General features: G+C 44.5%; 2 protein-coding genes across 4 annotated transcripts; both read left to right on the forward strand.

Annotated features, from left to right (window-relative positions):
• The first annotated feature begins 407 nt into the window (after positions 1-407).
• Positions 408-45,125, forward strand: SUCO (SUN domain containing ossification factor). Of its 3 annotated transcripts, XM_026123369.2 has the most exons (24): positions 409-690; positions 11,863-11,971; positions 13,794-13,901; positions 15,205-15,350; positions 19,590-19,730; positions 19,907-20,057; positions 21,088-21,208; positions 21,453-21,577; positions 21,999-22,066; positions 24,397-24,504; positions 25,599-25,704; positions 28,157-28,177; positions 28,413-28,468; positions 29,476-29,567; positions 30,142-30,207; positions 33,446-33,520; positions 34,026-34,122; positions 35,075-36,244; positions 37,184-37,271; positions 38,801-38,905; positions 41,078-41,232; positions 41,620-41,711; positions 42,980-43,035; positions 43,197-45,125. In XM_026123369.2, the coding sequence occupies exons 1-24, from the start codon at positions 626-628 to the stop codon at positions 43,641-43,643; spliced, it is 3,768 nt and encodes a 1,255-aa protein (XP_025979154.2). In that variant the 5' UTR covers positions 409-625; the 3' UTR covers positions 43,644-45,125. The 3 variants fall into 3 exon arrangements, with proteins under 3 accessions (XP_064371775.1, XP_025979154.2, XP_025979155.2); XM_064515705.1 differs by lacking the exon at positions 19,590-19,730 and having other exon boundaries at positions 408-690; XM_026123370.2 differs by lacking the exon at positions 28,157-28,177.
• A 12,200-nt stretch (positions 45,126-57,325) lies between these two features.
• FASLG (Fas ligand) lies at positions 57,326-61,996 on the forward strand. Its single transcript, XM_026123433.2, has 4 exons — positions 57,326-57,716; positions 58,087-58,132; positions 60,013-60,066; positions 60,511-61,996. The coding sequence occupies exons 1-4, from the start codon at positions 57,327-57,329 to the stop codon at positions 60,903-60,905; spliced, it is 885 nt and encodes a 294-aa protein (XP_025979218.1). The 5' UTR covers position 57,326; the 3' UTR covers positions 60,906-61,996.
• Positions 61,997-142,650: the final 80,654 nt, after the last annotated feature.

A 142,650-nucleotide genomic window follows, 5' to 3' on the forward strand; every position in this document is an offset into this window, starting at 1 on the left:
AACCGTTTTTCCGCTGGGGGCCTCCGTTGCGACCAATCGGCGCTCGCCTGCCTGGGACAGACGAAGGAGAAGCCTGACCAAAAAGATCTGTCATGTCGGAGCGCCGCTCCTGAAAATGTCCCCCTGCGGAGGTAATGACCCTTCCCTTCCTCGCGCGCACCGCGACTGCCGGGGTTTGCCGTCAGCCGTTATTTATTATGGCGATTTTCCCTTTAACGGATCGTTTCATGAGGGCGCCTGAGAGAGGTCCTTGGAGGGGCGGGGAAAGGAGGCCGCTCTCTGATTCGCCGCCGTGGCTGCGGGAAGGAGCCAGTCGGCGCCAGCAACAGGCGGAGGGGAGGGCGTGTCCATCTCCAGGTGCGCAAGCCATTGGCCCCGGTGGGGCGAGGAGGTGGGGTTTGTGGCGGGGGGAGGGTGACGCGTATCCTTCCAGCTCAGCGCGTGAAGGGATAAGGGGCGGGGGGGGAGGGGGGCCGGCTCGGCTCGGCGGGCAGTAACGGCTGTGCCGCACCGCGCGGGGGAGGGGCAGCGCCAACGGCTCTGCCGCCGCCGCTTCTCCCGCTTTCCCTCGGCCGGGGAGGATGCGCCGCCTCTTCGCGGCCGCGGGAGGTAGACGGGGAAGACGATGAAGGAGCCGCCCCGCCGGCTCCTGGCCCTGGGCTCCTGCCTCTTCCTCTGCGCCGTGCTGTGGTGAGTGCCGGCCGCGCCGCCCCGCACCTGGCGGGCCCCCTCCGCCGCGGCTCCCTTGCCGCTCCCGGCGGCGGGGCGTCCTGCCGCTCGGGGCTGTCGGCGAGCGGTGCCGGTGCCCGGCTGGCGACGCCGCGGGCCCGGCCGCCGTCGGGTTTCGCCCGGAGCGGTGCCCGTCGGAGGCGTGCCGCGCTCCCCGTGCCCCGGGTCGGGAGCCTGCTGCTGCCCTGGCGCCGGCGCGGCGAGTGCCTTGGTCGGGGTCCTGAGAGCTGATGCTGGGAGCACGAGAAAGGGGAGGTGGAAGTGGGAAAATGCCATTAGAGGAAGGAAGATGCTGCCTTTGGAAAGAGAAGGTGTTAACGTGCTGGCGACATGCTGCGTTGTGCTGTGGGAGAGGAGGGCAGCAGGTTTCGGGAGGGTGCTGTTTCTTAACAAGAAAGTCTCTTTGTGTGAATCGTAATAGATCTAAGTAATTTGTTGTGTTCATGAAAGTAAGGAGTGTCATATTTAGAGTCCCTTTTTGGGTATCAAGGGTTCAAAGTCGCACTGTGCGTTTCTTTATGCATTCTGTTTTCGGTCTGAGCTTTTGGTAGGAAGACTTGCTGCTTTTTTTTCCATTCAGACTGGAATTTGGTTGTGTTCTCCAAAAGATCAATGGCTTGACTCTTGGTAAGGTACAGCCTGTATGCCCTTTCACTTCTGCGCAGATCACATTTTTCAGAGGTGTTCTCTATAGCGATTCTCTTGGCTATACTTTGTCCCTGCATCTTCTGTTTACTTTGCTTTCAGGCTTCCTTAAAGTGCGACCTTTATCAGACCCCAAACATTAGAATGCACTTCTGCATGATAATTTTTAAATTTCTTCTAAAACTTTGACCTGCTTTGAACTTTGTGACTCACTGAGAAATCATAGCCAGTTTGAGCAGCAAACTGCAGACATTAAAACATAAACAGTAGCAGTTGTCAGAGATAGTTGTATAGCCGATCTGTTATTTTAATGTTTCCTGAAAAATGTTTAAATAGTCTAGTTTAAAAGTATTTCAAAAGTTTTTTTTACGTTATTTATTTTTCTTGCAGTTGATTCTGATTGGATGAACAAGGGGAAGCCCCTTAGGCTGTGGAGATCTGTGTATACAGAATCAATTGCAAAACTGACACTGAAACTCCTGTAAATAGGTTCAGATGGTCCTGGATCAGATTTGGTTCACTTCATCACAGTTTGTTTTTTAGGAGAGAATACAATGAGTCCTCAAAGCTCAGTTACCACGCTGACATTTAGGAAAAGTTAAAAACAGAAAAGTTTCTAGCTATATAGATTTGATTAACTGAGCTGTGAACCTAATGTAACCCTCTACAGACAGCTGCCTTTTTTTTTTTTTTTTTTTTGACAATTAAGTTTCTTCCTTGAGATTCTTATTAGGAAAGCAGTCTTGGGATTTTTACTTGCTGTGCATTGAGGGCTGATGATCTGCTTCTGTTTTAGGATGCTCTGTAAGTAGACGCTTTTGCAGTTTAATGATATGGTCAAAGTAATTTTTGTTGTGTTCTTAGTCTGTTGTTTTAACAGATGCCTTATTTTTTTCTTAAAATAAAGTTATCTACTCTGTTGTTGAAGTAATATATTTGATCAGCTTGTAAAGATATGCTTTCCTTGTAAAGTTCAGACAACATGTACTTTCATCTTGGGTATGTTTGGGGGAAAAATTGGTCAGAGTCTTTTCTTGCTCTTAAAAAGAGATTGCCCTTTCAAGTAGTGTCTTGTCTGATCTGTAGCTTGCACTAGACTATCTCCGAACTTTTGCTGTTGAGAAATTGTTCAGGCTGTTGCTCACCCTGCTTGCTCTGACTGCTTTCGGTTAAAGAACCAGTAGACTAATTTAGATGGAGGGAGGGATACAACTCTTTAGTTCGTTGTCCAAATACTAATTCACATTAGAGAGTTTTAAAATCCTCTGTTTACAGGATAGCATTAAGGCTTTCTGTAATTTCAGCAGCCATGTCAAGTTTGTAATTGGGAAGTTTCTGAGTCTGTTAATCCTTGTCTTTTTGCTGAGCTATGTAATGTGGGAAGTGATGTATTTGTTATTTATTTCTTTAAAAAAAAATCACCAACTTTTTTCATGCAAGCCACTAGAAAACCTTTAAATAGTAAGTGGAAGACTTTGACTTGCTTCTTAAGACTGTGTTACAAATATTGGCATTTCCTATAACTGAGTCTGCCAGGTCTTTTTAAATTTAGTTGTCTTGAAATGTGTTCTTCCAAGGATTCAGTGCTAATAAGAGAGAAGCTCTTTTCTTGTGGATGAAAGTAATGGTGTGTTACAGCAGAGGATCAAAATGGAAACAAAAAAACAGGAGAAAAATTAAAGGAAAAAGACAAAATAGAGCTGCTGAAAGAATACTTTAGGCTACTTGGACTCTCGTGTTTTTTAAACCTGGACTGTTTTATTCCTGGATAGGTGGTTATGTTCTTTGTTTTGGTGAAATTAAACTTAAAGTGGTGGTGGTGGTGGGGTTGTCTCCCAAGCATGTATTATAAAGCTTCCTAAACAAGCTGGTGCAATGGAAGAAGTATCAACTGGTAAATATCGATTGTAAGACATCTGACAGTTTCCTTACAGGGTGAGCTTTTTTAAAAACAGTTTCTGGTAACTTAAAAATGTGACTATTGGGCATTAAGAAGTCTATAGACGGATGGAAGTTTGGGTTTAGTGATTTACTAGCTGTGCCTTTTTAATAAGGGTACTTTGGGAATTTGGGGAAAAAAGGAATTTACATTCCTTTGGGAATGTAAAATCCTGTAGTTCATGTGTGATATTTTCCCTAGCAATGTTGTTCCAGGTAGTTCAAAAGATTGTGGTGGCTGCCTGGTTTTAGAGAAATACTTTTGATGGAGGTAAGGCTTGGGAATATACTTCTCTAAAAAATAATACACATCTGTGCAAATTGGAGCTCTGACTGTATATAAGTGACTCCTGTTGTTCTGAATCTGCACAAAGGTTTTTTATGCTTTTGTTAATCCCTTTGTGTGGATGATCATAATAGAAAAACACTCTTCAGATTCGTATTGCTTCACAGTTTGACAATATACAGAGCTAAATAAGTGGCATAGATTTAGAAGCTCATAGACATTCTAGTACTGTCTGAATTGAGACCAGCTGTGACCATAGTTTAAACAATAAGCTGTATAAATTGTTCTGACATCACCTTTTGCCTACCAAAAGTGCACTTTCAAAGTGTTAGATACAATTTTCATAAAGAAATGATTCATGCCCTAATTTGTGCTTCTATGATTCATTTCATCACAGAATCACAAAGTGCTTTGCACATCCTGATTTATTTAGCTTTATGAACCATTTTATCATTCTCAGTTTTACAATTATAAATAAAAGGAAGGTAGGGATTATGTGCATGTGCACGTTAGGATCCTTTAGTTGTAGCTGCTTTGAGAGTATGCTGTATCAGTAAAGTAAGGCTTGTATCAAAGTGACTCAGTGGTAAGATGTGCTATTTCTGATGGAAAAGCCCCTCATGTAGTAGCTCTACTGACTCAGAAACCCATAATGGGAATGTACCCTGAAAATTTTAAAAGTCAAAATGAGTCAGTAGCATAGCCAGGGCTAACATCCAAATACAAGTACCTTGGAGAGGATAGATTTTTTTTTTTTTTTTTTTTTTTACTTTGTATCTTCCCTAAAACAGGTTAAGCCTGAGGATTTATATGTATTTTATTGAGATAAAATATTCCTAGTTTTCCTGTCTTTGGTTTACATTATAGCCTCTTACGTAGTTGAAAGTGTCCTTGTTGAAAGCTTCTGCAATGCAAGAAGAGCTCTAAAAGCAAGGCTATATTTGTAGTGTGATATTATTATGAATTATGCTTTCTGGGTCAGAAGTCACAGAAGTAGAGATTTAGCTGCTTGAACATTTATTGGCCCTATTGCAGACTTTTTAGCTTAAGGTTGAAGGTTGCACTTGTTAATAATGGGGAGCAAGATGGATTGGAGGCAGTACCGTGAGGCTTTTGTTCTGAAGTGTAGCTGATGTCTTATCTTAGAAATAAACTTTGCAGCAGTCATGCTTACAGGAGGCTGCCCTAATGTTCTGGGTAGAGCTGTTAGTGTAACTTACTTGTACTGAGGTTCAAACTTCTGTCTGCTGACTCCCCTCTTGTATTTTTACTTTAATCTGTTTAAAAGACTGATACTAAAATAAGCGGTGTGTGTGTATTTTACAGCAGGAAGAAATTAAGTGACTTGCACTGTTTGTATAACCAACACTTGTTTCAGGCATCTGATTTCAAAATGAAAAGTATGCTGTTAGTTATGGAGCACCTTGCTTGAAACTGTCTGTGCCCCGTAGTTAAGGTTGAGACAAAAACTGCTCTGTAACTCCTGGACTCCTAAAATCAACTTTGAACATGCCTAGCTTGCAGTGCCTTCAACTTGAGCAGGTTATGGGCAAGCAGAGCCTCTGCTATCTTTTCTTAAAGACACATCCTTGGCTCAGTTGGTTCTTAAATATTTAACTTCTGAAATTGTCTTTGAAAATCAATGGAGTGCTTTCATGTCATATCTTCTAAAAGGTTTGTCCCAGAAACTTCAAATTTGTTTGCTTCTTATCCAAGTGGTATATGAAAACTGCATTTACAGTGAATTTTAAGCACGGAGAGTTGGTGCAGAGCAGCTGAGGAGGTCTCTCAGCCTGCCATTACAGTGTTATGCCTGGGCAGATAAGCTTATGGATTTAAGCAGTGAGATTTTATACATCCCCAAAGATGTATAAAACCAGACATTACTGCAGACCCTAAAAGCCTTAAACTTTAAGCACAGGTAATTAAAGTTTCTGGTTCATGTCTATTTCACTATCTTCCTGTTGTCTTTATGGTTGGTATTTATAATTCTTTTTTTTTCCAGAATGTATTATTTTCCCAGAATTCTTGCATGGAAGCGTAACTAGAGAGCTCGACAATGCAGAAAGACTTTAAGATAACAGCCTTCAGTGCAGTGTTACAGCATTCTCTCTATCAAGAATGACTAGGAAGTCGTGCTGCTTTGAGCTGTTCTAGATGGACACGTTCTGAGGGCCAGGGTTTGTAACTTTTGGAAATCTGTCCTGCTTTGGGTGCCTTAAATGGGGTACCCAGATGCTCCTTCCAAGAATGAAGAGAAATGCTTTTCAAGGTTACTCTATGGTATGCATCTACTGTAGGATTTTGTCTATTATGGGCACTGTATCTAAACAATATACAACTACAGGGCTGTAAAGATGACTTATATCAGCCTTCTCTAGATAAGGAGACTGATAGTGCTAGCACTGTAAGAAAGGAAGGAAGAGGTTTTCCAGTGTTAGTCCTCAGCTTTGCTTTCTATTTAACTTACTGCAACTGTGGACTGTCACCAACAAGTTTGATGTTCTTCCTCTGCCTTCTCACATATTTACTGTGTGAGTATACAGTAGCTAAAAGCTAACTTTCTTTTTCTCCCTCAGAATTAATTGGCATGTGCCCGCACAATCACTAGATTGGATCAGGGCGTGTGGGAGAAATGTGTGGCTAAAGGTGGGATGCAAGGCTGCCCTTTCAGGCTGTAAATCGGTTAAATGTGATGAAATATATGGTGCAAGTGTAACCTGGTTTTATGGTCTTTGTGTGCTGATGCCTTTGAAGTGATGAAAGCTATATTAAACTGAAGGTTGGGATTTCCCTGTCTCCAGCTATGAAATTTGGCTATTTCAGAAGTATCTTTGTAATGGTCTCTTCTGAATGAATGGAATGACTGTCTTTTTGTGGAGCACTCCAATTAGGAGGGGGACTAGAGAGCACGTTCTTTGCAAAAAGTGGGTAAGGCTTTTCTGCGCATGGATGTGGAATGTAGAAACACTATAGTTAAGGGAAAGTAGTAAGAAATGAGGCGGTATCACTTCAGGGGATAACAGTGCCTTTCTGGAAGCGTCCTTGCTTGGTCTGGATCTACAGAGGTAAACTTTAGGGTTTCTTCACTCTCAAAGAACCATCATAATTTTTTAAATTGCCTTGATAATGCATGCTGCTCTTCTGTGGTAATAAGTGGCTTCTGATTTTTTTTTTTCTTTTTTCTCCACAATGCTGACGAGGATTAACAGCTCTCCATTAAATTTATCAGCATTTATTTCCACGTCATATGGAGAAATGAGTATTGTATCCAGGGGATACTGCAAGTCATTGATTACTTTAGCACAGATAGCTTTCCTCTAAATGGTTGAAATAATGCAGCCATCCCAAAAGCCCAGTCTCTTCTCTGAGAGGTTTACTATTTTCTAGAGACCCCTTTAAATGAGACTCCCTTTTGCTGAACTATTCTGATAACAATATTGACTCTGGTAAGCTACTGGGGAGAGGTTGAAGATTCCTGCCTTTTGCAGTTTTTTCTGTGTGACCAGCAGCTGGAAGTCGAGAGTCTGGTTTAGGATCTGTTGAGCTCCTCATTGTTACAGACTTTTTTCTTTTAACAGTGATGCTAGTGATGGCAGTAAGAGATTGTAGTACTCGTTCAAAATAAAACGTTTTTCCTGCCTTCCTCACCCTTTTACAACTTTTCTGGCTTTTTAACTGATTAATCCAAAATAAGTTATTTTGTAATCGAGAAGGTAAACTTTTAAACCAACAAACATGCACCTCTCCCCCCTTTCACAGGCTTTCCCTCCCACCTCCAGCCTGCCTCGTTTGCCTTATCTAGCACTGCTTATTCCGAACTGATCCTGTGAATGTTTCTAGCAGGGAAGTGTCACATGGCAGATGGTGACATCTTCATTCTCCCTCTTGGCTATCTGACTGAGTTTGGTGCATCTGCACCTGTTGGTAATACAATCCTCTTTGAGAGATGTAGAAAGTATCAGTGATTGTCCTAGAGAGAGAGACTGTTTCCTTCACATGCAGTGATGTCCTGGTAATCAGTATGCTTGTGATAACTTTATTTTCCCTTTGCTTAAAATTGTCCTGTCTCACAGGTGTCAACTTTAAACTGTATTGAACTGCTTTGCTCTCTGCTGTCCAGGAGTAAGTCTTATTTGGGGAGCTTTTAAGCAAACTATTGAATTGTTTAATGGACAGATGTTTGAACACAATCTTGTGTGAATGTCCGTGTTTGAAAAGGAAAGCTGAGACTGTTTTCCTCTGGGAAGACCAAATTGAGCACAAACTGCTGCTTGTGATGAAATTTTGCTAATTCAGATTTTTATTTTATTTCGAGCATCTGTAACTTCTATGGTGCATTTTTTTCCTCTGGCAGTTTACTTTTTACTTGATCTTTGTGCTCATCAAAGCACTCACTGATAGCAGTGCTAGCTCTGATAGTCTTCTGCAGCCTCCTTCACAATTACTTCAAGAGTTTGAACCCAGATAGGATGAGCAGACTTTTGGCTTCAGAGAAGCTCAGCATATGCCTGCCCTGTGAAGAGTGAGGATCTGTTTTTCTGTTTGTAATTTTGGGCTTGCAGCTTTTGCTTTCGGATTTGTGCATATGAAGCTGAAAATTTAATGGAGTACTTGAGAAAATAGCTTTTAAAATACATTGATGATGCTAAAAGGCTCTTGCTTAAATCTTTGTTCTGTATGAGATTAAGTAGTATCTGCTATTTGAGTCATACTTAGCAAAAATGGAACTATTGGAAACTTCTATATCCCCAGAAGTCACTAAATGTTAGTTGCATGTTTGAAATAGTCTCTGAAATATTTCCACACTGTCCCATTGTTTGAAAATATACCTTGTACCTGACATAATATATCTAGTGATTAATATCTGATACTGTCTGGGCACTGATTCTGCTTACTTCCAGGTCAGCATCAGAATGCTACTCTTCCCTTTTGAGGAAGGGAAGGCTGTATTGATACATACAGGTGTAGGAGGCTGCTGTGCTTTCATTGGAGATATTGAATGACTTGACTAAACTTGAGGAGAATACTGTACTCAGTAAATAAATGCTTTTCATGTTTGTGTCTTTCCAGATATACCGAAAGACTTGACAGAGGTGCCTTGCCATTTGGCAAGGTTTTTATTAAAGGCTGTATCATTTATCAATCTGTTACTAGTAAAAGAATCCTGTTGAATGTGCAGAACACTGAAATACAGGAAAAAAAAAAAAAGCAGAAAGAGTAGTGGTAGTCATAAGGTGATTAATTTGACTTTTTACAGAATGGCTGGTTTCATGTGGCTTTGCTTTCTGTGAATTGGCATCCCTAATGCTCTGTCAGAGCTTAATGGCAGCAACCGAATGGTATGTCCTTTCCTCTGTATCCTCTGTTCCAGTAGGGGCCCACTTCTCTCTGCGTGTGTGAATGCACATGCATGCGTATATGAAAAAATTCTCAGTCCCCTCCCTTGCTTAGAGGGCTTTTAGCAGACTTGAGGCATCATGTTTGATTCAGGTGATTAGACTGAGAAGAACTTCTGAAAATAAGTAAATTGGATATTGGACACAGCTTATGTCAGACTAGCCTAAACCTGTTAGCCGTCAAACTGTGTGTTTTTCCAAAAGCTCTAGTTATGCTAATGAAGTATGTCTTGTTGTCTTAAAAACGTCAATACATAAGATAAGAAATATGTGCCATGCTTTTGTGCCAGGCACTTTTCATAACTACAGATGCTAAAGTAGCTATTAATGCTATTGTGAAAGTATACCTTGTATTTTAAAATGCTGATTAACTGCCAACACTAATGATATCTTTCCTTTTCTATGTTAAGGGACTTGGTGGTGTTCTGCACAGCTCAGTGAAGATCCTAGCTTAGAGTAAGCAAAATAATATGTACACATAAATGTTACTTCCTAAAAAGGAGTGAAGTGAGCAACAGTATGTTCTGTATAATGTTTGATCTTGTATTTTTATGAAGAAGCAGGGACTCATTATAGCTGGAAGGGGAGTTCAGAGAGCTGCTGAAAAATTAAGAACGTGAGAACTTCTTTATGAAATGACTGAAATCACTTTTTAGAAGAGTAAGGGAATTGAAGTTTCAGGACAACTAACTTTTCCAGGTGTGAGCCAAGAGATGAATTGACCCTAAAGGTCTGGTAGCATTTAAGGCTGTCCTTGAAGTGTGTATCTTATGCTTAGGATAAGGCAGAGGTTCAATGGAAACCTCAATATGAAGAAGTAGCTACGTGATGAGATGCGAATTCAAGATATGTGGGAGCCCATACCTCTTATTTTCAACTTAATGGAGATGTGAGACTGTGTAGCTGCTATAATATGTGGTTACAAGTGTTCTTATACCCTTAATGTTCATGTGCATAGTTTTCACTAATTGCAGCTGCTCATGTTTGTCTTAAGGACTTTCATTTTGTTTGGAGGAAAGCTGTTACCTCAGAGGAGGAATTGCTGAGGCATGGTGGTAGGTGGGATGGAACTGGGCCACATTATTTGCCTCACCACAGCTCCGAAATAGCATGTCAGATCACCCAAGTTCCTAGCTTGCTGTCTTCTGCTCTTCTGGTGGTAAGAGACCTGGCTTTAGAGTGGCTAGTTCCTTGCTAACACTATTCCTGCTGATGCAGGTGGAAGAAGAGCAGCAAGTTTATATCTGGACAGCAAAAGCCCAGTTTTATGATTGCCTGCAACCCAGAGAAGTAGTGCTCTCCTTTTTTCCCTACACACACACACACACACACACACACACACACACACACACACACACACACACACACACACACACACTAAATATATATATGTATATATTGTGTGTATGTCTATATAGTGTGTGTATATATATATATAAATAAAAATAACAGCTTGTTTGAAATAATGGCTATGCTAGGGCTTCACATCAAGTGCCTCTTACATCTCAGCTAAGTGCTGCCTGCCTTTGAGTGGTAGAGGAATTTGTGTGAGAACTACCATTGTTTCTGTGTCCGCCCAAGGGTAATGGGGCGTTCATTGAAAGGCACTGAATGTGAAAGAGAGAAAGTCATGATGTGGAAAGAGTGTGTAATTAAACATTTAAGTACAACCTCTTTTAATCAATGTGTTCTGCCTGGTGTGAGATGTTTCTGCTAGGATAGAAGGTGAGGCTTAGCTCTGTGTGTTCTGCCTTGCGTGTACTTGCTGTTGAGACATTGTTCGGTTGTGGATACATCTTGATGTGTTGGTTACTAGTGGTTGCAAAACTGACCTAGCTATTTTGTAGGCCTGATTTGGTGTGGAGGTTTCTGTGTGACAAAGTTAAACTTCAGTTTGCACCTACTGGAGGTGGATGAAACTGTTTTTAAAATATAATATGTGACTATGGTCTATTGCAGCCTGTGAGGCTGCAGTAGACAGAGCAGGTCTGCTCCTCCTCAGTGGAGGAAGCTATGCTGCAATATGCTTTTCAGTAAAGGTGATCTTCAAGTTGTTAAGACAGGTGATAATTCAAATTCTAATCACAAAACTGATCCCAGCTGTGTAAGTGAATCAGCCTATTAATATTGTTACTATCAGGACTGGCTGTTAAGGTTGGGCTTTTGGTTGTCAGATCTTTTTGCATTAGAAGGTTGTTGTATCCAGGAATTCTACTCAGGGAAACTGTTCAAGGACAAAAATACAAAACAAATCTCTCTGAAGGATATAGCTACAGCAGCATGTGGCTTGCCTCTTGTACCTATGTTTTTATTGGTTTCTCTATAGGCCTCTTGTCTAATATACTTGCTTTTGCCAGTACTCTTAAATGTGTTCGATACTTCTGACAATATAGAATTTTTCTCAGGTATACTCTGTATGGAGGGAGGGATAGAAAGGGACTTAAGTCTTCATCTTTTGCTTTATTTTTTTCCTGATAACAAACATTGCTAAAGATATCCTGTTATTGTGTGGCAAAGAATAAAGTCGACTCACGTTCATTTTAACTTATAGTAAGTAGCTAATTTATCAGCTTCTGCTTTGTGTGACATATCGCCCCAGTAACTGTTTTTTGATGCTTTCTTTTGGAAGTAATAAATATGTAGTGCATTCTCTGTTTCCAATTTCTTAAAGTTATATCCTCTAATAGTTTTGATAAAGGAATATCAGTGAACTGTACATGAATGTTTTTATTTTTAGGCACCTCATGGAAAAAACTGTAAAAAGGCTGAAGGAGACAATGTTGAGGAAGCTCGTAATATTTTATGTTCATTTTAAATTAAGGCTTTTTTTACTTTATTGTTTTTTGTATTCCTGTTCTTTAACAGGCTTCCCATTTGGCATGTCTTTTGTAAAGAGAGTCTTTCATCAGCAGTGCAATATGCTCCAGGTGATGCTTGTGCCCTGGCAAATGATGATGAAAATATCCAGGAAAAGGTATGCTAAATAAATGATGTTAAATAACTGCTTAATCTGACTTGATATTAAAAAATACATGCACTGATTCATTTAGTATTCTTTGTTAGAATATTTAATATACTCAGTTGTTCTGTGAACTGTGATACTATCTCAGAGTTCTTGTTTCCTTCTGCTTCAAGGTTTTTGCAATTATAAGGTAGTATATCTGGACAACTTTTGTAAAAAGCTAGTAATGGTAATGCAATTTTTTTCATTTGGGTGCCAGGTGTTACAAGAAATGGATGATAGGGATAGTATGTGGATCTGCTGAGGCCCTGCTAAGAGGTGATGTCCTGCATATGTCTAGGCCACAGTATATCATTTGCATCTGTGTTGTGTTAGCAGCCTAGTGCATCAATGATTGCTATCCTAAATAGGAGATTTAAGATGGGTTGTTTAAGTCCATCTTTATCTGTCTTTTTGCTTAAAACTTAACATTTCACATGTCTTAATGTTTTTGTTAATGATTAAGATTCTGTCCGTTTCTTAATTATGTTATTCAGCACTTTGGGCTAAATTCAGTGTAGTGGTTTCACCCCAAGTAACTCCTTATGAGTTTCTGCATATTTCAATGAGCTCCCAATCAGTTGAGTTGTATTATAAAGTCATAGTAGTTTTCATTAGTTTATTTTAAATAAAGGAATTGGTCTGTATTCTTACCAATTAAAGAAAAATCTCTTGGATCTGAGAAGTCTTACACACATGCCTATTATTCTTGACTAGGCTTATGGAGATGTCCTGCTAAAGAAGAACAGTCTTGCAGCCTTTGATCAGGTTTCTTTGGTTGTCTCTTGAAGGCCTCGATGTGATTTAATCTTAAGGTTTAGAATGTGAGCTAATATTTTTGGGAAAAATGTTGCTTGCCTATTGTCTTTAAGGTTTGCTTGTACAGATTCGTACTTCCTTCCTGCTCTTCCGGTGTGTGCCTTAACCCTCTCAAATTAAGATTGAGCACAGTTATGATCATGTAATCCTGTATAGTGTAGCTGCCCATTGTGGATCTGAACACCCGCATTTCCAGTCTTTGACCAGAGGATTTTAGATTGCCATTAAAACAAGGGATATATAAACTTCTACCAGTTTTATTGCTATATTTTAAAATATCACAGCAGGAAGAATGTTCTAAAAAATAAATTGCATATGTTGTAGTTGCTCTACTTAGAATTTCAGAGAGGCATGTACAACTGTTGTTAATTCTGCACTCTGGTACACTTTTTCCTCAAGTACATACTCATTTTTAGTCTCTGAATTCATTGCACTTGATTGTAAATCTTTAGTTGTAAGAGAGAAACTTGCTTTAAAAGGTTGCAACAGACTTGTGAAATTATTCTGGTTTTGCGATAAGATCACTATAACTGAAATGTGCCAAAATGTTGTTTTGTAGTTCTCTTCTAGATGGTTGTCTGTTTTAAATAATCTAAAGATAATTTTTTTTCCTGTTTTGGGTAGCATGGGCATAGAGAGGGTTTGTCAATAGAGGAACCTGTGGGAAGATAGAGCAGAGTGATTAACTTGTCTGAGCACACAAACTGAATGTCCTAAGTCATCACAGGAAATTCATGACTGTCTTAATATTGTCTTAATTCAATTGTTTTAACTTGCTGTAGGCTTTATACAGATGAGAATTTAAACATACGTGGACTGTGGCTCTGAAGGTTCATGTAGTTTAATTTTCTTTTGAAGTTCTAGTAGTTGTAAAGGTAATAATATTTAGATTAGTCTCTACCAAAGCTAAGTCCTTGTCAGAATAGAAGGCTGATGTTACTGTATTTTACTATTGTTTTACCTTTTAATATGTTAGGGGGAAGTGGCCGGTCCTACTGGAATGCAGCCTGCAGAACATGCAGACTCAAGTAAACAGAGTCACTCCACAGAAGAGGTACTTGATGACAGTACAAAATCTGACCAGGCAAGTCTTTATTTCTTTACTCTCTCCATGCATTCTCCAAATGCTTCTTGGATTTCAGAGTCTTTCATTTCGGTTGTCTAAAGCTCCTGGTAACTATTTGTTGCATTTCACTTGCACGTAGGGTTGCTGTGAGACTCATGTTTCCAATGAAGGAGAATACCCATGAGCTAACAGACCTTGCAATTCCAATGTGCACAAGTAATAGAATAATGTAGTATTTGAAGGTACTTACTAAATAAATCTTTCCAACTTAAGTTAAAATTGGATGTTGTAGGTATGGATATCTTTATTTTAAAAAAGCGTACATGTGCATGCACATGCACGCACACATGCACCCCTGCCTTTACTAATGTACAATGTTGCCCTACTGGTCCTCTATCTAAAGATCTTCTTCATAGATCAAACTTCATGATTATGGCATTCCTTTTTAGCCTTGATCCATAACAGCTTTTGTCACTATAATTTCCTTTGTATATTAAAATGGCAGCACTTTCCAAAGAGCTATTTCAGTAAAATATGCCATTGGTAATACCAAGTCATTGCTCCGAGTGAAGTGTTACAAAGCCTACTGTTAACTTATTTGATAAATATTTGTGTTCTGTAGATTACAAAACAACATATGTAATCTGGTTATTGACAAGTGGCTCTTGTTTAATATTTTGTATTCCTTCAAGAATTAATCTGGTCTGTTTTAGTGGTTTTGCACTTTTCCAGATTCAGGAAGACTGATTACACTGTGTTAGGTTAGAAACTGAAGATCTAGAATAAGTACAACTCAAGACTACTAGACTCTCAAAAGTGACAAACTTTATTTCTTTGCTTCAGTTACTCTAAATCATTTCAGGCCTTCCTGGGGTGACCAAATCAAAAGGCTTTGCAAAAAATAAGCTTAGAATGAAAATACTAAATATAAGTGGCTTTTTAGCAGAGCACGCAAGTAGAACTGTTTTTTTTCACTTGCTGAACTACTTGGCCCTGTTTTCACTTGGCTGCACTTCATAGGAATGCAGGGTTGAGGAAGTTGTTGCATATGCTTTTTTCCAATTAATATTTTTATGCTATTATTGGAGTCTACAGAAGTGTGTTACAGTTGCCCCAAGGTAGCACTGAATACCAGCTAGGTTTATGAGGAAAGAAAAGTTCTTTCTAAACTGTCCAATTTCTTGCAGTCTGGTTTTCAGGTTCGTTGATATTGGGAATCTGAGTTACTGAACTGTTAAAACTCCATACTAGAAACTATTCTTTGAACACCTGCCCTATTCAAACTTTGAAAAACTTATGTTCATCTCTAATGTTTTCACAGACTACAGAAATGGGTGAAGCAAGCCGGCCTGAAGTTGAGACTCCGCCTTCAGTAGATTTAAATGAAGCTTCATCTAGCCTAGCTGCAAGCACTGAAAACATTTCCAGTTCAGCTACCTCAGAGATACCTCCAGTCTCGCAGCCTGAGTAAGCTTTTTATTTTTATTGTTTTGGTCTTTGAGAGAATACCACTTCTTCTGGTGTTGTTAGAAGGGTTACTTATTCAGGTTCATTAGGGATAAGGAACTGTTCTTTTGCAGACTGTTACACCTCACTTTTTTGCTGTGCTTTGGTTTATGGTGTCAGAGCTAATGGAACATGCCATCATTCTACTCAGTGCCTGAATTAAGAGTTGTGTATTTGTCTAAAGTGTCATGCTATTGCCATTATCAGTTCTAAGCAGCTGCTTTGAAAGGAGGTAAAAAAATCTAATGTCTTTATATGCTAGATGACCTGTACTGTGAAAGCCCTCAGGTCTTCAGTGTTAGGATTTCTGCCCCTTGCAAATGTGCTTTTACATCAATGATAAGAGACAGATGTGTCAAGGCAGCTTTAGTGATGGCCTATGTTTTCAGTTAAGGATGAACTTTGCAGGATTTTTTTCCAGCACTTGCAACAGAACAATCTGAAATAAGCTGTGATATTAAGAGACTTTTTTTTGATAGAACTGTGAATCTTTAATATAAATGAATATATAACTGAAATGTATGAAATACATGAAATGAAATATAACTGAAGCAGTTTTTGCTTCTGGTATTTTGTACTGTATTGCAAGGCTAACTCTGCTGCACACAGCCTTGGAGTGCTTTGCTCCTTCCAGATATGGTGTGCCTGACTTTGTTTCCCTTCTCTCCTGGTGTTAGGGACTTCTGTGCAATCAAACATGAACAGTAGTATAGAAATCCATGAGTATATACTGATAGGCTCTTTCACAAAATTCACCTGGGTGTGTGTTAATGTGTGCTAAGTTAAAATATTCTTCTGCTTATCTGCTAATACTCTAATATTTTGGCAGATAAAAATTTAACGCATTTAAAGTAGTAGTTGTCTTCTGCTTGTTGCTCAAGACTAGTAGATTCTCACAAGTCTGCTTACTACTTTGCTTCAGTTATAGAATTCTATATCAACTCAGGCCTTCCGGTGTATGTGTTTTTAGACTCCAGTGTTTCTGGCTTGCCAAATTTAGTCTCCTTACAACAGAAATGGTCTGAAAAGTCTTGTCGTCTGACTAATCTTCAGTTAGGGCTAAGATCTAAGTACCTTTTGGTGCTTAAATGCGCAAGTGCTTTAACTGCAAGTCCTGGAAAATCAAGCTCCCAAAATGTATGTTTTTTGTAAAGCAAAACTGCAGTGTAATTTCAGTCTGGGCTTTTTATAGCTTTTGTTGATTACTGTACTGATTTGTTTGTGCGCTATGATGTAGGTCCTACTGTTGTCAGCTCTTGAAAAGAATTTCAGTATCTTACATTCTTTTAAACATTCAGCTTGGTATCTTGTAGTTGTTGAAAATAGTCTTGCTATCATAATTGAGGAAAGCTAGAATGATGAACTCTGAAGATTCAAGCTAGGAAGCAAATGAAAATTAACTTGTTTGGAGGACCTAATTGATAATGCTTGGCAATGATATTCTGACACTAGTACCGCTTACAGGAAGAAAGGGAGGGATGAACATAGAGGCATGCACGCTTTTATGTTCTTTCAAACTTCAGTTTGGTTTTAGATAGTAGTGGGTGTAATTTTTCTATACAAATTAACTTTAAAATCCAGAAAGTCTTGTGTTTTGTTAAATTAGAATATGGAGTTGGACTATAACATTAAGTTTTGAATGCTTGTGCTTATTAGACTGCATTCTTCCTGTTTTGGAAGGTAATTCATATCAGTGTAACAAATTCCAGCTCTAATAGGTATTATGGGCCTGATATACCAGCAGGACCTCTTAGTCACAGTACTCGGGAAGGTATTTTATTCCAAGCTATTTTTGATTGTAGCTTATCTGTCCAGAGCCTACTTTCGGGAAACCTTTTTCAAAAATAATTCAAGCTCCTTTTCTGGCAGTAAGTGAAGACGGCTGCCATGCATGGTGAGCTCAGTAATGGTCTTTAAAAATGAAGACTGAGGTACTAACAAGTGAAAACACTCGGAGGACAGAGGATGCTACAGCTTTTAGACTTGTGCTAATCATCACCTGCCGGAGTTACTTCCTGGAGACAGTCAGGTGCATCCTGTCTGCTAAGACCATGAATGTGAAGACTTTTGATTTAAGTATTTGTCAACCTTTAGTCATTAAAGGGTTAAGTTCAGAGCTAAAATATTTGCATCTCAGATGTGTGCCTCTCAGGAGTTTCACAGAAACTTGGGGGTTTCACAGAAACTGTTCCCTGTTCATTGCTAATAAATTCTTTACTTGTATTCGTAGGGCTTGTTAGATTCTGTTACATAGCAAAATGTTTTGAATGCCTGTATGTGGTTCCCCCCCACCCCCTCTGAACCTTTGTGATATGAAAGGTACTAAAATTGGCTCCTGGTGTTTATTACTGCTGCTTCTGTTGATCATAGCAGTCAGCAAATCAAGACTGCCTGTTAAGTTGCTGGCATGCTGTTATGCTTGTGAGGGGAAGAAAACATTTTGCAGCTGGATATTGGATTAACCTGTATTGTTGCTGATGAATGCTTGTGGTGAGATGCAGGAGGCAGAATAAGGGCTTTTATTTAGATCTGGTTTATAAGTGTCTAGATCAATGTGAAAGTCATCCCTGCACTGGAAAAGGTGGGAAACTAATCAAGTCAGAATTATTATTTGTCCAGCTTCCCCAGCTCCCACCTATTCCACCTACTAAAGAACATCTAGACAGACTTTCTTCTTTTCTTAGTGAGTTTCATTCCTGGAGAAGTGAGTTGCATTCCTGGAGATGAAGTAATAAAAGGAGTGGGCAGATTATCTAGCCAGTTCGAGCCCTTTATATAGCTCAGATGATAGTCTGCTGGATTACCCCATTTTTTTACGCTAGGAGAAAATCTAGTGGAAAGGAAGTCAGGCTGACTCACCTGCGTATTGTTATGCCACTTCTTTCCTGGGATAGGTTGAGCCAAGTTCTGTCCTGTTTGCTGTCTACTGACTTGGGAACATTAGGAACTTTTGGTGAAAGGGGAATGAACATTCATGGAAGTCACATAACTGTGAAGCTGTCTTTTGTTGGTAGTGATGATGAAAAAAGTTATCCATTGCAACATTGGTAAGATGAGGGATCTGGGAGATGAGAAGCCAGCTTTGAGTTCCTTTGCTGAAACTATTAAGCTGACAAGGGGAATACTCTCTTGCGTTGGTACAGCTGAGTATGCAGTTTCACAAGTACAGCATACTGTATTCCTCTTCTGTTTACAGAATCACAGAACAGGTTGGGTTGGGAGGGATCTCTGGAGATCATCTGATCCAACCAACCCTCCTGCTCAAGTGGGATCTGCTAGAGCAGGTTGCCCAGGAATGTGTGCAGTCAGGTTTTGAATATTTTCAAGGACAGACTCTACAGCCTCCCAGGGTAGCCTGTTCCAGTGTTCAGCCACCCTCACAGTAAAGCATTTTTTGTGTGTTCAGAGGGAATTCTCTGTGTTTCAGTTCGTGCCTATTGCCTCTAATCCTGTCGCTGGGTACCACTGAGAAGAGTCTGGCTCAGTCTTCTTTACACCCTGCCATCAGATATTTATATGCACTGATAAGGTCCCTCCTGTGCCTTCTCTTCAGGCAAAACAGTCCCAGCTCTCTCAGCCTCTCCTCATATGAGAGAAGCTCCAGTCTGTTAATCGTTATTGTGGTCCTTTGCTGGATTCGCTCCAGTAGGTCCATGTTGCTCTGTGCTGGGCAGCCCAGCACTGGACCTGGCACTCCAGACGTGGCCTCACCAGTGCTGAGGGGAGGGATCACATCCCTTGACCGGCTGGCAATGTTCTTCCTAATGCAGCCCTGGATACTGTTGGCCGCTTTTGCCACAAGGGCACGTTGGTGGCTCATGGTCAACTTGTCATTCACCAGGACCCCCATGTCCTTCTCTGCAAAGTTGCTCTGCAGCTGGTTGGTCCCCAGTCTGTACCAGTGCATGGGATTATTCCTCCCTAGGTGCAGGACTTTGCACTTCCCTTTATTGAATTTCATGGGGTTCCTCTCTGCCCATTTCTCCAGCTTGTCAAGGTCCCTTTGAATGGCAGCGCAACCATCTGGTGTGTCAGCCACTCCTCCTAGTTTTGTATCTGTCTTTGTATTCTGTTGTCTTAATTATTTCTGTGGGACTGTTAATTTTTTTGACTTTCAAATATCTTTAATTCATATAGTTGATTAGCAGGGTTACTTGTATTATCAGAAGGGTAAAAAGCATATTATTTCTTTCCCTTCAGTGCAATAGAAAATTCCCGTGCTGATATCCCTGTAGTCAGCTCTAGTGAAGCTGAGCAGTCAGAACCTGACTGTGATATTGGTGGGACACTTGAGGCTGACCCTCAGAGTGAGCCTTCCTCTTTTGTCAGTCCAGCAGAGAGGTGAGTATTGAAGTAGGTTGTAAGACTGAATAATTTAAAGGTAACTGTTCTTTTCTGTCCTGGCCTTGCAGTAAACATTTGCATGTGTTTGCTTATCTTCATTTGTGTGTTTAACATTACATATGACTGAAAAATATGTGATCATTTTATGGGCCCTCATACTTGTAAATTTTCAGCCTTGCAGGTCAACATATAGAGAACATATCTTCTTCACATGGCAAGGGAAAGAAGACAAAATCTGAGTTTGAGTCAAAAGTCTCAGCAGCTGAAAAGGGGGCAGAGGAACAAAAATCTGCTTTGAATGCTTCAGAGAACTTAAAAAGGGAGGTAAGTAGTCACTGGTATTGTCCACTGAGTACACATAGGAGCATAATGACCTGTTAGGCGATCACCAATGTTAAAAATTAGTGATCTCTACTTTTCTGTTGCCACTGTATAAATTCAGAGTTCTTATACCATGAGCACTGTATGCAGTTCTGATGCTGTCATCTGAAGAAGAGTTTAATCAAACTGGAAGGGTAGCAGGGTTGATCCATTGATCTGTCATGTACTACACTTTTGCTTACCTATGTGTTTTTGGCTCCTTTTTGAGAATTTTCATTTACAGAATACATGAAATAACTCTTGTCCTAAGCACAGAGAAAAATGTCAGCCTACAAGGCAGTTATTTTGGACATTACCTGTAAAATGTTTGCAATAAAATAAATCCACTGCACTGGAAATGTGTAGCAAAAGCTGATTGCACCTTTCACTGTTCTGGTGATGTGCAAACACCTGGAAATGTGTGTGTACGAAACAGAAGTTGAGGCTCGAAATGGCCTGGCCTATGATTAACTTAAAAAGGTTGCTGCTTTATTCGGCAAGTCCAAAACACAACCTCTTTGGTCATTAAAAAGTAAATAAAACATTATTAGAGAATATCTCATTCTGCTTTTAAGCTTTTATGGGATGTTCAGGAATTCTGGAGGACATACAGAATTCTGTCATGACCAACATAAGATTTCTGCAACAGAGGAAACTTTTTTTTCTTCTTTTGAGGAGGAAAAGCAAAACACTTGAAGAAAAAGCAGATGACTTATGAAACAGAATACTTTGTACTTGAAATGTATTAATTTAGTTACAAAAGTTACCTGTACCTAAATGAAAGAATCTGTAATTCTTGGAGTAAATCAGTACGTGTCTCTCGCTTGTGAACTAACTTATCCTGGTGCTGTTTTCAACGTGGGTTTAATGATGGATGTCCTGTTGACTTAGGTAGAATTTGAGCGTGCATGTTTTTTAAGAGCACTGAAGTTCATCTTTGTTTTCAGTGTTGGTATTGAGAAACATTCCCAAGTGGTGGCTTTTTCTTTTGCAGAAAGACTATAAAAAACCAGGAGAAATAGATCCTACATCTGTGATAACACCAAAGGACCCGGGAGACATTCCAACATTTGATGAATGGAAAAAGAAGGTTATGGAAGTAGAGAAAGAAAAGAGTAAGTTCAGGATTCATTCCTTTGGTCTAAATATGAACCACTATCCTATTAACCTTGTCCAGATAATTTTACTATTTAAATTCCGAATTCAGAATGAAGCCCAGCAGTTCATTTCTCTACTGAAACTGCTAAATTTGATAGCATTTATTATACAAAAGCACTGAGTAGCAGTTCTGTGGAAGTGAAAAGATGTATGTGGATGTAGTATGGTGTGTTACAGTAACAAGGTTTTCTTGTTCCATAGGTCAGTCAATGCACCCTTCTGCTAATGGTGGACAGCATTCCACAAAAAAGGTCCAGAAAAACAGAAATAACTATGCCTCTGTAGAATGTGGTGCCAAAATTCTGGCAGCTAATCCGGAGGCAAAGGTGAGTGTTCACTATTAGTGTGCACTATTTTAGTCTACTCTTGCACAAGAAACAGTACAAAGTACAATTAGAACACTGGCTTCTGAAGTAATCAAATCAAAAATTTGGCTTTATTATGATTTTGGATTTATGAATATATATACAAATACTTATGTATATAAATGTGTATGGGAGGGGAAGTGGAATCTATTCAGTGCAGAGATTGATCAAAGTTGTATTAAATGGTTAGCCATAGTAAATAAGCTATGATTGTGTAAAAGTGGTGTATGATATACTGTCTCATGTATATTCTCATTTAGAGTCCTACATAGACTAATACCAAATTTCATAATTAATATCAAATTTATTTTTAGAGGGAGGGGGGAAAAAACCCTTTGGTACTGTACAATTTAAAATATCCATCCTGTTCTTGTTTGTTCAGAGCACTTCAGCTATTTTGATGGAAAACATGGACCTTTATATGCTGAATCCATGCAGTACTAAAATCTGGTAGGTTACAGCAGCTTGCTTTCATGACGGGAGTTAATCTAGTTTTCCATCCTGATGGGAGTCTATATATCCTGTGGAACTGACTTGACCTTGGTGTGTGTCTGCCTGAAATGTATATGTATGAATTTAGCAGAAGACACTTTAATGTGTCCCCCACAGAATTGTTTCTCTGATATTGAGATGCAAGATTAAGGGGATAACTTTATTCACTTAAACATCTGCATTTTTACATGTTTTTATATTAAACCCTCTCATTTAATTCTGACCGAAGTACATGAAATGAGGAATAGCCTTATGTGTCCAAGCAACATGGAGATGTTAGAGCACTTCCTGGACTCGGTAGAATAAAGTCTCTTTCCCTGTCCTAGATCGCGTCAAAATTGAAGGTTCTTTATGGTCTTCAAATCTGATTTACAGGAATGTGTTAGACTTCAGTGTGTGAAGTACAGTGAATTTCCATGCAGTGGTTCTGGATCTCAGGCTGACCACATTAGTGTGCTGCTAGCCTGGAGGTAGACTGCAATAGCTGCTTTTTATCACTCCTCTGCTCTATCGCTTCTGATTAGTCTGACTACTGTGATAAAACTGTATCATAACTGTCTTGTATTTGATATAAAGCCTTGAAGTAAACTTACCTTGGATTCTATGTGGCCAGTACACATCTGATTTAGGGGTTCCTAGTTGCAAGCTAATGGTACTAACTGAAATTTTCTTTTCTCTGATTCTTGGTTTTGATACAGCTGATGCTTTGTTCCCTCAAAAAACAGAGGCAGACTTCTACTTCAGAAGAATTTTTTTAAGTAATGGCAACCTGTGCAAGCCAGCCTCTCACCTAACTAGGAGTCTGAATATTTTTACCTTGGGTAGTTTGGTTAATTGAGTCATGTTAGAGTTTAAACTTTCTGGTTGTTTCTGTTTTATATAAATGTATATCTAGGCTATGTGGACCACAGGAGGAACTCTGCTAAATCTTTAAGGTCCTAGTTTGTTATTGCTGAACAGGTACGTAGAGGAACATAGCAGCTGCATGTAGGGCTGGAAAGGCAGCAAGATGTCCTTCTCACAAATAAATGCTAGAGCAAGTCTGTCACTTCTATTTCTTTTCCCATGACTTTCCTCTAATACAAAAGCCAAACCTGCCTCCTTAGTGGCCGTATCTGGATTTGTATTTGTACAGCTGGTAAGTAAATCTAGCAGTCAGAATCCTGGAATGGGATGTGGACAGACAAGCATACTGTCTGCCTCGCTCAGCTGAGCTGTTGCATTTAGTTTGCAGCCTATCCCATTTGTGTTTACTTCATTGAATTGTTCAGAATTTATGGCATATTGTTAAGCAGTAACTGACAGCATGTGCTTGGCTGAATTGAAAAATGATTGAATTGGAGTAACTTGGCTGCTGCCCAAAAGGCTGCCATAGACAGAGCTTCTAGGCTAGCTAGTTAATCCAGAATTAGGCAGAGTTGCATCTCCGTTTTTAGGAGTGTGCTGTTTGTCTTAGCGACTTCAACGTCAGTATCTTGAGTTGTTATGGAGGCGGGAGCTAGTTCTCCCACCCCACAGCCACCCCTTAGTGGTAACAGTAGTGAACCATGTTATGTGTTGCAGGGGAAAAGGTGTTGTGGCATTTAGGAACAGGTTAGATAAACTTGCATCAGAAATGATGCAAGTAGTTGATCCTGCTGTGGGATACAGGGCTCACTAGACTAGTCTTGTGGATCATAGCCTATATGATATCTAATATTGTTCATTAATGTGTTGCAAGAAGTCCACCCCTCTTTAAATGCATCGTGTAGTCAGTCTGCTCCCTGTTAGCAGGGGGTATATCTACCAGCAGGCCTTGTCAGCATCATGTTGCATCATAACTGCATTTTAGCTGTACCACTTGAATGGTATTATTTACTATAATCTTGCAGAAGAAAAAGTACTGAGTGTTCAAGTAAAGATTTTAGTTTCTCCCCCAACTGTCAAACAGCTGCAGGGCATGTGATCGGAATCTGCCATATGCTAACTGGTCTTTCAGGTGTGGTTTAAATGATGTGCTTGCTACTCTTGGTTTTCAGTTCTGTGACATGTCACATTTGAGGGTAGGATGGATGAAGCCCTTCTAGCTGTAGGTGCTGTCTGGAGTTATTAAGCTAGATACACTGGTAATATCGCTAATGATTTTGAAGGGAAAAAGAAGTGATGCCACCTTATTGTGTGGGATTTTTGTAGTATGCTTTAATACCCAGTAAAGGATGCAGTAAAACAAAGTAAAGCACTGAGGAATATAACTGTATAGGGTGAAGTCCTTTCTTTTTTTTTTTAAATGTTTTCTTTTCATCTTCAAGGTTTGTTATTGAGCTCTGTGAACCAATCCAAGTAAAGCAGCTTGACATTGCAAATCATGAATTATTCTCCTCCACTCCTAAAGACTTTCTGGTGTCCATCAGTGACAGGTATGTTGTTGTAACTTATATTTGTTATTATCCTGACCTTCTGAATGAAAATTAAATGGGAACAATTATTAAATAGATGACTTCACAAAACATGAGCTGTGTATGCTTGTAATTTTGCAAAATGTAATGCATTGTTAAATGACTTGGATTTTCTTTGTACATTATCAGCTGCTAGCAATTTCTTTCCCAGAAAAGGCAACGCTGAAGTCCTGGAATACATGGTTTGAGCTCTTTTCGTACTTAATGTATTTTTTCCTTCTTTGTCACCTTAAAAATAAAAAGGAAAAATGTGTTGAAAAGTAGCAGGAAAGATATAGAAATGAAACCCTAGCTAGCTAGTGGATGCCAGATTATAAAATGGACATTTGTTAATAGAATGCCACTGGGGTTGTGGGCTGTCTCCTGCTCATTTGCTGTTCAGACCATTTTCATGTGGCTTAAGCTGTTTCTAATGCTAGACTCTGTCAAAAGAAGCACACTAGGAAAATACTTCTGGTCAGCTGAACCACTGAATGAAGACTTTGTTTTAGGCAGTGTCTATGCCCAAAACATTCTGGAATGAGAAGATAATTCTGGCATGTGAGAGAGAGGAGATGTTCATACAGTGCATCAAAAAACCCAATCTTTCTTCAGTGCTTGAAGTGTGTGGATTCAGATTTCCACACTTGGTCCACTGACTAATTCTAGTGCGCTCTCTCTCTTTTGTCCTTGCTTGAAGTATTGGCAGTTTCATATTCTGAAGTGTTTGTCTTGTCTTGAAGTTCCAAGTTCTTCAGTTCCAAGAACTTTACGGTGGTCAAGCTGGCTGAATTTCAGTAACTAAATAAAATGGAGGGTTTCATTCTTTAAAGGCTTCAAACTGAACTACGTATATGAACAGGCACTGTTGAAGCTTTGTCTGTGTTGGGACTAGCCTTATCAGGCACTGCTTTTTACTGTTAAAAAAGATATTGCAACTATTATGCCCCTAAAGAAAAAAAAAATGGGTGAAGTAATTCTTCAGAGAAGTGTTTTGGAAAGCTTCAGCAGATGTCCATAAGTAGTGGAGTCAGAGTCTTGAATTTTGTTATCTGACTCTACTGTGTGTTTTCCAGGTATCCAACAAACAAATGGATTAAACTAGGTACTTTCCATGCCAGAGATGAAAGAAATGTCCAAAGCTTTCCTCTAGATGAACAGATGTATGCAAAATATGTTAAGGTAATCTTCCACTGCAAAAGCATCCATGCTGCTTGGGAAAGGTGATGTTTGCTGGGCTGTACCCTATATAACAGAGCATCCAGGGAATTGTGTATCGGAGCATGCTTTACCATTAGTTGCACTAGTTCTTTTTAGATGGCTTTAATGTGATTGGCCATGTACTGAACTGCTGTCCCACAGTCACAAATTTGTTAACTTTGTCTGGTAACTGACAGGATGTTGGAAAGTGTGCGTTTAGTATCTGAATTAAGAACAACCTAGATGATGACAATGTCAAATACAATAAACTGTATTTGAATTAATCATATATTCAGGGACAGTTGGTTAAAACTATTAACCTATTTTGTCTCTTGGCTATACATGCCTGTATACATACATGTGTGTGAATGAATTTCTATACAAGTAGAAATAAAATCTGGTGGCTCTGTATTTATTTTGATGTGTAAGTTTCATGAATGTGCCTGTTCAGATTTATTTAAATGAACAGTACATGACCCTATGTTCAAATCACTAGTAATCTACTTGAACTCTTACTCCCTGGAGCCCAGATTACCGTATGCATGTTTCCTGGTACTTCCGTGCTGCATTCTGCTGTATAGTTTTAAGTATATCTGAAAGGGTAAGCATTTGAATTCTAGTTCTCATCAATAGGCTCAAAGTGCAGTTTGCCAAACATAACTGTTACTCATGAAAATTATTTAGACTTACTGCTACTGGAGCTAAACATCTCAAGTTATAACTTCAGAGGTTTTCTCTTTCCATTCTTTCAAGCCAGATTTTGGGAAAAGCATGAATTTCAATGTGTATGTTAATTTAAGGAGAGAGGGGAAAAAAAAAGCACCTGACTTTGTATACAAAGTTGGAGGTAAAATTGCCTTCCACATACTGCTCTACTGCCTAAAGCAACATCTTTACTGTACAGGGAGAGCCATAACACCTTTTCTGATGTATTCAGTTATGTGTTAAAACAAGCATCAGTGCGGCATACAACTCAATCTCAAATTTGAGATTGAAGTCCAGTAAAGAAGTATGATTTAGTCCCTTTCTGCATTTCATGGGCAGTTGGGAGAACTGAAGTAGAAAGCAACTGTGCTTCAGTGTGGTGGCCACTGAATTTAGATTTGCCTGACTGGAAAGACTACTGTCTTTTACTTGCTGTGATCTCTTCCCCTTTGGAATAGCTTGCAGCAAACTAGCTTTACTCAGAGTCAAAGAGAATAAAACTCCATAAATAGTGTGGTGCTTGGACTGGGTTAAAAGCTTTTGTGAAAATATTGGAGTATACTAGAGCTTTAAATTCAAGTAAAATACAAACTTTAAGTCCTCTTCAGTGATATGTTATCTTGCAGCTCTGGTACTTGTAAAAATTTGGTTTCAACTACTAAATTAAGGTTTGCACTTTCGTCAAGAGATGACTGTGAATAATAATCTGTTTAACTTCTATACCCAGAAATCCTGCACAAGTCTGCAAGTCAAAGATAAATATTTCATGTATTTACTTTCAGTTCTGCTTTCTGGCTGAATTAATGCTTCCAAGTAGCTAGAATCTTGACTGTCACTGAAGTTCCAGAAGTAGGCTAGATACTTCAGCACTTAATTCCTTCAAGAATGTAATATTCTGCCTCTAATACAGCATGGTAAAACTTCTGAAGGATTGTTATCGTAGCGCTTTGACTTTATAGCATGAAAAGTAAGCAAGCTCTGCTTGTGCCTAGTTTATAGAAGAACAGTCCAAAATAATTCCCCCAAAAGTTTGAATTTGAAGTGGCTTAATTGTTTTTAAAATGGACATTTTTTGTACAGGTGCTTTATGGAAATTTTTATCTTAATCTCACTTGCAAATTAGTACAGTCCTTCATTGTGAGTGTCCACATAGTTTAATAAATGCATTCTACACTTGCATATTTAATTTAAATGTGTAGACGAGTTCTCACTAGAAAAACACTGATGAATGGAACTTCCAAATGTATTGTAAGATGCTCTGTACAACTTCTTCCAGAAGTGTTTCTGTAACCTGGAGCATGTTTAACTGAACTTGAAGCAGTAGCAGTATGCAGAATACCTGCTATGAAGCTTTGGTGGGTTTTTCCTCTTGAGTCACTTTAGCCTTTGCTCTTTTAGGGGGCAGGGAGGGAACTACACTTGGTGCATTTAACATGCTTCAATACTCTGTCTGGCATCAGGCTGCCTAGAAAGATTGAATAACTTGACAATTCATTAATAAAACATGTATTGCATGTTACCTTCTGTCTGCAAGTTATGAGGACTAAATGAAACCTTGGTTACCTAAGGCAGATGAAGTAGTATTGCAACTTTATCCTTCATAACTCGTCATCTTAGGCATTTATAGTACTGAGTTAAAGACAACAACAAAACTCTGTAGTTGCCTGTGGCATGTGTTCAGCCTTTGTACTGACATCTATTTTTTTTCTTTTCCTTTCTCTCGCTTCAGATGTTCATCAAGTACATAAAGGTTAGAAACCTCTTCTTTTGGAATGCTGAATGCTTAGGGCTTGGTGTTCTCTGTTGCGGCTCAGCACGTTAATGCATGGCAAGAATAAAGCTTTCAGAGATCTTTTCTGTTTGGGCATTCTACAAATCCCTTAAGTAAACATAACTTGCAAATCCAAGAATGGATGCACATGTTAAATGGACTCTTAACTCTGTGGGTCTTTGATCTTTTATTTTAAGTACCTTTTATTCTTTAGGTGGAGTTGATATCACACTTTGGATCAGAACATTTTTGTCCTTTAAGTCTTATAAGGTAATCACTGAAGTGTTTTGCTTTATATTTCTACCTCCTTGCAGCGAGGATTAGTGTATTCTAATAACTAGGAAACAAATTCCAGTTTTCGGTATCTACGTTAGTTGGAAATGCTATGAGTTGAAGTAGGTGCATAAATTACTTGTTGCACAACACACTTCATGTGTTTAAAAAAGCTTTGAGTCTTGATTTGATTTTTTTTTCCCCAATATTTAAGGAGTAGTTTCTATTTGTTGGGGGGAGAAGAGGGAGGAGTGGGAGTAGAGTTGCAGGAACACTGGCAGCCTCACAGGAGAATACTAACATCTTGAGGCTGACCAAGCAAAAGAAGGAACATCTGATGCACTAAAAGGAGCAGGTGTTGAGTGCTCTTGGCAAACCTCTGTGTTGCATGACACCCCAGGTACATATTGTCAGTAATATTTGGAGTGTCTAAATCAGAACAACATTCACAGATTGATTGGCCTTTCTGCTGTTCCTAAAATCCAATTTCAATTCTGCTATCAAAGCTCTGGCAAGATTTGAACATGAGTAGTCTAGCATTGTAAGTCAAACCATATTGCTTTGTTTAAATGATTCGATTCCAACAGAGCAGGTCGAAGAGAAAATAGTATGCGTGGTCAGGTAGTCAGGAGGATTTTCTTAAACGTTTTGTCTAAAGTGAAGCTGAAGAGAAACTGTAAGAGCTCACAGGGAGCTTGAGAAACGGAGATCCAGACATGAGTTCAGGTTAAAAAGGAAGAAAAGTCTGCTTGGAAGTATTAAAATGAAAAACAGGGTCTTGTTTCGGAGCAGCACTTGACAACGTGCAACAGACTTTCTGGATAGAAGTTTGAGAAAAGGATCTATCAGCATATGTGCATAAAATGTGAGCTGCTTGGTCTAGGTTAACAGAAGGCAAATATTGTCCATCTAATTATCTGTTGCTCATCTGCTAGTTATGTCAAGTAATTAAATGGCTAATAGACTAGTGTTCAGTTTTTGACTTTTAAAAACTTTGTTTGTAGGGTATTTGGTACTAGCATGGTAGAAGAGTATGAAGAAATAGCTGATTCTCAGTATCAATCAGAACGACAAGAACTCTTCGATGAAGACTATGGTAAGCGAATAATTTCTGTGTTTTAACCATTCAGACATTTTATGCAAGTCTGACTGGTTCTTTCCTGCATATGCTAAATGATTTGACTGCTGACAGTATTTCAGGGCTTATCCACACGTTCTTTTAAGTTTTAAACTAATGTTATCTATGTTATAACTATTTGGAAGGTTATTTTAAAATGCTAGTATTAAGTCTTGATTTCAGTTGGCTGTCTAGGCAAAAACATCTTCATGTGCTTATGGTAACAAAGGATAGCTAAAATAATCCAAGTAGCTCGTGCCTTTTGTTTGTAGTGGAGCGGGTAAAAAATCCTGTATTAAGCCTTGTGAGCTGTTTACTGCATCTGTGTCTTGAATCTGGGGGAAACAAACTTGAACCTGAATCTCTTCTGATTTCTCCTTGTCTGGAGCTTGATAGTTCAGTTTGTCATCTCTGACCTTTAACTCTGTTTCTGTAGTCTTATTTTTACACTGTCAAACTGACATAACTGAATAACATGTTAAACTTTGAGGTTTGTTTTCATTGTTTATGATGCATCTAATTTTGATCATCATAAGTGTTTTTCTTTAAATAGATTATCTATTGGATTACAATACAGGGGAAGAAAAATCTTCAAAAAATCTCCTTGGTTCTGCTACAAGTGAGTATGATTTATTAGGAATCTTGATACTGTGCTAAAATAAAGTGAGCCACTTAAGTGGAATGACATCTTGTCATGCAGCAGTTAACTTTCAGGTTTTCTGCTGAAATAACTTACTGAGATTTCCGTTTAATTTCATAGGAATAAATACTAACAACTTGAAGTTAGGGTATCATTCTTAAAGTAAGTCTTCTAAAAGTAGAACTTGCCAGGTCTAAGGGTCTCGCTTTATTTTTGGAAACTTTGATTTTTGTACTTAATGCTATAGAATCTCAAGCACTTACGATTTATTTTTACATAGGGCTGTAAGTAACTAGTAGTAATGTAGCGCAGTAGAACCCTAATTATTCAGAACTTGGAAATCCATGCGTTTCTTCTTAAGCTACCTTATTTCTAAGAGGCAATATAAAGCTTTACTTCCTACAGCTTGAAGGGAAGGGATGGAGAAGCACTTTGCTTCTGAGAAGGCTTTTTGTAAATATTGTAGCTTCTCTATGCATCCTAAGAGCTATACTATTTTCGAGCGTGCTAATGGTTCTTCAGACTGTCTCTTGTTACTTTTCCCATTGGAAAAATGCCAGGTGTGGATTTTGTTTGGCTAAGGATGCTTGAGGATAATACTTAGTTTTAATGGTATTCTTAACTTCTGAATTATTTAGAATATCATCTGCCACACAACTTGTTCTAAAGAATTCTTCCCTATTACCACTCTTCCTTCTGTCCAAGTTAGTGAAACTCGCTCTACATTTGCACTGAGAAATTATGATTGTTCAGACTAAAGATTACAAGTTAAGTGCTCAGGCTTTCCTTTCATCCCATAATGTATCAAAGCTGCAGGGGTGTTTTTGCTACCCGTTCCTAGTGCATGGCTGTTGCTTAAGAACAAAAAGGTTATGGCTAGGGATATTGCACAACTTGATACAGTCTTTGAAGGGGCAGTAGGCAGTGGCAAAAGGCAGTTTATTTCTAAATGTTAGCCTTTCACAGATGAGAGAAAGCACTGTGTCAGCTTTCATCTGTGGCTTTCAAAGTTTCTATCTTCAAGTTGTTGTGAAGTGTATTCACATATTCTGTCCGCAGATGTGATATGGCGAGTTTATTCGCTGTCTGAAAAATGCAGTGGCTTTTCTTTAGAGCATAAGGTTTGCTACAAACTAGTGAAAATGGGATGAAAAGACTTGACACCTGTTGTTATCAGTGCTTTAGAAGCACAGCTGAGCACCGAAGCATTGCAGTAATGATCACTTAATTCTGCCTAATGGATCTTGTTATTGGACTTTATTTGTTAGTGGATCTTTCATATCTAGCAGAGTAATCTATGGGGTTTTTTTGAATACTGAGTTTGTTTTTTAATATGTGCTTGGACAAATGAGACAAAGATTTCCATTTTGAGCCTTCTGCCTTAGGTGGTGATTGATACGCAGTGAGGGAGACAGACCTCTGAAGAGGAGATAGTGTACTTCTCAGACATTTTTATTTTCTAAGAAATGTTTTGTAGTCTGCTGTTATAGTGACCTGTGTTTCCCTCTGCCAATTCTTATAGACTGGCAAGCTTCTTTACCAACTTGTAATCCCCCCCTCTTTTCCTGCTTGTCCATCAACCAATTAATACTTCAAGTTTAACATCTGGTTATTATTACTTCTCAAAGGGATGGTGAGTCAAAGAATAAAAGCCTGCCTTAATAACGCAATTTAGGAATGTAGTTTTTGAAGCATTTTGGAGGAAAGACAGCATCAAGTTTCTTAACTGAGCTTTCTAGAATCCAAGAATTTTGTCAATGCTACTAAAATGTGTTATTCTGTAACTTACCCACTTGATGTATGGTAAGTGTGTGTATGTGTTGACAGGTGGCAGAGGAATGGGCAAAGTTGGGTTACTTATACATGTTTGCAGTAAGGTGCTCTTTCCCCGTTCCTCACCTTATTTCTAAATAGGCCTGACATTGATGTTTGATTGTTTTCAGTATCATCCAGGCCAGAGTTAGCTGTATCTGTTGTATCTACATATATATAGCAGGTAATTTCTGCCTTTACTTCTGAAATTTTTAAAGGAAAATAATTGTTTTACTTTATGGGTCCTTAAAAAGTCTAATCCAAATATGTGGATATTTGTTGTGGTTTTCTTGTATTTGCCTTGATTGATCTAGGTTGCGTTCATGGAACTGATTGTAAAGTCTAGATTTTTCTAAGTTTTTTAAGAGTTGAAGAATTGTAACATTGCAGCAACATTGGAGTAGAAAGTAAGGTTCGGGATTAAGGAGGTATGAAACAATGGTGAAGAGCCAGTTCAGCTTAATTTTTTTGAATCTCTGTACTCCTGTGTCTTTCCTGCTGTGCGCATCCTGTGTTCAGGGACAGAATTGAGTCTCATTTAGCGAAGTTGTCACTCATTTCTTGGGTGCTCTTATGACAAATGATCCAATGAGTCTTTGTCACAGTTCCTCAAGTTCAAGCTGGAAGCTTGTCTTGGGACCCTGTCTTGGTGGTTCACTTTGATTGCTAGATAGTTCGGTGCCTAAATATTCTTCTATTTCTTACTTATTGCTTGGCTTCTGTGGTTTAGTGATCAGTGAGTACTTCCCATTGCTTCTTGTCTTGGTGTTAGAAAGTTTAGCTGAATGATACAGGCTTGTCCCAGTGTTGATACACCGTGGAAATTGTTGCAAACTTTTTCTGTGAGGGTTTTGTATGGGAAGAGCAGACATCTCCTTTGTATAGCAATTGCTGAAGCTCATGTAGGCAGACTACATCTACAGTACAGTCTAAGGCAGTGATTTAGAGATGGGTACTGAAGTGTGCATATGCAGCTATTTGGAGTTGCTGGGGAAACTTTGGTTAGCTGCTACAGCCAGCTGTGATACTTCAGTACAGTAGCTTTAGTACTGCTGCAAGGAGGGATATTATGTGCTGAGTTTTCTCTTTCAATATTTACTTTTGAAACAGGATGTGTACACTTTTAGCTATTTGGAAGCCAACTAAAAAAAGACTTCAACAGATTGTGACTGGTAAAGATTAGATAGGGGTTTTCAAATACAGGTTTCTAGGCTATTCATAAGCACAAAATCTTTAAAAGAAACAGATGCATTCAGTGTAATAGAATGATTGGATTCTTTAAATGAATGAGAACAGGGACATTAAAGGAAGTGTTGCATAATAGCAGATTGGTGGTGCTAATTCCTGAGATCTCCTGAGATCTCTCCTGAGGATGTCCTCTTTGATTAGTTGTCTTCTATTTCAGATGCTATTCTAAATATGGTGAATATTGCTGCTAATATTCTTGGAGCCAAAACTGAAGAGACTTCTGATGCTGAAGGTATTTTTTCTTAAATGAAAAGCTTTCTAGAAAGTCCTGTTTCTTTTTGTTACTTTATTTGCATGCTTTCATTTTCTGTGAAGTGTTCGATGATGCAAGTTGAAATGTTTTTCCTTTACTCTTTCATGAAATAAATGTTTGATTAGTGCCATAGAATTCTTATCCTATTGCCTGCAGAACAGGAAGTGAAAATGTTGAATTTGCTGAGAAGGGAATAGGTGTAAAAAAAAAAAAAAAATTTCTTCAGCTATATTCTGATGATGTCTTTACCCTGTGTCCAAGATATGTTATACATAAACCATCCCTAGCACTTTCATTCAGATAACTGGAACTTTAATGAGACCTGCAGTTGTTACTTTGGTAGTACAGTTAATTTTTTAACAAAAATGGGTGAGGGCAAGGGGGAAACGACACAAATGTGAAAGGAAACTTGAATTTTAGCTACATGTTTGGTCAGTGCTTCCTGAATGCTTATGTCCAAATTATTCCATTTTATATTCTATAGCAGGAAACAAAAGTACGTCTGAAAATGTCACTGTCAACCCTGCAACTTCAACATTTGCACCAAGACTGCCTGAACCAACTCCTGTTCCTTCACCAGAGTAAGTGATTGGTGTGTGTTTAAATGTAATCCTAGCAGAGACTCACTATACCAGTCTGGAATTTTTGGTAGTAGAATGTTTTTTTTTTTATAGCTCTTCTCATTATGGTATGTTTTAGCACTTAAATAGCAAAATGCAACACTAACATTCTCAATTGCTTGTATTTTGTTTAGAAGTTGTAGTAGGAGTGTTTTGCTCTTGTTTGCTATTTCAGATTTTTGTTGGGTGGAGACTGAGCTACTGTTCTTCTGGGTTTTGCAGGTTGTCCCCTCCAAGGGAAACTGACTAGGAATATAAGCTGTGTTGCTGAAATTCCAATTAAATTACATTGACAAAAATTCTGGTTTAGCATGTATTTTTTTTGCTAAGTTTTACTTGATGAAAATGTGTGTGTATGCAGAGTTACGGATTTAGGTGGAAGAAAGAGTCGTATCTGGAAAATTCTTTGCTTTTTTCAGTTGATTACAATTTTTTTTAAGAGTTGATTTGGCTGTTTAGAGCCAAATCTGTAGTTATTAGGTGTCAAGATTTGACTTGGGCTGTGTCTAGTGTTTTGATGGTTTCTTAGTTCTGATTATTAAAAGACCGAGGAAAGTCAGTTGGAAAATTGTAGTTCCTGTGTTCAGATTTGAAGATTAAATTGGAAGAATAAGATGCTTGCTTTTTATGTAAGAGCTTAGTGATATTTGAACTTTTTTCTGGGGGATGGAGGAAAGAAGAATATCTGATTCAGAAGGCTTGCTGTTTCAGAAGTCATGGCTGGAGTAACTGGATGGCAAATCAGGACTGAAATATACTGGCAAAAATAACTTATAGAATTTCCAGTATGTACGAACTGGCATTTGGTCACTGGTATAAGCTTTACTAGTTGTCTAAAATATCCTACTTTTGCAGACTTCCAGGCATGTAAAACTGTTGAAGTAACATCCTGTCTTTAATTCTTTCTCTATAGACTTGTTACTACAGATATTCCACAAATAGATAAAGAGCAATTAACTGTCGATTTGACAAAAGAAAGTCCTATTGTTCAGCTAGTGCAAGAGTATGAAGAAGATGCAAGCCAGTCAACAGTGACCTTGCTACCCAGTGATGATCAAGATGAAGAAGCATCAGCATGGTTTGAACTTGAAACACAAATATATTGCTATGACATGGCAACAATATGTTGTATTTCTACCTTTTCAGAGTATCTATATAAATGGTGTTCAGTTATAATAGCCCTCCATCGGCAACATAGTAAAACTGAAGGTAAGCAAGAACAAGATGACTCTGTTGCCGTTCATCAGCCACAGGCTGTTCTGACAGAGTCTATACATACTTCAGTAGAGGAGCCTCTGCCTGAGGAACTGGATGGCAAAATTACTGAGAGGCCATCTGGATCTACTGTTGTAAGTGACTTTAGCAGTGTGGTCTATGAGGAGATGAATGAGACCACAGATACTATTGAACTGGAACCAAGCCATCCTCAGACTGTCTCTCAGTCTCTCCTCTTGGAAGTTACTTCTGAAGTTAAGCCATTGCCAACAACAGAAATATCACTGGAACCTGCAAAAGGAGGAGGAGGCCAGATCGCACCAAGTGTGACTCCTCAGGCGGATATAGCTGAGATTAGTGCAGAAACAGAAAAAGCTGTGAGCTCTATCATCACAGAAAAAAAACCTTTAGGTTCTGAGACTAATGTTGTCAGTGAAATAAAGGAGATGAGCACAAGAGAGACTGTTGCTATTCCAACATTTTCAAAGCCTACAGAGACTGTTCTGCAGCCTGAATATACAATGGGCATGTTAGCCAGTGATGCTGGGGAAGGAAAAGAAAGCACTCCAGAAGTGCAGAAGCCTGTCTTGTCTACTGTTGAGTCTTCTGTATCTGCTGATATAAAGGAGGAGGATCAGGCAACTGAAGATGCTTTCATGGCGATTCCAGTTTCTGGGGGACAACAGAGAACAGCTACAGACTTCTATGCTGAACTGCAGAATTCAACAGATCTAAGTTATGCTAATGGAAATCTTGTGCATGGGTCTAATCAAAAGGAGTCTGTCTTTATGCGACTTAATAATCGCATTAAAGCCTTGGAAGTAAACATGTCTCTCAGCAGTCGTTATTTAGAAGAACTTAGTCAGAGGTAAGTCTGAGGAAGACTAGGAAAAGTCTACCATATGTAAATGTGATATAGCCAACTACTCAAATGTGTGCATATGAAAGGTGATACAGTGAAAGCTGAATGTAACTTTAGTCACAGCACAGAGCTTTATGGAAAATGGAGAAGTAAGTATTCCTGAGAAGCTGCCAAAGACCAAGATGCCTGCAGGTGACAAGAGTTTCCTTCCTGTGTTCCCAGCTACCATCAAATTTATTTTTCTGTTGAGGAACACTGCTGTGGGTTTGTTCTGTGTGTGGTGGGGTTTTTGTTTTGGTTTGTGTGTGGTGATGGTGGGGGGGGATGTTGTCAGGATGCAAGCACTAATCCTGCCCATAATCCTTTCAACAGAAGGTCACATCCTGTTGCTGTTAAGTTGAATGACACAGATCTATAATGTCTTCTCTACAAAACTAAGCTCATTGTTTCCACTTAACTATTTTGTCATCTGTAATACTGCTCTTGGGATCATGAAGGGGGGTGATGTGAGAGATGTATGTTTATTAATGCTTGCCTGTTATACTTACTAACCGTAGGAGAACTGAGACATGTACCAGTTTCAGAACTGGTTTCAAGGAAAGGCTTTTAGTTATATTAACTTTTGAGCTGTCTTTCTTGACAGTCAAAGGGTTTGCAGTGAATTCTCTCCATAGTGAATTCCAGTATATTAGAGCTCAGCTCTTAAGTATTGAAACAGACTTTCTTGGACTGTGGGGGAGGAGGAATGACACACAAAAACTGGGCACGGGCTTGTCCCTGTTTTATGTATGAAGCTTGAAAAGGAATACCACTTGAAGTTTAAAGCTGCTTTGGGCAAAGAGAAGCTTTCTCCTTACATAGTGGTATTTTCTGGTGACAAATCTAGTGCTGTGTAGTTTTATGATGAATCTAGCATTTCTGACTTTTACACGGTTCATGTTTTAGGTATCGAAAGCAAATGGAAGAAATGCAGAAGGCGTTCAATAAAACTATAATAAAGCTTCAGAACACCTCAAGAATAGCAGAAGAGCAGGTATGGCTTGTTTGACTACTAAAGTGTTTTGCTGCTCAGGAAGGATTACTTTAAGATAAATTGCTTTTAAGAAAGAGTAGAAGTGCAAAAATTCCTTTTCAATTAGTTTTTATTAGCTGTGTGTCTGCCTTTTTAAAGCAACTCCATTCCATGTTTCCCAACTTGTTTCTCCATAACAAAATTTTGCAGGCGTGTTCCCAGTCGGTTTTAGAGACCTCCAGCTAAGTCTCCTGAGTTTACATTTGGAGAAAAATTCAGTTATCAGCTGGTAATGGCTAAAACTCTAAGTATCTTTGTCAATGGAAAAATTTTCTAAGTCATTTCTAACCCTTCTCTCATGATTGTAACTGCATTCATAACCATTTTTTAACTTCATTTGTTTTGCAACTCTGATTTAAAGTACAACTGGATGAGGACCTGACTCGTATGACTGAAGAGACCTAATATCTAGCAAGGGAGAGCAATACAGTAATGGCTTATGCCAGATTTGCAGTTGGAAGTGTAGTTCATGTGATCAAAGCTTTTGTTTTTTAAGATATGACTTAAGGATGTGGGAGCTGTAGGAGGGTGGTGTTCTTTGCCCCAGCACTGCTCTCCTAGCAGGACCTTGCTTCTCAGAGTACCTGCCAAACAGCTGCAGTGTTGAATAATTACTAAAACCATTGTGCATGTGGCACACTCTCTGGAAGTTTCTGAAGTACAGTCCCAGGCATGTAGTTTATTTCTTCAAAGTAAAGAAAATGGGAACTTCCCTGAAATCACATGCATTCTATTGTCTGCTTGTTTTGAACACAACTAAATAGTGGTCAGTCTGAGGTGATCCTCTTAATTAGCCTCCCAGATAGTCCCTTTACTGTTATCAATTTTTCATAGGATGTTATGGATCCAGGGCCAGGTCCTAGAATATTCATTGCCCATTGCATAAGTTATGGTTTCCCATCTGCTAGTGTTGCTGTAACTGTACCGGCTCTCTCCAGGAGACTATTGCTACAGAAGGCTCAATCCTAGCTGGTCTGGGCTCCTGTCAATAAGCAGTTGGCCCCTAACCCCCAAACAGAAGCTGTGCTTCAGCCTTTAGATTTTAACTCTGCCAGACCATCTGCATAAGTACTTCGTAACATGACCATACTCAAAAGTTCCTGATAATAGTTGCATGGAGTTGGCTAGTTGCATAGAGTTGGCTACTTATTCTGCCTGTAGAGAAGATAGTAGAAGCTACTGTAATGAAATACACTTTTGGTACAATGTTACGAAAAGATTGTTCAATGAAGTGGAACTGTTGAGGTTTTTAGTAGTATAGTTTAATCTTTATGCACGATGCTGATTAAACAGTTTCAAATGCTGTTGTACAAAAACTGTGTTGAAGAGTGCTGAATTAAGATACTGCTTGGGCAGTAATTGAACTGTAAATAGGTCGTGTGGCTACATCATTATCTGACTGTCAGACCATGCTAACTTGGTACATGTAGGAGTAGATGATATTGGAATCCTGAAAACTAAATAGCATGGTTATGATTGTTTTAATACAGGATCAGCGGCAAACAGATGCAATCCAGCTGTTGCAAGCTCAGCTGACCAACATGACGCAGCTAGTTTCCAATCTGTCAACAACTGTGGCGGAATTGAAACGTGAGGTAATTATAATTCTGTAATATGGCATGAGAACTCAAGCAGAGGAAACAGATGCGTAAATATATCTTAATTCAAAGAAGCCAGGAGTTTTAAAATGAAACTTAATGTTTGGGAAGATGTCTATAATGTCGCTTTCAGCCTATTTTGGTAGCTGTCCAAGGGAGGGAGAAAAAGCTAAGTGACTTGAGTTGTCTTGTTCTCAGCAAGATTGCTAATAGCTTCTACTACAGTCTTGCTAGCCCAATTATTGTAGTCTTTTGTAATGATAAAAGATAATAATTTAATCAGGATAATGTAATATTTTAGCCTTTCCTTACTGCATTGAAGTTGATAGTATTGTACTGTGAAATGATTCTTAATTAAACGGAAGCAAGAAGAAATTAAAGACTAAGCACTGACTTTAAAATGGCAATAATGGAATTTGTTATATGTATAGAGTGTTTAAAATGTGAAGGGGGAAATGGTAAATTTCTTGCTTCAAGAATTTTTCTGGCACTTGATGTGTTGTATCCAGTTATCTTTGTTTTTATCTGTTACACACCTTAGGTAGAATACGATTGCTGTACAGTGTCTAACACTTACATCGTCTGCTCAGACTCTTGCTGTAGGAAGTTTAGTGTGTGAGAGTATAGTTAACTCTAACTGGGCTGTAATAATAATAGGTGAGCGGTGGATTACATTCTTGACATGACTGAGTGACAGGCTGCTGCTGCTAAGACACCTTTCTCTTCTAGTTATCTTGATCTTTAAAGGAGTCTTGGCAACAATATTAGGAACACATCCTGAAATGTTTACATTCCCCCTCCTTGATTTCAAGGTTGGAAGGGACCTCTGGAGATCATCTAGTCCAAAGCCCCTGCTCAAGTAGGGTCACCTAGAGCATGCCCAGGTTTGTGTCCAGACTGCTTTTGAATCCCTCCAATGAGGGAGATTCCACAACCTCTCTGGGTAACCTGCTCCAGTGCTCAGTCACCCTCACACTGAAGAATTCTTTTTCTCAAGTTCAGACCGAATTTCCTGTGTTTCAGTTTCTGCCTGTTGCCTCTTGTCCTATCCTTGGGCACCACTGAAAACAATCTGGCCCCATTCTCTCTACGCACTCCATTCAGATACTTATACACATTGATTGGATCCCCCCCCCCTTAGTCTTCTGCAGGCTGAAGAGTCCCAGCTCTCTCAGCCTTTCCTCATACGACTCAAACTCTAAACATGACTCTTTTGTGCTAAAGACATCTCTTAAGTTTTTTTCTAACACCTTATGGGACTCCCTCATTGATGCCTGGCTGGCTAAGCTCCTGTTGTAATGATTGTTGTGGCTTTGTCTAGGATTTGACAGTAGTGATACATCAGGGCATGTTAGATGAATATCTCTGATATGGATACCTTGCTTCCCCTGAACTCAGCTCTGGTCATCTGATTCTATTAATCTGTAGCATTATCTGTTCTATTAATCTGCCCATTACAAAAGGGTGTTCCTGGGGTGCGTGCCTTGTGGTATTTGGGTTTTTTTGGTCTCTGCATGTGGCTTCTAAGATCTTTTAGTGTATTTAAATAGATTTTTTTCTAAGATGCTGGTTGTGAAATTCATTTTTAAAACAATTTGCAAATACTCCTGGATTTCTAGTAAACTTCATGGGTTAGTCTTCTGAAATGAACATACTTCTAGGAAAATCCTTCTGCTAGGATGTGGAATGGGTGGGTGGTCAAAACAGTGAAACTCATTGAATCAAGTGAAGATGCAGTGCTTTATGGAATAATCACATTAATATCAAATGATGAAGAGCATTATATATAAGTGGGTTGGTATTACAGCCATGTCAACTGTAAAGCAGAGAAGTTACTTTCTTGGTATGTTTTCTTACGAAAAGCATATCAATTCTGGATAAGCTTGTATGCTCTTCACAATGTGAGGCATCTCTGTAAGTTATGGTAGTACCTCAGTCAGTGGAATCTTGTCCTGTGTCACTTGTTAGTGGTTTTCAGACTTTAGTCCTCGAATGCTATATAACCAATGTATTAAATCCAACCTCCGAAGAATGTTCAAACATCAGTGTTGAGTAAGATTCAAGGAAGTTGGCTTGAAAACATCTCAGTTATGTTCTTTCAAAAATTTAACTTTAAAACAAGAGTAATACTATTTTTTAGTCTTTAATAAATGTATGAAATTCTTTCAGGTTTCTGATAGACAAACCTACCTTGTGATTTCTCTGGTTCTCTGTGTCATCCTGGGCTTGGTGCTGTGTGTGCAACGCTGCAGAAGCACGTCTCAATTCTGTGAAGATTACCTCTCGAAAATTCCCAAAAGTAATCATTATCCTAGCCCCAAAAGGTAATGTATTTGTATTTGAAACTTGATTGTTCTTGCAGCCTTTATTGATGGTTCCTAAATCCGGTGGGACTGGCATACCTGCTTTAGTTCTGAGGGTCGTTTTTCTGCAAGCTCAAACATGGACTGATAGCCAAAATCAGTTACTGCTCTGTAGTAATGCTTACCTTTCACAAAGTAATGGTAGCATTTTGGGAGTACTAAATGTAACATGCCTTGATAGCTTTTTGCTAGGATTATATTGTCTCTTTTCCAGGCTTTCTTGGGCACCTTGGTGAATGACTGATTCTGTTAGCTCTCCTTCTGCTTCTTAGGACTTTATCACATACATTTTTCCATTAAGAAGTATTAAGGAAAATGTGTTAAAGCTTTGTGCATTTTGTTCCATAGATGTTTTTCCTCCTATGATGATATGAATTTGAAAAGAAGAACTTCTCTTCCACTGGTCAGATCACAGTCCTTTCAGCTGTCTGGTAAAGAAGGTATCATTCCATCCGTCTAGTCTCTAGTGTTACTCTGTTAGCTCTATACAATGTGTTTTATTGTGGGTGTATGAGAATAGGATCACAGGTTAATGTCAAAGAACCCTACAGTGTTACTACACTACTTCACTTGTATTCTGTAAGCCAAGGTGATCTAAGGCCAAGTTATCAGACACTCACAGAACTTCGTCAGTGTCCATGCAGGTGCTTTGTCTCCAGTAAGCATAACCTATAAATGCAGTAGTTCAAACATGGACATTTTCTAGCTATATTGTGCTAAAACTTCGTTAAATCCAATATTGGTGCCCATAGAGTATAAAATACAGCATTCTTGGGGTTAATAGCAGTGCATGTAGGCATTCAGGTTTACAAAGCCATAAAGTTTGCAAAAAGTGGCCTTTTTTTGGATGTCAAGTTTGGGAAGTCAATGTTCTACTTCTCAGAAGTCCTGATCATCTGTCTTAAAGCTTGGCAGATATTAAGGCATCCAAGTTTATTAGCTGTAGCAAGGAAATTTAGACCAGTTAGTTTGGTTTGGGCATGGGGAGTGATCTGACCTTTTGAATATTCATATTATACTCAAGACAAGTGAATTTTGATTTCTTAGGCCTTCACCATACAAACACTAATTCTAGTAACTACCAAGTATGCAGTTAGCACTGGATTTCTAGATCCAGCAAACTTGCTTCACAGTTCTCGTGCTGTGAATAAAACCATATGAAAAATCGTGAGTGGAACTGGGAAAGTGTTGCAGTAGAAACTAGCTAAAGCTTAAATTATTTTTGTGAAACATGCCTTTTCAGAATTCTCTGCTGCTTGGGCTGGGAATAATGATTTACAAAGCACTGACCTGGGAAAGCCAGATCAGTCTTGTGTCTGTCTGAAAGCCTCAGTGTCCTTGATTGGTACACGTGCAGGGTGTGTGTTAAGCACCACTATATTGGTAATATTTCTTTAAGAAAAAGTTACCTTTTGCAGAACATTGTTTCTTTCCCCGGAGGATGTTCTCTGCACCTATCTTTGGCCTAATCTATCAGGAGATCTGTTGTTTTCAAGTATGTCATTGACAGCTGCCGTGACAGCACAGGGAGGTTCCTCAGTGTTGAGTTCATTTTCAGTGTGCTTATGTTGTATCCTATGCATTTATAACAGGAGCAGAAATGTGTGTGGAAAAGTAGAGTACTTTGTCACAATATTGGTTATTTAAATTGCATTGTTCTAGAGCTGGTGGTGTCAGGACTGCTAAACTTATGTCACCTCTCTTACAGTGGATCCAGAAGACTTGTACATTGTCGAACCCCTGAAGTTTTCCCCGGAGAAGAAGGTAAATAGTTGTGAGAAAGATGAGCTGAGCCTGAGCATGTTTCTGCCAGCAGGTGGTGCATGTTTCAGCCTCCTCCCTGCTGTGCCAGTTCCTCGGTTTGGTTTTTACCCTTTGCACGCCTTCCAGGAGCTAACTGCTTTTCTTTTTACTTGCGCTTTCAGAAAAAGCGTTGTAAATACAAAAGTGAAAAGATAGAGACTATCAAGCCAACAGCAGAGCCTCTGCATCCAATAGCCAATGGGGAAATTAAAGGAAGGAAGCCGTTTACGAACCAGAGGGACTTCTCTAATATCGGGGAAGTTTATCACTCTTCATATAAGGGTCCTCCATCTGAAGGAAGCTCAGAAACTTCGTCGCAGTCTGAGGAGTCCTATTTTTGTGGCATTTCAGCTTGTACGAGTCTGTGCAATGGACAGACCCAAAAGACAAAAACTGAGAAGAGGGCTATAAAACGAAGACGGTCTAAAGTTTCAGACCAAGGGAAGCTCATAAAAACTCTAATACAGACTAAGTCGGGGTCAATGCCAAGCCTGCATGACATAATCAAAGGAAACAAAGATATAACAGTGGGAGCACTTGGTGTCACGGCTGTTTCTGGACACATCTAAAACTAGCTGAACTTCTCAAACAGGAGAGTGTTTGTTCATTTGAGAACAGTCTGTGGTATTTTGTGGGAGGCTAGTGGGAGACGAAGAGCTCAAGTAATTGGAAAGTATTCAGAAATTTGGTTTCTGCCTTTTTAAATAGATGGGATTGTGTCAATCTTGGCTGTAAGCTGCAGCTTTACAAGGCTGATAATTTCCTATGAGAACAGCTTGGGGGGAGGGAGGGCAGGGTTCATTTTATAAAGGTTTTTTTCACAATTCCTGGGGCAGAGATATTTTGAAACCCAGTTTGTTGGGTGGAATAGGGATAAAAGCCTAATCCTCTTCCTTTAGCTTTGTTCCTATTTCTTGCACCTTCCCATATTTATGTGCCTTTTGTCTATTTATAATGCCACTGGAAGAGGGGAGATACAATTGTTTGTCATTTGATTTATTTTGTAATTTCTCTAGCTTTTTTTGAAGATGCAACACTACAGTGCTGTAAAGGGACATGTGTTGGCCTTCAGCTGGACTCAATGTGGACTGGATACTGTAAAAATACTAATAGATGGACCTGCCTGACTAGATTCAGGTTTTGCAAACTCAGTTGAGGAAAGAAAACTCACTTGGAATTGTAATTATGTTTTATTTCCACCTTCAGTTACAAATCAGAACTGTAGTCTGTACTAAATGAATGACAGTTGCTCTTCTGGATTTCCTTTATACGATAGGATCTGATGCTTGTGAATGTGCATTTGTTATCTGGACTGACTGCTGTAGTTATCTAGAAGAGGTGAACTGGGATTGTTTGTGCTAGAGTTCAGATAAAGGCTCAGCCTAAAAATGTGAGTGTGAGTTGGTGCAACTGGGTAGTACTCCAAGTCAGTTCTAGATGTGTAGAGTTTGCAAAGCCTTGACGTCTAACCAGTCAGGTCTGTTCAAAGTGGATATTTCCATAATGTTTGCTTTTGCATTGGCTAACAAATGTGCAGTGTTTGTATGGCTGGTATTTTCATATCTGAGTGTTTTTTATTTTGACTGTATATTTGGATACTATAGAATGAGTGGTAAAATGTTGAATGTGTATCAGAGTGAGTGGGGCAAAAGGTTATTTCTTTTGAGAGGTTTTACAGGTTCACGTTGTAAAAGTAAGTTAACTTATTGAGCACTTTTAGTGAGCCCTTTTTAACAGATCTAATGCCTTTCCTGGGTATTGTATGTAATGTGACTTATTTAAAGCCTTTTTTTTTTTTTGCTGCTTTCTTATTAGTTTATGAATACCTTAAGGTGATGTACTTTTGGAGTTGATCTGCACAATTAGCCAGTCAGAGCACATGAACCAGATTTGTTGAACTTGAAATTGAAAGGGCTTCAAACCCAAATGAGGAGAAGAGATACCACCTGAGTGCAGCATACCATGTTGTGGAACAAGAGTATGTAACTACAGAGCTGTAGTGCCATTAGAAACTGTGAATTTCCAAATAAATCTGAACACTTTGTCTTTAATTCAGTGGCTCTTTTCCTTTGAAAATCAAACTTGTGACTTAAATTCATCTCTGAGAAGAACTAGCTTTCAAATTCCATTGCAAAATCATGATTGGGGATTGTTTGGTGGTTCACAAAGCTTAATCATCACCCTAGATGTGTATGTCTATGGAATAATGCTCAAGGTTGAATGATACTTTGCCTGAAAGGTGGTGGGTGGTTTTTTTTTTTTTTTTTTTTTTTTAAGAAATCCTTGCCATGTAAAACTGCTAGAAAAGTTTCAAGCAGCTATCTCTCAAATTTCTTGACCTGATGGGGCCTTAGAAGTGGCAGCTTTGTGAAGATGTCTGCATGAAATTATCTGTCAGTACTCAAAACTAAAGCTTGCGGTGGATATAAGAGGTGTTTCCTTCTAATGAGAAAATGTTTAGGTAAAGTCACACATCTCAAACTAGTGTTTTCAGTTGGAAGTTTGACCTTTACCAATCCCTTCTTCCTCCTAACTTACTTCTAGTAAGTTGTCCAGCATCTACTTCTGCTCTCAAATGAGATCTCTCTAGCACTAATCTTTTACTGGAATGTCTCCAGGTTCTCTGGCTCAAAGGGAGGAGGAATACAATAGTGGGGAGGATGGGGAGGAAAAAATGTTTGTTAATTCTGAATGAGTAAGAGAAAGTTTAATGTTTTTTGGCTTCCCCTCTCTTGGTACATCACTTGTAGGAAGCTTGATTTCCTTTATTGCCCTGGCAATTTTGATCTGTTCTTGTCATTAATCAGTAAGAATTAGCTGAAGTGGGACACAACTGAAACAGCCTATTTCCACTAAATTAGTATAAACAAATGATTGATAGATGTTGGGAATGCTTCATATGTATAGAGTGAGGCCAACTCAGTTGACAGCAATATGCAGGAGACAAACAGAAGTCTTTATTCTTCCTTGGTTGAATGGCCTGTAAGCATTCAATGAAAGTGAACTTTGGTCATGGAGCTGAATTGAAGTTGAATCAAAAAATGATGGTGGTCATATATTTATCAACTATACAGAGCAATGCATAGGTCTGGGGAAAGAAGGGGTGCCTTTCCTGGAACCAGTTACCTTGAAGGCTTTGTGAATCCCTATCTTCTCTTGGACCTCGGTGTTGCATGGAAGGACAAACTTTCTTCCTCATCCTTTTTTTGTTTTCCTGAGAAGGACAACTTTTTATTTTGTCCATCTTACATGTCTTTTGTAGACTTGTTTTTTCCTCAGCACTCATGAGTTACCCTTGAAGATCTCTTGGAAATGACAGTTGGCCATGCAGAGTACTTTTCTGTGCTTCCTCATCCAAGAGGAGTTTATTGCTTGTCCAAGAGCTTTTCTGTATACCTCTCTGCTCTCTCTTGAGGAAGTAAGCAAGGTGATGTTTAGCCTTGGGTTGAAATCCATTTTTTGTCTGACACTTCTGCTGATGTGTTGTATCTTAGGTGTTGGTGAATCTGAGTAGGTTGTACATGTTTAAATTTGAAGCACATGTTTAAATTTTCAAGTTAATAATTTCAGGTGTGAAAATAAATGGCTTCTAAAACAGTCACTGATTCCCTGATGTATGTATTATAATTGGAAAGAACTTAGAGGAGTTGCTGCATATATGGAAAAAATATCTGCAATAAAGATTGTCATGTAATGAATGCATAGGGAACGTACTATGGGAATGATGCATATGCATAATAGCAGGAGCAGAGCTCTGTTTGGATTACATGGCTTGAGGCCATGTGGCTTGCAGTTCACCCTGGAGATGTGTGGAGATGTGGAAGATACTAAAGTGATAGATAATACAGGGCCAGAAACACTTCTCACCCAGGCTCAAGTGCTTCAACACTGGAAGTCCTGATATCAATCACACTTCTGAAAGTGTCCACCAAAATCAGCCTAAAGAGTAAATGTCTTGAGCTGTGTAGACTCACTTTCCTGTAAGCTGCTCACTGTTGCTAAGAAATGCTGCTCTAAGTAAGTCTATAGAAACTCATGTGAATTCAGCTGGTGTGATGGGAGAGCAAAGCCATTGTCTATAGTACAGCCAATTTTCCAGTATTTTAAGAGATGACCACAAGCCTGGCTAACAGACCTGGGTCATTATGTTGAAAAATATCAGCCAGGTCTCTCTGTGCTAGGTCAAAAGAGGTAGCTATTAGCAACAATGACTTTTGTGAACATAGTGCATCTATCACAGGTTCACTGCTAGTGCATGTCAGTCATGGAGTGACTTTCCCCATTGTTGTAAATATGTTACCTAAACACTTTAACTGTGTCTAGGTCTAAAGAGTCCAGTCAACATATACGTTATACCTCAATCACTGAAAAAGCCAGTGTTTGAAGGAACCTACTGAGCTGCTTAGGCTAATGCAAACTTGTGTTTGCTCTGGTAGTAGACTGGAGACTGAACCACAGCTTCCTTGTCCTGTACTTGTTGCCTTTAATTATTTGTAACCACTTCTTTTCCTTAAAGTCAAGTTCTTATTGCTTAGCATCACCCTTTCATGTGGGCTTTTGAGTCATTTTTCACTTCCTATTTCAGTTTTATTAATGTCATGCTGACTCTAGCTTTCAAAACTTCATTCTTTACTCCAGTAAAATTGTCTCCTGAATTGATCATAATCTTTTTATTTGAATAGTTTTTCAGGTAGACAGTTTATAAAGCTTGACTAACTTTGTGTGGATATTTAAAAGGAGGGTGTAGTTCATCTTGTGATATTTCATAAGCAAGGTCAGGCAGTCCTTGGAGTAAAATATCAAGAGACATGCATGCATATGAAATAGTAAGGGCTGCATCCTTTCTCTATTGTCTTTTGCCAATTCTTTTCTCCAATTGTTTCTTCAAATAGCTGGTTTGTGGGCTGGGAGCTGCCTTATCTTGTAGATGCCACATACCAGTGGAAATGTCTTGCCATTTTCCTGAGAGTGACAATGTCTAAAGCTTGTGTGGCGGGCAGAAGATCAGAAGCACTGTGGTTTTTCTTAGCTTTGTACTGGGTAACAGCTTGTTCAAGGCCTGACTTGCTCAGCGCTTTCTAGAAGCGTGGTAGGGCGGGAAAGGTGTTGTGTTCTCTTGATCTCCCATGGGAGCAAGGGCCCTGGTCCAGGAGCTTTCCAAGCCACCTGGGCTGCTGTGCTTGGTCTCTGACAAGGGAGACTGCTTGCTGCTGTTAAGGTTTCAGGCCAGCAGAGTAAACAAGAGCCCAGGTACTGGGGGTTTCCATGTCTAAGACTTCTTTTTATTTAACCCTTTAAACTGTTTATAAAACTATATTTAAAAAAAAAAAAACAAAAAAAACCAAAAAAAACCCAAAAAACCAAAATATGAACCAAAACCCATCAACTACTTACTCATTAGAATTGACCTGGTCTTTGTTGTGGATTTCTGAGTGCTTTGAGTTAGATTGTGTTAAGTTTTTCCAGTATAATGCTTGACCTCAAAAAGCCACACTGGAATAGCTATGAGAAATTACTTTTGTATTAGAGTACATATCACTCTAAATCATTAACCTGTAGGTGCTGGCTTTGCTGCTACCACCTGTGGCAGCAGGCTGTATGGTATAATGTTGTGCTCTTGATGGCCTTAGAAATCAAACTCGGCAGATATGAAAAGTGAAGTAATATCAACTCATTCATTTCTGTGTTGCCCTATAGAAGGGCTCAGTCACTTAATTAGTTCTATAATGTAATGGTTGCCTCTCTCCATTTCAGGATATGTCTGTGTGTTCACTCATTTTTTCTTCAAAAGTATGGATTTTGATAGAATTCAAATATCTTGAATTTTAGAGTCCCAAAGTCTCTCTATAAAGGAGTTAGCTAAGCAGAAAAATTGCACTATTTATGTAGGTAATGCTCTTACGTCCTCGGTTCCAGGAAATGAATAGACACTAAGCAGGAAAGCTGAGGAAAGTGTCAGAACTGACAAAAGGGCACTGAAAACTGATGGATCCTGTCAGCCTTCACCATAAGGGCACAACACCACAGCAGATTACTTTCAAATGTGCTGGAATTCAATTTCATGTCACACTGCCTATAGAAATGCCCAGAAATGATGATTGAAGGCGGTAATAAGCACTTTTGGGGGGCTAGACTAGAGAGAGATGAGCTTTAGTGTGAATATCAGCATTTTGATACTCAAGTCAAAGTAGGGATGCAGAGTCTTATCTTTTGGGGTGTTGTCCTGTTAATCTCCTAAGGCATAGATGCACTGCATTTGAGGTCATGGTGATGCTAGAAATGCATTCTTGACTTGCAGATACCAGTGGGAGGTTACATGAAGCTGTTGCATCCACCTGAACACTGCTACAACTTCTAATAGTTCTCATGCAAACTGATCAAGGGATTGCTTACAGCAAGCCTGTGACAGCTAATAGTTCCCATGCAAACTGATCAAGGGATTGCTTACAGCAAGCCTGTGACAGCTAAGAAAGGGGCTGTTTCCTGTTGCAAAAGCTGCTGCATGTGGAAGTGCTTGGAGCACTTCAATCTCTTCATGCTTGTCCAGGGTCAAAATATTCAGGCAACACAAATGCTTGTATTGGAGGACAGATCATTACAAATGTATCACTAGCTGTGTCTGGCAAAATGCAATATTTAGTGTATGTATCTTAAGCACCAGAGTGAAAATCCAGTATCTTTAAAATAAGAAACTCTACCAGCTATGTGGTATTGGGAGGAACAGAACTAAAATATAAAGTGACTTTTGCTTTTGCCATCTTGCAATGCAAGGTAAGACAAGATGGAACAGCTTAACATGCTTCACTTTGGTACAAACATGTTCCACTTCATTTGGAACAATTAAAGTGTTGAGCTCTGACCACAAAGTGGTGTGGGCAGGCCATCAGGCAGTGTGTCTCATCTGGAAACCCTGAGTGTCAAACAGTATCAGGTATTGGTGAAGAAATTACTGGGGTTTGTAACCAGCTTGAGAGAAATCAATGTTCCCAGAGCTTCTTTAGATAAAACATGTTAGCTGTGACTTAGCTTAGCAAAGGATAGTGAAAATCATGAATTCTTCTTATGAATCCCTTCATTTAATTAAAAAGCTACCAAAGACTTTTTCTGATGAATGCCTTGCTCACAGCTACATAATTGAGTTTTGAAACTTTTTGCCACTTTAATGCTCTCTCACCTATTGGACACATGGCCTGGGAACTGCAAATGGTCTTGCCCGTGCTGCTTTTGATGAGGATCACTAAGTCACTGATTAGAAGTATAGCTTTTGATAGAAAAAGGGAAAGTTAACTCTGCACTTCAATTTGTGGACCTAGTAATGCAAAAGAAATGTTTCCTCGTTTGAGGCTTGCTTTTTTCCCCCTCCTTTTTTACATGTGGTGAATGGAGCACATCAAGCTCCTGAGCCCTTTACGAATTCACAGCAAAAAAGAATTCTTGTCTGTGATCTTTCAAAAAACTAAGCAGCAAATCAGTATCTCCCATTGATCATAACTCGGCATGGTTACTTTTGGAACTTCAAGGCTGAGTATGTTGTCCATGAAAACACCTGTTGCTCAAAGTTAAATCTCAGGAACAGCAGCTGAAGGTCCCTCAGTGCTTTGGGCAGTCAGCTGATCCAGGGTACTGGTGTCAGGGCACTATATGCTTGTGTAGTGCTTCGAGCATTTGTGGGCTTGCTGTACACAGCACTCACATTGGAGGGCCTGAACATGCTCAGTGATGCAGAGCTAAGGCCTGATCCTGGTGAAACTTTTTTTAAATGGGCTGGGATTGGCAGCTCACAGTATGGAGTGTAAAATTGTCAAATACTGACTAGGAGTCAACTTACCCTATAGGCTAGCAGCACCAGCTGGCCTTTTCTTAGGCTAAGCCTGGCTTTGTGCTAGCAGCCTGCAGCAGAATGTAGATTCCTACCAAACGGCTTGTGAATGCAGTTCTCAGCTGTCAAAGGAGGGGACAGCAAATCAACATCTTCAACATCTGCAACTTCACTGTGGTCTTCCTTGCAATCTTTGAGCAGCCCCAATAGCTTGTTCTATTTTTTTTCCATGACTAAGCTGTTCTGTGTTATTGAATGACGTGCTTTTCTTTCTCATACATTTCAAGCAATGGGTAAAACAGTACTGTTTACAAAAACTGATTGCCTCATTACTTCATCACCCCTCTACCTCATTTCCAAGCTTCTCTTACAAATGCAATCAAAAAATCTTCCACTGCTGTTTTCTTCTCGACTGCCTTGGTTCCTTCCCCGCTTGATTCTCTCCTACCTCTGTTTCCACATGAGGGGCCCTGCACCTCTTCTGCTAAACCCAGGGCCACTACTTGCTTGGTAGGAGCATGGCATAGTTTACACATCCTAAGTAAAGGCGAGTACAAAGTGTCTTGCTCACTGGAGGGGCTAGGGGGCATGCTGAGCACTATGATGCCAGACCAGGGCCTTCAGAAATGGATTTTGAAGTCTGCTCTGGAGTGTGAATATGGGAATGTCTTCCTCATGAGCTGCTCATGCAAAGGCATGTCTATATGTGCCTCCAATGTTTCAAGGCGTGGTAGCTGAGGAAATAAAAAGCATCACCCTTGCATGGGTGAAGTGTTAAAAAGGAAAAAAAAAAAAGTAATAAAGAAACAACACTAGGATGTCAGCATTCACTGCAGTGTTGTGTAGAGTTGTGGGGCGCTGCATGTTGCTGGGCCACAAACAGCGTTGGGCCTTTGAGCTTCTGCCAATGCTTTCCCCAAGGGGTCCCCTAGAGCAGGAGCTGGGCAGACAGAAGAGCAGAGTGTGATGAGTGCCTTTCTATCCAGTCTCTATGGGGGAGCTGGTGGGTAGCTGTGTAGCACTGTTGCAGGACCCTTGGGACTGACACAGCTTATGTCCCACCTGTGTTGTAAAATCCAGCAGATGTTTATCCCAGGAGTTCAGGCAGCACAGGACTGATGGGCCCTTTGGTCAGGGTTCCTGCGCTGTGGGGTGCAGCGAGCTTCTGGCAATGCTGTGTGAGTGCTGGTGTAACTCAAAGTCCTCCAGCCTCCTTGAAGGCTTCAATCAATGGAGCTGTGGTTGGAGGCAGTTTTTCTGCAAGTGTCTGTATAAGCATTCAGTCAAAAATCCCTGTCTTTTATGCTTTTAGCATAAACTTCAGCTGTAGCTTCCAGCTGGTAGCTTTCTGGGAAGGCTTTATTTGTGAGATTGAAGAGCCCTCTGCTGTTGGAAATCTTGTCCCTATTTACATATTTTCACACATTGTCCATCCCCCTTAAACCTCTCTCCAGTGAACCAGGGTGAGTGCCTTTGCTCGGAGGCAGTTTTTTCCAGCTTCTTCCTGAGCCCCACTCAAGCTGAATATGATCTTGCAATGTGGCTTCTGGGACTGTCTGTGTCTTCCTGTTTGTTAGGCCCATGCTATGGGAACTTATAGCACAGGGATCCTGCACCCTTTCCCCATGGGAAGCTAACATGCAGCAGGGCAGCCTTTATTGATTTCAGAACTATTTTTTGTAGGTTATTTTCTCCTAATGGGTTTGAGCTGCAATGTTTCTTTCTAGACTTTTGTTTGTTTGTTTTTGGTTTTGGGGTTTTTTGACCAAATTCTCTGTCTTCATAATTATCAGCTATTTTCACCTGCAATTATTGTGTAGTGTTTTGTTTTCTTTCATTTTTTTCCCAGTCAGTGTTAAAGATGTTCAAATGATGTTGTGTCAAGGATAACCCCCAGGAGAAATTCAGAAGCTTTGTCCTGTATGGTGCTCTCAGTTACTCTTTCCAAGGTATCCATGAGTGAGCCTTAATGGCCTGCATCTGTTTTGCACACTTTAGCTGATACTTGCTGTTTGCGAAAACAGTACTGTTTACGAAAACTGATTGCCTCTCCTGGCTCTGCTAGCACGTTTTAGCCTGGGACAATAAATGGTTGATCAGGCTGTAATTTCTTGTGTTAATGTTGTGAAATGAACACAGCATTGTTTTTTAATCCTGTCTTTTTGAATGAGAATGCTTTTTAGCTAATTCTTCAGTTGTTCTTAGGTGTAATTTATGTAGCCCTGTAGACTTTCAATAGTTGTTTTTTAGTATTTCTGCTAGTCACTATTGTAATAGGATATTTGTTGACACATGTTTTTCTTTGTCCAGAACCTGATGAGTCTCCTTCCTACATGATGGGTCATGCTAAGCTTTTAAAATCATTTATTTATTTATTTATTGGCAAGTATTAGTTCTGGATCAGTGTTCAAGTTCTGTTTTCCTTGATACATATCAGGAATTTCATCCTGTTGTCCTTAAACCTGCTGGATACAGACTTTTAGCTGTATTTCTTAGCACTGGCTAGTTCTTATTGCTGTCAGAATGTAGCTTTTGCTAATATTGAGTATCCTAAATAAGAGCTCCAATTTTTCCTCTTGGGGTGTGTGTGTGTGTGTGTGTGTGTGTCTTCTGAGCAAATCCTCCTTTTGTGTCCATGTAGCTGTGGCTTGTCTTCTGGTGTTTGAGGGCAAAGGGGATCCTCTGATAAAGAGCATATGAAGTGCTTCCATTTGAAAATACTCCCCCCTGTTCAAAAGGGCAATATGACTGCAGAAAACAGGGTGGGCCTCCTGCAAACCACGTGAAGAGAGGGATGGGGAGGCAGAGAGCCATAGCGGACTCCCATTTTGTCCCTTTGCGTCTGTCCTTTTTTCCTGCTCCTAGCCCTCTCCTGAAAGAGACTCACGTGACTCAGGTGTCTGTCATCAGCAAATTGTCCTGCTATTATTTCAAAAGCCCTCTTTATTAATACCATGTGGCATGTGAGCAACAGGAAGCCAGCAGAGCGCAGAGCCTGCAGGCATCGTGACATGTTGCACAGAAGCAGCCCTGCTTACTGCTGCTTTCCAGGGTGTATCATCTTGGTGGTCTCTGAAGGTGGTTGTAAAGGAAACAGAGCGTGACAACAAGATCAGCATGGCAGGGTGTGCTGGGAAGGGAGAGGTCTCCAAAAACACACTGTGCACCAGAAATGGTCCTTTGATGGTAAAATAAGCCCAAGCTTTGGTTTGCCACAACGTGCGGTATTAGCAGGCCCTTGATCTGAAGAGCTGAATGAGAAGATGCAGCATGGCTGAAATGGTTTTCATTGACTTCATTGTCTCTGCCCTGTCATCCACTCATACAAAAGTGTCTCAGTGAAAAAAGGAAGCAGTGGGTGACAAATAAGCACATTTGTGACATTTAAGAGAGGTTGCTAATGTGCCCGCAATCCCACCAAGATGAGCTGTCTGCACTGAACACGGACAGCATCAGAAAAATCCTGAGAGTGCATCCTCTCCGGGCCAAGCTGCATGCTTGATGGCTTTTGGCCGTCCCTCCAGCTCTGTATAACTGTGTGGGGCTATCCAGCCCCATCCTTCAGAGCAGTAGGACAGGTGTGTAATTTTGAGAGCTGTTGATATGTGCCATGTAGCAAAGGTAAAATCTGTTTGACTGGTCAGCCAAAGTGATGTACCTATGCAGAGATGATTGTCCCAGGGCCCATGTATAGGATCTAGAGCTGGGAAGAGCTCTGCAGGGTCCTGGTCCTCAGCTCCTGCCTCTTGCACCAAGTTCCTGTATAAACACTGTTGGTCCCTGTCACAGCTCTGGCTCCTAATCATGATACTGATGGTAAAATTGAAAACGAAATCTGTGGATGGATGTACAAAGACCAGGCAGCTCTGGCATGGTTTGCTTTGAGGTTTTGAGGGTCAGTCTGTCCCTGAACCAGCACCCCAAAAGTACAGGGGTCAGTCTCCTTCCCTCCTTGGTAATTGGATGTTGCCTGTGTTGCCAGAGAAGCTTCGTTCCAATGACTGAGCTCTTCTCCAGCCCCAAATACCTGGCTGGAGGAGGGGGAGGGGTAATCCTATTTGAAGAGAGGATTTGGGGCCCAAGGAAGTCCCAGGCTTTGATCCCTGCTCCCCAGCCCATCACTATATTTTACAGCAGCTGAAGGGTCCATGGAGGGCTGTAGAAGAAATGGGGGCTCCCTGCTCCCCTCAGTGCCCATGTCTCAAAGAGCGACGGGCATGCTGTACTCACTGGTCTGAGGGCGAGGCAGCACAGCTGCTGCCTGCTGGGAAAGGGTGCTGAGCAAGGAGCCTGAGTGGGCGGCGCATCCCCCACACATAGCTCAGGTGCCTGAGCCTAAGGGAGCAACAGGGCTGGGGTGCTGCACAGGCAGTGTCGGGAGTGCATTGATGGGAGATGCTTGCCCAAGCAGCCTGCTGTCTCTCTCAGCTCCTGGCTGGAGGCCTCTCTCTCTCGCTCTCTCTCCATCCCCAGCACTGGCTAACAGGCTGGACCAAACTCTGTGTGGGGTGCAGGAGGTGAGGCACTGAGCCCAGCCCCTTGTGTGACCCTCTTTTGTAATGATCCCCCTAGCAAGCGACTTCGCCCGGCTGGGGAGCACCATTTCAGGATGCAGAGAGCAGAGCCAAGTGTTGAGGGGAGGTGTGACCAGGCTTGAACTGACAGAGCTGGATTTGTTTTGCTTTCATGTCTTTTATGACAGAAACCTAGAAGTACAAGGAAGACCCATGCAAGTTTCTGAAATCTCTCACACTGCAGATCACTGCTTCAGCAAACAGCTGTGGTGAACAGCTTCAAAACACAGTGGGGTGGCTGGTGGTGCAGGCAAGGCTTTGAGGACACATCTGAGTGTTACTGGTGCGGTTGGAGGCAGAGCCAAGCCCTTGCTCAGGAGAAGCCTGCATGCATCTGTTAGTAAAGTGTGCTGTCCTTAGATTCCAGTTTTTGATGTTCAAGACACAAACCAGTGTGTTGGGGCTGCTTTCCCCAGCTTTGCAGGAGGCAAAACTCCAGTTTGCTTTTGCATTAGGCACTTGCTTTTTTGAACATTGGCCCTGTGCAAACACACACACACTTGAGTGCAAGTCTGTGAAATGGAAGAGCAGATTGCTGCAGACAGTGTTTTGTGTGTGCCTGTAAATTGGTGGGACAATCTCATTGCCAGCACTTGGAAATCTGTGGCCACTGGAGCCTTACACTGAAAGATGGAAACGTTCCTGTTCCTGTCCCTCCTCGTTATTACTTTGTAACAAGCCTTTATCTGAGCACTAGTCCTTGAAGCATGGCTGAAACTCTGGATCCTTTTCAGGAAGGCAGAGAAATTCTACTGAGAGATGAGTAGCACAGTGTCCATTCTAGGCTTTAATCACAAGATATACAGACTGGTTACATACTGCTGTGGTACTTAGCATGGTCCTTAAAAAAAAAAAAAAAAAAAAAAAAAAAAAAAAAAAAGAAGAGAGAGAGAAAAAAGAAAAAAAAGACCTTCCATCTCCGTTTAGTGATGCTGTTTGCAGAGGTAAATGGGGTAGCAGAAGCTGCCAGAAGAAGCCCGGTTTTGCTCCAAGGCGATGTGTGTTTCCTGTGTTACAGCATGCAACTTGTTCAGCCTGGCCACTGCCCTGCAGTGATTTGGCGTGGGTGAAGGCAGCCCACCGAACCGGCTGTGCTTGGGCTGTTAATCCTGGGGCACCTCTGCTGAGGCTGCGGCACTGACATTGCCTTCCTCTTTTCAGTTATGTTGGTTTATTATATCACAGTGGGACAGTGTCTGCAACCAGAGCTCTGCTGTGTCAGGGATTATATAAAACTGTACACACAATTCCTGCCCTAGGGAGCAAACAAAGGAAAGGGGGAATGTGCAACAGACTGCCATAAGTAATTTGCCCTGCACAAAATGAACTAATTACCTGGTGTCCACAGCCACACTCAGGATCTGATCTTCAACCTTCTTCCAAGGAGGAGAGTCCTCAGCTCTTCCTCTTCCCTCTTGTGCAGGCTGCCAGAAGCAGGACAGGTTTGTTGTTCCCCTCTGCTCTTGGTCCAGTGCACCACAGTGGAAAAGCAGCTGCCTCTGCCTGAGTGGGCTGCTGGAAAGGGTGGTTGGCTGGCGGGTGTGTGCTGGGCTGATTACTCAGCCCCTGGTTGGTAGTGCAGCACTCTCGTGCCCTGCAAGCGCTTTGCTGCTCAGCGCACCTGCTCCCAAGCCTAGCTGTTGGGCGCAGTTCTGTGCGAGAGCAGCCCGCCGCCGGGTTTGTCCTGGTGTGTGTGTGTGTGTGTGCGTGCGTGCGTGTGTGTGCTGCCTCAGTGTGGGAGGAGCAGGTGGGCAACCCTGAACTTGCAGCCGAGGGCGGAAGCTCTTTGGGGTTTGCTGCCGCTGCTTGAAGCTTTCATAGAGGTGCAGCATCTGAGCTGGGTGTTCGCTGCTGGAGCGATGCAGGCGTATAAAGGCAGAGCTGGGTCTTCCCCCAGGACTCCGTCTGGGCCAGCCCCAGCACCTTTTGGCTGCCACATGGAAGATCACACAAAACACGTCCAGCCCATCCCGCTCCCAGCCATGCAGCAGAACTTGAACTACGTGTACCCTCAGATCTTCTGGGTGGATGGCTGTACCAACCCCAGCACTTCCTGCCCCCCGGCATCCCCCATTGCCCCCTTCCCGCCACCAGTACCTGATCGGAGGAGAAAGCCAAGGACCAACAGGGAAGGGAAGAGCATCGGCTTCCTGGTGGTCTCCTTGCTGATCCTGCTGTCTCTCACTGGAGTTGGACTGAGCATGTTTCAGATTTTTCGCCTGGAGAAGGAACTGGCTGAACTCAGAGAGGTAAAGTCCATCTGGCTTGTTACAGGGGCTCGGGGTGGGGGGATGGGGGGCGGAAAGGAAACCTAAAACAGAGTCTGCGATGCTCAGGTGGTGCAGAACTCCCCATAGGAGTTCAAATGTCTGCCCTCCTAGTGTGAGTGGGGTTGTTTTACATTGTAGAGGACTGCTCTGTTGGGGGGCTACGATATGTCTGGATATCTCTAAGCGCTGCAACGTCTCTGTCCCTGTACGTACAATTTCCTACCACTCTGCTGTTCTCCTTGAGTGTCCAGAACTAGCCACTGTCAAAGATGATAGTCCTCGGGTGTTCCAGGTGATGCCTTTATGCTCTTCCCATGCTAAGACACCTTGTCCTCTTTTCTTTTGACAGTCTGCCAGTGCTGAACACATCCCTCCAGCTCTGGAGAAGCTCATAGGTGAGTTGATGTAGGTAGAGGAACTCCTTCTTTGTAGCTTGTCTGAATGCTCCCATCTCACTTTTTCTCCCTCATATCAGGGGGACAAAGACAGGGTTGCAGCTCTGATGCTCTGAAAGCATTGATTTCACTCCTTTGGTTGGAACGAGAAATGTATCTCCAGGGTGCAGGGAAGGGTCCCATACCCTGCTTCCTTGGAGGAGAGCTGTCTCGGTATCACCCACGGATATGGGGACAATCTGCTCCTGGCTTGGACCTCCCAGTCCCCAATGGGGCAATGGTACTAGAAGGGCTCTAGAGTAAGTGAGTTTTTAGCTGCCCTAACATACAGCAACAATATGAATGGAGAGAGGAGAACAGAGATCCCAGACAGGCATCACTCATGTTACTTCTTTGTTTCCTTAATATTCAAGATTTTGCGAACACACAGGGGGTTTCCTTTTCTTTGGGGGTGGAGGATTCACTTCTTCCCTTGAGAGGGCAACTTATTTTTTTCTAAATTCTTTTGGTGCAAAGTCTCACTGCAGCCAAAGCTAATTGAGAAAAGCCTGATGATATTTCTTTTTCTTTCAGAAAATGTCATTTCAGTGCAATTGAAACTTTCCACAAGAACCTTCCAGTTTTTCTAAAATTTCATTTAGGAAAAAAAGCAAAGAGTTTCAGTTAGAATGGAACAATATTAAAATTATACTTGGAACTTTCAGACTTTTTTTTTAACGTAACACCTTAACGTTAACAGTGATGATACCCCTTTTCAAAGAAGGTTAAAGCAGAAATAAATGTCCAGTTTTTTTGACAGATCTGAAAAGATACTTTTTCTTGAGGATTTTGTTTAGTAGGACAGTTCATTTCTTTTCAAGTCTGTTCTGATACAGAATGAAAGCAAAGTTGGAAATAGCAAAACTCCCTGGAAAGGACAGTTCTGGTTCCAAACAGCTCCCATTTCAATTAACTTTGTTCTCTGTTGCTTAGAGGAAGGAGAGCTGTTGTTTTAACCAGCTGCTCAGTGCTCTGATCAGAGGCTACTTTAGCAGCACCTGGACACAAGTCATAAATACTAACCCCAAAATTCTTGAAGGTAATAAATAAATAAAGCCAGGGAAATAGGGTAAAGGAGAAGGCAGAGAGAAAAGGGGAATTTAGCTGGCATGAGAAAAGAGGCTTCTTTTAAATTCTGAGAACCTGGTGCTTGGAAGTGGCTGCTGAATGGAAGGGAAGGATGGGGTGGGATGGGGTCCAAGCACCCACCTGTTTTCACTGTAACTGGCCTCTCTCTGCAAGGGGACACAAGCCCTGTGGGGGGCGGGGGCAGCATTTTTCTAGCTGTGTTCTGCCTCTCACAGTGTCTGCCTGGTCAGCAGGATGGTTTGCAGGATGTCTTAGGTGTCTTTTCTCATCTAGCTGTAAGGAAGGAGGTTTGGTACTAAGCAGCTAGCTGTCTGCTGTCACAGGGACAGGTGCCCTTGGCAGTGCTGGACTGCAAGGGGGCAGTAAAGCAGGGTCATCTCTGACAGGACATGAGCATCTCTTTGGCATGGGCCAGAGATGCCAGGTAATGGGGCAGTATTGTCCTCTCCTGCACCCTGAAGGAGCGGCCTCTGCTTGAGCTTACTGACTGAGCCATTTTAAGATCAAAGCTCTCCTTGCTCTTTTGTTCTTCCTCTTGCTTTTGGTTAATCTGGATCCTTTGCTGCAACGCTTCCTTGCTGTGAAGCATTTGCTTGAGCACCTATCTGCCTTGCTGCACCAAGCTGTGTTGCCTGTGAGCCCTGTGCTGCTCTGAACCTGCCCCATTTCAGTGTTACAGACAGCTCCCTTCTGGTCTCCAGGCTGGCTTCTCCATGGAGCATGTGGCTAAAGTCTTCTCCATTTTCATGCAGGGGAGAGGAGCGAGTCAATGAAAAAGGAAGAGAGGAAAGCAGCACACTTAACAGGTATGTGCTGAGGGGCCAGCAAGATGGGAGAGCGGGGGACAGGGCAGGTGTGACTGGGGCAAGAGGGCAGCTTGGTCATAGCTGTGAGGAGTCTGCCTCATATAGGCCTTCTCAGTTCCCTTTGCTAATGTGCATGCTCTGAGAGTTCAGAGTTACTCCTACAGCTAAAATCTTCTCCTTCATTTAGGCTTTTCAGTGAGGGCTCTGGTTTTTGGTTTAGTTTTTGTTCTGCCTTTGGGGTTTGCGGGACCAAAAGCTTTCAGAAGTGGCTGGTGTTGAAAAAGTGGAAGGCAAGAGCTCCTACCTCCGCGAGGCCTGGGGCGGATGTCCCATGCTGAAACGAGCATGTGGAGAACAGGGGACTTGTCTTGAGACTGAGTGTGACTGGAGAAAACAGGAAAATGCCTGTGCTTCTCACGCCACCGCTCTGATTTCGGCTTCCAGGGAACCCCACGCAGCAGGACCTCCCTTTGCAGTGGGAACCAATCTCCGGGCATGCCTTCACCGCCGGCATTCAGTACCGCAATCAGGGCCTGGTGATCAACGAAACCGGCCTCTACTTTGTGTACTCCAACGTGCTCTTCCGGGGAAGCACCTGCAACAGCCAGGTGTTAACCCACGTTGTCTACAAGAAAAACCCAGCCTCGCCGGGCAGCCAGGTGTTGATGGAGGACAAAAAGATCAACTACTGTGCAAATCAGAAGATGTGGGCCCGGAAAAGCTACCTGGGGGCTTTGTTCAAGCTCAGGGAAATGGACAGCTTGCATGTCAACGTTTCCAAAATCGCTCTGGTTAATTTTGAGGAATCTAAGACGTTTTTTGGCTTATTTAAACTTTAAACAGCGCTGTCGGAGTGCGGCCGGCAGCCCCCCACACACTAGGACACGCAAGGGTGGGCTGAGCAGCAGCCAACCTGCCCAGGTGGGCAAGCTGGAGTCTTGCACCAGGAAGCCCACCAAGAAACCATGTTTTGGCCTTTGGAGCGAGAGGGCCTGAGAGTACGAGTAAAGCTCTCCAGGGTCTGACACCTGGCCTCTGGGAAGCACCTGGCCCGTCCTGGGGTAACCTGAATAAACAGCACGTTTCCCCCCTCTGAAAAACCCAGGGTGTGCCGAAGACCTCCTTGACACTCACTACTTGCTGCAGAAGAGATTTTGCTACCTGAGAAGATGACGGTGCTGGTGTGGCACCGTGAGGGAGACTCTGGGCCAGCAGACGCGTGAAGGGCCTGGCTGGACGCGGAGAAGGGCCCCTGGGGCGAGCGTGTGGGGGCCGTGCCACCGAGGTGCCTCCTCAGGCTCAGCGCCCGGAGCGATGGCTGCCCTGGCTGTGCTGCCCGGGCACGCCGCACCTTCCCTCTGCTGTCCCGCGGGCGCCCCTGTGGCTAGCTGACTCATGAAGCGTGGTAGGTTCGTTTTGTGTTAAGTTATCGACCATTCTCATCCCAGAAAAATGTGCCCCCCCCCTTTATTTAACTCATCCCGACAGCTTCGCACCGAGGAACGTTCCGGAAGCAGCGAGTGCCGGAGGGAAGTCCCGGCCCTGGGTGCCGTGGCCCCGGGGTCAAGTCAAGCCCTGGCGAGTCGCTGGGCCCGTGGTCTCCTCTCCATGCCGTGGTGGTGGCCCAGCGGGGCAGGGGCTGGCAGGGAGGCTGTCCGCCCCGCCTCGGCCATGCTCGCTCAGCCTCCCTTCACTGAGAGGGCCCGAGTGACATGGCGGTGGAGAGCGGCGGGACAACCCGTGGCTCCGCTGCCCCGCCGTTTCAGCATGCTGAGGCCCCCGAGGAAAGCCTGCCCCGCTGCCCCTTTCGCAGGGGCTCCGCGGTGCCCAGCCCCGTCCCAGCGCAGCACAGAGGGGCGGCCCCGGCGAGTGGCACAGGAGCGTGCTGGCCGCCAGCCATCGCGAGGCCTCGAGCGGCCGCCTTGTAACGAGACACTCCTCCCTGAGCGAAAACCAGATGGGAAATAAAAGTATATTTTTCTAGGAAGTGGCACTGTTCTCATTCGGGGGAGCTGGCTCCTGCTCTGGGCCCAGCCTGGCCTCTGCGGACAGAGGGATCTCTCTGGGGGGCTCCGGCACTGAAACATCAGGGATTTGAGACCTTAGGAGGCACGAGGTGGCTTGGGGGCACAGTCTGTGGTGAGGGCAGCATGGGCTTGCGAGGGGGGCCAAGGAGGCGTTTGGTGTTGGTGATGCCTGGGGCAGGGAGGCAAAGGCAGCCTGGGAATCGCCCCCCGCTGCGACGCTGCCCTTTCGTGGTGTGAACAGGATGCGTTTGGCAGCTTGCACTGGGCAGCCCCAGCACTGCTCGGCTCTCGGGAGGGAGACTCGTCTCGAAACATGGGCTTGAGCTTGGGTGAACAGACGTGTGGGTAGGCAGCTTTGGAGAGACCCTCCCCTTCCCTCCCTTCCCTTCCCTTCCCCATCCTTGCTGTGGGTCTGGTTTTGGAGCCCTGGTTTGGATATGAGCGGGGCAGAGGTGGCAGAGCAGTTGAGGACATGCTTTGAGAGCAGGGCACTTGCTTGGTGTAAGCGCAGCAGTCGCCAAAGCTGCCAGGCCACCTGGCACACTCGCTGCCCCCTCGCTGGTGCTTCCCACGTAGCAGCCTGAGGGGCAAGGAGAGGAAGTGTCACTCGCTGTTAAATAACGTTCACTCGCTCCGGCAGCTTGCCTGCGAAGCGCTTCCCTTGCATTGCTTCCCTCGGGGGCCATCTGCTGTGCTGCCGCAGGGCAGTACACGAAGCCTGCGCGTGGCTGTGATGCATCATTTGCTGTGGTCCTGGCTTCTAGCAGCTCTGGTGTTGGTCACAGCTAGCAGTGACTCTTCAGCAGCATGCAGCATATATTTCCTTTTCCATGGTCTGCTTTCGGCTCAGTGGTGTAACCTGCGGTTCCCCGTTGCTTGCTTCAGAGAAACGTATTTCTTTGAAAGCTAGCAGTGGACTGGCTATTGGTGTGGCCGGAGTAAGGTGAGCACTTTCTGCTCACACAGCTGCTGCTGCCGCAAAACTCAGAGCTCTCTGCTGTGCTTCTCAGGAAGGAAGATGCAGTGAAAGGTCAAAGTTTAGTGACCTTTTTGCTTGGTTGCTGCTCTCTCACTGCCTCCACCCCCTTCCTCCTTTCACAGGGGCAAACCAGGTAGCACAGCAATGGGGGTGGATCCAGAGCTGGCCAGGAAGGGCTGGAAGTTGTCATCTTCTCACTGCTGTTTGCATGATGCTGCTTTCCTAGTGACCAGACATCCGGCTGGGGAGTGTGCATGTGTTTGTACACGTCTGTAAGCTTGCAGCTATTTCTGTAGCAAGGCTCACTGAATATATCGAAGAATGCTTCCTTTCTTCGTGGGAGAGCAGGCTGAAGAGAGACGAGGTGTCCAATGGGGCAGACACTCTTAGGTTATAAATAGTGCTGCGATCTCTTCAGCTGGACAGAGCTGGCTTTTCCTTGCAGGACAAATCCAAGTGCTAGGCTTGCTGCTAAATCAGGGAGCAGACTGCTACCCTGTGGAGTCAGTGGCACAGCTGCCAGCGCTATGTGCAGTGCTTCTTTGCAATCCTTTTCTCAAATATTACTCTAACCTGCTCAGAGCAAATCCACTGCTTAGCTTGATGAAAGATTCAAAGCAAAGCCCTGGCAGGATGACATGATTTCACACCACACAGAGGCAATGTGTATTGCTTGTGCCACAGCAGTTTTATTGAAGCTGTCTATTGAATTATCTAGCTGATGATCTATGCATTTAATGAAATACCTGCTTAATCTTAACATTAAATGCTCAGTGGATACATAACACTGCTATTATTAATAGTTCTGTAAAATTACTCAAAATACTAAAATTATTGAAATTTATTTTAAAATTATCAAGTATTTTGTTCCCTTCCTGGGGGGAGGGATGTCTACACTGGGAAGGATATCCCAGCTCCTTCTGCAGGGCTGGCTGTTGTGGGTTTTTTTTTTTTCCCCCTGTGGTGAGTAAAAGAAAAATCCCTCCTGGCATGTCTGTGCGTTTGTCAGCTAATCTCTTCCTAGCGGCTTTTGGTGCTTGGCAGGCCTCTGGGAAGGCCACCCCCAGGATTGCTGTGGTTGCCTACGGCACAGGCTGGCAGGCCACTGGCGCTGCTGGCCCAGCCCTTCTTCCTCAAGAAGATATTTCCATCCTCCTCTTCAGAGGACGTAGCAGGAGTCTCTAGACGTGGTGGCCAGCTTCCTGGGAGGTAAGACCCTCGATCCAACAATCGCCTCTGCTTGAGCACCTGCACCTGCGCACCCCTGCCAGTGCTGAGCACCCTCACCTAGTGACGCACAGGGATGGTCCCTGCAGAAATCCAAGTGCTGCGGCTGGGGCCGGGTGCTGGCTGCATGGCCTCCTGCAGGCACTTGCTCCGCAGAGCACTCAGAGCCCACGGTGGTGTTTCCAAATGGCCTGGGGACATGGTGGTGGCTGCCTGGTGCGTGGGGGGATGGCGTGCTGGTGAGCAGCCCTGCCAGCTCCTGCAGCTGCTCTGCTTTCCCCGACAGAGAATCCCCCTTCAGAGAGGCAGGAATATTCCCTGGCAGATGCAACCGGCATTGCTCAGCACCCGGCTGGGGGAGGCTTTTCACCGAGGCAGCTCTGCTGGGGCTGAGGGGTACCATACTCTCTCCCCATCAGCCGTGCATGCTGCAATACTTGGTCCCAACCTGCTGTTACTTTTTTTGTCTCTGAAGCCTGACTTTTCCCCAGCCCGTGGTCACTCATGATGGGTGCTGGTGCACGGCGAAGGCCTGAAGGGCGACTATGATGCAAAAGCAGAAGGTGAGGTTGGTTGCTTGTTTCCAGCTCATTTCCCGGCATGTGCTGAGGTAGTGGAGTTGTGGCGACAAGAAATGGTGCCACAGCGTGGACTGGCTCTTGGCAGGCTCACTCAGATACACACCTTGGCTCAGAAGCCACAGAGCTTATTTTTTGTAGTTTGCTGGAACTGGCATTGTTGAGATGTGTTATACCAGCAACTGTTTCTGTAGCCCTCCAAGGGACAGAGCAAGCATGAGTAAGAATGGAAGAACTGATGTTTCTGCGGCCACTCGTGTCCTGTGAGTTTAGGCAGCCAACTTCTATTTGATCTGACAAGTTTCATTGTGGCTTTGTTTGCTTATTCACTTACCTGAAGCCAGCCCTAGGCTTTCTAAGTTTCTGTCACGATGTCTTGTGGGGTTACTTCTTCCACCCTGTATGGCTGTAAAGAATCTATGCAAGCCAGATTTTTACCAGCTTGTGAAGGAGTGTTGTCTAGTGTCTACAACAGGGAGAAGAAGGGGAAAGAGGAAAACTTAAATATTAATATTATTTTTCTAGCACTCAGAAGTGTGGGCATGTTACATCATGGTTACAAAAGTCTAATTTTAGGCATGACTAAGTGACTGAGGTTTAACGCAAGCGAGAGGATGAGATGAGTAAGGAGGAGGGGTTTGGATGAGACAAATTGCACATTAAATTTTTGTTGATTTTTTTTTAAAAAAAGAGGGGAAATAAAGCTTGACAGCCTGTTGCTGATTCATTTCTTGGGGTAACGCAGAGAGTCAGATGTTCCTTTCCTTGTATATTACTAAAGCAGCTGACATGGGAGAAGTGGGACTGCATGGTCTGGTGCAGGAGACTGGGGTGCTGTTCACTAGCTGGCAGTGTGTGTGACGGTATCTTCTGACAGACTTAGATGTGAAGAGATGTGGAGTTCCCTGGGTCACACCTGGATGCTGACCCCCTCCCCTCCCCCCCCCAGGCTGCTGTTGGATCCCACCAGCAGGTTACCCTTGTAACCCTGTACACTGACAGTCATGCAAACAAGCACAGAGGCTTTCTATTGTGAAGTCTCATAGTTTTGGAAAATGAGCTGCTTTTTACTTTGGGTAGCAAAGACACAAAAAGCTCTCAGCAAAATAGCCAGCATCTACATGCATTCCTCTGCCTTGCTTGCCTCACTGTTCTTCAGCACCCTCTGAATGGTTCAGCTCTCTCTAAGGAGATTCAGCTTCCCTCCCCCAGTTGAAAATAATTTCCCTTCCAAATCATAGAGAATATCAGTCTCTCTCTCTCTTTTACCCTTTCTCTGCAGCTAGTTTTATTCAATAATTGTTGAAAAAGCCCCCAGTTCCTCTCAATTCAAACTATCTACAAGCTAGCTGGTCATGCTGGAGGTAGTCATCTGGATACCCTTGGAAGTCAGCGGAGCGAGCTGGCAGTTCTGAGACTTTTCCCATTCTAATGGATGTGTTGACACATGGAGTGACAGTGGGACTACCAACCTCTCCCCTCCTGTTTGTTAGATCAAACAGGACAAATACGGTGCATGTTTCTCAGACTGTTCCCCTGAGGCTTTGATCAATGCATGTTAACCAGTTATGAACTGAAAGTATAAATGAAAAACACAGTCACTTTTTCATGCCATTTCAAATATAGCTCAACAAATTCAAGTTGTCTTTAGCACTTTGTTTTTGTAACTGCCGTGAACAGACAGTTCCTACATCTGATACCTCATCTGCACGTAAGGCAGATCAGCAAATCCATATCAACTGAAATGTGGATGTTGACATTCCCAGGCCATGCAAATTCACTGAAATCAGGTGTCCTTATAGGCTCAGAAGGGAAGTGGGATTGTTCTTGCAGGAGTGAATCTAGCTCGCTGCAGATCTGTCAGGAAAGCCTCCCTTCTGCTGCTACCAGCTCCTGACATAGCAAGTGCTGGTATTTTTCACACTGCATCACCTAATCGTGCTGATCTTCAGTTGTACATGGGCTGAAAGACAGACATGAAATTCCCTGGTGTAATCTGTTTATGGCTGACACAGTTCTTGGCTACCAGGGCTCAATCAAAAAAATGGTATGAGCTGTCTCAATTCAGCACAGGCTCTGAAGGATATGCTGACAAGGGGACACTACTATTCTGTTTATCCATGCTCCCTGCTAAGCTATCGTCATGGAGAAGCAGGTATCTAAGATCTGGCCTTCATTACAGCCCTGGCAGAGAAATCCAAACCACAGATCAGAAGATCAGAAATGCTATGGCAGCAAAAGAGGATGTTCTTTGCTGTAATTCTCTGACTGGTTTCAAAAGGACCATTTTCCTATTCCTTCAGGAGAATTTCAGTGTGTTCAGGAGGTAAATCCCACTGCTGCATTTGATTTGAGTGAGAGTGGGCTGGCTGACTTGTTTTTAAATAAGCAGAAATGTGCTCTGGCAGCCTTTGTGATGTTCCTTGCTCCTATGCTCTGAAATCAGTATTGCGTGTTCTTGCCTCTAAGCAGTCCTGCCAGGCAGTGCCCACCTTGATGTGTGCACGCTGCTTTGCTATTGCTGTCGAGAGCTGATTTAGGGCTCGGACATGGCAGGGAGTTGTTGTGGCTGAGTGAGTTACTCTCTGTTAGCAGAGCTGTGGCTATTGCAAATATGAAAGAATTTTTTTTGGGGGGGGGGGGTTCTGCCCCCTGCTTGCAGCTGCTGCTTACTTCTTTGAGCCACCAGAAACTTGGGTGAGGAGCTTTTCTGGGGCTTTTGTGCTTCTCTGCTTTGTAAGTTTGCAGTGAGGGTAGGGCATGAGTTTTGCAGGTTTGCTCAAAGCACCTTCCTTGCATCCTGTGGAGACCCTGCTTGCTAGATTGAAGGATGTGAGCTAGCTGAGGCTGTTGTAGGAGAGAAGAGGATGGTAATTGTTTGACCAGCCAGAACCACCCTTAGGTATAGCCAGTTCTGCATGTGGAGCTTGTGTCTCTCTTTACTTTCTCCCTGCCCTGGAAGTGTTTATTTTGTTTTCAAGTACAATCAGTTCTGCACTGGAGGGAGCTCAGTGGCAAAACATGTGCCACTGAACATCCACCCAACCATCCACCCACCCAACCATCCATCCATCCACATAGTGGCTGTATCTAGTGTGCTTTTAATTCTAGAATAAAGGTGCCTCAGAACTGACAAGATCACCCAGATACTGCTATAACAGAAGTACGAGAGCTGTGTGCTGGGTCCTGAGCTGCACGACTTGCACTGCGATGCTAACGTAACCTCCTGGTCTGAGTGATCCTTGCTCCCAGAGTGCATATGGAGTGGAAAAGATACAGAAATGGTCTTCCAACCTGGAACAAAGAGTATGGAGGAGCCTATCCTCAGTCTCCCCCCATGTGTATCGGTGCAATGAGGGCTATGGCCAGTGGCATTGTGCTTGCTTAGGGGGTCATGGGAAATCATGCCACAAAACTCTCCACTTTCTCTTGTGCTAGAATATGTCATTAGAAAGATTTCTAGGTACAGGCTATAGCAGAAGGCATCCTGTGGGTCTTTTCTTAATTTTTGTAATTTCCACTTTGTTGGCTCATCAGCCAGGCTGAAAGGAGAGAAACAAAGCATAGCAGAACTTGCAGGTGGGCTTGGCACCATGCACTCAGGGGCAGGAGCGCACGTCTCCTGCCAGGGAATGGGGCGTCAGCAGCACGCGTCCCCACTGCGCTCTCTGCTGAGGCTGGCAGTGAGCCACGGGCTGCACTGGGTGCTGCAAGCTACTGCCTCCGTGAGCTGTATCCTCCCTCCTGCAGGACCCTGGTCTGAAAGGTCTAACAGCCATTTAACTTGAAATTATCCCCTACCCTTTATCTTCATGGAGAGCTAAGTGAATAAAAAATCCAGCCCTGATGGTCAGTGGGAGCTGGAAGATGTGTTGGGAGGGCAAATTAAGAGAACATGGGGGGCGCAAGGCAAAGCTGTGTCCCAGAGGGGTGCCATACTCGAGGCTGTTGTTTAAGACTGTTGGGGCTGACTGCAGAGCATACCAAGAGCTATAAACTGCTGTATTCTCTGAGAAATCCTAAAATTGGCACTTGCTACCGTTGCTTTCGTTTCTCTGTGTTTCAGCTCATTGCCTGTAAACTGTGTTTGCTTATCACTAACCATTATAAGACATTGTGAAGAAAAACTTGCTAAGTTTTCCGCAGTGCACGTATTGGGGTTATGACCAGCGTCAAAAATGGCTAAGGAAATGGTGACAGTGGTGAGTTGCCTGTCCTCCCTCCCCGCCCCCCACCAGCCCACAACAGGCCAAATCAGCATACCCAGCTCTCCGGAGAGAGAGGGTGAGGTTGTCTGAATGAGAGACGTGGCTTAGAGACTAACATTTGTTGCCTTAAATCATTGACTCTCCAGGAACCTCACCTAGACAGCAAACGTTCTTCTCGGTATGACCTTCTGGGATGTTTTATGCATCTTATTTGTGACCAAATTATTCTGTCTTGCTCTCTTTGGGCTGTTTTCTAATGATTTGTATGCACTGCAAGTCTGGTACCATTGCTGAACACTTGCTTTTGCTCCTAGGGTGTGAAAACCTCTTGCAGAACCGTTTAATTGTCTGTTAGCAGTGTGCTTTGCATAATTAGTTTGGAAATGTGGTCTTTTAACCCCTTTGACTCCTCTCATTCTTCACCTCTGATTTCCTCTGCGCAAAAAAAAAAGTCATCCTGCCCACCATAGCCCTACTTTCTGAAGGTGCTATTTCCTGTGGCTTGAAGTGCACGTTCAATGCAGAGACGGGAATCTGAAGTAGCTTCCCGTTCTCTTGCTGAGTGTAATATGGAGCAGGTAGGCGGTGGAGACTCTGGTGGCTGACTTCCAGTAACACGCAGGCTCGTGCAGAACCGCTGAGTCAGCGGTGCAGTGTGTCTGTCGGGAATCCCTCCCTGCTCCACGCCACCAAACAGGGTCTTGGTCTCCCAAGGTCGTCTCAGCGCTGCAAACACGTCTCCACCAGAGGAGAAGAAAAGTCTGCTTTCCATTTCAGCATCCCTGTCTCCCAAACAGGGCCTGTTGCTTACCTGTATAGTGGGGAAGCAGGATTGAGCCATGCTTAAATACTGAGAACTCTCAGCTGGAATATGCTATAGAAACGAAACTTATTTTAATCCTACCAGATGTTTACTCCACACATCTCTGAATACTTAAATACTTTATACTTTAAATAATACTCAAAAAGTTTGGGAAGCGGTCGTACGGCTCTGGAAACTTGTTGAACACTAAGAATGATGCGTCAATGTAACATGCTTCAGCTCTGGGAACTTACCTGGGGTTGTGACTTCTCATTTGATGAAACAATATATTATATATATAATATAATATATAGAATATATATTATATATTGTATTTTATATATATCAGTTTGGGGAGTGTGGGTAGCAAACAGAAGGTTCTTGAAATAGCTGTAATGGGAAGAAATGTGATCTCACAGGTATAGCTGAAGATTTATGAGAAGGTTCCTTAAATACTCAATATTTAATATTTCATATAGGATATTAAAAAATCACTGGTTAAAATCCCTGTAGGAAGGATGGAGTTCCAGAGAGTGGGGAGGTCTGTGAGGATCATGTGAGGTGTCTGAAAACCTTGGAACTGCAGGATCTGAAATACTTAGACATCTGCTCTCAAGCTGAAAGCGTCTGCATCCACGGCAGACCGTCAAATCTCATTCCACAGTAAGAGATGACTCCATAAACCACGAACTGTTACACACACAAAGAAAACTGTGTTACGGGGGGGGATTTGAACTGCAGGACAACTGGTAAAAACATCCCTGGCATTTCTAAAAACTATAATTCCTAATTATTGGTAGTGCAATGCATTACTTTGTACGAGGTGATTATGAATGAATTTAAAACTATTTTGGTTGAGCAGAAAAGCTGAAAGCTTCAGTGAAGAAATAAAGACAACATGTAACAAACAAACAAAAAAAAAAGACTGAGCCCACGGTATCACATCAAAAGTTAAGAGATTCAGACTTTTGATAAAATAAGTTAAAGTTATTAGTTGATCAGTGCTATATATGATTGCAGACAGATTTTTTTTCTTTAAATGGAGAAAAACGAAAATATTAGTAATTGCAGCTAGCAAACTGACAATGATCAAGGCAGGACACCTGAGAAATGTTTTGGAATTGTATTTAGAAAGAAATGGAATATAATCATAACATAACCATTGTGTAATACTTTTATTTCCAATGGTAATTAATCAGCTAAAACTGAAATTCTTGACTTCAGAAGGCCTGGATAAACTTTACTGAGAGCTTCTGCTAGTTTTGTGTTTCCAACTGGAGCTGTTTGAGTTATTGATGTTGGTTTTAACCAAATCTTAGAGTGCACAGTAAGAACAGGCCAGTAGTCTGATGTCTGTTAAAAAAAAAAAAAAAAAAGTGAGTGTGGTCTCAGAACTAGTGCATGGAAAGGAAAGCCTGAATAGAAACTACGAAACACCTCTTTTTAGTAAGAGACGACTCAGAGCAACCCTGCCCTGGACTGCTCAGCCCGCACAGCTGGGACCTTGCCTCCCACCACCAACTCATGCTGCCCAGCGAAGTCTCCATCAACCCTGGATTGATGGACGCAACTCCTCCCCAGGACTCCTTTCCCTGCTCTCTCCCTGCAGTCTCGGGGGCCCTTTCTTTCCCAGACAGGCTCAGTACCTCCATGAGGACAGAGCAGATTGCTCCTGGACCTCTTCCACTTAAAAGCAGACGAGTGTTGGACACACAAACCCAAGCGCAGCCAACTAGCCAGTGCCATGGGGTGGATACCCAGCTTTGGTTTCGCTGCTGGGCTGACATATGTGAAATCATCACTGCACAGAGGTATGGGGGAAAAGTTTTGTAGGGAAAACTGGTATGTTTTTATTTGGCCACCTGGAGAGAAGCCTGGTTGTCTGAAAAGTGGACTGTCGACCCATCAGTTACTCTAATAAAAGAACAAACTTTGTCTCAGCGTGGACATCTGTAGGGAATACAACCCCTGTAGTGACCCCCTTCAATAGAAAATGAGTAGAATTAGAAATTCTGTTATTTATTGTAGAAATTGCATATTGCTCTATCTATTACATACTATAGAAGACAGTCATTTACATGGAGCTCTACAGAGTATTTGAGGTCTGATCTATAGAAGTCTAGTCTAACAGCTGAGAGTAGCCAATGAGTGGTAGGTGAGGTCCATCCCTCCCAAGGACAGGGGCCTTTGGCCAACAAGAGCGGGGCAGAGGGTGAGCAGCTCTCAGGGGTGTCTTCTTCTCATGTGCCTGACTGGTGTCACGACTGTGCAGCACGGAGCTGTATCCTGCCTGCTGAGTGGCCCTGCGGGCACTTGCTCAGTGTGACACCCTATGGCTGCAGCAGCCACATGAGCTTGCAGGATGGAAAGACGTGAGCTTGCAGGTGGGCTGCTGCCTCATGCAGCTCTGTTAGAAAGTGCATGTCCTCATCAGTGCATAGGGTCTTGCGGTCCATTTTTGTGGCTTGATGTCAGAGCAGGAATGCTCTGTCACACCTCTGGAGACCAAGCTCTTTTACACCAGTCTTGAGAGCTTGGCTGCAGGTGGGACAGCATGAGAGGATGGTTCCCTTGTGCTTTACCTGGCTTTGCTTGCTGGGCCTTCTTCATCACAGCCAGTTTCCCATTTGAAATTGGAACGCTTTGGAGTCTGAGGTGGTTGCTCCTGTTTCGCCCAAAGTGACTTAATGTTTGATCTCCAGGCAGCATTTTCCCACGCAGCCTTTGCTGGTGGCTGAAATCCGTAGCCGTGGTTTGCACTCTGCATTGTATTGTTCTTTGGTCTTTCTGCTTGTGTTTTTCTGATGTGTTTCCAGATGACGTACGATTCTTATTGTTACCCTGTTTGATGATTTATATACCGCTTGTCAGCATTTAGTGTGCTTTGATGTACAGTGGCATCATGGGGTGTGTGTGTGTGTGTGTGTACATCTCCAAGTGCTACCAAGGTCCTCTCAGCAGTCTGTAATGACTTGCGTTTTTCATGATATTCTTTTTTGGTTTTTTCCCTTCACCTTTGTTAATGTGTGCATGAGTTCAAATCCAATACGTGCTCTGTTTTAAAGTCCCCTCCAAGGGCAGACTCACTTCATAGTAAGATTCTGGAATGAGTAGCTGGCAATGCTAAGGACGAGGGGAGTGTGAGCTTGACTGGAGATGCAATGCCTGTGGTACATGAAAAGTAGCTTAAATTGTCTGGGAGATACTGGTCTTTAATTAACTCTCATCTCAATATGCAGTTCGTGGCTGAGATCATTGTTAAAGGGACATTTTCAGCTGAAGGGGAGGAAGGAGAGTTAACAGTGTGGCCACACACACATTAATTTTGCCGTAAGGGAGGTAATGGAAATGAGGGGCTGGGGCCAGGGGATTTGGAGGGACATTGGCAGGGGTCTCCCATGCTGAATGATGCCACAGGTCTTCCAGCCATAGGAGGAAAATTCTGTGGTAAAATCCTGAATTCCTGAGAATCCATCTGTAAACCTGGAACAGTGGCATGAAGAATGCTGAACGTGGGTCCCAACTGCAGGTATGGCCGCTCCAGGCTCTGGCCATGTGGCAGATGCACCCTAACCATTAACACAGGCTAAGTCAGTGTCCCAGGGTCCTGCCTGTGCTCCTTGGCCCTGCCACACAGTGCTGCCTAGAGGACTTGAGGTCTGAGATGTTAGCACTCTTGTCCACAAGGGCATCATGGCACTATGAGATGAGTGGTGTGATAGTTCCAAAACAGCCCTGGAGACAGCAAGGCAGCAGGTGATTCATAAATATTTGCATTTTGCAAATGACTCTTCTGCTGGGACGGGTGAATCACATCTGGTGGTGGCAAGAGGTTAGGAGGAGATAAGGCCATTCTTTCCATGAAGGGTGGTGGAGTTGTCCCTGCCAGGGTGCCCTGGCAGCATAGCACATACTGAGCCTGAGCAGCTTTCAGAAACTTTCCTCCACACTGTTTAGCAAAGTGCCTTCCTGATCCCACAGCTATAAACTTTCCTTCCAACTAGGTGAAGATCAGGGCACTGCTGAGGGAGTGCAGTAGTGCCATCCGCAGCCCGGGCCTTACTCATCGCTGCTACAGACTGGTCATGGAGATGCCCCGCATCTCCTACAAGGCCGCTGTGACTGCCCATGCCACCTTCACAGCGGGACAGGAGGGCAACTGTGAAACATTTCCATGATGTGCGGTGGCATCTGGGGGCAGGAAGTGCTGATGATCTAAATTGTACCAAGACCTTCTTCCTTGGGCCTGTTGTTTCTAGTCTTGGGTGAGACTGTTGGTCCTTGGGGGCCTGAGCACGGTAAGCATTAGTGTCTGGCTGGCTGGTAGCCTTGCCTTGGGTTTATCTTAATTCCAGAAGTGAGGTTTGCCCTGTGGTAGTGGCTGGGAAACAAAGGTGGTGGCCTGTGGCTACAGAGTGAGTTTGTGCCCTCTGCAAAATGTGCAGCCTCCCTTGGTGAGCTCTGGGTATGGTAGAACTTCCCTTAGGAAGTGATGCTGGCTCCAAGCAGTCCACAGACTCAGGGACTGTGAACTACAGGGTGGGCTGACACATACCAGCACCATGCCCTACCTCTGGTGTCAGCCCTGTGTGGAGCAGGAGGCTGGACAGGAGCTCTCCAGAGAGAGCCCTTCACACTTCTCCTATGATTTGATGCCAGGTCCTGGCTCTGCCCCATGCTAGAATTGCCTTTCATCCATGCGGTGTCTTAATGCAAGGCGTGATAGTCTGACTCAGGGAAACTCTCCTCCAGCAGCCAGAGAGGAGGAGGACATGCAGGAGGGGCTGAACAGTTCCTCCACATTCCAGACACCTTTGGGTGATGGGCTTGTTCCACCCATAGGTGCTTGCGGTGGGCCATCTCCCCATGACGGCTCTGCACTGCTTGGGAAGGAGCGCAGTCGTGATAAACAGCTTGGGGCTTGTTAGAAGAGCAGATACAAACAGAAGATGTTTCCTCTTTATTTCGTGTAAACACAACTACAGGAAATTGAGCTGCCATGGGCAGGAAACAGAGGTTACCGAGGACAGGGACAGGACAGGCGGGGGGGGGGGGGGGGGGGTTACATGCTTCTGGCAGAGCTCCCAATCTACCGCTGCTCTGAAGATTTGTCAACATCTTAATGTTGTGAAGGGGTCTCAGGAACCTCACAGGGCTTTGGTGGGGGAGAGTGCAAGGATGTCAGCCCTCTAAACTCGGGAGGTAGTCCACTTTGCTGTGCATCCTGCACATCCCAGCCAGGGCTGGATGCGAGCTCCTAGGAAATGCTCTGCAGGGAAGGAGCTGAAATCAGCACAGCTCACTAAGCAGAGGTGGATTTATACTTTCTGGGAACTGGCACTAAACTCTTCACAAGGCCTTCATTGGGAAAGTGGCTGCTCCAGAGGAGGGCTGATCTCCTTTGGACAGTGTGTGAGCACCACCAAGTAATTCTTACTGCCAGCACTGGGGTGGAAGGTGCAGGGGTCAAGGGAGGAAGAGGAGGGCAAAGGGGTTTTAAAAACATTTGTAGTCTGGGGAGGACATATTCAAGACAGGTGCCTCTTGCAACTGGGTGATGGGAGCCTACAAGCAGGGGTTGCCCTTGTGCCAGGTCTGCCTCTGCTCTTGGAGACCAGATTCCTTACAGCTGGGAAACAAGTTTGTTGCAGCATGGACCAAAGCATTTTCTTCCTATCAATGTCTGCTCCAGAGGAGATGGTGACACCCTCTTATATTGCTATCCTCTGTTAATGAAACAATAGCAGTGACTGTGTCAAAAACTGTCATGACTGATGTCCTGTATCAATAGTGCCATGCCTGAGGTTACCTTAGATGTCATCTCTTGCTCTGCACTCTGTGGCTATGATCAGTGGGGCTCCAAACTTAACGGATCTTGATGTGGTTCTCTGAGCTGGAAGCCGTTCAGCCTAGGTACAGCTCCATCCTCTGTTGAGGACTCTCTGCTCTCAAGTCAAACAGAGCCCCAGGCTTTTTGTCTGTAGGCCAAGATACATTTTGCAGCAAAAGCTTACCTTTTTTGCTGCTTCCTTCCTCTAGGCAGGTTTGATTGCAGTCTTGAATAACAGTTTTTTCCTTGAGCTTCTCACTTCCATTAACACTGCAAATTATCAACTGCTGAAATGAAATATGCAGAGGCCTTTGATGACTGTGGAAGGGAGGCTTAAAGGGCATGATTTAAATGAACACCCTGCTTTTCGCAGGCAAACCTGCACTTACTGATATGTGGCTTCTGAATGAAGATACGAAATGTGGTCATGTCAAAATGGGTTTTGGCAAAACCATACCTGGATTGCTTTGTGAATGTTAAATGAGAAGCTGAGTTCAGAGTAATCTTAAAAATAAAATCTTCAGGAGACTAAAAAATTGATTAAGATCCAAATAATCACCTGAATCTCTGAGTCCAAAGATGTTAGAGATGTCTGTTGCCAGGACTGCATTATTGAGGCTATTCAGCAGCTAGACACAGTAATGTTTCCAGCTATATTCTTGTAGAGCTCCAAACAAACATGGCAGTTTTAGACCTCCTTTGGTCTGGAACTTTCCAAGTTCTTTTGAACATTCGTCCCTTAGGTCTCTTGGCTAGGCAGCGTGGGCTGACTGTGATGTGAACTATATCATATTGAAAGGTTTATGTCAACTCATCAATGAAATGCTCAGTACTGATGCGAGAACAAGGTCCTGAGCTCACAGAAGAGTCATCCAATGATGCTATGATGTAGTTTGCAGCCTTCCATGGCTCTTCATCAGCTGTTGGTAACTTAACTGGGATGTCCAACCAACAGATTGTTGTCTTAACGTGCAAAAAAAATGCCTCAATCAAAGTCAAGCGTTTGTCACAAAACTGTCATAGTCTTGGAAAAGGCTAAATCATGTGGGTAAGCAGGATCTGCTGTGAGAAGTGGAAAGAGGTGAAAGGAGCATTCAGCTTTCTTAGTAGTAATAAGTTGTTAAATCATTTATGAATGATTTGTGACCTGGCCTAGGTAACTCGTATCTGACAGTCTCAAAGAGGTGCCTGAGAAAACATGCGCTAACTTGGAATCCTTGGGAGAGCAAAGAAATTCTATAAATTTCAGCAATGTGTGATGGGAAATGTAAAACTGAGCCAAGGCACTAATGTCTCACCTGAGCAAATAAAGGGACACTCAACAGAGTTCAATCCTAACCAAGTCGAGGAGGAAGACTAGAATTGAAGCTGTCTCTGTGGCTTGAATGCCTCAGGTGTTCTCTGAAACTGCTTTGTTCTCTGCAGGCTGGGCTATCAGGTGCTTTTAGTTTTCAGCCTCGGTCTGCAGTCCTTAAGGGGTCTTGACTACTTCTAAAGAGACAACAAAAGAAACCTCAGAGAAGCTCACGTTCCTTAGAGGGCCTCCAGGGCATTGATGTGACTGATCAAATCCCCACTGAGAAAAGGAGAGACTGGGCAAGTGACAACAGAATAGAGACCCGGGGGGGGGGGGGGGGGGGCGCCTGGAAGGTGACTTACACCTTGGTGTGCAAGTGCCACTAAATCATTTGCTAGCACAAGTGCCAGCTCATGAGTTACAATCCTCCAGTATGATACAAAACCACTTTCTGGGATGGAGTGACTCTGGAGAGTAGTTAGGATTGTCCTGGGTGAGCAACTCCCCACAGCTCATCTGTGTGAGGCAGCAAAAAAAGTGTTTGGGCTGGAACATGCAGACAAAGGAGGAGAGACCAAAGAAGACAGCAAGTGACTCCTCCACTTCTGCAGCAACCACCTTATAGAGAGACTGCAGCTCAAACTATAGTGTCTGAGGACTCTGAAAAGCAGTTCAATTCTGGGTCATAACTAACTTCTTGGAAAAAATAGAGAAGGCTCTTTCCCTTAGTGGAGAAAGACCTGAGATTCACTGGTGAAAAGCAGCCTAATTTGGGTGATAAATGAAGCACCTGGTTTGCACAGGGAGGGATGATTAACTGAAGGAACAGACTAGGAAGGAGAACAGGGAACTCTGATTTGAGGTGTCCTTACACCTGTGTGGAGGACAAGGTTCAGCCAAAGGTTAATTGCCCTAATTGTGCTAATTACTTAAAGGTGAGGTAAAGCTGAGCAGGGGCCAGCTTAGTCATAGTGGATAGCTTGTGCTGGGCAGGAGATGAGGCTGTATGATCTTGTCCTAGCTTTGTGTTTTAGACTCCACTGCTGAGCAGTCCTGTCTTAGCTTGGGGCAATATCCCTGACTTGAGTTTTGCTGTGTGTATTTAAAAACAGCCTGGCTGTGTGCTAACTAATCTCTGGAAGATGAGGAAGTGCCCCAAAAGAAGGAGCTTAGTTCCTATCCACCGTGTATCTGATAGAGGGCAGCGCCAGAGACCAGACTGTGGAGGCCTTTGGTCTGACCCAGACAACTTGTACAGTGTTATGTGGTTATTGTATCCTCGCTGTAACTTCTCAGAACCGCATCTCTGGATTTTGGGACAGCCGGTGGTATGGAGGCCAGACAAATCCCAAAGGCAGCTGAGTCCTATCTCAACAAGGATCGTTTTACCTCCCTTCTTGGCGACGGATACCTGGAATGCAGAGAGATTTGTGCATCTTGGTTCTTACAATCCAAAGTCTTGTCTATGCTGCCTAGCTACAAATGTAGTGAAAGCTGTGTTGCTGTGACCTTGGATAAATGTGGCTCCACATCATCCTGTTTGCAGGTGTTCTCACCTTTCCCTCAGGAGTGGGTGCGCTTGAAGCCTTTGAGGTGGCAGTCGTGGAAATGTTATTTTATGGTCATAAAGCAAAATGTGAAGCCTAAATCCTGCCTGCATTTGTTGCACAGGAAAAAGCAGTCAAAGGAGAGAGCGAAACTCTGCTAACCAGAGGTTGTTTAGGGATCAAAAAGTGTTTACAAGAAAGGAAACCGTCTGTGAAATCAGCCTTGGTGATTTTACCTGACCGGATCTGTGCTCCCTTTCTGCCCGTTTGAGCACTGGCTCTCTCTCAGGTTGCTGTTTGCAAGATCTGCTTGGTGTGCAAGGGCCTGAGTGACTAAACAGGAGTGCGTGAGGCTGCCTCCCAACATGGACAGCTCAACCTGACTGTTCCCAGCTCTCCTGGAGTAAACCTGCCAGTGCAGACTGGAGTGTGCTGGACTGGAGTGGAGCAAGTGCAAGCACTGGATGGGGCAGGCAGTAGGGGCTGCTGTGCAAGGTAAGGGGGAGAAAAGGAGCCTACAGCCTTACAGTGCAGAGGGGGCCGTGCTCTGGGGATGGGTCTGATTGGTTGCCTGGCGTGGGTTTGGGTCTGGGAGTGATGCTGCCGGCCAGCTAGGCAGTTTTTCGCAAACTCTGTCAGGCGCTGTTAGATCAGAAGCAACTCATTGCAACCCCCCCCCCCCCCCCCCTTAAAGCTGGTCTGATGAGATAAGGTGTTCTCAGTCCCAGTGTCAGTAGATATTTCCATTAGACTTAAAACAAAAAACAAAAAAAGAACCCGAACTTTTTCCTCCACCACCGCATTGGTTCCATGCCCTGGTGGAGAGAGAGCAGCCCTACCCACTCTGCCCTCCTCCTGCCTCCGGAGGCTGGTGCCAGTGCAGGCTCTCGCAGCAAACGGGCATTTGGCTCTGCCCCAGGGCTTCCCCATGTTCACGCAGCCTGCGCAGAGTGGAGCAGCAGTGGACTTTTGAAGAAATGGATGTATATTAGTGCTCTGGTGATAGCTGGCAGCAGCACCTGTATATAGGGATCCTTTAACCTCACTCCTTGTCTTGTCGTCCTGCCCTGTTGTGTCTCAGCTGAGTGTGCTTCCAGCTTTCTCTTCTCTGTCGTGGGGCTGGAAAATGGCAAAGAAACTCGATTTTGGATTAGTTGGTGTAGGAGGTTGAAAGGAAAACCCTCCCATCTTTATTTTAATTTTGCTTGCAGCCAGCATGTTCTCCCCTTTCCCCTGGTTGGTTTGAATGTCAAAGCTGAGCGTCTTCCTGCCAGGAACCTCAGAGCTTTGCCTAGGGTGAGGCTGTAGTGCCTATATAAAAAGCAGTCATCCAGGTTGTCGAATGAGGTAGAGAAGCTGGGAGGATGGGATCCCTCCTTCCAGGAGCCCCTGTGCAGGTGTTTGAAAGTTTTGGAGTGAGGTGGGCTTCACCCCTCCTTTGCAGTGTTCTCTCCATCCTGTAATGTCTCAAGTTCTCATCTATGCTTAAGTGATTTATGTCAATTCTGAGATGTGGCTGCAGCAACCAGAGTGTTTTGTCTCAGAGGTGGTATTTTCATGGGTGGATTGAACTTCTTTTAAAGAAGTGCGAGTAATACCATCCCTTAGTTGCACAGGTCTGTGGTGGCTTGTGCCTCTAGCTCCTGCTTGTTCCATTATGATGAGGCCTTTTGGTCTTGCAGATGGTAATGGTGTAAGACAACGTATGGTTCTGGATTAGCTTCAAGTGCTGGATCTTCCAGAGAAAGCAGTAGTGCAGTGAGCATGGAGAACCACATTCCCAGAAGAACTGATCTGATTCCCTTTCCAAAGCTATATTGTCCTGCTTTAAACCCCTAGAAAAGGCAATGGACTACAACCGCATATGCTTACTCATTTGGCTTTTTGTATATTCTGGGCATGCATGTTTGTCATCAGGCTTGAGATAACATGATGTTCCCTGGTCTTCTGCTAACACAGGACTGTTCCCTTAAATATCTGTTTGAACACAATGTTGATGGCTTGCTTTTCCATGCCACCTGATGAAGGGAGCTGGTTTTACAAGTGCTTTGCAAAATCATCCCCAAAGATATGAGATCTTTGTTCCAGTTGGAACTTTGTTGTTCAGGAGAGAATATTCCCGTGACTGTTTTTATACTGTATTTGTGATTTTTAGCATGTTCACTAGTAGAATGACAAATCTCATTCCTACTCAAAATTTCTGCCCCTCAGTCTGGTTGTGTATGCAGCGGGTGTGCAAAGAAGTGGTATAGGTGGCTGGTGCAATGGAGCACAGCCCTCATTAGCTCTCATGTGCCTTGAGTGTTATTACTGTGCAGATCATTTTCTTCTGGGTGGGGTGAGAAGTGCGTATGTGCCTTGGGTAGCACCGAGGGTTGTGCTTAGTCTGGGCAGTACTGGGAAGGATCTTCTGCTCTTCATACCCTCTTCTCACCTTCTGTGGCTGCTGGAGAGGGATGGCCTGATGATGGAGGTCCTTGTCTGTGGGTGTGTGGAGAAACAAGTCAGAAAGCTGTGACAGGAAGGAGATACAGCTCTTTTCTCTCCCCATCTGGTAACCTTATCTCAGGCCTGTGCGTAGGCCCAGCAGGATCCCTGCAGTGAGCAGGGCAATATCCCGAGGATGGTTGTGCTAGCAGAGGTGCCTTGGCTCCTGCAGCTGTGTCTCACCTTGCCCTCTGAAGGGGCCAGGGTGTGTGGGGTAGGGACGGTCCTTCTGCCATGGGTCCTGAGGGTTGGCATTGAGGGGCTGGGGGAGATGGTGAATATGCTCCTGTCCCAGCAAGCAGGCAGCTCGCCTGGATGGAGTCACCTGCCCCTCCAGAGCTTGCTGTGTCCTTGCTGCCCAAGGTTGGTACCTGGCATAGGAAACCTCCCTGACTCATCCCACTCTGGGCTATAGGCTGCGAGAGGGAAGCTCTGGTGTAAGAGCAAGTCCCCAGAGGAACAACTACAGAAGGTTGTACTGGATGGTAGGCAGAAAGGGCAATGAAACCATGTGGAGGCAGAGCAGAAATGCTGGTGGGAGGTCATCAGCGGGGGGGGGTTGTGGGAAATGAAGGGCTGCTAAATGCCCTGGGGTGTGGGCACTGTGCTTCTTCATCAGCTGTGGCGCTGGGGAGCAGAGATGTGCAAACAGCTCTGCACACTGATGCGATGAATGTTATCTGTATCCAAACACACAGGAAAATACCATTCCTCTAGCGATTCTGCCTGCCCCCATAATCACTTGCATCTGCATTGTTTTTACCCTGCCCACACGTTTTGGCTGCTCCAATAAGCACGCGAGGAAACCACTCTCTCGCTGCCGAGTGACTCAGAATGTCACCCCTCCAGGAAACCAAGAGATAATCTCGCTAGGCTGATAACGGCAGCTCCTCCTTAGCTTCACAGGCAGTGGGACACCTCACCAGTGGCGTCTTGCAGCAACTCCACGGGCATCCCCACCTCCTCAAATTCAAATGAGCTCTGGAGATCAAAGAGCTGAGCTCCTCAGCTGCAGCCTGGGACTGGGTCACCTTTGCATGGTGCAGGCGGGGACTCCTCCCGGGGGTGGCTTTTCTCTTTCCTGCTCTGCGCTCGGCTACCCTTTCAGGCTGCTTTTCTGCCCGCTCTGTCCTTTACTCCAGCCCATCGCTCCCCAGGCAGCTGCGTGTAGCTTGCTATCACGCGTGGGAGGGGGTAACAGTGCTCCTGTGCAGAACAAGGCAAGGAAGCCCTGAAGTGACACTGGTGGGGGGGAGAAGACCAGACCAGTGCAGGAGGAGCAGCGACCACAGGAGCAACGGGAAGGTCATTTCTGATGCCTGTAGGACTCCTGCGCTGCTCCAGCTGGCTGCATTTCACCCCACCAAAGTCTGGCATGTGTCTTCAGTGCCAGGTTAAGCTTGTGGAAGCTTCCCATGAGCATCTTCCCATGATGATAATCTTTTGTTAGGATTTTAGGACAGCAGTGGCTTTCATGCTCAAGTATGAGGGACAGGAAACCCTGAGGAAGAGAAAAGTGGGAGCATGTCCTGTGGCTCAACTGCTCTCTAAAGCCTGGAGTTGGGCTTGGGAAGGCTGAATACTACTGGCAGAGGGCAAGTTGTCCCCTGTCCCATGCAGGATCTGCTTTCTTAGCCGCTTGGATTCTGGAGTCCTGTGGGGGTGGATGGCAATGGCTGAGTGAGGCCCTGCACTTAGCCCCACCCTGGGCCCAAGATGAACCTCTGTCTCCTGTTTGGGATTATATTTGCTTTAAATTAGAACTTCAGAAAAACAGAGCAGACTGTGGGAGCAGAGTCCAGCGCACACAGAGCTGCCCGGACAGTCCTGATGTGTTATGACAGTCTCCTGCTTTTTCCCACAGGACTTTTTTTTGTTCAGCAAAGAGGCCCTTTTTTTTTATTATTATTTTTTTTTTTTTAGGATTTTCTTTTAGGATTTCTCTTGTCACTCCTGGATGCCTGGATGGTGACCCAGGACTGTCTGATTGCAAACTGTCTGGACTCTGGAGGGTGTGAGCCCTTGGGCGCTCCTGTCTGCTCACCATCCCAAGTGACTCTGAAATAGAGTTTATTACTGTTATGGTGCCCTGCGGTTGGACCCCATGGGGGTATCCTTCTTTCACAGAGGAGGAATAGAAAGACAAATAAGGCTGAAATTGCCTGCTTTCGTACTCCAAAGCATCTGACAGGGTGATGTGTATATTACATTTAAACAAGGTCTGTCATTAAGCAGCCCTCAAGCTGTTCGAAAGACATCTAGCCCCGTGCAGATTCAGTGCCGCCTCTCAGGCATACAGGAGTGCTGCCAAAAGGCCCAGCGGCGGCTGGCAGGAGAGCCAAGCACGACGATGCCTGCGGCATGTCCCTGCTGGACACAGCCGCCTGCGGGCGAGCAGAGGCGAGGGCCCTGCGCAGGTTCAGTGTGCGGTGCGGTCGCAGGGTCCGCGCGTGCTCATGGCGCTGGGAGCTTGGCTGATGTCCATGGACTGTGGTGGCTGAAAGCCCCCTTTGCGGTTACAGCATTGGGTTTCCTGTCACCCTCAGGGCTTTTACTTATGGGTTTGAAGGTTTGCATTGGCAAGACGCTGCTATGCAACACCTGCCTCTGTTGTCTTTTCTGGCATGAAGAGATTCACAGATACTTTACCAGACTCTCATGCTACAGGTAGATGCATGCGTGCTTTCTTCTCTTACCATAGGGTCTGACCTCTAATAAATGGCTAGGGCACTGGACTGGTCCTCAGAGGTATCTGATTCATGGCACGGACTCCTTAAAATACCTTGTTTAATGACAGCTCTTTGGGTCATGTTTGTTTGCTATGGGCGTGCTCAGGGCCGGCACAGATACCATGGTTATGCTTTGACAGTACCAAGAAATGACGGTGCTAGCGTGGCTGCATCGTGGGGTTGGTGGAGTTCGAGCAGAGACCGCTAGATGTCTGTATAAACCAAGGCTTGATGTGTAGCGGTCCCGGCTCCTGTTTATGGGTTTAAAGGCTTAAAAATAGCAGAGAGAGACGGGGCACAGATTTATAAACTGTGGTCTTGTGCGGAGAGCGCAGAAGGGGGGCAGCAAGGCAGGTGGGTCAGAGGAAGGATCGCAAGGACAGTGCATGAGCAGGAGGTGGTTTGCGGGAGCCTGAGGCTGGGTTATTGCTGCCAGCCTCATGGTTCTCCAGAGGGACACGTGTCCCTCCAGAGCTGCAGTCACAGTCAGGACTCCCAGCAGAGAGCTCCTGTTTCTCCACTGAAATCGGTCTCCTTGCAAAGACAGTTTATTTTGTTTAATGGCAGAAGATGGGTTTTGCTTGTTGCCTGCAGGAGGGAGACGTTAGGTTTACTTCTCCTGTGAATCTTTCCAGTTGTAGGCTTGATGCTGCTTCCGTGGCATGGTTCAGACTTTGCAGCATGAATGGTCAGTGCAGCTGCACTTCCCCTGGGAAGAAAATGCCTTCTCAGCTCACAGTTTCCCTATGAGATGGGCATTAAACTGGATATCAGGGTCCGTTCAAGTACGCTGTGCCACAAAGGGAAATGCAAGTGGTTTGAAGCTGTCAGGATCCAGCTCTAGGCTCTGCGTTTCTCAGAAAGTCTGCAAAGATCTTACTGGACTTGTATCCAGCTAGGTGTGATCTCTCTCCCCCATGATTGTGGCAGCCTCATGTCCCTGTGCACAGCGGCCGCTTCAAACTCCAAACTCTTCACTCAACTCAACCACTTCAAACTCTGGCCGCTCCAGAAGGAGAGGGCAGGCTGGTGTGCAGAGCAGTGTGCTTCTGCACTCCCCAAATCCCCACGTGCTCGTTGAACCCATGGCCCACCTCGGAGAGAGCTGCGTTTCCCTGCCGAAGCAGCTCGTTTTGCTCTCCTGCTGCAAGACGGGCACTGCCAATGCTAGCGAGAGGTTGCCCACCTGCCTGGTGGCGGGGCTGGGGCGTGCGGGGAGGAGGAGGAGGATGCGGCGGCAGCTCTGCCAGTGCCTGCCCTCTTGCACAAGTCTTCTGAACCCGCTAGAGGGCAGGAAAGGTCTGTGAAAGGGCCGGGTGGCTTCAAAGCCTGCTAGAAAGAGCTGAGCAGCTGTTGAGGTGAGATCCTGCCCCTGCTTGCTGCCTCCTGGAGAACAGGTCCTGGGGCAGGCCAGGCTCGCTGCGGCTGGCCTGGCGCAGGAGCGGGCCCTCGTTCCCCAGATGCCGTCGCCTCCTGCTCTGCTCCCCTGCAGCTTCCCTGTGTCTCTGCGGGACCCTTCCCACTGCACTCCCTCCCTTCTGCCCCTGTCCCAGCTCCCCCAGTTCAGACTGGGGCATCACCTTAGCCTGCCAGTGATGCTCGGCCCTGCTGTGGGGGTTCAGGAGACTGCTCCAAGGGGTCGGCAGTCTCCCTGTGTGGCAGGTCTGGTGTTTGACCTCTCTGACATGTAAGGAAGCTCAGGGCTTGGTGGCTGGGCTCGAGGTGAGCCCAAACCCCTGGACTACAAAATGTATATGTGTATATAAGTCAGAAATAGCTTCAGGGTGGGCTTGGAGGGAGTAACGTGTCCACGTTGTGCTGGCTATGCAGAGAAGTGATGGGAAGTGGCAGCCTCTAAAGGGACAGCATCCCCTTACAGCAGCTCATGGGTTAGTCCAGTGCAGGGGACACACTTAACTGAGGGGAGATTGGCCTGTAAACCTCCCATGGCTGTGCCTGAGCCTGCTGGTGTAGCAGTTGGGCTCCTGGAGCACAGCAAAGCTAAAGGAGAGGCACAGCTATCAAAAAATAGCTACTGCGTGGTGTGCTCCTCACGTCTCTCACCTCAGGCCTACCTATGCTGCTGTTCCTGAGTCCAAGGACTTTATCAGGATGAGCTTGGAGGCTCTATCTGGCAGGGAGTGTGACCTACCAGAGCTGTGCATGTCATTGCAATTCCCAGGAACAGGGTTGCACCCTCTCAAGGTGCACATCAGACCTATGTTCTGTTCCCTATGCAGATCAGCTCCACCTGGGACTAGCTATGGCCAAGACAGGGCAGGTGGGGAGAGAGGGGGAGAGCAGAGGAGGGTCAGACATCACTGCTGGCAGGATTTCTGTGCTGCAAAGCTGGCTGTTTGGTGCAAGTAAGTAGCAGCCAAAGTACTTGCTGCTGCATGGCTGGTGGCTGCAGCTTTGCCTGGAAAGTAGAATGCAGACAAGCAGAAGGAGTTTGAGATGCATCGTGAGGAGGAGCAGACCTCCAAACACGTGTGATCTGGGATGATCAGCCGTGGCCCCAGAACACCCAGATGAGAAAGGGAAAGCTTCTCAGCCTGCGAGCTTCCTTCAAGGCTGTGTGGCCTTTCCCCTCTGGAAGTGGGGCAGCCTCTGATTTACCTGCTAACTGGTTTTGGTGTGGGCAGGAGGACTGCAGGAGCTGTTTTGGTGGGGGTCAGTTTTTTCCCCAGTCTCAGGATGTTATTGATTGTGTTGTGGCACTGATTTAACCAGGTGTGCGTGTGTGTGTGGGGGGCTGTATTTGCTTCCTCCTGCAGGCTCTGAGTTGGGGGACAGAAAGGGGCTGCTTCTCTGCTGTGCTCCGTGCCCACAGGGCTGGGGAGGGGAGGCTGGGTGACAGAGTGGGTACAGCACAGATATTAATGGTGCAAGCACTTCTCTGCTGAGTCTTTCTGCCTCCTGGCATGGCTGATGGAAACAGTTTCCTAACCACGTGTCACAGGAAAGAGCAGTTTGATGGCCAGCTGAGCACCTGCAGGTGGACCATGTGGGCTGCTTCTGGGGATGGAAAGGCAGGTGGGCACAAGCAGCTGAAAAGCGCCTGCCTAAAACAGCTGCTGCTCACTGTATGTTGTGGGGGGAGTTTGGCCACGGCCTGGGGAGGCTGTGGCACGGTTGGGACATGTCACAGCCTATAGAACATACCTTTCTGTGTGACTGCCTCACTCCAAGGGCAGGTGGTTGGGATGGGACCTTGTCTGGGGTGGGTGCAGCATGATGTGTCCTGGGGGAGGTCAGAGGGGCTGCGGAGCAGCAGCTGCTCCCTGGCTCTGTGTAGCTGAACATCACCTCTCCTCCCTACAGCTGGTCCTGGCAGTTGAGGAGCCGCTGGGAAGCCAGAGTGCTGCATGGGGCTTCAGAGCTATGGCACAGGGAGTAAATGAGGAAAGGCGGTGATGGGATAAAGCTGTCCCTGTCCTCTGCCCTTCCTTTGAGGAGAGGGCACAGAGTGCCTCTCATTGCTGGGTTATGGTTTGCTAGTGCCAATATACAGTGTCCTGTTTGTGTCTCTGCTGCAACTGAGACAAGGAGATGGGACCTTTTCCCTGGGAACCTGCTATGTGAGGACAGGCACAGGCCACCTAAACTCCATTATTTCTCTATCCCTCAGAGCACAAGGAATTTACTGTGTCGTAAGAAGCTTCCACCTGTGAGCCAAATCACAAATACATAGTGTTGCTAAGGAGCTTGGCTAAATCGTGCTTAGCTCAGCAGCACTGGGGCCCGGGAGATGGTTGCTTTGGAGCACACATCGTACGGTAAGTTGCTGTGCTGCAGTGGCTTGTGCACAATGAGGAGAAGGACTCTTATCCCCAGGCCCAACAATAGCAAAGTTTTGGCTTGAGTAAGCAGCTGTGTTGATGGAAGGAGCTGCACTGTGCAAACACAGATTTTTGTGTGGCTGTGGAGAGAAACCCTCCACAGGGGGAGGAGGTGTGCAGGTTTCTCATTCTTGAGAGCAGTCTGCCCTGTGCAGGGCTTCAGGGCCAGGTTGGTCCACGTATGCTGGATCTCTACACAGGGTCCCTGCCTCAGCAGCAGAGAGGGGGAGTTTCCCCTGCCTGAGTTAGCCTGGATATCTCCAAGCTACATTGTTCAGTGCCTTTGAGCTGGGACCAGGCCGCAGTGCCTGATGGTAGCAGTCCCGTGGCACTCAGCATTCAGCACCCTCACGCCCCCAATTTGGGCTACCATGCATGTAGATCTAGTGAACCCATAGTCATCCTCTGTGTGCTTAAATACTTACTGGAGCAAAGGAGTGAGGGAAACCAAGGTTTTACAAATAGAAGTGTCTTGTTTTGCTATGAGGGGTGTTTTTTAGGTTTGTTGGGGGGGGGTTAGTTCTAGAAGAGCAGGACTATCGTATGCCTGTTGGGTGCTGAGAAAGTTTTGGAACTCAGCTGGGCCTGATTTACCTCTAAAAGAGCATTTGTCTTTAGCTTTTCTTGAAGGAAGCTGGGGCTTTCAGGGAGATCTTGCCTGTGGATATCTGTGTCCAGTTAGGATATTGCTTAATATTTATTCCAGGGTCAGCATTTGTGAAGTCTTGAGCAGACCACTGAAACGTTTCTTGGGGAAATTCCAAGAAGTTCCTCTCCAAACTGACCGATGAAATCATGGTATTGGACAGGCTCTGATGTACCCTTTGAGAAACCCAAGAACCCACATTTTGGGGAAGACACCACTGCTTGTTCTTACATACTCTTCATTATCACACCTGTTTTGAATCCAGCTTGTGTAGGGGAAGGGAAGGGAGAAGAATGAATTTCTTTCCCTGGAAAAAAAATGTGAACACTTGTGTTTCTGGCACAGCCATGAACAAAACTTGGAGCACTGCTAGGGCAGCTGGCTGCCTCACAGCTGGGCTGTGTCAAACCAGGATCTTGTATGCTTCCACTGCAGTGTAGACCCATTTATCCTCTGGCAGCTTGGTCACATAAAGTTTTTCTGACTTTGCTTCAAAGCTCTGTGTAGTCAATGGTGAGTCATAGTAAGTCAGACTTTTAAACCTAGCAGCCCTGTGTTTAATCCCAAGCCAAACAGATGTATTGTGAACATTGAGCTATCTGGAAGCACAAGTCCACTTTCTGTGTCCAAAGTGAACAGCAAGAAATATGGCATTTACCACAACAGCTCCTAACTATTTCCTGTCTGGTTGGAGGCAGGAATAGGACACGGCCAGATGCAGAGCAAGTGTGTGAGATTGAGAGCTGGGAATGGGAAAAGTTGCTTCTTAGAGGAGTGGAAGCCTCCAGGCAGTCCTCGATGCAGCCTTTGGGAAGGTGTGACCTGAGATGTACTCAGCTCTGAATCTCTAAGCAGAAGGACTGCTGGCAGAATATCACAAAAGCATGGATAGTCTGCTATACAACTCTCCTCTCTGGGAGCAGCCAGTCTGAGGCCTCCTCAGAGCAGCAGGCATAAAAAATTGCCTCAGTCTTGCTTCTGGGACAAGATATCCTCTTCCAGCACAGAAATCAGGCCGTGTTTCTCAGGAGGCTGGGCAACTGGCAGGCTGGGATTTGTTTCTTTCTGCGGTTCCAGGGGATGTTGTGAGCTGCTTGCCGGTTCTGTAGTCCTCCAGTTCCTGCAGAGCGGGAACCCTGGCATGACATTTCCAAGTTTGTTTCATTTTGTTCATGTGGTCAGCCAAACAAGTCCTGAAGCATCCAGCTCTTCTGGCAAATGCTGCCTTCTTTTTCAGATTTGCACCCATCCACCCTTTTGAACTTCCTTCTGCAGCGAAACATCTGTGTCCAGGGCAGCATTAGCCTTTGTTCCTGTATGACTCAGCTGGATGCACTTCTAGCTTGAGAAGGAGGCAAAGCCAGCGAGGAAGAGAGAACATGGAGAGGAAAGAGGGGGTAGCTTAGAGCACAGTGAAGAGCCAAAAAAGGGAAATAAGTATGCAGTGCTCTGTCAGATATGCATTTTGCTTTCCAGGTGAGGAATTTTTTCAGTAACTTCTGAATGAGTAAGCTATGGCCATGGTAATCACAAGCACATTTGACAGCAACAGTATCTGCAGTCCCAATAGCTGATTGGCACGTATGGTTATTGCTCCCAGCTCTGGCTCTTACTTGGCTTCTGATTCATGATGATTTCCTGTCTTTGACTTGGGGTCCTCTCTCAGTACACTCTGCTTTTTGATGTTGCTCCAACCTTTGGGCTGCAGCATCCATGGCCAAATTCTCTGCAGTTGGCTTTGGCCAGTTTCTCGCCAACAATCAAATTCTTGGAGGATGTAGCATATCTGTTGCCAGCTAGGACCAGTTTCTGTGGCTGGGCCTCCTCACTGCCATGGTGAGAGTCTCTTTGGAGATGCTGGCAGAAGGGCTCCAGGAGATCACTCAGACTTGCTGTAAGCCCTGTCCTATTCTGCCATATGTGAGTGAAGGCGGCCACCATCTGGAGGTGAAGATGACGAGGGAAAATACTCCTTAGAGGGTTGAGATGAGATCAAGAGCTGGAGGTGGGACAACTTGCGCATACTACCTGACCCTGGAAACCTTCCCAACCATGCAATAGAGGTAGGGTAACTCCAGCTCCCAACCTCAGGGCAGTGTCCAGCTGTGAAGGGGCTTTGCTTTGCATCACTGAAATTAGGGGTTGGAGCCAGCCATAGTTGTGAAAACCTTAATGGTCTGTCTTGAGTAAGATGAGTCAAAGCCACCAATGCCCAGCACTGTGTGGCATTGATGTTTCTGAAACATGATGGTGAGCTAGTCTGGATTTGCTCTATCCAAAGACAGCTACTATTCAGCTGACAGCTCTGTCATGGTTCTTCTATTGATAAGCATGGACATTTATTCTTCATCCCAGGAAAGTCTTGCTCTAAGTGAGAACCAGCTGAAATTCCCTGTTAGCCAAACACTATGGTTGTTTCTTAGCCAGTTTGATGAATTCACTCATTTTTGCTGTCCAAAGTTTTTTTACAGTGCCTAAAAATACTTCGAAATAGGTGCAGGATTCCTCTGCACATCCTTTTCAAGCCAGCTCAGAGCTGTAGCCTTCTCCCACCATATGAGCTGGTTGACTGGCTCTGATGTGGTTTGTGGTTACATGTAACACTGCTCATGTGGCCCTCATATACTTTTGATTTTCTGAATCACCAATGAGTGCATTTTCAAGTTTAAGTGTGAGCCTTGCTCAGGAGATGTGTGTAAATACAAAGGAGAGGCACTAAGAAAGACTTCTCCCAAGCAGACCTGGGAGGTCTACAGGAGGCCAAGTGCTGCTGCAGTGGGCACTGCGAAGCCCGGCATCCCTGTGCAGCTGCAGGCAGCACTTGGCTGGCACAGTCCTCGTACTGGAGGACTCCAGCTACTTGCCAGCAGGAGACAAAACAGATCCCAGGCAGTGAGAAATTATGGCCCCCCATCTGGAAAATTCCCCCATGGAAAAATGGGGCCCCCCATCTCCTCCTCTGCTCCCCAGCTTATAACATCTCCATTGACAGTCCGATACGGTATTTGGAGTGTTGGCGTCCTGGAAGATTTGAACGGTCCTGTTATTGCTCTACCACACTGTGTGGGCTTTAAAGACATTTACTCTTCTAGTGCTCACACGGACACCATTTGCCACACTTAGGCAAATAAAGAGCAGACACTGGTGTCCCAGGCTGTCAAGCCAGCCACATTGCAGCTGGCAAAGAGGGTGGGCATGCTGCTGTGGTTGGAACATGATGTTGAGTCAATGCGTTTCCTGCTAAAAGGTGGCAAAGCAAAGAGCAGCAAGTAATCTTTGAAGAAGCCCTAGTCTGTCTAACTTGCAAATCAGACATGGTTCTGGATAAGAGCCTGGGTTGCAGTGGATGCTGGTGTTGTTTGGAGCCACTGCACTGTTGCTGGACTGGACCCCATGGCATCTAGGTCAGATGCAGAATGCCTGATTACATTGGGCTGTGCTGAAGGGAAAGTAATCCAGGGACAGCAGGGTCTGCTAGCAGCAGGACTAGCTCAGCTTCTTCTGGAAAGTCCTTAGTAACTATAGCTCAAGTTGCAGATTTAACTTTACTTCTTGATGCAGAGAGGAAGCAGGTAGATGGGATTTTTTTGACTATATTCCTGCCTTTCTGTGCTCTGGGGGGATTTGGTAGCAGGCAAAAGTGGAACAGTTGTTTAAACCTATGCAAACTGGGTGGAGGAATGAAAAGGGTAGAGAAAGCATGAAGTTCGCTTGAGTGAAGGGCTACCAGCTCTTGTGCTCGGCAAAAAAAAGCCATCACAGTTTGTCCCATGGGGCAGTGCTCCTCCACCTCAGCTGGCTAGGAACTACAGGGAGTTCAGTTCTGTGCAGCTACAGAGGCGTATCATGAACCATGAGGACCCGGGAATGCCACCTCTTTTGACTTAAAAGGATGGCAATGAAAAATGTGGCACAGCTGAAGAACCAAGCTGCTGTTTCAGGGAATAAAATACTTAAGAACTGAAACAGCAGAGTCCTGTTAGCACACTTACAGTAACTTGGGGGTTGTCTGAATCTGTCTGGTGTATACATGCCCTTGTAAATGCATCTTCAGCTCTCTGCTTACACACTGGTGGGCTTGGTGCAGTAACTTAGCAAGCTAGCTAAACCACAAAGAAAAATCTTATGAAGCCTGACCCCATTAATCAGCAAAGCAAAGACTCTTCCTCTGCTGAACCATTTTGTAGCCAGGGCAAGCGTCTGGTGTTAGTAATGCTAACAGAAGTGCAGGGTGCTTGTGCGGTAGTGGGAGGGTTATAGGAAAGAGAGTGCCCTAGATGAGAAGGTGACTGGAACTGCGCTCCAAAACGACACCCGAGGAAACAAAAACTGCTCAGAGAAAGGCGCAAGCGGAAGGAATCGTGCAGCTGAAGATGAGAAATGGAAACTGGTGGTTGAAGTCGCCCAGAATTGAGACTCAATCTGAGAAGAACTCTATTATGAAAACAGGAATGCAATTAAAACTCCTGTTAAAAAGGTGAATTTTCTACTCTGTGAAGAGCCTGAGAGATTTCCCATAAAACCTCCTGCTTTATTCTTTCTTTCTTTCTACTCCTTGATACTACTTCCCCTTCCTCCCCTCTCCCCCAGGTTTCAGCCTTTCTCCCCTTCTTGAATTGTGGTGCTCAAAAATGTCAGCCTTGAATGATGTGAGGCAATACTGTCCTTTGAAGATGAGGTAAGGCTAGCAGGGAAACCCGGCTTCTGATCCTGCCTTCGTAGCTGCAAAACAAAGCAGAGGATACTGGAGCCTTGCATTGTTACAAGAGTCTTAGATCAATAGCCCTTCTGCAAAGGAGGTGACATCTTCCCATGCTGTCTTTCCTCCTGCGATTGAGTTCATCATCCTTAGCTGTCTTCTTTAAAGAGGAAAAAAAAAAGCCATGCTAAGCAAATTAGCCAAGTCTTTTGTAGCAGGTGAAGGACAGACTCCTGATAGATGCGACTCAACTTGCTGAAGTTTTTCTGCAGTGTTTTCTTGTCATTCACTTTGGGTATGTCATGCACATGTGAGGCCCTTAGAAACTGAAATTTTGGTATTGTATTTACTTATACTTTTTGCCACATAGGTGCCTTACACTCTGACTGGCAGACTTGATTTGGAAGTGTGGAGACTTGGCTTGCCTACCAATTGTATTTTGGGTCTGACCGAGTTTTCTGAGACACAGGCCTGAGCAACATTCAGATCCACCTCTCAGACAGGACCTGGCCCATTTCCTTTCACTGTGTTGTGCAGTGATGCGTTTAACTTCCAATATCAAAGGCTGGCAGCTGTCTGAGAAAGGTCACCGAAAGCCAGAAGAGTTTCACAAAAAACAGAGATGAAAAGTTGACTCAGATTCGCTGAAGAGAACAGAACCCTTCTCCTTTTCTTTTAGAATTATCTGTTTTTTGTGAAACTCTCTGGTTTTGCTGTGACCTTTATCTTTTACCCAGATGCAAGAGGCTTTGTTTTTGCGTGCACGTGGGGAAGCACTTTAATACAGATAGTGTTCACATCCTGCAGCATCATGCACAGGATGCTGCAGGATGGATTGAGACTAACCATGGCAATGCTTTCACCAACAACTCACCATTGTAAGGCTCAGCCTCTGCCAGGGTTAGTGCCATTGAGCAGGAGGGTTACAACTGCTAGTGACGGGTGATGCCTCGACTTGCCACATGACTCTGGCAACCTGCAATATTAGTGCCTGCCTGGATTGTCTTGGGCCACACTAAACTCTGTGCTCCTAGGCTCATATCCAGCATCCTTCCCTTCTTTGGGTCAGTCTGTCGGGCAGGGGACTGTCCTGTGATTTGATGGTGTCATGCCAATGTTTTTCTTGCCTGCCATGGGCAAATAAAGTTGTGAGACAAACAAGAGCTGTGGCCCATGTGTGAGTGACAGTGTCCAAGGCTGTGTATCAGCCTTGTGCTGAATTTAGAGGAGGACTTTTTTGGCATCCCCAACTTCCAGCTACAGTGCCAGTGGGATGTGCTCCACTAGTGTGGCTCCTGCTTCCTTTTCTTTTAGCCCAGTTTATCCTTTCTGCGTGTGTAATCAAGTAGGTAAAATAGATGTGCAATATCTGAATTCCCAAGCCTTTGGCTAAATCACTCAATATTCACAAAGGTGTGAGAACAGAGAGCAAAATGAGGTCCTAGATATTTGCAAGGGGTGATATTTGAGGTAAGAGGTCACAGTCTCAGGTGACTTTAGGATGCTATGAGTAGCTTGTCAAGCATAATGTCTTGCTTTGAAACCAGCAGCTATTGACTGTGACAGTTGATGGCCCTTATGTGGGCTGGTGGTTCCCGCAGACACCACTGAAACTGGTGCTCTTGTCTTGCCACTGCCAGCTCAGGAGAGAGGCTGGGGAGCAGTATGGAGCCCCAGTGTCACAGCACTGCAGTTCGGAGGGAATGAACTGTTTTACCTGGTTTCTCTGGATTGTCTTTCTAACGCATCTGCTTTCCCTTAGAGAAATCCCAAATGTAAATGTGAATCGCACATATTCATAACACATATTCATAACAAAGTAAGAAGTTTTTTCACTTTGGGATTCTCTGGCCCCAGTCAGCAACGACCCAGTGCTACAGGGTAGTCAGTGGTTGGGGATCCTTGGTTCTGCCTAATTGGTGTGGTTGGTAAAGAGAAGTGGATTTAAGTGCTGGCTGCAGAGCGGGCTGTCCACAACCTTGTCTCTCACTGCAAAGTGATCAGGAGGTGCCCATCTTTTCAGTGTCCTGGGTGTTTCGTGAGCTGGTGGTGGCTGCAGATGAGGGAGTTCTCCAGCGGCAGCTATCCCAGCCCAAGAGGCTTGTGCCCGTGGGGCTTGCTTGCTTTTTGCCTCTGCAGCGGTTGCCTAGAGCTCCAAAACACTACTGTGGCTCCAGGCCACTGTGCCCCTTGTGTGTTATAACCATTCCTGTCTTTCCAGGGTGACAGGCTGGCCCCAAACACCTCACCTTTGTCCCCTCTGGTGAGGAGCAGGGGTGACACTCTGCCTCACTGTAGCCATGTAAAAGGAGGGAAGCTTGTCTAAGGCATGTGGGTCACTTCACCACCAGCAGAGAGAAATATCTCACCAGCCTGAGCACAGCCTAATCAAGCCATGTGGCGTGATGAGGCAGATCAAGTCTAAATGCATATGAATATCCAACTTTGATTTCTGTGGCTTTGAAACCAGAGGGGGAGCTGAGAAGATCTTGGTGCAAATGTGGGTTTGGGAGCCTCTTGTAATATTTTCAGAAGACTGTAAGGGATAAATTCCTAAACAAATCCAAACAAATTCACCTTGAAACATCTTTAAAGATGTGTTTTCTGTCTCATTTGCAGTTACAGGAACTGCAGCTGGGCTCCTGAATCACTTTGAAGGCTGTTGAGGCCTGACTCCTGGGTATCTAGAATGCTTTTTCGGAGTTTTTTCTAGCCACATAATGCCTGTGTCTTGTCTTTCCCATCTGTAAAAATGGAAAAATAATTCTCAGGGTGCATTCTTATTGTAATAATACACCTGGCCTGTTTGTTCAGTTCATTAGCTGATGCAGATAAGCTGGTGCAAATCCTGTTTTTCATTATTTCCCCAGATCAAAAAGCTGGGGCTGATTAACAAAATGTGCTTTGGACAAAAAGTAGGGGGCAACTTCAGCATGGGGAACAATCAGAATATCATACCAGGAATGCTGAGACCAAAGTAATAGAAATGGGCTGAAACTTAGCAGTACACTGTGCAAGGGTGTTGAGTGACTAATAACAAAAATCTGTTTTGTAAGCTGAGGACTCATCAGTTGGAAAATACTGAGAAGAAGAAAGATGTCAGTGTACTGGCTTATCACAAGATGACTATGAACCATTAATGTGATGTTCTCGTGAAAAAGGCAATTTTAGTGTGAGGATGTACCAGGTGAGTCGAGATGGGCAGATGCCTGGTCCCCTGTGTGGCCCAGGGACTGGAACAGGCATGAAAACTGAGCACATGGATGTTCAAGGATGCTCGGTGTTTGTTACGCAAGAGCACCACAAAAGGAAGCCCAGCAGAAAGCCTACAGGAAGGCTAAGCAAAATGGAATGGGTTGAATATTTGGAAGGGAAAGGAATCTAAACTGAAGGACAGTCTTGCTGGAAGAAGAAAATTATAAGAAGTGGTGATGAATATATCTGGGCTGCAAATTAGGAGGTTTCTAACCATTGGAATTTAGAATATCTTCCTCCTAGAAAGAGAAGGATCAAGAAATCTAGCTTTTTCCCTAAAATGACATGCTACAAAGGACCATGATAGCACAGGGTTGGCTTTGATGGTCTATAAACCTGCATTCAATTCAGTGCTCCCAGACAAGGTGCTGGTTAAAATGCTGCAAGTTTTGTAGATGGTTTGCAAGCATAAAGTTAATCAGTGGAAGCCAGTTTGCTGAAAATGTATGCAAGCAGACAGTTGTAACTGGTTTAACTACAGAATTTTGCAGATACTTAAAGCTGTTGCAAGCGGTGCGTTCACAAGCCCCAAATTTACTGAGACAAGTTAAGCCAAGATAGATCAAGGGAACATTGATTTCAAGAAAGTGCCCGTGCATATGTTCACACTGATCTAACTGCATGATTTGAAAGCAGATTAGTAGATGACAGAGCTGTGATTTCTCTGTGTTACTAAGGCTTATGGTGGAAGGAACTAGGGATGTTCATAGAACTCCTGCCCCAGGTGTGGTAATTAACAACAATTAGAGATTTGGAAAACAAATGTTGTGCTGGATCATTTGTGTCTGCTTGGAGCGGTTTGTGGTTGCTGACTTGGTGCCCCTGCAGGCATCCAGACAAACCCTATGACCTTTCCATGAAATATAAAGTAATTGCTCTTATGCAGAGTAAATGTCCACTGATTTAATTTATCAGTATAGATTTAAGGTACTTTTTGCTTGTAACATGTTGCTAACCCCCATTCAACAGGCACCGGTTTCACTTCTGTGTTTGAGCAGTGGTATAATTTGAATAGGAAGAGTCATATCTGCTGGAGGTAAAAACTGTTCCCCTTATAGTCAGAAGGGGCTTGGGTGGTTTTGTTTGGCTCAGCTTTGCAGGATCAAGAAGAGAGCAGGCAGCCCTAGATAAGTGAATTTTAGTAACACTGCCTTGCAGGGTCTGTTCTGGTACTGTGCAGGGCACTGCCATGGTACTGTGTGGGGCTTGGAGATGTGGCTTCCTCCCAATGCCTTGCTCCAGTGGCAGCAGATTGAGCCATGCAGGGCACGCTGCACCGTGGGAGACAAGGAGCGTGCAGTTCATCCACCTGCAGCTGGAGGACAGCACCCTGTTGCACCTGCCCTGCTCCCCATCCGGGCAGGACTGCACCCAATCCAAGCGTGCTCCTTCTCTCCTAAAATCCTAGTCTATTCTACTAAACTGTGAGCAGAAGAGGGGCTGTATTGGGTTAGAGGGCAGCCAGAAGCAGATGACTGGTAGAGTATAAGGATGGAGTGAGCATGTGGTAGATGTCCCCCAGCCTGCAGTTCCCCTCTGTGATCTATTCCACTAAGTCATCTACTTCCTCTACTATTTTGTGGCTTTTACGTTAGGCTTTGAATCTTAGTTACATTCCGTGCTTGTCCAGCCTGGACCAAATTAAATGTATTCCTATTAAGGACATGTATCTTCTTACCCTTTTGGTACCTGCCATAGTACTGATTTGAGGGATCTCCAGCTAATGGCTTTTTAGAGCTCAGGAGATGGACCAGGAGTTTGCTCCATTTGTGCAGCTCCTAAAGTATCTCCTGATGGTTTGGCGGCTTCAGAACCAGAGACCTCGGTGCTTTTCCACCAAACCAGTTCCAAGCAGTGCAGTACCCAGATTGTTAATGCTTCCTTCAGCAATATCAGGAGCCTTCATGGAGATGAACATCTGGTTCCTGCTGCTCCTCTCAGCGTTGTATCATCTAAATTCTGCCACAAGCCCATCTACTGTGCTTGGTCCCAGAAATGGATACCAGAAGCTGAGAGTCATCTTCACTAAGGCTCCTGACATTGCTAACCATGTTGCAGCTCAGATGAAATTAGAAATGGTGTGAATTTTCTGTTAAAAAATGTCTAGTAACATGAAGTTAAAAAGAGAGATTGTTCACCTCTGCTCTTGAATTTAAGTTTGTAACCCAAAGTACTTATCTCACGGTATTAGCTGATGTCTAGCAGGCTGCTCTTTAGCAAAACCTGCATTTTTTTGGAACGTTGCCTTTCCCTGTGTTTGCTACTTCTTCTGAGAAGAGAATTGCTCTGGATTCCCTGGTAGCAGCTTGTTTTCAAATTGCAGCTTTCTTCTGAGTTTATTTTCCATGGAAGACTATTCTGCCCCATGTGGTTCCATTGTAATGTTCTCTAGAAACTGCACAATTTAGATCAAAAACCCAGGGAGTCCTGATGAGGACAGATGTCCCCAACTTCCTGTTTGCCGGGAGTGGTTTGGGCTGCAGACAGTGGCCGGACAGGAGCCAAGGTGCTCTGGCAGTTCCCCAGGGCTGGAATTTGCTTGGTTTGGCTCCTCCTGCACTTGTGCAGAGCCAGACAAAACAAGGGTGAAGCCACTGGAGCAGGCTGGGGGCAGCTTATCCATGTCCTTACTTTAATTGATTTGCAAAACAGTTGGTATCTAGACCTGGCTTCTCTTGTGGTAAGTGGTACAGTTGTCTGATGAGGCTGGAAACTACTGTTCTGAACACTGCTGGAAGGAAATGAGCTGTTCTCATGAGCTTTAGCATGAGGGGATATTTCTTGCCTGGAGCAATACAGGCATATGTCAGGGTCTCAGTGGTGGATAGGTCACACTGAGATATCTTTATGCAGAAATCCCCACTTGGAGAAGTTAAACTTCATGGGCTTGATTCTTCTCTCACTTGCACCCTCCTTTCTACGATGTAACTTTGCTTAGTTCAGTGGAGATATTTTAACGCACCTTGATGTGAGTAAGATCAGGAGGAACTCTTGTATTTTTAAATGCAACTCTGCTCATGTAGCAACTGTCAAATATTAAGTTTACACCTAAAGCCACTGGTTTTAAAAGAACCACTGGAAAGTTTAGGATTTCACTTTGACTCATGCTAGTTTTCTTTTTATGGGAACATCATTAAGACTCTCCTTTCTTGATACAGTTTTGACCCAACAAGACCTGGGATAGCCCCTTTGGTGGGGCAGTGTGTTTGTGCTTCGTAGGAACTTAAACAGATGCCAAGATGAGATGGTTAGTTAACTCAGTAGCACTTGTTTCTTTGTTTTTTGCCTCAGGAGAATGTTCATGAGGCCAAAGTAAACATTAGACTTCAGGTTTCCTCATCCAGGTACTGAAATGATTCAGACACTTGGCTTATAATATAAAGACTGAAATTCTGGGTAAGAATTCATATGTTGTTAAAGTTCATCTGAAAATTGAGCTTAGGAAAGTCTGCAGGTCATGCTTAGAAAAGGTTGATTTTTCCACAATAAAGTCTAAACAAGTCCAATTTCCTTTAGTGAAAGAGTATGCATGCTCAGGATTTCACTCATCTAGTGAAGCAAAGGTTATTTTTGTCACTGCCAGTCGAAAAGCAACAAGTTACAGATAAATTGGCAGCGCAACATGATAAACTCATAGTATGAAACCAAGGCTCTGCTCAAACAGCGCTGCTAACAAATTCCTTGCGACTTGATTCTAATGATGTGGTCTAGCTATTAGAGTTAAAGAAATTGGAGTAGGTACAACTTTAATATTAAACCAAGAAACATATTGAAACCTAGACTTTATCAGAAAATAATTAAACAGTCATCTCTTTTTACAGTAAGGCTACTGTGTTTTCTCTCCTATCAAGGAGAAAGCCTGCTTGGAGTACCAGTGCTTGCTTGTATAAGCAGAGGGTAGACGGGTATCTTATCTGGAACTGACAATTGCCAATTTCATTTGGGTACTTCTGGTAAAGGCAGTAGTTTGGGCTGGGCTTTGACAGTTGAGTCTGACTAGCTGCAGCACTTTCAGGGGTTGCCACCCCAAGCTCTCAGAGCTGTATTAGCTTGAACTGGCACTAGAAGTCATTTTAGGCCATAGCTTGTGTTGAGAAGTGCCAGCCTGAGGCCCAGGTGCCTCCTTGTGCCTGCTCCCCCTGTGCGGGAAGGGGGTGAGCAGCTCCTTCAGCTGCCCCAGTGTCTTGCTCGGTGCACAGGAGCTGGAGCTCTTTACCTGTGCTCAGGTGAGCTACGCAGGGCAGCTCATCTTCAGCCTTGCACTAAGAGGCTGCAGCGCTTGTAGGAGAGAAAGCCGGCTGGGAGCTCAGCCAACATGAATTTAACACCCTCTCCATGCCTCAGTTTCCTAAGAGACAGGGACGGTAAAGCTTACCCTCCTATTCGCAGTTATGTGAGGGTGAATGTGGAAAAAAAATGAATGAGAAATATTTGTCAGTTCTACAAGTGACACTTCATGCAAATGAACGTGCTGCTTATTTGCAAGGGGTTTCACATAACCCTCAGCTTGGAAACTTGCTGGCTGAATTGACAGCTTTGGTAGGCAAAGTCAGCTTTTTTGCCATAAGGAAAATGCAGGATGAATTTTCGTCGTCCTCCTCTTTGCCAGCATGCAAACCTGACTGAGGGCGACCTTGCAGTGGCAGTTAGCAAGGCTGGCTCCTAGCACAGGCTAAGTAAGGACTTACCTCAGGGGATAGACCAGTGGGGTTAGTACAGTCATGGCACGGCAAAGTTGCTCTCTCAACCAGCGCTGTCCTCAAGTGCCTTGGTGTGACAACCAAGCACGCTGCCCTGCCCCAGGGACACGGCTGTTGCTGGGCAAGGAGGAGAGCTGGACACTTGTCATGCTCCCTGCCTCCTCCTCTGTGCCTTCCCAAGGCTGACTGTGCTGTGCTGGCTGGCAGGGTTGGGAGCTGGTGCTCGGACATGGCAGAGTAAGGTGACACAGATGCAGGGAGGCTATGACTGTCCCCGGACATGGGGAGCTCATTGGGTCTTGGCCTCTGTCATGGCCTGGCCTGCAGAGAAGGTGCAAGGGCCATTTGGCCTTTATATGCAGTGCAGGTTCTTGGTGTCTCCAACTGCAGCCAGCAGTCAAAGGCACCTCAGTGAGTGTCGTGTGGGAGGATGGGAGGCCTGTCCCCATGTGTCCTGCCTGGTGCGGGGGTACTGACCTGCAGAGCAGCTTGTGTCATGCAGGAGTTGGACTTGAGCTCCACACAAAGATACTGAAATGGTCATTGAGCTGCCAGTGGCTGAGAAGTGCTATCTGAGAAAAGGAGCTTGTGGCTGAGGAAAGATGTGTGTACTGCCAAGGCCTGCCCTGGGCAGAGCTGATTTGAGGTAGCTCTGGCTGGCCTTGGCACAGAGGCAGATTCTTCTTCACTGGTTCCCAGTCCTTCAAAACGAGTTTTGCAATTGCAGTGCCCCCATCCTTACAGGACAGCTCCCACTAAGCCAAAAGACATACTTAAGAAATTCAAACAAAAATGATAAGCTTTAGCACGCGGCCTCAACTGATGTCCAAACCCAATGTTCAGATTACAAATGTTTGTTGTGGATTAGTCATTCCAGGGCATGCATGGGTGTTTGCTTTCCTCCTCAAGGACCGTGGATGGTTTTTACAGGTTTCATCTGTCTCTTGGGCTTCTTTTCTAGGAACAGCTGTTGGCAGAGCCAGTTTGTCCAGCTCCTTGTGGCCGGTTCACAGCATTACTGGCAGCTCTGCTTTCAGCATGTTGCACAGCTCCCCAAGGGTTGGCACTGGAGCATCAGTGCTGGGATCCCCTGCTTCCTTTTGTGACTCTGAGAACAGAGCACCGGAGGATGGTGTCAAAACTGGTGCCAACCAAGAAACCACTTTGTGGGAAAGTGCCTAGGCTGCAGTCAACTTGGGCTCGCAATGGGTGAGGTGCAGAGACTGATGTTCAGAGTATAACGGCAAAGCAGCAAACAGAAAAGGGCCTGTGGCGTTTGTGCCGGGGAAAGAGTGGCTAGTCCCTCTCCTCATGGTTGCAAAGGACTTTGACACGAAATACATGACTAGCAATTCCTGTGGTTTATCAGTTACTGGTTAATAAGGCCATGAAGTGCATACTGCATGGCAGGAAAGCTTGGCTTAGGTTTCCCAGGCTGTCAGATATTTTGTGGGAGGGACTTGCTTTCTTCAAGTTTCTCCTGGTGGCTGCACTACCTGCCTATGGACCCTCTGAAGGACATGAGACCTGGCAGCTCTTCCTCCAGGTGGGTAGCTTGGAGAGACTCCAGCTGCCATTTCGGTTTATCTGTACTTTTAACTATAGTTTTGTCATTTAAATTTACCCATATCTACACAGATGTATCTACATTTACCTATATGTATTAATTTATCTGTAAATGGAGGGAGGCTGCTCATGTCCTGTAGATACAGATCCATTGCCCCTTCCAGGCGCCTGGCAGAAGGACAGACTCTTGCTGGTGCAGTTCCACCGAGAAGCTGATTCATCCCTCCTCATCCTCTCCAACTGGGCTGAGCCACAGTGTGGGCACATTCCCAGTGACCCACTAGGGGAGCTTGGGGGCAGATGCTGCCATCCCACACATAAAAGCTGTGTGTGCCTCCCACCACTGCCCTGCTTCTGGCTCTCCCTGCAAACCACCAAGCGGAAAAGGGGGCTAATGTGGCAGAGATACTTTTGGAACTGCTCACAGAGTTTCCAGGGCAGCTCAGAGTTTTCTGGGTGTTTGATTTGTGCATGAACTTCTTCATGGTTTATTCCTCTTGAAGAGGAGAGCATGTCTGGGACGTGACACCTAGCCTTTTTAATTTTCTGGGTTTTTTTTAGGGATTCTCAAGGGCTGTGGGAAATGCAAGAACAGAACCTGGATTTTCTGGTTTTGAGGCTATCCTTGACTCAGATATCTGTATTTACATTCTGCCTTTACCACATGTTTCATTAAGGATGGACTGTGAAGATTGTTTATCTACCTCTGTTGGTTATTGCAGAGTGCTAGGAGGCTATGATTAGAGGAAATTTCCAGTGAAAACTCCTGTGCAGAGTCTGACTCTGAGATTTTCACATCCCAAATGTGAGCTCTGTGTAGATGGGCTCTTTGCCTCTTGGTACGTCGCTAGTGAAGTCACACGGTGCCCATGGTGTTGCAGCTCAGGACATATTGGCCGTCAGTTCTCGAAGCAGTCAGAGCTCCATGTCCCCCTCTGTATCCAGAGAAACCATTTGATGGATTGATCTCTTCTGTTCCAGCCAGCAGAGAGGCTAGGGCTCTTGGTGTGGTGGTTTTTGATTATGGTCTCATTCCTGGAGAAGATATGGAGTGGCATGAGTGAGGCAGAACTTGGCCAAAACTGGTGCCTTGAAAAATCATAGGAAGCACAAGCAAAGCACTGTGATGTCTTTGCCAAAAAAGCACACAAGTCACCTTTAAAGCTAAATTAACTGCTGAGTTTGATCTCTGGCAAGATGTAAATAAGCCAAATGACTTTCAATGTTGACAGCTGCCTTCTTTTGGCTTATTCTGGTTTATTGCATTTGTTAAGACATTTATGACTTGCCTCTTTGTAGAACACATCTTGTGTCCTGTCCTCTGTGCAATTGCAACACAGAAATAATTGTGGCAATTTTATTGCTGCTCTGCTGGGATTTTCTGGCTAATTCCTGAAGCAGTACTGATGGGGGTATAACACCATCTTGGACTGTATTATATGGAAGAGAGAATGTTATTTATGAATGAGTTCTAAAGCATTGCCATCTTCTTTCTATAGTATCAGGAAAGGGAGTGCTTTTTTATTATTTTTTATAGGACTTGGAAACTCTTGCATTCACTTCCCATGTGCATATTCCCTAGGCAAGCCAAGTTGTTTTGTTGTTGTTATGGTTGTTATGTATTTAATTTTCCAGTGCCCTTCGGATATCCTGTACTGCTAAAGTGTCATGCTTTATATTAGGGTGCTGGACTTGCTGGCTTTTCTCCAGGCTAAGCTTACAAGAGGTCTCTTACTTATCAAAGCTGCTGCCTCATGTTGCTAGTGATGGTAAAAGGTGTGCATGGACTCCAGCATATCCCAGAGAGCTCTGTAGCTTGCCATTTTTATCTGCTGGGATTTCTTCCTACTGCCTCATAAGACAACTCGTCTCCCTTCCTTGGCACCTCTGTGCAGAAACCTTTTTCATCAGCTATCCCAGATAGGTGAGGAACACCTAGGTGTCACCAGCTGCCACTTTTCATTTGCAGCCATACACTGCGGAGACCTTGGGACGATGAGCAGCATGTCCATAATTTCCATGCAAGGAAACAGACCACAATAGGGCTGAGAGCTTTGTCCAATCCCCTAGTACTAGTCCACCTAATGAGGGATGCACACTATTGTTTCCCTCCTGAAGCTGGCAGTCTTTGGCTATGACAAATCAGCTGCAAATTCACTTGGAACTCGCAAGGGAGCTTGTCAGTCTTATGGTGACAACTGTGCAGTCTGTAGTTATTAGCATGACTTTGCTGTAAGCAGAAGAAGGCATTGCAAATTTGCCAGAAGTAATAGCTGGTTTTTCAGGAATGGGGACCCCAAACCACCCTGGAGCCATTAATGGATGCTCATAGCTGGCACCACAGTACGATCATGAGGATATGCTTATTGCTTGACCTCGTGCTCCCTCTCTTCCTGCAGGGCTTCACTAACAGCAGAGGTTCACAAACGCTGACATGGAAGTGACTGAAAAAGTGCAGGATGTTGGGGTGCTGAGAAGATCTAGCTGGGGCAAAGGTCCTCCTAGAGACATTGTAAAGAGTAGGATATCTCCTATTGCCATTTTGGAGGTGAGAGTCTCTCTCCAGATGTGGCTCAAGAAGTGGTACCCAGTGTTAGACCACTGGCAATGGAAGATCAAATTCTGTATTTAGCAATAGCTGGAAGATGGTGGACTATATCTCAGGCCAATCGATGCTTCCTGTTATCTTTTTCTGGATGCTGATGAGCATCCTGCAGATTCCTGATCCTGGCTTTTGACCTTTGCAGTCATCATATGACTAATATTCTCATATGGGGTAATGTCCAGAGAGTGGGATTTGCAAAGCTGGAACTTGCACTAGAAGGAGCTAGTGTGCTCTAGCGAACAAAGAAAAGCACTTCCAGTTGCATCTTTGCAGCTCAGGGAGATGTAGAAATCATTTAAGTTAGATCTGCATTGTGGTTTGGATTTTAACTGTGTTTGTTTACTGTTGATAATGTTTATTTCTCTTTAGGCTTTCTAATAGTGTGAATCAAAAGGAATTTGGTAACAGTGCAGTTACGAAAATAACTAATAAGGATTTATAGCACTTAACGTTCTGTCACTGTGGCTGTTATCGGTTAGCAGACATGGGCTTTTTCTTAGCAAAGCACTTCTCTTGGAAGCGAATAACAACAAAATCCCTAAATAAACACTTGCAAAGCAAAGGCAGCTGTATCAGCCTGCCCATTGACAGGCAGGATCTCTGATACTCCGTAACTGGATGAGAATACAGTGAATGAAACTTGTTAACAATCTTTGCAAAGCAGTGCATGTGGGGGAAATGTTGGCTTGCTTTAGGGACCCACATCTGCAATACTGGGGGCAGCTCTGGTCAGCTTATCTCAGAAACTTTACAGTAGAGCTATAGGAAATTCAGAGATGGGCATCTAGGATGATAAGCTTCAATATGCAAAGACACAGACGAAGCTTTTCTGCTTAGAAAGAGGCAGTTGCAGGGAGATGTGCTAGAGATGTGTGCTTCCATGAACAACACAGATAAGTGGCATAGGCTTCGTTCTTCATGATTGCTCATGGTGCAAGTGCAGGGGAGTCCACTGAAATTATTTGGCGGCAGGTTAAAATAAGCCAAAGGAAGTAGTATTTTCACAGCCCATTATCCAAGTGCAATAACTTGCTACAGGATATTTTACCTGGTCATATAAACCTGGTCAAAGGGGTTAGATGCATTTGCAGATAGTAGGTCCATGACTGGGTATTAAAGACCTCAGCTCAGCAAGTCAGCAAAGTGTGCTTGCTGGAAGTGGGGAGGTAAAGCAGAGGCTTATACATACTTTTTTTTAATATTCATCCTGAGGAAGAATCCACATCCACTTTTTGCCACTATCAGAAACAGGGTATTGAGCTAGATAGAATAGCTGTATGAAGAACACTGCAAGTGTGTTTATGCAAAAGCCGAGTACTGTGTTGGAGAGTGACATTGTGTGGACAGCTTTGAAGGAAAGCCCTGGTGTCTTGGGAACAGATGTTTGACCACCATGTCCTGCTACCTCCTTTCCTCTGCAGGAGCTTTGTACTGCAACCAAGGAAATACTAGGGAGGTTGTACAAGCCTGTAACAGTTGGTGAGAAATCAGGACAACTGTCTTCCACATGCATTAACAGGTAGAGGCCACCAGGGAACTTTGAAAAAGAGAACATCGCCACACCCTCTGTTCTCCTTCATGGCTTGAAGGATGGTGCAGACAGCGTGAACACTGAAATCCGGAGGTAGAGGATCTCAGACGAACAGAGTAGAGCTGAGCACATGTTCAGACTAAAGCATGAGATCTTTATTAACAACATAGTGACAGCTGCTAGTGTTAGTAAGAATTACCTACTCAGCCTGAAACTTTCTTCATGTACCAGGTTTTGCTGAGATTACTTTCAGCATTAATTTGAGAGAATCCCTAGCAATGCTCAGATGTTTTTCTGTTTCTTGGCATCATGCTGGGATTGCACAAGGTATATGTGGGCAGAGTGAGAGAAGGAGGAAGGAAGCAAAAGGAAGCCTCATGAAGTTATCGTGGTTTCACCCACAACGGAAGCCAGGTTTCCCTTATTTGCATGCCATCCCCCTCTCTGGGATTATATCTGCTCTTCCCAGGAAGAGACTGGGTATTCCCTGGGCCTGTGAGCCTTTCTCTCTAGGGCGAGCTGTGGATTTGTCATCAGGTCTTGGAAAGAGGTTTAGTGTGTCCATTAACTCTTCGTCTGTTTGTGGCTTGTGTATTGGGAGATTCTTGAGAAAAGGTTGAAGATCTGTCAGGAATGCGTGATTAAACTGAGGATCTCATTGCTCCAGCATGTCATAGACTATTAATACATTAAGAAAAGGATTTGACACATTTATGGAGCTTCAGAGATTTTTAAGGTTAATGATACTGATTTAAATTCCAATTAGGGTCATCCTAAATCACAGCTGGTTACTTGAACTTGGAAGATAAGGGAAAGGATGACACATCCATGCACCCAGATTCTGGTATTCCTTCTAAATCACTCGGTACTTCCCACTGGTGGAGGCAGGCATCTCACCTTAGCTGCCCTTTACTGTCTGATCTTTGTGGCTGTTCTTACACACATGTATACAGCAATCAATAGTGTATAATAGTTTGGAAATACACTTTATTGTCTCCCCTTCCTTTTGGGAGACTGTCATGCAGAAAGATGAATGCTGTAGCTAGTCTGATTGTTAAGACAACAGTGTAGGAGTTCTTTGCAATAGCATGTGTACAAAGGGGGACATGCTTACATCTGTCATTCCCAGCTATAGCCTTGTATACCAATGTGGGGTGTCTCACTCAGTTGTGCACTTCTCAGAGATATATTTGATGTTTGGCTCCACTACCCTGTTTGAAGGTAGCTTCTGGGAGTTCCTGACCCTCCAAGTGGATTCATGTTACTTGGACTGCATGGACCAAAGTGAAATGGGGATGCTGGCATGTTCTTCCAGCCAGCTAGCAACACAGAAATTATATGGTCTGGCTGTCTCGGGGAGATGGATGGAGCAGCACAGGGAGTCAAGGAGGCTACGTGGGAGATGAAAAGTTATACGCCAGGCTGATGTCTCTAAATTGGCAAGTGGCTTCTGCTGCAAAGGTTGGAAAGCAGGGTCATGGAGGAAAGCTGTTTAGATTTCAGCCACATGATCTGTGTTTGCTACCTCTGCAGTGGATGGAGGGTGGCATGTAGTTTTATGTGCTCTAGAACATCGTGTGATTTGCTAGCAGAGAGTCTGTTGCTTCCTAAATGTGCGCAAGAGCTTCAAACATGGCCAATAATGTTGCTTGCATAAACCTGTTTGCCACATGTATGATTTCTGCTATGATCTTGAACGGTGCAGGAGTAAGCCCTGGCTCATTCATCTCACCTGGTTTTGAAATCAGGATAGCTGACCTGTTGTTTCTGTCCTTTCCAATTTGCCCATAGGTTGTGATTGCACAGACTGGCAGGCCTAGAGGTGGTATTGAATATGAAACCCAAAGTTGGTTTCAATTTTGACATTTTTGCTGTTCAGCTTATTGCCTAGCATTTCCACCTGACTAAGTAGGCCTGTAGTTGTCAAGTTAAAACTGAAACAAGGAGTCTAGGCACCCACTTGGTGACAATGAAGTTGCTGTTGAAGTACACAAAACTGTGCTGATTCACATCAGAGAGAATCTGACCTTTTATTTGTGGATTTCTGATGATATGTGCCAAGTCTGCCCCTACCTTTGTGGTGCAGAAACTGACTCAAATTCTTTTGTGATGAGTCTCTACTTCTGACCCCCTCACTGCAGAAATGCTGTGGTTTTGACTTTGCAGTGGTGTATTGGAGAATCAGGAGCTGTGAAATCTTTGTTGTGTCCATCACTGAACTGAAGGACTTGAGACACACCACTTAGTTTCATCTCTCTGAGAGCATCACAACTGTCTGCTTTATATGCGTGCAAGTGCTTCCTTCCACAAACAGCTGGATACTGCCACCAGCTCAACTTTTTGCAGCACCAGGGATTTCCTTGTTTGACATTTCTCTCTGAAATATAAGTATTTAATTTTCTCTGGAATTGCATGATGATTGGAATTTTCATCAGCCTGGGAAGTTTGGCTTTAAGAGAAAGAGGAGTACTATCATTGCTGTGTTTTGACTACTGTGTAACTGTCATTCAAAATGTCCTTTTAAAGTAGTGCATGTAAATGCCTCTGGCCTAAAGCAGAAAGTACAAGTTGATGCAGTTCACATCAGGAACAAGCAGATGGTATTAGAATAGGAAACAAGAAGGGATGGGAAGTAAGAAAGTGTGAGAGAAGTTGAGTGAACCTGATTCTTTTGCTCTGATACAAATCAGGAACATGTCCACGGAAGTCAGCGAAGCAACGTCAAAGTAATGTTATTGCTATGAGAGAATTAACTCCAGTATATAAGCAAGTAGGAGATCAGATTTATCTTGAAGCTGTTCTGCAGTAAATGTACTTGTTAACCTCTGTCTGGCATGTGATTCGTGTGTTCTCTTCACCCCAGTATCAACTCACTAGTACACAGCGTATCAAAGCTGCCTCTGAAGTTGGGCTCTTGTAATTTTTTATAGAGGATTATTGTGGCTGGGAACGAGTTGTCCCAAGGGATTCTCGTTCTAGAGCTGCCAGCCAAAACCTTTCCCCTTCTGCATGTTGTCACCTTGTAGCCTGATTGTCCTCCTTTGTTTTTACAAGTTTGCAGTTTTATTTTCTATTTCAGGAACCTTGCTCCTTATTTACTGGAGGAAGGAATTCACAGTTACTTCTCTATCTTGCTTGCACTTTTCATCAGTGTTGCCAGTACAAATATTTTCACAGATCTGTTTGTGCGCATGCAGTAGCTGTCATAAAATACTGATTCTTCTTTCAGAACCATCCAAATCTTTCATTGTTCCTCTCTTTTCTGCTTTCTGATGCTAACAAGCAACCATATGTTGATTCTGAGATGGATTTAACCTCTTGGCTTACTGTCCAGACCTCTGTTGTTCCTGAGGTTTGAAACACCAGGTTGTTTTGTTGCAACTAGCCAAGAGCTGCTTGCTTCCAGATGTGTGAACCAACTGCTGTGTAATGCTGTTTTCTGTCATTGTTGTGCTTGGTTGGTCCTTCCGTACAGCTATGCTGCTGTTTATATTTCAGGGAAATGAAGAGTAGCTGCATAACAATTATGACAGCTTCTAAAATGGTCTTTGGTGGAACGCAAAATCTAGTGCTGGCAAAAGGCATTGACATATATGGTTGCTTGCAAAGAGATGTGTCAAAATGTCACTCTATGGCTACAGAAGATGTTGAACAGAAAACCAGAAATACACAGCAGCCTTGTAATGCAAAACTGTCATATTGCTGTGGGGGTTTTTTTGTTACTGTGATGGCATTTGCTTTCTGCTATGTCTTTCACCTCTTTATTTCAGCATTTTCTTCCTGCTTTATATGTTCCTACCCAACACTCTTATTTATAGGGTTTTAAAGGAAACAGTTTTTCTGCCTCTCTCGTGTAATATCCTTCCACTGCTGAGGTGTAATGCCTTTTGGCATTTGCAGTGCGTTCCTTTGCTACCTGAATTTCCAGTAGCTGACTGATGAAGTATTTCTGAACAGTCCATGTAAGCAGGGCTTGAACAGTAGATAAGATTTTATTTTCTTTGTTTGGCACCTTCAAATTTCAGAGAAGTTTTCATGACAAAAAGGTGCAGTCCTTTTGTGAGGCAGGTGAGATGGCACAAATCATGTAGGGAAAACACCATGAGGTCTCTTAGGCACAGGATACCTTACTTGTTTTCCTTAATCTAAGGTAAATCGATGCTCTCTGAAAAGCGTATTTACTAGGATGGCCCTTGGATTACTAACTATATGTTCCCAGAGAATATCCCTGCTGGTCTCTTTGCTTGCTGGAGACTGCAATCTTTCACTGGGTAGTGTTATGACTCCTGCCATAGAAACAGGAGGCTCTGGAGAGACCATAAAAATCTATTCTCGTCCCATGGAAAAAGTGAACTGATTTCATAAAAAAAGATTTCATTTTTGTCCTGGACTGGGAACGACCCAAAATCTCAGAACTGTCTGTGGAAAAGAGTTCAACACAGTTGCCTGAAAATCTGGCTTGACTTGTCCTCAGTGGAAATGTCAGCATGTTTTGACCTGCTAGCTGGTGCCTTCTCTTTTAACTTGGTTTGGCATACTCAAAGAGACAGGGAGTACAGGAAGTGGATTTCGGGAGCCTCTCAATTCCCATGATGTCTTGTGCTGGTGCTACTGAAGAGGAAGCTGTGATGCATGCTGGAGCTATCGGTCTGATACAAAACCCCACTCATAAAGGAGAACAGGAGAGTAAGGCACTTGGATGACAGCTCTGATGTTTCCTCAAGGCAATTCAAGTTAATCTAGCTGAATGGCAATTGATCTAAAACAAGAATGTTTCAAGAAAGTGTCATATTTCTGTCTCAGAGAACCTAACCTGAAATGTGCCATTTTCAGTGTTCTATGAAGAAAAATAATGAAGCCAAAAATTCTGCAAAAGCAACAGTTTTCTCAGCATGTTTTACATTTCTCCTGGGGAAAAGTGATCTCTATGTAATTTTCTAACATATTGTACTTGAGGTTGCAGAAGGGCTAAGCCTGCTTATCCAGGAGGAGAAGCAAGAGAAAGAGCCTGAAAGGAAGATGTTCCCATGGAATAATATTGCCTATTCCCATGGATTCTGCCAGAAAAACCTTAGTAGTTCATAACTCCTGCATGAATCACCCCTTCCTCCTCTGAGTGGTTCACACTGGCTCTGATTAACAGGTGGCTGGGAAACATGAAACCTTTGCTTGCCTTGTGTGGGAGGAGCAATCTCCTGCTTGGGAAAACTCTGAGCATTGGCAGGAGGATTGGGGCCGTCTGTCTGCAGGTGCAGTGACACAGCAGCTCAGCACTCAGGTTAAATTTTGGAAAGTAGCCTTGTGATCATTAGAGCTAGTGGTTTAGGAATGCGGGCTATCTGAGGGGAAAGACAGCATGTCTACTGGTTCCAGGGAGCTATTGATATGTTGGAATAACTTGCTATTTTTCCTGGGACTCAAAATTTAGATCCTGCCACAAGCAGGGAGGCCAGAAAGCAGGAGGTCCAGCTGGAGGCAAATTCCTTTCCCCACTGCACAAACACTTGAGAACCTTGTGCACTTTCTAGTTCTGTCTGTGCTAATCCAGCTTCTTGTATTGGTGCAATTAAGAGAGAAATCAACCACAGTAGAAGTTTGTATCATGTTTTAGCTTCCGTCCTCGCTGGACAGTAAAAAACATGTCCTAGTTCCAGCTTTTCATTCAGCTTGTCAAAGTCTCTCCCAAGAAAGTGCAGCAGAGCATGCTCCGAGGTGCTCTCGCCAGGTACCCATCACCCTGCTCCGGTGCCCTCGCCCCACCGCCATGGGCTCAGAACCTCCATCGTTAATTCCACACAGGCAGGAAATTGTCTTAGTTTTTACCAATCCTCTGATAGCTACATAGGATAGCTAGTCCGAGCAGCTGAAAAGGCAGCAAATATTTGTTGCACTGCCAGCTCTCTTCTCTTCAAAGCTCTCTAGGATCCATTAGCTAAGGCAGCTGCCATACAAGCTCAGTTTTGTATTAGCTTGTCTGGATCGTAGTCAGGGTGAGTGTGGTGTGAAGGGAAGTGTTCAGCATTCATGCCGTGTCGAATCTCATCCTGAACAGGCAGTCCATGTCTTCTAAGAAACTGTGGACTGAGCAACATCATGGTGGTAATGAGAAAGAAATGATGCCTAAGAGGTAACTGTATATCCTCTTCAGAAAAGCACTGACATTCTTGGGCCATGTCAGAGACCCTGTCCCACCACTCGCACACACACACACAACATGACTGTTTGTCAGGCTGAGGTATGAGAGGCAGAGATGGGGATGGAGGGAAATCCCCTCTCCCTGCAGCATGACCCAGCATTATCACTATGGTTGTGTAAACTGTGCCTGAGAATGATGTCAGGCCCTGCTGAGTAATATGCAGAGTGTCATTTGGGTTTCTAGAGTCAATAGTCAAGGACCATGGTGGGGACCACACTACACACTTTCATCTGAACTTGTCATGGGACTTGGAGACTGGAATTTCCCGTTGTGCACTTTGCTCAGAGGATGAGGGAACCCTGGCAGGGCTAAAGCGAGAGAGCCGACCCACCTCGTTCTAGCACATGCGCTTCCCACAAAACCAGCAGCGGATCTGCAGAATACATCTGGCCTATGAAGTGGTGATAGTAAAATCAAAAATCCCATGAGGGCATTTGCATGAGCCCTCTGCAGCACGACTGCAGGCATATTTGGCTACACAGAATGCCCTTCCCGACAGCACCCTCATTGCAAAAGACCTACCTGTGGAGACTGAATATGTATGATGACGTAGTTGGATCATGGCACCGTGACCACTTTACAATCCAGTTTCCATGTGGGCTGTTACAATACAGCCATTTGCAAACTAAGCTTTCCCTTGCTCCTCGTTTTTGAATACCTCAGCAGCAAAGTGTAGAGACACTACATATCCTGAAAGGAAACAGCAAAACTGCATAGTGTTCTCACAACTCAGCATTGGCGTCCTTCTTTCCCAAGTTGTCCTGTCTGCCAGCACTTCCTCTGACAGCTCCCTGGGAACTAACAAGAGTGGGCAGGAGTTCAGGGCACAGGAAGAGCAGAGCAGAGTTTTCCTTGGAGGCTCATAGTTGTAAGGCTGCCAGTAAGGAGTCTTCCAGTCTAATAAATGGAAGTCAGGCCAGGAAATCAGAGCTTTATTTCTAGAGAAGTATGATGGTCAGCATAGTTACCACCAGTGTTTTTTGCTTCTGATCACTGAGCAGATTTTGACCAAAACCTTTCTTCGTTTCTGAACCTGTTGGTCTAATTCATCCTGCCAATGTCATTAAAGGAGTCCTCTCCAGAATGAATCTTGGTTTGCCATGAAAAGATGGCTTCACTGCACATGGACTATTAGAGCTTTGGTCAGACTTATTTTTGCTAACAATCCATTTGCTTTAATAATTTTGACTCAGGGTAAATGTGGTTTAACTTCTTTGTTGTCAGTGATACACGTTTTCTGCCTTCGGTGTAGCTAAAATCACAGAACAATCTGTAAGCTATGAAAACTATCCTGGGTGACACTTATCCTCAGTGAAAAGGTAGCTAAGTAAACCCTTGAGGGTATCAATGGTCAATCCCAGGGTCACTGGGAAAGTTGATGCTCTTGGCCTATGGAAGGTGAGAAGTCAGTAGCAGTAGGTTTATAGCTATCCTCTTGTCTGGGCAGTGAAGTCCCCTGCTTGCTCAAAAATAGATTTCTGGTGCAATGAGTTGTTGTTCCTATTTAGTTTTCTTAGTTGGAGTGCGCAGAACTGTTTGATTTCTTTTTTGTATATGCTCCAATGCCTACACATCAGTCCGAAAGCACAGGAGACTGTAAGACTTAATCAGGACTTTGGAATATGTTTTTAAGTGGGTAGCAATGAGGAATAAACAATGTGATTAACATCTCCTGCCTTCCGTACTGGGTTGATCTTGAGCAGCTGAATATCCCACTGCTTCTGGGAAGATAGTGTTGCTACAAGTTGAAGAGAACAAGAAAAATTGCCTTTTCTCTGTGGGAGCCAGTTACTTCATTTTACAAATTCCCAGGCAATTCTCTGAATCAGACCTCAAAATAGGACCAAACAGGTGCACCTTTGCCAGGTTCTTTGAAGGCAACATGAAGGAGAGAGTGATACACGATGCAGCAGAACTGCTTCACGTTTGTGGGGCATCCACTATTGCTTGCTGAGAGTCTGTTTTTCATAAAAATAGGAACAAAGTTCTTTCACTAATGGTTTGACTTTCTGGAACGTGGTGGAGGTTACTATTAATACCAGCTGAGGCTTTAGCTGAGAAATCCTATCTTCAGCTGTTTAAAACTTGGCCCACCTTAACCATGTGAGCTGAAGTTTAGCACCTTAAATCATCCTTCAGCAGAACCTTCCAGGAAATTGAGACCCAACAACCTAGTGGTGCGTGGGAATGAAGTGAGGGAAAGAGCATTCATTTGCAGTCCTGTATCCTGGTGACCCTTCCACATTGTGTTCAAGTTGCAAGTGTTTGAAATGCCACTCTGTGTACATGCTCAGAGGAGATAGATTGTAGTCCAGCAGGAGGAGGGCCCAAAGACTCTGTCTGTACCAAGCATGCGTGACCCTTCAGAGCCCCTGGCCTGGGCCTGAGGTGCCCCTTGTAGACTCAGCCTTGGCTAGGCAGAACGTGTGCTAGAAATAAGATGAGGGATCCTGCACCCAGGTCACCCTGTGGCTGCCCTGTTGCTGCCTGGGTTGTGTGTGGAAAAGCAAGCTGCCTGTCTGAAAGGTAGTAAGGGCAAGAGCAGATGGAGCCAAGGATTTTCTGAGCCTGGGCCGAGTTGTGCAAGGGAGGCTGAGATAGTGAAGATGGACAGCTGGCATGGGGGCAGAGGCAGTACCTGGCGGCAAGTAGGGCAAAGAAACTGGTGGCTTGAGGAGGTGAAGAGCAGAAGAGCAGGGGAGAGAGCAGACTAGGATTCTCAAAGGTGAAAAGGCAGATAGTGAGAGGGTCCTCACTGTCGGTGTGTACTTCATCATTCAGTTGTGATGGTGCCCACATAGAGGATGGCTTCACTTGGGGAGCAGTTCATGGGGTTTAGGGAAAGCAGCTATAGGACTTCCTCCCCATTCCTTGCACGAATTGGAGCAGTAGACGTGTGCCGCGTGTACAAGCAGGCTTACATACAACTAGGTTTGACTTGTTGGTGGAGATAAGCTGGGAGGCCAAGGCTCAGCTGAATTTTGGGGATAGCTGGTGCCAAAGCAGAGGGGTCCAAAGGCTAAAAGAAAAGTTATGGGAGGGGATCACAAACAGAGGGGCTCCTGAACTCTTGCATTATAACTGAGGGATTGTGTCCTTGAGACCAGCTCAGTCTGTTCCGTGTACCCCATTCATTCTGTCAGATCAGCACTGTTCCCAGAAACATGTTTTCTGAACATTTGGGCACCCCACCTGTGTTAGCAGCCTGCAATCCAGCCTGTCCCCCTCCAAACTGTCCTGTTACTCCCCCCACCATTACCTCTGTGTGCGCTTTACAGGGTCACAATGCTTGTGAAGTTCTCTGTCCTTGTATAGTTATTAAATGTTATACTATTATATAATTATATATTTATAATAAGTATAATAATAATATAACATATAATTTATAACAATATGATATATACAAGTATAGTTATAGGCATCCTGTGGAGAGAAGAGTATTTATCCCTCTTTAGTGCAAGATTTAAATAGTGTATATTAATAAGACCAGGGTCATATACTAAACAATGGGAAGGAAAAACATGCCAACTGATGCTCATTAAATGATCATTTGGCTGTCCTGTGTATGAAGTGATAAAATGATGCTTAGGAGAAAACACTACTTTTATCAGGAAATTGAAAGTTATATCATGAGTGCACAAAAGGAAGCCAAATTAAAGTTGCAGAGGCAAAATTTTCTGAATCTTGCACTATCAATAATAATATTTCCATGTGGGTTTTTTTTGTTGTTGTACATTTCATAAATGGAGCCAACAATTTTTTATAACCTTTGATAATAAGAGAAACATAAGGTGAGAAAACTGTTCTCAGTTGTGGGAACAGCTTTTGTACTTCAGGCTACTTTCTCTGATTCACTGGAAAAGAAGGAATATTCTAAATATGCATCATGGTTCTGGAATGGGGCTTTTTCTAGTCTATACCCAAGTGAAAAAAAACCTTTTAGGGGCTGGCTTAGTGAGACATAGTGCCCAACAGTCTTCCCACTGCTGTTCCCGGACGTTCATGTGACCTCTGTGCTTTGCTCTGTCCAGCAGAGAAGGAATCCTCCAAGTGAGGTATCTGGAGCTTTTCCTCTTGGACCAATGCTCAGACTGTGCTGCCTGAATCCCTGAGGAGTGCTGCTGCCAGACTTGAATAGCAGTGGTGATAATAAGTCTGTCTTTTGTGGAAAGTCCCTTTTTCCAATTTAGCAGTGTCAAGAAATCTCATTTCCCTTCTGAGGCTGGAGAATTCTAGGGCTGCACTTTCTCCAGCTTTTCTGCGATGTCTACAGTTGGGTTAGCTCAGATCTTTGGTACAACGTGCCAGAATATCGCAACTGATGAAAGGCTTGTACTGAAACCTTCAGCAAGACCTGCTAGGAGAGGGGAGGGTTTGGATGCCTTTGCTAGCTTCATCTGCAAGTTCAGAGGCTGTTCACATCTGAATACGCATCAAAAAGTTGACTGCTTCTGTGAAAGGCTTTTGTGTTTGACTGTCTTGTCAACCAGAGGCAAATCCTCCATATACAAGAGCAATGTACAAAATAAACTCGATGAGGAGAAGAATCTGCTCTGGCATTTAGGTGCATTTAACACCTCCCTGGCCCCACAAGTCACAGTCCATAGCTTCTTTGGAAGCTATGGTAGTTTTGCTTTCCTTTAGCTACTCATTATGTGCCTCTGAAATCATATTATTGGGATTATTAAACAAATTAAAACTACTTGAAGAGGGCAGCCACTCTTGTCCTGAGGCTGTACAGCCAGGGGAAGTGGGTGGGAATGTTCTGTTTGCTCCGTGAATGAATGCTCTCTCATTCTGCATGACTTAAGTAAAGAATTTCAAAAGTTGTTTACAGATTATCCCAGATCATTGCAAGGAGCAGCAGGACTGCCTTAGCATCGAGGTCAGCCCACATGCACCCTCTGGGGACAAAGTTCAGAAGCCCTCACACCCACAATGGCCACGTAATTTCCTCTGGTCCAGCACTTCTGAGCACTTTTTGATTCAGAAATAATGATTGTTATGGTCATTAATCATTATTTTCAATCATGAATAATTTTAGTTATGATAATGGCCCAACCAAAGTTATGTTGGCTATTATGTATGTAGGAGTTGTTGCAGACCTGTGTTGCAATTGTTTTAGTTACTGGATTTCAAAAAATTCTTGCAATGTCATCTTCTAAATACAAGAAAAAGCATATCATATGGCAATGGTAGTAAGGTTACAGGGAAGTTTAAGGGGGCAGAGATGGATTTAATACTTTGAATAAAATAAGGAACATTGCCCATGGAAACAAGTCTTTTTCTCTATCTGAAAAGGCTCGCATAAACACACTTTGTTTTAATTTTTGGCTTCATGTTGGTCTTTGGTCAGCTGGAATGGAAGCAGTCACAGTCACAGAAATAAACTCATGTGATGTATTAGCAGCAGAGATGAATCAGCTGTGGACTGCACTACTTTCTCAAGCACTAGGAACACCTGAGCTCGAGTGGTACTTGCAATGGGTGGCTAACTGTAGTTTGCAGTACCACGATGGGCCAGGTGACTGTGCTTTCCAGCACCGCTTCTGCTGCGCTCGCAGCATGTGTGAACGGACCTGCAGTTACGGGCACTGTTGAATTTATACTGTGACCTACACTGGCTGGGAAATGGCTCCCCACCCCACAGCTCTGTTCATTTCTGTCATCTAATTTTGCATCCATTTTTGCCTTTTCGCAGGGGCTGACAGAGATGTAAATCTCCTCATAGCCTCTGCCATCTGGAGCATTCTCCCTTTATTTCTGTATTTTTCTGTTCTCTAAATTACTTGTAATCACAGCTGCTAACTCAGCTGTGCTTCTTTGGAAGCTATGGTAGTTTTGCTTTCCTTTAGCTACTCATTATATGCCTCTAAAATCGTATTATTGGGATTAATAAATAAGCATATTAAAAACATTGCACTCAGATCTAGGACAGATTCCCCTGTTCAGAGTATAAATAGAGCAAGAGAATCAAACACCCACCTTCTTGTTATTTCCAGTGTGTGGAAAAGGTTTCCTGTAATAACTTCGCTGTTCAACTCCTTTGACTTATGTGAGCCCTTACAGCCAGTAAGAATCAGGTCTGCTAGGACTACTGCATGCAGCATTTAAAGAGGAAGAAGAGGGGGAGCAGGGGGAAAGAGACTCACTAATCCTGTCTGGCCTGCCCATCAAAAATGTTTCAAAAATTAAGAACTAATCCCATCAAATGTTGGGTCAGGTTGTGCCATGCCTGTTTTGGGGATTTAATACATCCTCCCATGGAATTTCTATGCTGCTTTTAACCATTGTTTATCTAGTAGCCCATTGATAAATAGCTCAATGTAGTATTCTGACACTTTTTTTCATGTTATGGTATTTTTTTTACTCAGCTGCTTTTGATGTAGCTTCTTCTATGATTCATTTGTGGAAATATGTTTCCCACACATTTTATTTGGAGCACTGACTCTTGGTATGCACTTGGAGTACCAGCTCAAAGGAGAAGAATTCAGACTGTAATGAGCTCAGCCAGGCGGCCCCAGTTTCACCCTGACTGGAGTGAAAGCCTGATGGGAAATGGCTGTGTGCAACAAATATTGGGGGGCCTCAGATATTATTCTCCTTTATGGCTATATGCCATTTTGAGGCCTGGCTTGGAGAGAGAGAATTACAGCAGGTGGTAGAAAAAAGAAGTTTGAAAATACTTGGAATGCATGTGCTTGGCAAAACTCTGAAGAATGTGGTCTTGGTGCATGGGGCTTTTTGCAGTTCTCCCAAACTCTTCCAAATGCAAATATTTAACATTTCACCTATTCACTTCCTCACCTCTGCCATTTTCTCCTTTGGCCACTGAATACCAGAAAGAGAATAGGGTCCTGGTTTGCTCCTCCAGATCCTCATTGCGCAGGTTCAGATGGGGACATGCATGGAAAAGAAATTCCCTGAGGGTCGCTGAGTCCCTAGAAATCATTTCTGATCCAGGAAGACCTTGAGCCTGGAATGGCTGGTGGTTGCGGCCGTAGCCAGAAAAAGCATCATAGGCGCTTGTCCTGTTGTCATACGTCTCTGCTTTTTGGCTGCAGAACGCTGGCTGGGGGATGTTCCTCTGGTCTGGCCCAGGACCAGTCCTCTGGGATTTTGGTCAAGCAAAACATATAGCCTTCCAAGTATTTTGCTCATTTTCTATAGCTCTTGAAGCACCCTCCTTTTGTTTTTCTTTTTCTTTCTCCAGTTTTCAGAGTAAACAATGGCACAGGGATTTTTGACCGCAGTTCACAGCCAAAGTTAAGGGACAGTAATTGAATTTATGTGAGGTCTGAAAGAAACAATCTGACTGGAAAGGCCTAAAACTCTATCCCTGTCCTCAATTTATCAAAAAGGAAACAAGTTAGTCAATCACAACTTCTGAGTACCTCCATGAGGGAAAAACAATTTACTAGCTTAAAGTTCAAAAGATAAAAATAAGTTTTGTTTGAAGAAGAAATTAGACACAAAATCCCTTCTGGCTGGAGATAAGAGGCAGTGTGCTTTATCAGAGAACAGCTAGTCGTTGAGGCAAATAGCACAGAAATGAGCTGGCTTCTGTTATTACTTTAAGACTTTAAACCAAAGCGTAATGTCTTTCTAGAAGAAAAGTTTTGGCTAAACCACAAAACCATAGCTTAATGAAGGAACCAGCTGCCATGTATGGGGAGAGAAAATAAGTGGAGATAATATCCCTTCTGATCTTTGAATCCAGTCAGCTAACTGTAAATTAAAAAAAAAAAAATCCTATTCTTCTAATAACAATGCACTAGTGCACCCAGTATTTCCCAGTCATAATGGTTTGGTAGCGTTATATATAGTAATCTGTGAATTCCCACTGCCTGGGTGTGTTTTGGCCTCTCATGCTTTTGTGTATGCTCGAGGCACCACTCATTTCGGCTGCTGTCGGCGCTGGTATCGCTCGCTCAGGCGCTCCGCGCGGCCGCCCGCGAGCCCTGCGGTTCAGCGCTTGGCAGGGCCGCGCTGGCGGGCCGCAGTCATTCCGAGAACCGTGTACTTTCTCCTCCCCGCGGCGAGGAGGTGATGCTTCGCGTGCTGCGCGGGGCTCGGCGCGGAGTAACCCTTCCGTCGCCGGCCGCGAGTGGGCCGGGTGTTGACTCCTGTTCTGGTGAGCTGTCTCCTGGCGAAGCCGCAGAAAGCGGGGCGCTGGGTCGCTAGCCGGCTCCCTCAGCGATGGGGGCTGAGGAGACGGGGCCGTCGGGCGGCTCAGGCCCGCGCCCGGCTCGTCACGGCTCGGGCGCTGCAACGTGTGGGCACCCACCGTGGCCGGGTTGATCCGGCCGAGCGTTCGGCATTTGCGTTTCAGAATCACCTGCCTTTGGCACAGTACGTGCTGTTCCTTAAATCAGCGTAGGGACTTCCTAGGAACCGCAACCATCAGAACAGGCGCTATTAACAGCAGCAGTTGTGCAGTCTCCATTAGTGACCACAGCATTTGTCTTTCACCTGGCCGCTGGGATGAGATCGTTTTAAACTGCAAGCCTGAGAATAAGTTGAGGATAGATATAGGATAACATTTCCATCATTATAATTTTTTTGTGTATTTTAAAAGGATCCCAGGACATTCATATCATTCTGGCACTCGTTTTCAGTTTCACTTTAGCAAGAGCTAGTTATATCCCCTAACCTGAAGCACCACCACCTTTAATTTTTGCATATCACTTTAACAGCCTGACCATATTTATGTGCATCCCTGCTTATGCCTTTGCCTAGGGCTTCTTTTGGTTTTAGCAGTGGTAAATCTGGCACAGAGTCTTTCATTGCCATCTACTAATGCAGAAGGGAACAAATACATTTTTACTGTGTTACCTAGACTCAGTTTGTTGGCTGGGGTGCTGCATGGGGGAGGAGAGGAAGGAAGTGGGGTGGGAGGGAGATGGGAAAGGAGTGGGGAAAAAAATCTGTGAAGTAGTAATATTTGACCTTTGTCATGGTAATTTTCCTTTTAATTGAGTAGCTCATTTACCGAACTTCCTTTCTTCTTTGTGGCTGCGTAAAATCCCCGTGCGGTGCCCTCAGTGGCAACACTCAGCCTTCAGCCGCATCTGTGATATCGCGAGGCACGTATCTGCTTGAACTGGAGGGAATCTTCCTAGCCATGAGGAGGGATGCTGTGATTAAGCAGGGAAACGGGTGCCGTTAAATTGACTCTGCATGCGGCGGGTCTGGGAATGTAAAGAGCATCTCGGTTTTGTCAGCCTTGCAGGGAAACAGCATCGCCTGGCTGTGTCAGCAGCACTGGAACTGGCAGCAAGCCTTCAGCAGTGCCCGAGCTGGGGAGATATTTTACTTTGCCCCTTCGTGTTTTGCTGTAATATAAGGAGGTGCAAGTCCCACCACCACCAAAGGTGATAGACCTACTTGTTCACAAGCAGGCTTGGGCCAGACTGCGCAATGCGCTGTGTGGGGCAGCCTCCCACGCTCGCGCGTTGAACACGCGACCGCTTCGTTTCGAAGCCGTGCTCTCCGTAACCCAGGGCAAACAGCTTTGCCACGGCGGGAGCGGGCTTTGAGCCTGGTAGGGATCACACGGATGGAAGGGTGCCTGTGCAGGGGCAGATGTCCAGCGCCGGGCAGCGAGGACGTGGCATGCACCTCTGATCTTCAGGGACCTGCATGGCCTGTATGTTAGGGGAGAGAATCAAGTCAAACTCGCTGGTTGTGGATGAGGCCACGTGTGCTACCTGTTATTCTGATGATCTTAGGCTGCTGGACTTGGGACAGATGAAGTTACATTTATTACTTGCTTCCCTGCATTTTTGCTATAGGGTCTGGTCCAAATCGCTTTCTTTCTCTCCGTTTCAGTTTCTGGGGTGTTGCGATCTATTCAGTTCTCTGGAGCGAGATTGTAGGAGTTTATTTAAAGCTTGTAATGCATTTTCAGATCCTTGGCTGGAAGGCATGAGGGCAATACAAAGTGTTTTGGCTATTGCTTCACTGTGAAAGCAGAAGAGAACTCTTGGAAAAGGGTTGGGTGAACAGATCTGTCTCTATATCCTTGTATACGTGTCTCTGGACCAAATCATACACATGCTCCATCTGCTCCAGGATCTCATCTTCATCACTGGCCTGTGCAAATTGCCTCAGGGAAAAGTGAAAGAAACCTTAGGAAGAATGTGGAGTTGTTGCAAGGAGATTCCTTTTCTTCTTAGACATGTGGGGCCTAGCTGGAAAGCGGAAAACTTGTCTGTTTGGATTTCAACCTCCTTCTTTTTGTATAGCCCACAAACCTGCTTTTCTGACACCTTGTGTCTGGTATAGCCATTTACATCCACGCAAAAGGGATTGTACTTAGCGCATTGGGGTTCTGTCTGTTTTGGGTCCCTGCAAGTCTGTATCAGAATCATCTGGCCATTTGGTGATGCATTCTTACATAGTTTTTCCCACGGTCTGCTGATGGGTAAAAGTGCAAAACAGTTATCAATCCCTCTTCCAGATTCCTTCAAGTTAGAATAAAATTTCCATGAACACAGGAACTCCCTAGAAGTGCTGTGGAGTCAGTGCAGACCAAGGGTGAGGCCTCCTCCTTTCTGTTCCTGGCTCTGCCATGAGCTTCTCTAGCTCCCCTGGCCTCAGTTTTCACCCTGGCAAGGCACAAGAAATAGCTTTGGAACGGGGAGCTGTTTTTTGACATTTGTCGGGTGGGTTGAGAAAGGAGACCTGGGGAGCTGAAAGCCGAAGTGGAGGTATGTAAGATTTGTGTTTGCAGGATAAGGTTTCAACTAACCCACTCAACAATTTGCTGTGGACTGCATACTGACATGGCCTGTGCCGTCACAGGGAAATTCCCCGGGGCTTGCCGTCGACATGTGGTGGTGCAGGCCTCTCTGCTGTGGATGCCCTTCTGCTGTGTGTAATAGGAAACTTCCCCAGTTTGTGGTGATGATGTAGTGGCAGCTTTTAAGCAGTTCTCCTTCAAGCATTGCAAAGTGAGTAAGAAAAACACCCAAAAAGAAAGTGATAGCTGCTGCAGCACTGGATCTTGGGGACAACTTTCTGTTGACATTTTGCAAAACATGAATCAGGAAATTTGCCCTTCCTCCCCTGCCCCTGCCACACCCGTCTCTCATGGCGCACATCTCTACGGGATCTCTGCTTCCTGTGCCCCAGATTGACCTGCGGAGCGTTGATGTTTGACGCTTGTTATGCTCTTCCTGCAAGCTGGACTTACTGGGAGCCAGATCCCCCACAGGTAGACGGACGAAGCTTTGTGCCTTTTGGTGATGCCTGTTTGACATAGAGCAGCTGGGGATCTGGCCGGTAGCTCCCGCTGCATTTAGTTTTGTGTGGAAATGCTGCAGGTTATCTGTAACGTTGGTACATGGCTTGGTGCTTCTTAAGGAGGGGGGAGCCAGGCTTGCCTAGGAGGAGGGGTACAAAAGAAGCGCCAAGAACATTTCTCCTGGTGTCTGTGTCCTCCTTGGCCCCACAGAGGCTCTCTCCTTTCTGGTGGCCATGAGAAGAGGGTGCAAGGCTGTGGGCCATGACTCCCCTCTCCTCCTGTTCAGCAGAGCTGGGAGATGTGCCATACCAGCTCTAATGCCACCGGCAGGATGGGCAAGGGTCCAGGGCTGTGGCTAGTGGAAGGGAGAAGGGTCTGGTGTAGGGAGCCTGCTAAGTGGAGAGGTGATGACCCTCAGGAGACCCTGCTAAATGCTGGGGGCTTACTGTAGAGAGAAGCAGGAGCAGCTTAGCTGGATCATGAAGTATAAGAATTTTTTCGTTTGGGTTTTGGGGAATGAAGGGAAGAGACAGGAAAGATGGTTATACTTGGGAAGGACTGGGAGCCTGGAGATAAGGATATGGGGGTTGAGATGGGCCAGATATGGGTATGCCTGTTACTTGAGAGGTGAGACAGGAAAGCAATAAGCAGGGCCAACACTGCTACAGAGGAAAAAATGGAACCCAATGCAAACCTGAAAACTGCTGCTCAGAACTGCTCTACTTCTTTCAAGCTATGTATCTTGCCTCATTCAGGGAGCTACCAAATTTGTGCTGCCCAAATGTCAGAATTTGGCCATGATGTGGAAAGAAGAAGGAGCAGGAAAGGAGAAAGGAAGAAGGGACAAAATTGGATAGAAAGGAAATGTGGTAGGAGAAAAGGCAGGGAGAAAGCAGTTCAGTTCTGCTGCATTTTGCTGACAGCCGGTTTGCTCTCCATCTAGTGCATATATCTGCTTGGTTCCCTATCACTGCTAGCTATTTACAGGTAGCAAATACCTTGAGGCAGGAGGAGTGGGCTAGTAAGGTGATGTGAGTGTTCTGCCATAGGCTTACCCTCTAAACTGTAATTGCTGCTGGTACCGAACCTCTTCCCAGAAGGGGAGGCCTGTTTGGTGGTGATGAGTCTGGGGCAGGAAGGAGTTACTCTCGGGTTGGATCAGGGTGACCGCAGTCGGGGGGCTGTGGTTTCTTCTGATATTTGCAGATAGCCTGGCAAGTGCATTACACTGCATCTTTGCTTTGGATGATGCTGCAGTTTCCTGTCCTCTTGAGAGAGATCTCAAAGGCTCAAGGAGTCCTTAGTGTAGAGTAAGCTAGCAAATAGCAGAGGGAAGTGCTTGTTAGGGAGGTGAAGGAATTGCTTCCTTTTTCAAGCTGCTCATGCCAAGGAGGTCTAAACAAGAATCATCCAGGAGGTTTGTCTTCCAGCCTCAGCTGCTTAAGTCAGTTAACCTTATTTTTATCATATCTTCATCAGACTCCCTGTGATTATTCCCTATAATTTCTATTGAAGTATCTCCTCAGAGGTAGTTACAGGGCCCCTTATTGATATCTGTGTGTTTATTTCCATCAGAAGTTAAGCAGTATATGGATGCTGTCTTTACCAAAGACCTTGTAATCATTCCTTGCTTTCTTCCCATTATACACAGACCTTTTTCAGCATTAACTGTGGCAAAAGCCCCAGTTATTTAAAACAGGACTGGACATAGTGTGAATCTAGAAACTGTAGGGAATGGGGCTGAATTTAGACTATCAAGCCGGGGTCCAGGTTTTGAATATTCATTAAATTGAGTGCCCTCAGATCCTGTCTTGCCAACGGAGCGCTCTATTAGTCGTTCTTTGCTTGATTTCTAGACTCTTTGAATTCTGGACACAGCAGTTGAGGAGAGATTGATGGGGAGACTGGACAGCTGGCCCACACCTCAAAGTCGTGCAAACTGCAAAGCCCCACTCGACTTTGCTGCACCTTAGGCAGCCAGGGTGGTCTGAGGCTCTGCTGCTGCTGTCTTCTCCTTTCACTTCACATGTTCTCACTGCTCCCCAAGGTCCTTGCCAATCTCTCACTTTGTTTTACCCTGAAAGCTTGCCTTGTGCTGTCTTACCTTTTTTCCTAACAGGTTCTTTCCTAAAAGTTTCCCTTTATTAATGGTCATATCATATACAGTCATTTCTGTGGGCTGCAAGATAGATGGAAAAGATGCCAGCATGATTGCACACAGCTGGAACGGTGAAGGGACTTTCCTCCCAGCAGCAGCAAAAGAGACACAGGCAGGTCGAACTCCGGGCGTCCTGAGCCAGGCACAGTCAGCACACGTGGGGGTAAGGCACAGCCTGTACGGCCACCCGTGTGCCGAGGCAGCAATCCTCCCTGTTGAGGCGGTGCTGGGGCCAGGCGCAGCAGGCACCCTGCAGCTTGCCACGGCACAGCATGGGCGAGCATGTCCCTTCAAGAGGTGCCATGCTTTTTTTGTGGCTCTTCTGTCCCTGCCTGTCCATGCAGGCGATGCTGAGCTACTGTTCTTCCGCTGTCAGGTTAAGAAAGGGGGTAGTTTCAGCCCCAGCAGGCTGCAGATGCTGCAAAAGCGCGCGTACGCACGTGTGTGTGTGTGTCTGACATGTGAACCATGGAAAGTAGAGAGCAAGCTTCTAATTCCTTCCTGTAACGCTGCACCTGCCTGATATTCCAGTTGCAGCCTAGATGCTGAGGTCAGCAAGAATTTTAGTGTACATGACAAGGCTTCACTGAAGTATTTTCATTGCTAAGCAGCAATAAAATTTCATTTCTTCTCTGTGCTTTTGATCCTGCAGAGAGATGAAGCAAACATAGGAGTTTTCTCCCCTTAATGTGGGTATTGTTTTGTGGCATTCACACTGTGGGGAGATGAACCACTAGCAAACAGGAGGGATAATTCCTGTGGAGAAGATGTAATGCAGAGAACAGCTGGTACAACTCACTGGGTGTGTTACATAGGACACAAGGCTAAGATGATCTAATGATATTTTTTGGACATAGTCCCTGTTGCGTTGGGCTGTAAGGCACCAGTTAAGGAAAACAGTTAGGTCTGCACTTAACTGTAGATGTGCATCAATTCCCTTTGAATTTGGTGACTTTGTAGTGTTGTCCTCCTCATGGCTGTTTTCCCTGGGTCTGTGCTATTACCTAATTTTTAGAGTACTGATAGAGGGAAGGCTTTTTAGAAATGTTTCATGATGGGTGCCCGTGTCAGGACATATGAAATCGGGCTTATTTCCAGTGAATGCCAATTGGTGAATTTTCAGAAATTCAGACTCACTGTGATGTCTCCAGCAGGGCCAAGTGAAAATTGAGGTATTTTAAAATGCTATTTACTTTTAAAAATGCTGTTGAAAGCTTTTGGGGAGATGTGGTAGTAATGGTTAATTCCAAGGGGAATCCCAGAGAAACAGATAAATCCCTTCCAGAGGGATGAGGGACATGCTGGTACTTGCCTCATTAGCTAGTTCATTTTGCAGACAGGTGATTGGAATATTGACTGGTGACGTAGAATCCAATTTGGTACAAAGTGTTTTATAGCCAGTCCCTCCCTCCTGAATAACAACATGAATTTTTATTCATTTTTATCTCTGATGAACCTGGCAGCTCTCTCATGGCTACATGGCTCCAAAGCAGAATATCATCATGGATTCCCATTTCAGGGCAAGGTTTCATGGTTACCAGTACTACCAAACTTCCCCATCTGGGCTGTTTTTACCTTTGGTAAGAGCCTGGGAGGATGAGGAAGATGACTGTTCTGGTGTGTGGCAGGAGCAGACAGAGATGTATCACTCTTCCTCCTCTTCCTGTGGGAGATGATAAATGAGTAGCCTCCCTTCCTCTTCCTTGAAAGCGAGGGAATGCTCTGAGCAGAAGTCCGGGTTACTTTAAGGGACAGCCCCACCTCTATAATGATGAGATATTAATTGCATGCTATCACATGTGGTTAGTATGGTTTAGGAGAGGGAGTCCTCCCATCCTCACCACATCTTCTCCTCTTCATATGGATTCTCAGAAAAAAAAAAAAAAAATCCCCCTAACCTTGGAAACTCCCTTTACTGAACCTCTTTTCTCCCTCCCAGGACCTGTCTCAATTCTGCGAACTAACAAAACTATCCACCTGAGAGTTGCATGTCCCTTAGTCAGACTGCGAAACCACCTGCGGTTTGCAGTATTACTCTAAATGAGCAAATCCTTATTCTTGAAATCAACCCCAAGGCTATGGAGAAATACCTCCATTTCGTTGCCGTGTCAGGTTTCCTGCAGAGGCGAACTGAATGTTCTTAATGTGGAGAACAGAATGATATCATCCCTCCGCTTTCTTTTGTCCTGCATTTTCACAGTTCATATGCCCTCTTTGAAGCCTCACTTCTGCTCGGGTGGCACAAGTTACTCCATTCTAGCTCTGCTCTTAGTTAACTGCTCAGCAAAACTTCTGCCTTTTTATTTTATTTTATTTTATTTTGCTACAAGTTACTTCTTCTCATCCCGCTCTGCTTGCTTGGCTAGTGCGTGCATTTGCTGTTGTTTGCACTGCAGTGTCTTTGGGTCAAGCATGGGTGTCTTTTCTGCTTGCAGATTTTGTGCTGGCACCTCACTGCACTTGTTCTGCCACTGTTGCTTCCTATTGGTTTGCATTTATGACATGGAATCGCTGACCAGTCTGTGCCTTATTGCTGGTGGCAGCACTTCTCCTTGCTTCTGCCCTTTTGCTAAAGGGAAAGACAAAAGAGATGCCCTCGTCCATCACCCTTCTCTGCCACAGCGGGCAGAGGGGCAGGAAGGGGAGCTCTTAGCACAGAAGTACAAGGATGCCAAAAGGCAGAAGTGGCAGTGGGAGGCTGACTTGCGACACATCAGGTTCTGAAGAAAAGTGTGCTAATAGCTACCTTTTGTTGTCATTTAAAGTCTTTATCTCCCCCCAGCCACCACAGTGTTATTAATAACCTAGGGAAGACTAAGCACTTGCTTCTAAGGTGGGCTCCTTCCCACCACTTCATTTTCAGTATGTGCTCTGTCCCCCTCCTGGACCATGCTCTTGATGGGTCTTTTCAGTCCCCCAGCAGCCCCATCTCCAGTCTGCCCTGCTTTCCTCTCAGGTACAGCTTCCAGAGAGCTGTCTATGCTTGCTTCTGCATGTCTGAGTCTCATCGTTACTAGCTGTTCCCCACAAGTGATCTTACCCATTATGGTATTTATGCTCTGCTACAAGTAGATGTTATAGGGGAGAAGGCTGAGAGATAAAACTTGAGATGCAGTGATGATCTCCAAGCTCATGAACACTAATATGTAAAGAATATAATGTCTTGCTTAAAAGGGGGTAGGCCAGGCTACTCTGCCAGCCCTGAGGAGTTTCCAGTGTGATACAGTAGTTTCAAAATGACTGAGAGCTTTGTTGGTACCAGGGTCGTAATGAAGTCCGTGTTTTCTATTTTCTTCTAGCCTGCTGCTCTTTTGGTTACATCCCCTTGACATTCACATTGTCAGTCCCTGGGCAAATGCTGCCCTTGAGGAGGTGGGAAAAGCAGCCACCACTGCTGGGTCGAGAAGGGTTTTGGTGAATCTAATCATGAGAAATCCGTGGGAGCACCTAGTGCTTGCTATTCCCTGCTGTACTGACCTGCTGCAGCTGGATTGCGGGGCTGGCGGGGTGGATGGGAGCTCCCTGGGGCGCTCTGGCTGGGACACCCGTGAGTGACGAACTGCTGGCAACACCTGATTTCTTCAAGTTGATGCGGTAAACTGGCTTAGTCCAGCTTATCTAGTAACTAAGGATGCATTTGAGTTGAGCTGTGTTGTTGTATTTGAACACATTTGGCCTTACTAGTGCATTTTTGAGATCAGGACCTAGTGTGGCATTAAAAAGGCTTGCCCAGCGTAAGGAAAGTAGCTTCAGAGATCATTGCACAGATAGAGTGTCTCATCATGGCCCAGCAAGAAAAAGGAAATCTTTGGCTTTCCCACAGCATATAAAGGAAGCTCCCACATTTCCCTGAGATACGGCAGGTGTAGCAAAAATAATTGGCAAAAGTTAATAAACTGATCCAAAATGACCTGCTTGTGTTTGCCTCTCATCAGACAGTAGGAAAACTGTCTATTCAATGGAAACGTTATTACTACCTAACAAATACCTCGGTTTTTTTCAGCTAATTGGATTGAATGCTTCTAGGTCATGGTTTGGGACAAACTACTATCACCTTTTCAAAGAAAAATTCCATAATAAGAAATAAAACATCTGAGCAATCTATCATCACTGTTTGAAAAAGGTGACCCACTTATTATTCCAAATTGCTTATTGTATTCTGAAGCATACAGCTCATCTGTGGATCAAAGAAATAATTCTGCAATTCAGCTCTAAATGTACATAACAAGTAAAATGAAATATCTTAATCTGAGCTTAATTCTGAAACCAGGAAAGCAGACATTGGGTTGGTAAAATCTGGGATAAAGTTTTAACTTCACCTCTTCTTGATTGTCAATTTAATTTCAAAGTTGGAAGTAGAGGTCTGATGTTTGAGCTGAAGGATAAGCGGGGGCTTTACTTTGCACATCTTCCCTTATGCAAGACCTTCATTTACAGAACTTCTGTGTGCTGTCTTTGGGTGCAAGTCTTAGCCCTAAATATTGGAGAGCAGAAGTTACTCTTGCAAGCACAAGAGAAGCAGAGAGGTACTTGGATAGACTTTAGGGCTCTCCTCTGGTGTCCCTGAAAAACAGTTGTTTTATCACCATCTGAAAAATAAGTGCTCAGATAAGAAAGGGGAGTTGACCTCACAGCACCACCCTATGAAACCGTGCATTTCTACAGCTTTGGCAGTGGCCTGAGGTAAAAAGCTTCTGGATTGGAAGGCTTGAATTGCCACAGGCAATTTGGCCATATCAGGCTTTGAGCTAACGTGCAGGTGAGTCCTAGATGCTCCCAAGGGGCAGTCCTATCAGCAGGATCAAAGGAAACCACGGGACGTGTGGTACAGAATGATGCCATCTTGGAAAAATAAACCTAATAGCCTGAAAATAAGTTTTAAACTGATTCCACTTTGTAAATATCTGTTTACATGGCAGCATATTTAAGTGATTGTGTTAAAGGTCTGGAGTCAAGTACTACAAATTTGCCCAAGTTAGAGCAATAGGCATTTTCTGTTCTGAGATTAATGCTAACAGCCCATGTCCCCACCATTCTCTGTGTGAATAATGAACTACTGGCACAACCTGCAGATAGATTTCTAAAAGCAGAAGAGAGCAAATATATACAGTTTTTAAAAAATGGAAAGCCTTGAACTGGCCTGCAGCATTGCTGCAGAATAATGAATTCATCTGTGAGGTACAGTCTGTATGAAACTTGTCCTTCTGTTGGCACTTTCATTCAGAGACTATCTCACCTCAAGGTGGGAGCTCGTACTTGCAAGCATTTTACCACAATTCTATGTGCTGGTCGCAGGCTCTTAGGGGAAGAGAGGAATGCTATTTGCAGGGTGATAGGTTCATGGTTTTCTTATGGGAAAGAGAACCACGGTGGCTGTTTACCTGTCTGGCCTAACACGGTGTGAGCAAGCCATGATTAGGAGATGTTCCTGTTCAGGACTCAAATTCTGACTTTCTTTGATGACCATGGGGAATGTCAGGGCTCTGCTTCTGCATGCAGGCTTAACATTGCCAGAGGACTGGGGTGCTAGAAACCTTTGCAAGCAGAGTACACTCCATTTTTATGTCCATTTTTATGCAGTTGTAGAGCAGGTTGAAAAGGTTGTGTCAGGAGGCCTGTGAGGCTGTGTGGTGGTTTTGGCCAGACTCCTCACATCCTGTGGGGTAGATATAATAAGCAGAGTCCAAGCTAGGATCATTGTCCGGGGGGATGGATGGGCAGGACTGGCAAGCACTGCCCTATTGGTGGCCTGGGGCCAGGGAGAGAGTGCTCACCTGAGGATGCCTGAAGGAGCAGGGAGTAGGGGGCCCTGGGCACATGAGCTCTGCTGCTCACTTTGCTTTGTAGGTAGATGGGATTGAGGGGGCTGATGTGACATTGGTGTAGGAGTTGCATTCAAGTCTGAGGTTGGAGTGTAAAGATATTGGATACGAGCATGAACAGTTCCTCCTCTTCCCCCCATCTTCTGCAAAAGGAAGCAAAATCATGCATACTTGACAAACATTCTGCAGTTCTGCACTGCAGGAGGCAGGTGGAACTGCTGGAGCCTAATGGCAACAGGAATGTTACTGGGGTGACTCATTTTGCTAGGATATTGCTCTTATCCGTGTAGGCATCCCTGGGGAAGAAATGATGCCATAATCTTACATTATCCCAGTTTTAAGCCCAGCACCTATTTCATCCCTTCTCTTACCTCTCTGCTGGCTGACCATTGAATGGCTCAGCCATGTGGTGTTGGACAACAGGTTGCTGAAGGGATGCCAATGGCCTCGTGTAAACCATCTCTGACAGACTCTGGTGCAAGAGCTGAAAGCCCCGCACCTCCCGAGCCTGAACCCTTGCTGCTGGGGGTCCCGATGTGGTTGTGCTGCCTGCATGTATGTGGGTGTATTACTGTTTGCAAGGTGGGATGGTGAAATCTGGCCAAGAGAGCACAGTACAGCCAGCTTCTTACCATCTGTAAACACTCAGGAATCAAGCCGTTCTCCTTGGGGATGGGCAGCACTTCCAAAAAGCCATCTGTTACCTCTCTAAATCTGTGACAAGAGAGAGTGAAACCATAGCCTGGGATTCAGCAAAGGAGAATGGAAAGGGCAGAAGTGAGATATCACTGCTTTCCTTATTTCAGTAAAGTAGAAAGATACAAAGATCCTGACTACACTGAATAATTAGTGCTAAAACTAACTAGCTTTGGCAGGAGACAGACAACAAGCCCTGCAAGAAGGAGAAGGTATGCCTGGTGAAAACAAGGGCTGCAATCCTATGGCAGCTCTAACAGCTTTGTCTCTGGTTGTAGAAAAGGCAGGGGGGACTGTTGGGGAGGGATCAGTGAATCCCTGGGGTCACTTGGCTGAAGGCACAGCTGAGCAGGTTGCAGCAGGGAGGGCACTGGAGCTGATAATCAAGCTCCCAAAGGAGAAAACCACGGCAAATGCCTTTAATGTGAGGTTTTGTTAACAAAGGCCAGGCATAAACTGAGGCTGCAGCACATCCCCTCGCTGCACTAGAGAGGACTGCCGTGCTTCCCTCCAGTGTGTCCAAAGCAGAGATGAGAGGAGGACGCAGAAGCAGGGGGACTGCTGTGTGTGCCTTCAGGAGGTGCAGGGAAGTTGATCCTTCCAGACAACACTTCTGGGCAGAGAAAGAGGTTGTGTCCTTGGAAACGCAGGTGCATCGTCACCCTGAAACAAAACATTTCTGCTTTGAAAGTTAAAGATGGATAAGGTGCATTTGGAAGCAGGGGGCTGACGTAATAACTGGTGCACCATCAGTCCTTGTGCTGTAATTTTTCTATTCCTTTTTTTCAGTTGAATCTACAGTAAGTTTTCCTTGCCAAGACTTGAAGGTATCTGGACTTTGTTTTCTTCTAACAAGGAGTCTTGTTTTCTCCTTTGTTTTCACCTCGTTATGCCTAGCTGTACTCCCCTCACTGCATCATTTCTCTTGCGGTAGAAGTGCTGCTCTGTGCCCTGCCATCGCTTGGCTGTTGTGGTCCCACCTCACAGCTCTGTCCCTCATCCAAGCCCTACCATGCTGTGCTGCAAGAAGGGGTAATGCCATGAATGTCTTTAAGCTGTTGGACTGTCCAGTGCATGTAGCAGGAGAAGAGAGGGGCTCACCAGTGTACCCTGCTCCTTGGTGGGTGCAGTGTGGCGGCATCCTCTGTGCAGGAGGCCCTAGAGAGACCTTTCAGTCTCCAGGACTTCAGCTCCAGCTGTTGATGTGCATTCAGCCTTGGGGCTGGTCCAAGCGCTAGGAGTCATGGGAACGCAAGGTGTTCAAATCACACGAAGTTGCCCATCAGTTGATATTTATCCAGCCTTTTGCAGTTCATTCTCTGTAAGACTGTTCCCCCTGCCTAATCAGGGACACCATCAGGATTTCTTCTGCAGTCCTTAGTGAACGTCACAATGTGAGGGGCCTGGCTGAAAAAGGCAAAGCAGCGTTTGCTGTGCTTGCGTTGGTGCAGCCGTGGTGGGAACCAGCAGGCCGCCCGTCTGGAGCCCTGAACCAAGCCAGCCGTGGGCATCCTGGCGGAAGGAAGGTCTAGACGGACGTGCTGCCTGTCTGATCCAGCCCCTGAGGCTCGCAGATGTGTTGTGGATCCCGGCATCCTCTGCACTTTGGACGTGGGTGTGATTGGCTCTTTCCCACTAGAGGGCAGTTTTATCATACATGTGTGGGTTGCCTACCTGACTCAACGCAGTCCTCCCTTAAGGCCTGAAGAAAATTAAGCAAGTATTGAGCAATTTTTTGATTGTGGATGTGGGTTTGCAAACAAACCTGCAGCAGAAGTGTCACAGCTGCAAGGAAATAAGGGAGTGCAAGTGGGGTGCACGTTCTGTACTGAGATCAGGCATGCAGCTCCTGCTGGCGGCAGGATTGCTTTTGCTGCTAAGAGATATAGCAGTTTTGTATCATGGAAATTGAATACAGGGTTGGATTTGGGGCATATTTTGAAGCTTACAAAAAACAAACAAAACCTCCAAAGCCCCTAATAGTCAGTGACAAGTGCTCCTTACTAAGATATTAGCAGTCCTGGAAGTTTGTTTTTTTCAGAAAGAAAATGATGTATCAATAAATGTTAATATTTCAAAAAGCTAAGTGAGTAGGAACCATAATTTCAGATGTGCATAATAATCCATAGCTCAGAGGTAGCCTTGGGCAGTTTCTGTACTATACGGTTTGGTTGTGTGGGAATATCACGCTTGGTTCTGCCAGTGGGAGGTACTCACTCGGCTAGTAAGAAGCACAGAAGTCATTCATGACCTTGTCCTGTAACTGAGTCAGTTACAGTTGGCTGTGCTGTACCCCACAGCACAAGTTGCTGCTAAGGGCTTGTCTGGCTCTGCTGTCTCCAGCACAGAGGGGATGTGTTCCTCTGTTCCCTCTAGGTGCCTGGAAACATCCAGAGGGTTCGCCTTCCTGACATCTGAGCTAATGTCCAGAGGAATGACAGATGGTGAACTTGCTGGGAAGCCTAGCAGACAACACTTCTTGCCTATTTTTCCTTGTCTGGTTATATTCAGCCAGGTCATTTGTCCCTGAGCCAGGCACAGCATCTGGAAAAAGTGGCCTGAAGGAAGGCCTCATGTCTCCTTTTCACTAAAATAGGAGTTTCCAGGACGTCCTATTGGAAGCTCACCAGTGAAGCTGAGCTCTGGTTTAGCCACTGTGATAATGATGGGCTTGTAAATCAGTGCTGCCTTTTTGCCCACCTCGTGGGAAGCAAGTTCCGCAGTAGACAAGATGAATGAGAGGCTCCATTCCCTTCAGTGTCTGGCCTAGCCCTGCTCCACCACTTCCATTTTTTGGTGGTGCCTTTTGGGTCACAGGTTTCTTCACAGCCCTCATGGAAGCTGTCTTTTCCCACCTGAAACAAAGCCGATACAGCCACTGCGCTGGGGATCCAGTGGTCACCACCATGGGGGAGCACTGCTAGGGCCCCTGCCCTAGGTGAGGGAAAACTGCAGAGCGAGGAGCAGTGTACAGAGCAGTTACAACCTAAGCAAGTAAAACTTGTTTCTCCTGCGGCTACCTAGCACATCAAACATAAACATCTATGCAAACTCACAGCAGGTCTGAGAAGTTTTGCTGGATGGTCTCTGCAGATGGCCTGCCCGAGCTGTACGGCATGCAAGACCATGCGCTCTGTTATCTGCCTGCTTGTATTGGGAATTCTGGCTGGGATGTGCCTTTCTCGTGCTGCTTGCTAGCATTTCTCTCTGCACAATTCAGCCCTCTGGGACAGCACTAGCCAGCTTACAGTTACCTGAGGCAGAGGCAGAATGGTTTCCTCAGGCAGGATGCGCTGGGCTTAACTCACACTGTGCTGCATGGAGCTGCTGTCCTCAGACTGTCTGACAAGGTCAGACTCCCTTTCCATCTACTGCTTCCTTGGTGCTATCCTCTCCTGGTAGTGTGCGTGCAATTCCTCCTTTGGTAACTCTGGAAGTCATGGGAGAAAAGATAGAGAACAGACCTGTGTCAAAGACTCACAGTTGGTCCAGGTGCGCAGCCTGCCACTTTGGTGGGAGTCCATCTCCTGTTCAGGAGGGATTTCCAAAGAACCTATCCCTGCCTTGGGCAGAAGAAGTCTTCTCTCTACAAAGGAACATAGTTCCGTCTTTATCCTTTCCACCCTCATGGATTTCATCTTGGATGGTTGACCAGGCTTCCATGGTGGGCTTAACTCTCATGTTGTTTTGGGATCTCGTGCAGCTCATTTGTTTTTCTGACTGTCTCATCTTCTAAGTGTTTCCAGACAAACTGTAGGCTGATTCCTGTTACTTGCCCAGCCTCTGTTTACCTCCTCTCATTTGCCTCTCCCCTTTTGCAAGTTTCCCATGAGAAATGATATTGCTGTTGGAATCTCGTTCTTCCCTGATCTCTTTTTGTCCAAGAAACTTTCTCTGTGCAAGCGTCTGGGTACAGTTCTCTCCTTCTCCAAAGCAGTAATGCTGCACTCCCTGCCCCAGACCATACTTAAGAGAAGTACATTAACAGCCTTCTGCATTACTCAACAGCTAGGAGCAAAGTCTGCTTTTTTAAAGTTTTCTGTGGGGTGTGAACAAAAATGGTATTTAAATATAATTTAGCCTATACATCTTGTGGACTCCAATGTAATGAGATTTCTTTAAAAATTATTTGTGTTTTTTTTTTTTAATAATGCATTTGGGTACTTTTGGTTTGGTGTCTGGTCTTTTAGACTGAGTTTGCTTCATGTTTTCTACGTTATTGCTGTATCATGATGGTGTCTCTTGATCCTAGCACCTGAGACTTAAAATACTTATTTCAAACATAGTGAAATCTGTGATCAGATCACTGGAGTTATTAACAAAGATCCTTCTCCACCTATTCTGCAAAAAACAAAAAAACAAACAAACAAAAATACCAGTTGGAAATAAGCTTTCCATCTTGCACTGGCTCCTGCCCCCACTAAATGTAGTACCTTGTTTGTTTTCAGCTCCAGTTCCCTGCTTATCATGGTATGTCTTTCCAAGTTTCACTTGTCCTCTCCTCAGCATTCACAACTTGTGTTCTCTCTCTCTGCGGTTTTCTGCTCAAATGGTGCAGACTCCTAAGCAATGTTTTCTGTTTGCTCTGGTCTGCAGTGCTCTCTAATGCTAACCTCTAGGCCCTAACTCTCTGTTTCTGCTAATGACCAGTCCTAAAGAATATAGATTGCTCAGTTATTCTGCTTGTCTGTACAGTGTACGCTGATGTTGTCCATTTCTGCCACGGTCTGCAGAGTAGAGCTCTTGCTACCCATAATTACTGCTTCTCTTCTTGTTCTCCTGATGGAGAGGACAGTTAGGTTGATTCTGTGGGGCACTACTGCACAGTAGGGATTTGAGGTGATTTTCATAGGCAGGATGGCTTCTTTAGGAGTATCCTTAGTGTGGCTGGCTTACAGTTTGCAGGCTGTCTCCAAAACATAACTGCTGCTGCCCTGGATTAGTACTTTTTGCAGGACTGGCTATTCTCTCAGTTCAGGTTTTGATCTTCATCACTGTGTGTCTTGGGAGCAGAGTGTGCTTGTCAGAAGAGTTGAATAGTGTCACCGGTGCCCCAGCTGGAAAACAGCCTTGGCCTGAGTTCTTCCGTCTCAAGGTCTGAGTCCTTTTCCCTACAGCTGTAAGGGCCTGCCCTCCAGATCACCTTTAACCTTCTGTGGCGAGTTGGAGGATCTGCCTGTATACAATATGTTTCATCTCATTCCATGTGTCCATGTCCAACCTCAAATCTGGTTTTCAGTGCAAAACTAGATCATCTTCTCTGCTGTCTTTGGGGCTTTGCAGGGGGCAAACTTGGAACCTGCTGGTCAGACCACCGTTGGCAGAAGGAGCTCCGCAGGGTTATACAACTCACTCTTCAGTGCAATGATCTCATTCCAGCATTTAGTTTTTATTATTTGATGCTTTTTATCCTGTTTCCTCAGAACCTGAAAATATTGAACTGCACTTTATCTCAGAACCTGAAAATATTGAACTGCACTTTATCTCCACCCAGTACAGAATCATATTTGTCATTTTTTACTTTCTTTCTTTTTTTTTTTTTTTTGATATATGAGCAGACAGAGGCACAGTGAGTCATTCTGACTCACTGAGGTTTTTCAGAAGGTGTGAGGCAGAATGAGGGCTGAAACCTGTATCACCTTTAGGCCCCAGTTCTCATGGGGGACTTTAATCATCCTGATATCTGCTGGAGGAACAATAGCAAGGCACAAGCAATCCAGGAGGTTCCTGGAGAGCATTGATGATAACTTCCTGACACACATGAGGGAGGAGCCAACGAGGAGAGGTACACTGCTGGACCTGGTACTAACAAACAAGGGAAGGCTGGTTGGAGATGTGAAGGTTGGGGGGCAGCCTTGGCTGCAGTGACCATGAGATGATGGAGTTCAGGGTCCTGCAAGGAGGAAGCAGGGCAAAAAGTACGATCACAACCCTGGACTTCAGGAGAGCAAACTTTGGCCTCTTTAGGGCCCTTCCTGGAAGAATCTCATGGGATAGGGCCCTAGAAGAGGGGTCCAAGCAAGCTGCTGATATTCAAGGATCTCTTCCTCCAAGCTCAAGATTGGTGCATCCAAATGAGCAGGAAGAAGAGCAAAGGGGGCAGGAGACCTGCATGGATGAACAAGTTGCTCCTGGCAAAACTCAAACAGAAGAAGGAAGTGCACAGAAGATGGAAGCAGGGACAGGCCACTTGGGAACATTGTCAGAATATGCAGGGATGCAACTAAGAAGGCCAAGGCCCATTTGGAATTGAATCTGGCAAGGGATGTCAAAGACAGCAAGAAGGTGGTCTTTAAATACATCAGTAACAAAGGGAAGACTAGGGAGAATGTGGGCCTGCTACTGAATGGAGCAGGAGCCCTGGTGACGAGTGATACAGAGAAGGCAGAGATGCTGAATGTCTTCTTTGCTTCAGTCTTTACTGCTAAGACCAGCCCTCAGGAATCCTAGACCCTGTAGACCAGGGAGAAAGTAAGACTTTTCCTTGGCCGAGGAGGATTGGGTTAGAAATCATTTAGAAAAACTTGACATACACAAGTCCATGGGCCCTAATGGGGATGCACCCATGAGTTCTGAGGGAGCTGGCAGATGTCATTGCTGGGCCACTCTCAATCATCTTTAAAAGGATATGGAGAACATGAGAGGTGCCCGAGGACTGGAAGAAGGCTAATGTCACTCCAGTCTTCAAAAGGGGCAAGAAGGAAGACCCAGGAAACTACAGGCTAGTCAGCCTCACCTCAGTCCCTGGAAAAGTGATGGAACAGCTCATCCTGGAAGCCATCTCTAAGCATGTGAAGGATAAGAAGGTGATCAGGACTAGTCAGCATGGATTCACCAAGGGGAAATCATGCTTAATGAACCTGATAGCCTTCTACAATGGGATGACTAGCTGGGTACATGAGAGCAGTGAATGTTGTCTACCTTGACTTCAGTAAGGCTTTTGACACTGTCTCCCATAACATCCTCATAAGCAAGCTCAGGAAATGTGGGATAGATGAGCACACAGTGAGGTGGATTGAGAACTGGCTGAAAGGCAGAGCTCAGAGGATTGTGATTAGTGGCCAAAGTCTACCTGGAGGCCTCTAGATAGTGGTGTCCCCCAGGGGTCGGTACTGGGTCCAGTATTGTTCAACTTATTCATCAGTGACCTGGATGAAGGGACAGAGTGCACCCTCAGTAAGTTTGCTGATGATACAAAACTGGGAGGAGTGAGTGATACACCAGAGGGCTGTGCTGCCATTCAGAAGAACCTGAACAGGCTGGAGAGCTGGGCAAGAGGAACCTCATGAAGTTCAACAAAGGCAAGTGCAGGGTCCTGCATCTAGGAAGGAATAACCCCATGTACCAGCACAGTTTGGGGGTCGACCTGCTGGAAAGCAGCTCTGCGGAGAAGGACCTGGGAGTCCTGGTGGACAACAAGTTAATCACGAGCCACCAATGTGCCCTTGAGGCCAAGAAGGCCAATGGTATCCTGGGCAACATTAGGAAGAGTGTTGCCAGCAGGTCAAGAGAGGCAGTCTTCCCCCTCTGCTTAGCCCTGGTGAGGCTGCATCTGGAGTACTGTGTCCAGTTCTGGGCTCCCCAATACAAGAGAGACATGGAGCTACTGGAGGGAGTCCATCAGAGGGCTACTAAGATGGTTAAGGGACTGGAGCTTCTCTCATATGAGGAAAGGCTGAGGGAGCTGGGACTCTTCAGCCTGGAGAAGAAAAGACTGAGGAGGGATCTGATCAATGTGTATAAGTATCTGAAGGAAGAATGTAAAGAGAATGGGGCCAGATTGTTTTCAGTGGTGCCCAGCGATAGGATGAGAGGCAACGGGCAAAAACTGAAACACAGGAAGTTCCATCTGAACTTGAGGAAAAAATTCTTTAATGTGAGGGTGAATGAACACTGGAACAGGTTAGTTACCCAGAGAGGTTGTGGAATCTCCTTTCTTGGAGGGATTCAAAAGCAGTCTGGACATAATCCTGGGCAATGTGCTCTAGGTGACCCTGCTTGAGCAGGGGCTTTGGACTAGATGATCTCCAGAGGTCCCTTCCAACCTCAACCATTTTGTGATTTTGTGACCTCCACATTGGTTTGTGTGGAGGATCAAAGGACCGTACTGCCAAGCCTTGCGAATTCAGTGTGAGCCCCAGCATCCCAAAGCATTGAGAGTAGCCTCAAACTCCCTTCTCAGGCTCCCTTTGTCTCCTACTTGTCTGTTTTTCTGGAGCAAGTAGCTGCAGCGAGCCATGTCTCCCTGCACCCTCACTGCAGAGGTGGGAGCTCCCCATAGTGAGGCTGCAGAGTCCATGTCCTAGCTGGCTGTTCTGTCCTTGATTGGAAGTCCCTTTTGGAAACGTGGAGGTGTTTGCTTTTCTCTGTCCCTCCTGCTCACTGGTCCTTTTGCCCAAGGTGACCCAGGACCTTGTCACCCACAGCATCTTGGTTCTGTGAGAGTGGCAGTGTTTGAATGCATCTTCTCGTACCACAGCTCTTAGCTCCTTTGCTCAACCCCTTCTTCTTGAATGTCACTGTCATGGAAAATGACATGGGTGATGCAGGGACAAGAGGCTTTGTCTTCTAGCCTGCTCAAACAACAAGGTCTGGGAAGAGCCTGGAGAGTCTCGATCTCTGTGACTCTGGTGAACTTTCCTAATTCCTGTATGTCCAGGATACCCTTTGGTTCAATTGTTGCCTATCACATCTAAGAGTTTCTTTTAGCCAGAATGAAGTTATTTAATTCTTATTTCTCAAAGATTTTCTTTTTACACGAGGCCATTTCCTTGATTATTTGCCCTCCACTGGGAGAAGTGAGGAATGAATAACTAAGGAAAATCATTCATGAATAATTTCACGTGTTGGTTCTTCTCCCATTAGCTGTTCTCCTCTTACCTCTTGAGCCCTGGGAGTTGGGAGGTCTTGACGATTTCCCAGGAAGGAGGTGGATTGCTTGCCTTTGTTCCTAGTGTTTGTCTTCAACCCACCTTCTTGCCAACAAACCAAATGACTAGTATTCATTTCTTCCTCTTTCAATTCCAGTCGCAGCATCCTCATTCACTTGAATGGGGCAGTCTGTCAGGCTTGTTGGTTTTGGCATTGTTTTGCCAGCAAATGCAGGCATTGCTTTAGCCAGCTGTGTGTCCTAACATGAATAAGCAAAGTTCTCAGCTTGGGCTAATTAGTGCAGTTTGAATTCACAAGTGTGAAGTTAGGCCCTGAACTCCTATGATCATGTAATCGTGCCTCCACTAATATTCAGGCTCAAGCACGTTTAGAGATCAGATCTGCCTCTTTGTCAGCAAGTGACCTAGCCACCAAGTTGATGTTCAGAAGATGGGCACTGCTGCTATTCAGCTCTCCCTCTAGTCTTACATCGTGCTTCTGGCTAGAGCAAAACCACTCACAGATGAGTGTTGGCTTTAATGACTCAATTTTTAGTGGGAAAATAAATTAAAGAATAAAAGTCAAAAGTCTTGACAGTACTTAATGATGTAGCCCAGCAGTCTGTAGATCTTGGTCTAAATAAGACTGAAGGGCTGAGTGCTGACTGAAAACATGTCCTGTGATTCATCGGAAGAGAAGCAGGAAGTTGCACAGTCAGGTGGGCTATCGGCAAGGAAGGTTTTTGTTTGCTTCTGAGCCGTCTGGACTAGCTACTCTTAAGCATAGTGTTCCTGTCTAGACAGGCAATCATTGCACTTCAACAGATTCTTGCTGTGACGGGAATAAATGCATCGCAGAACTGTTTCTGTTAAAAAACAAGATCTGTCAACTGGCTTGAATTAGTTTATAGGTTAACCCCATGACAGATTTCTCATTTTTTTCCCAACAGAAAGGCCAGGTAGGGTCAGATAGGCACAAACAGGCCATGTTCTGTTGTACGTGGTTCCCCCTCACAATGATTTGCAAAATCACAGCATA

Source organism: Dromaius novaehollandiae, chromosome 8 (assembly GCF_036370855.1).
Source record: "Dromaius novaehollandiae isolate bDroNov1 chromosome 8, bDroNov1.hap1, whole genome shotgun sequence".
Classification (NCBI taxonomy): domain Eukaryota; kingdom Metazoa; phylum Chordata; class Aves; order Casuariiformes; family Dromaiidae; genus Dromaius; species Dromaius novaehollandiae.

Bases quoted from the DNA above. Each gene is read 5' to 3' on its own strand.
- SUCO (XM_026123369.2), top strand. From the start codon at position 626: ATGAAGGAGCCGCCCCGCCGGCTCCTGGCCCTGGGCTCCTGCCTCTTC. The intron at 21,578-21,998 runs GTGAGTGTTCAC...TTGTTTGTTCAG, and splicing joins CAGCTAATCCGGAGGCAAAG to AGCACTTCAGCTATTTTGAT. The intron at 41,233-41,619 runs GTAATGTATTTG...TTTGTTCCATAG, and splicing joins CATTATCCTAGCCCCAAAAG to ATGTTTTTCCTCCTATGATG.
- FASLG (XM_026123433.2), top strand. From the start codon at position 57,327: ATGCAGGCGTATAAAGGCAGAGCTGGGTCTTCCCCCAGGACTCCGTCT. The intron at 58,133-60,012 runs GTGAGTTGATGT...ATTTTCATGCAG, and splicing joins AGCTCTGGAGAAGCTCATAG to GGGAGAGGAGCGAGTCAATG. The intron at 60,067-60,510 runs GTATGTGCTGAG...TTCGGCTTCCAG, and splicing joins GAAAGCAGCACACTTAACAG to GGAACCCCACGCAGCAGGAC.